At 40.7% G+C, this 109,699-nt stretch overlaps 1 protein-coding gene and 1 long non-coding RNA gene across 3 annotated transcripts; both read left to right on the forward strand.

Moving 5' to 3' along the window:
• Positions 1-19,457: 19,457 nt before the first annotated feature.
• CPM (carboxypeptidase M) lies at positions 19,458-93,623 on the forward strand. 2 transcript variants are annotated; one of them, XM_043887614.1, is made up of 9 exons: positions 19,458-19,499; positions 19,805-19,967; positions 59,360-59,457; positions 67,510-67,682; positions 69,576-69,760; positions 70,480-70,647; positions 75,693-75,845; positions 87,161-87,309; positions 89,287-93,623. In XM_043887614.1, exons 2-9 carry the CDS (start codon positions 19,808-19,810, stop codon positions 89,527-89,529), a joined length of 1,329 nt encoding a protein of 442 aa, XP_043743549.1. In that variant the 5' UTR covers positions 19,458-19,499; positions 19,805-19,807; the 3' UTR covers positions 89,530-93,623. The 2 variants fall into 2 exon arrangements, with proteins under 2 accessions (XP_043743549.1, XP_043743557.1); XM_043887622.1 differs by lacking the exons at positions 19,458-19,499; positions 19,805-19,967 and adding an exon at positions 56,381-56,580.
• LOC122683789 lies at positions 22,705-25,743 on the forward strand. Its single transcript, XR_006337818.1, has 2 exons — positions 22,705-22,760; positions 25,539-25,743. It is a non-coding gene; the product is annotated as an uncharacterized LOC122683789 (long non-coding RNA).
• Positions 93,624-109,699: the final 16,076 nt, after the last annotated feature.

Below are 109,699 nucleotides of genomic sequence, written 5' to 3' on the forward strand. Positions count from 1 at the left end.
CCACAATAATAACTTGTAGAAAAAGCTGTTTTCTAGGAACTTATATGTACCTTCTTGGCCTGACTGTATCTTCTTGAGAAATAGTAGTTTGGGTTAGATCACCTGTAAATTTTGGATGAAGAGATAATCAGCCATCCAACCTCAGGTAACACAGAGAGCAGAGCTCTTTCTTTTGAGCCTCCTGTAAGCACAGCACAGGTGTATAAGGTCAGCCACAAGTGGGTTTCCACCCTCCGTGCTCTCATGGGGAAGCAGACAGACCTCAGGACCCCTGTAGGACTCACTGACAAGATGCAGCCTCCGTGGAATCTTGCCCGGTCAGTCCTTCTCCCAACAACTTGGAGAAGGCGTGAAAAGATTGCAAATAGGACAAACTGGGGAAACATCTCTCTTCCCTCTCTCCAGCCTGTGCTCCAGCTCAGAAATGTCCCAGGTGTGAGTTTGGAAGAGGGGAGAAAAGGGGGCAGAGACAGCTTCAGGACTGTGAGACCTGCACCAGTGAGACCATCTGAGACTGTGTCTCAAAATTCTTAATGATTTTTGAACATGGAACCTAACATCTCCACATTGTCCTGGGCCCCACAAATTGTGTAGCCCCACCTGGAGATGGGAACTGGCAAGAAGTAGCTTTCAATGAAAAGCAAGTTCAGGCCTGACTCTTACCTGGACCTTAAACTTACTTCTTGACCAGTTTCTGGTCAAGTTCTCTCTCCTCCCAAGTCCTCCCAACATCAGAACAAAGGAGCCTTGGAAGACCCACTGACCTGGGTCTGAGGGATCTGAGGGAAGAACAAGAAAAAGCTCTCTTCAAAGATGACATTTCTTTGAAGGCTAATTTTCATCCTAAATCTGTCCCATAATATGTCTGTTGGATACATTTTTTTAAAATCTTTTTTTCCCCTTAATGTTCTTTTCTTTTTACTTTTGGGTGTGCCACATGGCATACAGAATCTTAGTTCTCCAACCAGGGATGGAACCCATGCCCCCTGCATTGGAAACAGAGTTCTGACCACTGGACCACCAAGGAAGTCTGGATACATTTTAAAATAATACAGCATTTGCCCCCAGAAATAATCTTTAAGTGAGTGGTGTTGGAGAAGACTCTTGAAAGTCCCTTGAACTGCAAGGAGATCAAACCAGTCCATCCTAATGGAAATCAGTCCTGAATATTCATTGGAAGGACTGATGCTGAAGCTGAAGCTCCAATACTTTGGCCACCTGATGCAAAGAACTGACTCATTGGAAAAGATCCTGATGCTGGGAAAGACTTAGGGCAGGAGGAGAAGGGGACAACAGAGGATGAGATGGTTGGACGGCATCACTGACTTGATGGACATGAGTTGGAGCAAGCTCTAAGAGTTGGTGATGGACAGGGAAGCCTGGTGTGCTGTAGTCCATGGGGTCGCAAAGAGTAGGACATGACTGAGCGACTGAACTGAACTGAACTAACACGTCAAGAACGTACACTTTCTTGATGATCTGGATGTGAAGTTCTCTGTCCCCCACGGCCAATCACCTCCAATGCAATGACAATAAGCAGGCACACAGGTCTAGGAGAGACAAGACAAAGGCCCAAATCAGCCAGCACCACTCCCAGACTCCAACTTCTTCTCTCTCCTCACGTGGTTCTCCCGTGGCCTTTATGTGATGTAACTCATTGTGTCTTGTTCCTTTTTTCTGCCCTTCTTTCTTTCCCTCTTGTTATATAAAAAAAAGTCACATTTGCAACAACACGGATGAATCTACAGGGTATTATACCAAGTGAAATAAGTCAAACAGAGAAAGACAAATTTTGCATAATTTCACTTATAGGTTGAACATAAAAACCCAAAGAAACAAGCAAACAAAACAAAAGGAACACAGACTTATAGATACAGAGAACAAATGGTGATTGCTTAGAAGGGAGCGGGGTGGGGAAGTGGGCAAAATGGGTGAAAGGGGATAAGAGATACAAACTTCCAGTTATATAGTATTGAAGCCATGCGTTCATGCTAAGTCACTTCAGTTGTGTCCGACTCTGTGCAACACTATGGACTGCAGCCTGCCGGGCTCCTTTGTCTATAGGATCCTTCAGGCAAGAATACTGGAGTGGGTTGCCATGCCCTCCTCCAGGGATAACATATAAGTCACAGGGAGTTAATATACAGCATAAGGAACATGGCCAATAGTATTGTTATAACTTTGTATGGGGACACTTGGTTACTAGACTTATCATGGTGATCATTTCATAATGTATACAAATTTCAGATCATCATTTAGTACATCTGAAACTAATATAATATTGTATATCAACTATCCCAATTTCAAAAAACTCAACATTTGCTAGAACGCAGTCCTAACATTGCTTTTAATTATACAATATTTCACTCCCGGTCTAGGGGCACTCTCACCGCCAGACCAGCTGGCTTCTGAATGGGCCTCCTGGTTCCTGGTGGGGCTCCACTCTCCTGGGCACTGCCTGCCTCCCACTCGCCATCCCTCTTCTCTGCTCTGGACACGAAGTCCACTGGTGGCAAAGGCCAGGAGGGCCAACGTTCGGCATATGCGATATGAACTCTGACGGTGATAACAATTATCAGACTCTGGTTGGATGGCATCACCGACTCAGTAGACATGAGTTTCAGCAAACTCCAGGAGAAAGTGAAGGACCGGGGAGCCTGGTGTGCTGCAGCCCATGGGGTTGCAAAGAGTCAGACACAACCTCCAAGTGAGAAAGATTTCCATGAGCTTAAGCACCTTTGTTAGGGGTAAACACACGCCTGGCCCAGGGATCCTGGAAGCTGAAAGAGGAGATCTGGGAGGATCTGGAGGAGCTGTGGGCCCAGCTTCTCTACATCAACCAGGTGAACCAACAAAGAAGGCTGAGCTGTAACAGCTCTGAGACTCCACCCTGATCTTCTCAGAACAGAAAAAATAGACACTTCACTCCCACCTTCCAAATCTTGGCAAAACATCTCTTGTGGCATAGCAACCCAGAACTATGCAGGGGAAGGAGATCTGAGAAATAGGGTTCCAGCTTAGCTTAATTGCCACAATGTAAATTTACTTCACTCTGACTCCTAGTTGCCTTACTGTTACAAGTAACAAAAGAAGATTTCCATTTCCTGAAAGCCAATATTTATAACATTAATATACTGCACAATATTATGTAGTATGGGCTTCCCAGGTGGCGCCAGTGGTAAAGAACCCGCCTGCCGATGCAGGAGACCTAAGATACACAGGTTCGATCCCTGGGTTGGGAAGATTCCCTGGAGGAGGTCACAGCAAGCCACTCCAATATTCTTGTCTGAAGAATCACATGGACAGAGGAGTCTGGCAGTCCATAGGGTTGCAAACAGCCAGACACAACTGAAGTGACTTAGCACACACATGCAGTATATTAATGCCCTTAGTAATTATTTTCATGCCAGTTGTTTCCCATGATTCTGAAGCAGGAGTGGGCTTGCCTAGGTCAACTATCTAATTTCATGTCTAGTTTTTCTGGGACCACCCAAACTGTACTTGTAGTAGCTTTTCTGGCTGAGTGGCTCTCCCAAAGCAGTTCTACATGTTCTCCAGAATGGAATGTGTTCATGCTTGATTTACTCAAAGAGGAACCTGTTCTCATAGCACTGCAATCTGAAATTTGGAATTGTGAAAATCTAGAGGGTTGGAACAGGCACTTATTTATTCTGTGCACTAGTTATTCACTTTAGTATATGTGCCTCTCTTGCCCTCTGGGGAGTCAGACCATTTTCTACTCTTTTAGTTCATCCGATTTAGGAGCAGCTGTCTCCACCTTCACTCCAGAAGTGAGCAGATGAACAAGGCCACTCATCACCCCTCTTCCTTTTTCCCCAGAGAATGATCATTTAAGATCATGAAACAAGTAGCTTCACACTTCCAGGGAAAACTCCAGAAAATAAATGGTTAGTATTTATCTGATACCCATATTCTAGCTACTACAGATACACAATGAAACCTCAGTTATTTAGGGGCACAAATCAAAGGGACAGTTATAAAACTTAAGTTTCCATTTTTTTGTTAATTGTGGAAAGGTGAAACAGAAATGACTCATCCATAGTCTGAAGATAATCCCCGACAGGAGTTAAATAAAGGCCTAGCCTTGCAAAAGCACAGAACCCTTAAAGATTTGGGTCCTATTTGTTTGTTTGTTAGATTCTATTTTGGGTCTTGAGAGCTTGCTTTCAGATACTGTGATATTGTGATTTATAATAAAAAAATATGTATTTGGTCTTCATCAAGTTTCTGGCATAGAGCTCCTAAAATGCTTAGAATGTCCTAAGTGTTGAGAACATAAAGATGTCTCTTGTTATGTAAAATTGAGATGACTTTTGCACCTAACTAGGACTTCCCTGGTGGCTCAGACGGTAAAGCATCTGCCTACAATGCAGGAAACCTAGGTTCAATCCCTGGGTTGGGAAGATCTCCTGGAGAAGGAAATGGTAACCCACTCCAGTATTCTTGCCTGAAAAATCCCATGGATGGAGGAGCCTGGTAGGCTACAGTCCATGAGGTCGCAAAGAGTCAGACATGACTGAGCGACTTCACTTTTACTTTTGCACCTAAGGATCAGGGCTGGTTCCCAGGAGAACAAACCACTTGATTAGAGAGTTGGGACATCCCATTCTACCCCCTGGTCAGGGAGGGAAAAAGAATCAGTTGCCAGTGGCCAATGATTCAATCAATTGTGCCGAGGTAATGAAGCCTCCATAAAACTGAAAAGGAAGGGGCTCAAAGAGCTTCTGGGTTCGTGGAGATTTGGGATGAGTGCTCATCTGGAGAGCATGAACACTCAGGGTCCTTCCCACGTACTCTGCTCTAGCCAGCTTTTCCATTTGGCTGTTTCGGAGCTATATTCCTTTATAGTAAACTGGTGATCCACTAAGTAGAATGTTTCTCCGAGTTTTGTGAGCCGTTCCAGCAAATTAATTGAATCCAAGGAGGGTGTTGTGGAAACCTCCAACCTATGGCCAGTTGGTGAGAAGCTCAAGTGATAACCTAGATCTGTGATTATCTGATGAAGGGTGTTGTGGGCATAGAAGGATGATGGACCAGTCTTGCAGAACTGAATGCTTAAACTGTGGAATCTGATACTATCTCTGTATAGATAGTGTTAACTTAAGACAATAAAAACAGCCAGTTATTTTACCAACAAAATGGGTCTCTTTGATAAACAGCAAAGAATTGCAATTCAGGACACACAATCTATGGAAAACCACAGGCAAGGCCAGAGAACAAAGAAGAGGACCATTCTTTTATAGAGAAGAGGGAGTTCAGAGGAGCTGTTATAAACAAAGAGTTCATTGGTGGAAACTGGAGTTTGAAGAGTAGTGGCTTTTTTTTTTTTTTTTAGTAGTGGCTTTTTATTGGTTGAGTTGTGAATGTCTCATTGGCAGCGCCATGGCCCAGCAAAGAGAAATTCTTCCTTCCTCCTGCTGGGTACTAAAGTAATAACTTTCTTCCTGTTGAAGATGCAAGGTAAATCTCTTGTTAGTAATGTAATTGAAGTTGAGTGGTAGGACCTGAGAGCTCCTTCTTCTGGCCTTCCCATTCCATTTTAGATGTTTTTCTTTTTATTAAGTTTCAATAATGTCAGATATGAATTTAATTGAAAGAGACCCAGTTTGTATCCAGAAACTGCTTGTCGGTAGGGAGGAACTTCACACAGTTCAGTTCAGTCACTCAGTTGTGTCCGACTCTTTGTGACCTCGTGGACTGCAGCATGTCAGGCCTCCCTGTCCATCGTCAACTCCCGGAGCTTGCTCTAACTCATGTCTAAGTCAGTGATGCCATCCAACCATCTCATCCTCTGTCGTCCCCTTCTCCTCCTGCCTTCAATATTGCCCAGCATCAGGGTCTTTTCAAATGAGTCAGCTCTTCGCATCAGGTGGCCAAAGTATTGGAGCTTCAGCTTCAGCATAATTCCTTCCAATAAATATTCAGGACTGTTTTCCTTTAGGATGGACTGATTTGATCTCGTTGCAGTTCAAGGGACTTTCAAGAGTCTTCTCCAACACCATAGTTCAAAAGCATCAGTTCTTTGGCGCTGAACTTTCTTTATGATCCAACTCTCACATCCATACATGACTACTGGAAAAACCATAGCTTTCACTAGATAGACCTTTTTTGGCAAAGTAATGTCTCTGCTTTTTCATATGCTGTCTAGGTTTGTCTTATCTCACACTTTTATGTTGAAATTAGGTGTTCAGAACCCTTTTAGATGGGCAGCAGCTATCAGAGTTGTTTGGAGAGTAGGGGTGCTGGTAATAGAAAACATGACAATATAAATTATAAAAAATGAAATGATTCATCATCTCAATATTATTTCAAATGGGTGTGAACAAATAGAATAAAAACTACATGAGTATATAAAATAAAACACATTATTCTCTTTGTCTGAACCTTCCATTTCTCCATCCTTTAGGTTTTGGGTTAAAAAGACACATTTTGAAAAAGCCTTCTCTGATCTTCCCTCACACCCACCAGACCTGATTAGAACCTTCCATTAGTCTGTCTCTTAATATCCTGTAATTTTCCTTTTGTGATACACATCAAAACGATCACTGTGTATTTGTGGGTCTCTGTGACTCACACAGTACAACAGGAGCTCTATTAGGATGAAGGATATGTTTCTCTTTTCCACTATGGTATTCACAGGGCTTAGTGTATTACTTAATGTCAATTATTATTTATTGACTGACTGAATCAATTAATTAAGCAATCAGGAGGAGACAAGAGAATTTGTTTTGGGTTTTGTCTAAATATATTTAAAATTTGATTTCATGGAGATCATTGTTGAATGGACATGATTTGGGCTATTTTCAACAGGATCATTGAAAAGTAAATAATTACTCCTGGACTGCAAAGAAATCAAACCAGTCAATCCTAAACAAAATCAACTCTGAATATTCATTGGGAGGACTGTTGCTGAAGCTGAGGCTCCATTTCTTTGGCCACCTGATGCAAAGAGCCGACTCATTGGAATGACTGAAGGCAAAAAAGAGAAGGGGGCAGCAGAGGATGAGATGGTTAGATAACACCACTGACTCAATGGACATGAATCTGAGCAAACTCCAAGAGATCCTGGAGGACAGAGGAGCCTGGCAGGCTGCTGTCCATGGTTCCACTGAGTTGGACACGATCTAGCAACTGAACAACAAGACCTACAACACACACAACATTGTATAACAATGTTATTCTGATAAAAAAAAAAAAATACAATTAATTTAATTAAAAAAAGAAGGAATGAGAATTTAAAAAGTAGATAATTAGATAAACATACAAGTATCAACTATAATCAAATAGTCTCACCTTTGTCATTCTGGCACATACACATCTTTTTCTTTCTTTCTCTACAACCCCTTTTCTTTTCTTAGCAGATATGGAATATTAACAACATTGGAGAACCCTTTCTCAAACACATAGTTTATTTTTTCTTAATGAGCCAAAAGACAGTTGTTGCTCAACATTTAAAACAAAGCAAGAGAAGAAAATGGAACTTAGTGGTTATACTGTTTCCTAAATAGATATGAGTACATTTATCATCTGCTCTTATGGCAGACAGTTTGATAGTGAGCAAATACAATTCAGTGACCCAATTAAATGCTGCTAAATGTTACTGCCTTGGCTTTGGGAATTTGCCTTATTTGGCCCAGGAAGCTTTCTCTTAAATCTATCCTATAAATTAAGTATAGCAGGTAAAGTGAGAATTACTTTTGCACTCAAAGACCATGATTTTGAGAGAAAAAGTCACTTTTAATAGTTGCTCCTAACAGTTAATTATCATGAGTGATTAAGATTTATTCTACTATTGGGAATATGTTGGAAGAAGCTGGGATGTAGAAATAAAGAAGCAGCAGAAGCAATCTCTCATATCTTTTGCCTTGCTTATTTTCACTAGGTGGTAACAACAACGACAACAATAGCTCCAATTTGGGGCTTATAAAGAATTTATAATATGCCATTGCTTGTACTAATAAAAATTGCAAAGCTAAGTGATTACCCTGGAGAAGGAGGAAAGGCTCAGTAACTGGGAAATGGTACAAGAGGGAATTCTGAAGTAACTGAACCATTTTGTATCTTGACCTGGATGGTGGTTGCATGAGCTGTGTACTTTTAAATTTGAATGTTGACTGCATATTAATATAGTGAAGAATTCTTATTTAAAAAAATTTACAATATGCCAGATGCTGTTTGTTATAAGTCCTTTACATATCACAACTCACTTAAAATATGCAACCCTATAAAATCCCTACAAACCTATAAGATTGGTACCGTGAGTATTGCAAACATGTACACATTTCACATATAAAGAAGTGAAAACACAGGCTAAGTAACATGCTCAAGGCCAAACAGTAAGTGACAGAGATAGGGTTTAAACTTGGGTGATCTGGCTCATCTCTTGCGTTGCAGGCAGATTCTTTACCACTCAGCCACCAGGGAAGCCCTGGCTCCACAGACAGTTTTTAGCAATGTACTGTATGGCTTATTATGAGTTATACACTGAGGCTCTATCCTTCCTAGAGTAACACTTGTAAATCAGCAAGCATATACTGAGCACTGCTCTAGATGCTGTGGAGGGCACAACTCGCTGTAATTGGGGTGACTTCCTGAACTAAATTAGATACATACCACGTTTGTTTAGATTTTTCCTGACAGTGGTTGTCAGTCAGTGTGTTAGGATACCCTGGAGTGTCAGATCTAAGCTTTGATTTGATTAAATTTCCATTTTGCTTCACTGTCAGTAGATAGATAAAATGTTGAGCCAAAAAGGTCATGCTATACAGTGTAGAATGTGGTCCAAACCCCTAAAGATAAGACGTAAGAGGCAGAAGGTAATGTCAAGCCAACTTCCAAGAAAGATCACAGGTTTCTTTGAACATATGAGATTCTTCAGTGGAGAATTTTGATAGAATGTAAGCTACATAAGGGCAGGGATTTGACCTGTCTTGTTCACAGTTGTACTCCCTAGGAGATAGCGCAGTGCCTGGCACAGGGTTAGCAATAAATAATTGATAAAAGAATGAATGAATGAAAGAGAGGAAGGAAGGAAGGAGGGGAGAAAGGAGGGAAAGGAGGAAGGAAGAGTGGGGCAGAGCAGCAAACAGGTCTACTGTCACAGTGATACATGCAGCACTGGAGGGGGACCATGGGAGCGTGATAAGGGTGGATGCCTTTGTAGTCTCTGCTATCTATTGTCAAACTCTTCCAGGAGCTATGCCGTGCTCTTGATGGCTTTGCATTTTTCAGCTCTTTCTCTCTGTGTGCTATCAAAAATTCCAGAATTCAGAAGTTTATCATGAACACAGATGTGTACACAAATCCTTTATAAATCTCCCAAAGGAATGCCAACATGTTTACAATTGTACCTCCAAGATAAAAGCACTATTTTGCTTGGATTACAAGAGAAGCTTGCCTAAGCAAGCAGAAAACACAATCACCATCTCTAATGAAATACTTATTAAAAGATGTACTGCTCTCAAAAAATAAAGGAGCAAAACCAAAAACAACAACAACAACAAAAAATGTACAGCACAGACTACAGAGTTCTTGTTTCCAACAGAGTGCTTGAGTTGAGCTGTGTTCTTTAAACTTCTGGGTCCCACTGTTTAGACATCACTCTGAGGTTGCCTAGGAGAAGGACAGAATCTTGGACCTTACTGGAAACCATCTAGCTTTCCACTGACAACTTTCATGTCAATGACTAAAAATAGCCATCTTTCCATCCTACAACACTGTAAAGTCACTTCTTTTTACCAAGAATTAACAGATCCAATTTAAGCAGACATAGAGATTTGATTTGGGGGAGCTAGTTTGCAGGAGGTAGGTGGAAGGCTGAGGCAGGGAAGTCAGGCTAACAGTAAATACCCAGCATCTCTCAGCTATATGGAAAGCAGCAGGCGGTGGAGTCACTGAGTGGCATTAATATGAGTTATTATATTCTACAGGCGAACTGTCAAGAAAACTAGTCTTTTTTAAAGACAGTTTGTGGGGGGTTGTTGCGCTGGTTCTTCTTCGCTGTGAGCAGGCTTTCTCTAATTGCTGGCGAACAGAGGCTACTCTTCGTTGCAGTAATCGGGCTGCTTATTGCAGTGGCTTCCCTTGTTGCAGAGCACAAGCTCTAGAACATGAGGGCTTCAGTAGTTCTGGGGCCTGTGGAAATCTTCCCAGACCAGGGATTGAATGCGTGTCCTCTGCATTGGCAGAAAAGATTCTTAACCACTGGACCACCAGAGAAGTCCAAAGACAATTTTTTAAAGAGCAGTTTTAGGTTTACAACAAAATTGAGAAGAAGGAGGTACAGAGATTTCCCATACAGTCTCTGCCCCTAAATGTGCATAACCTTTCCAGTATCGGCATCGTTCACTAGAACAGTAAATTTTCTATCAAGAATGAACCTACACTGACACATCATAAACACCCAATTATCCATAGTTTTATCTAAGAGTTCATTCACTCTTGGTGTTGTATATTCTATGGGTTTGAACAAATGTGTAATGATGTATATCCATCAGTATAATATCATACAGAAATCCTAGGTGCTCTGTTTATTCATCCCCCACCCCTCCAAACCCTACCCTGGCAACCACTGATCTTTTCACTGTCTCCATAGTTTGGCCTTTTCCAGAATGTCCTATAGTTTGAATCATATACTATGTGGCATTTTCAGATTGGCTTCTTTCTCTTAGTGATATGCATTTAAAGTTCATCCATGTCTTTTATGGCTAGATAGCTCATTTCTTTTTAGCACTGAATAATATTCCACTGTCTAAATGCACAATGGTCTATCCATTCACTTACTGAAGGACATCTTTGTTGCTTCCAAGTTTTGACAGTTATAAATAAAGCTGCTATAAACATCTTTGTGCAGTTTTTTTGTGGGGCCATAAGTTTTTGACTCATTTGGGTAAATACCAAGGAGCAAGATTGCTGAATTGCATGGTAAGAATATATTAAGTTTTGTAAGAAAACACCAAACTGTCTTCTAAAGGGACTGTACCATTTTGTGCTCCCACCAGCTATGTGTGAGCGTTCACACCCTCATCAGAATTTACTGTTATCGGTGATCCTGATTTTGCCCACTCTGACAAGTGTGTAATGATATCTCATTATTGTTTTAATTTATATTTCCATGATGACTTATGATGTGGAGCATCTCTTAATATGCTTATTTGCCATCTACATCCCTTCTCTTGCAAAGCATCTGTTAAGATTGTTGGTGCATTTTAAAATCAGGTTGTTTATTTTCTTATTGTTTTAAAAGTTCCTTGTATATTTTTATATAACAGTCCTTTATCAGATGTGTCTTTTGCAAATAATTTTTCCCAGTCTGTGGCTTGTCTTTTAGCTCTCTTGATATTGTCATTTTACAGAGCAGAAGTCTTTAATTTTAATGAAGTTAAGCTTATCAATTATTCTTTTCATGATTCATGTCTTTGGTGTCGTGTTGGGGAGGAAGAAATTTTCCTCTATCCTTCTATCCTATTATTCTGTGTTTAGCTGCTCAGTCGTGTCTGACTCTTTACAACCCCATAGACTGTAGCCTATCAGGCTCCTCTGTCCGTGGGATTTCCCAGGCAAGAATAATGGAGTGGGTTGCCATCTCCTCCTCCAGGGGATCTTCCTGACCCAATGATGAAATCCACATCTCCTGTGTTTCCCCCATTGCAGGAGAACTCTACTGCTGAGCCATCAGGGGAAGCCCTAGATTATTCTGGCTGGTTTAAAAATTTAAATGACGTGAGACAGATTAACAGGAGAAAATCAAACCAAAGTTTAAAGATGTGTATATGTGGAAGAGACCACAGAAACTGAGCCACTTGCCAAATGGCTGAAGCCTCATCTTGAATACCATCCTCAGTTACAGACAAAAGATGCTGAGGGTGGGAAGAGTCAGTTACAGGAGGTTACGGACAGTGATCTATTTGTTTACTCTTTCACCAGTACCTCACTGTCTTGATTAATGTAGCTTTATAGTAAGTCTCGAAGGTGGACTGTGTTAGTCCAGCTTTGTTATTCTCCTTTAATTAATTGTGTTGGTCCTTCCTTATGCCTCTTCAAATTTACTTTAGCCTCAGGGTGTTGATAGCTACAAAATACTTGCTGGGACTTTAATTGATATTGCATTGAACCTACAGATCAAGTTAGGAAAAACCAACATCCTGACAATATTGAGTCTTTCTGTACATGGACACAGAATCTCTCTCCATTTATTTAGTTCTTTGATTTTGTTCATCAGAGTTTTGCATTTTTCATCATATAGATCCTGTACATATTTTGTTAGATATATACCTAAGTATTTCTTTTGGGAGGATGCCAGTGTAAATAGTGGTGGTGGTTTAGTTGCTAAGTCATGTCCGATTCTTGTGACCCCATGGACTGTAGCCTGCCAGGCTCTATCCATGGAATTCTCCAGGCAAGAATACTGGAGTGGGTTGCCATAATGGTGTTATGTTTTAAATTTTAAATCCTACTTGTTCTTAGTATGTAGGAAAGCATTTGATTTTTATATATTAACCTTGCTACCTGCAACCTTGCAACCTGCACCTTGCAACAATCACTTGTTAGTTTCAGGAGATGTTTTTGTTTATGTTTGTTTTGTCAATTCTTTCAGATTTTCTACACAGGTAATCATGTCACTTGTGTAACAGAGACAGTTTTGTATCTTCCTTCCCAACTGTGTTTATTTTATATCCTTTTTGGAGGGGGGCGCTGATTTCATTAGCAAGGACAGTCAGTAAGATATTTTAAAAAAAGTGGCCAGAGGGGACATCCTTGCTTTGTTCCTGATTTTAGAGGAAAAACTTTACATCTCTCATCATTAACTCTGATGTTAGCTGTAGGTTTTTTGTAGATAGTCTCTATTAATTTAAGAATGTTCTCTTCTATTTCTAGTTTACTGAAAGTTTTTAATCAAGAATGAGGTTTGGGTTTTGTCAAATGCTTTTTCTGCATCTATTGATATGATCATGTGGTATTTTTTTTATTAGTCTATTGACGTAATAGGTTACCTTATTCAATTTTCAAATGTTGAACCAGCCTTGTTTACCTGGCATAAATCCAACTTGGACATGATATATAATTATTCTTATACTTTTTTGGGATTCAACCTGCTAATATTTTGCTGAGGACTTTTGCATCCATGTTCATGAGAGATAACAATCTGTGGTTTTCTCTTCTTGTAATATAATTGTCTAATTTTAATGTTGGCATCATAGAATAAGTTATGAAATATTCCCTTTGCTTTTATACTATAAAAGAAATTATGGCAAATTAGTAAATATTCTTCCTTAAATATTTGGTAGAATTCACCAGTGATCCATTTGGGCCTGGTACTTTCTGTTTTTAGAAGGTTATTAGTTATTGATCAATTTCTTTAATAGCTATAGGCCCAAACTTGTCTTTAATAAAAAAGAAATTTAAATGTTAACTTGTAGAAAATTGGTAAGATGCTAATTTTTTTTAATGTAAGGGGGGCATGGCAACCCACTCCAGTATTCTTGCCTAGAGAATGCCCATGGACAGAGGAACCTGGCAGGCTACAGTCCGTGGGGTTGCAAAGAGTTGGACACGACTGGGTGACTAAGCACAATTTAGTTATTTTTCATTGCACTGGGTCCTTCTTGCTGCGCATGGGCTCTCTCTAGTTGTGGTGAGCAGGCGTTTCTCTCTAGTTTTGGTGAGTGGGCTGCTATTGCAGTGGCTTCTTTTGTTGTGGAACATGGGCTCTTGGGCGAGAGGGCTTCAGTAGTTGTGGTCCACAGGCTTAGTTGTCCCAAGACATGTGGCATCTTCCCAGACCAGGGACTGAACCCATGTCCCCAGGACTAGCAGGTGGATTCTTTACCACTGGACCACCAGGGAAGTCCCAGAGCTAATTTTTTTGTCTAAGAGAGATACAAATAATTTTTGTCCTTTGTAGATGAAAATGATTCCCACTCTGTAGAGAACACAGCACCAAAGGTGATAGTTTATTGCTCTGCAGGACATTAATCAGATTTATATCTAGCAGTAATTTAGAATGGTTTCAATATTCTTTTTTTCTTACACTGATATATAAAAAACATTACTTCCCATATCTTTTTTTGAACCAGCTTTGTTTCCTGCTGACTTCTTCAATAATAAACTAAAAGAAAAGCTTGACCTAGGGCTTCCCTGGTGGCTCAGTGGTGAAGAGTCCACCTGCCAAGGCAGGAGACATAGGTTCGATCCCTGGTCTGGGAGGATCCCACATGCTGTGAAATATACTAGGCCTGGGAGCCACGACTACTGACCCTGAGTGCCTGGAGCATGTGCTCCATAACAGAAGAAGCCGCCAAGGTGAGAAGGCCCTGCACTGCAACTAGAGAACAGCCCACGTAGCAAAGAAGACCCAGCACCACCAAGAATAAATAAGTAAATAAAATTATTTTTTTAAATAAAAACTCGACCTGTGTTTACTCTGTATTTTTACTCTGTGTGAGATTTTTTTGAACATTTCAAAATTATACTTTTAACATTTTATCAGAATACAGTTTGGCCAAAGATTTTAAACTGCATGTCTAAGAACTGACCCTAAAGAAATAAGGATGTGCTCAAAAATTTAGTTCTAAGACCATTTACTGTGTATAAGGGTAAAATATCAGAAACAAGTGTGCAGCATAAGTCACTTCAGTCACACAGTCTGACTCTGTGCGACCCCATAGACGGCACCCCACCAGGCTCCCCCGTCCCTGGGATTCTCCAGACAAGAACACTGGAGTGGGTTGCCATTTCCTTCTCCAATGCAGGAAAGTGGAAAGTGAAAAGTGAAAGTGAAGTCGCTCAGTTGTGTCCGACTCTTTGCGACCCCATGGACTGCAGCCCACCAGGCTCCTCTGTCCATGGGATTTTCCAGGCAAGAGGACTAGAGTGGGGTGCCATTGCCTTCTCCATTAGGGGACTACTTAATGCCTAAATTTATTTTCAGAGTGGTTGTTACTGGGTACGAGGAATTTGTAGATTTTTAATATTTCTTTTACCTTGTTCATATTTTCATGTGACACTTTTGAAAGAAGGAAAAAGCAAGATTGAAGGTCACAAAGTCTAGTTTCACTGGTCTTCCCATTCTTGTTGGCAATCAGTGTGGTATTTAACCCCTGACTATAGTCACTAGTCACCAGGCTTCCCTGGTGGCTTAGTGATAAAGAATACACCTGCCAATGCAAGAGGCAGGGGTTCCATCCCTGGATGGGGAAGATCCCCTGGTGAAGGAAATGATAACCCAGTCCAGTATTCTTCCCCAGGAAATCCCATGGACATAGGAGACTAGTGGGCTACAGTCCACGGGGTTGCAAAAGAGTTGGACACAACCTAGTGACTAACCAACGACAAAAAAAAAAATAGTCACTATAGTCTTCCATTCTGTTCTAATTCCTGCCACTATCTTAGGGAATTTCAGAGTCCCACGACAGAATCATCCACCTGCTCCCCAAGCTTTTAAAATTCCTTAATATCCCATTTCCAATGTCTTTCTTTGCTTCTGCGATTCACTCCAAAGAAATTTTAGATCTTGTCTTCATTGAGAATTGTTTCTCTCTGACACATCTGTGCTTTTTGCTCTTTCAGGTGAAAATGCCTTCATTGTTTTTCTGATGAAAAGAAGTAACACATGTGTAACTGCAAACTGTTTTCAGAAAATACAGAAAGATTTTAAAAGAAAAATCAGAACCTTGCAACTCAAAGCTTACCACTCCGCAGTTTGTAACCCTTTAAACATTTGCTAGGAAAGGTTTTGTTTGTTTGTTTGCTTTCCAAAGTGGGAACTGACTATTCATTTACTTTTACAATCTGCTTTTTGCCACTCAATTACTTATCTTTCCAAACCAATAAGTGCAGACCCACATCATCATTAATATGACTGAAAAATAATTTATTGTAAGGCTTCAAGGAGATCAAACCAGTCCATCCTAAAGGAAATCAGTCCTGACATTGGAAGGACTGATGCTGAAGCTCAAAGTCCAATATTTTGGCCACCTCACGTGAAGAACTGACTCACTGGGAAAGACCCTGATGCTGGGAAAGATTGAAGGCAGGAGGAGAAGGGGATGACAGAGGATGAGATGGTTGGATGGCATCACTGACTCGATGGACATGAATTTGAACAAGCTCCGGGAGTTGGTGATGGACAGGGAAGCCTAGCATGCTGCAGTCCATGGGGTCACAAAAAGCTGGACAGGACTGAGTGACTGAACTGCACTGAAGGCTCTAATATTCTTCATCTAACCCAAGATGTCTCAATCTCAACACCAGAATTTGGGGCTGGTAAACCCTTTGCTGTGGGAAGCTGTGTTGTCACTGAAGAATGTTTAGCAGCATTCCTGCCCTTCACCCACTAGATGCCAATAGAACTGTCCTCCTCCCCCACTCCAAATCAATAAAAAATATCTCACACCTATTCCGAAATGTCACCTGTGACCAGTATTAACCCCCACTTGAGAACCACTGATATAATCAACCTGCTATTGTTTGTTTATCTACTTTGTCACAACTGGAAACAGGTGCTTTCATGAAACTTCGCTCGATCATCAGCCTGGATGGGAGGGGAGTCTGGGGAGAATGGATATATGTATGGGTGAGTCCCTTCCTTGTGAAATTATCACAACATTGTCAATCGGCTATACCCCAATACAAAGTAAAAAGTTAAAAAACAGTGGTGCTTATAAATATCCTAACATATAAACTTAGAACTTCTCCAAACTACTTCTATAGCTTAAGTTTTTATCAAGGAAGAGCATATTTTAAATTTTGAGGTCCATTCCCCAGATTTCCTCCCAGAAATATTGTAGCAATTTATTATACCATTAAAACAGCAGGAATGTCATTTTCCCAGATCCTGTCCATTTCTAGGTACTATCAATTTTTTAATCTTTCTTGGTGATAAGCAAAACAAAGTATTAGTTTGCCCTTCTAATGTGTAATTCTTTGATTGCTAAGCAGGTTAGTAGCTTTTACTATGTTTATTGACCATTTGTGTTACTGCTTTGGTGAACTACCTATTAATGTCCTTGCCCATTCTTGATTTTGTAAGGGCTATGAATTCTTCCAGTTTGCAATTTTTTTTGGTAACCTTTGAGATTTCCTGAATAAAATGTATACACTTTTATGATGTTAAATTATCTGCCTTATTATGGTTTTACCAATAGTGGTGTCGTGCTTAGAAAGATCACCTCTGAAGTCTTAACTGTAGTGTTTGAGTCTTTTATGCCAACCTTATATACCTCCATATCTTTCACACTCTAACACTGAGCCTTTTTGACCTGTAGACCACTGCAAATAAAATTTGAATGTACATAGGGATCATCTGGAAATCTTATTAAAATGTATCTTCTGATTCAGTAGGTTTGGAGTGAAACAAAGGATTCTGCATTTCCAGCAAACTCCCGGGTGATGTCAGTGTTGTCTGGACCACACTCTGAGTGGCTAGGTTGTGGCCCTTCAGCCCTCAAACCCCTATTCTCCCTACCTCCTTTATCTGACTTTGGCTTTCTCCTGAATTTGCTTCTCTTCCTATCTACTATGAACCCCAAGCACAGCAATTTCAACTATACCTCACTCCTTTGTTTATCTGGAATAAGAACCCTGGCCATCTCCATCCCAGTATGGACCAAGCCATATCTTCTCCAGTCTCCAGCCACATCACCACTAAAAGAAATCACATAACTGCCACTTGCTTCTGTAACAAATATATGATTTTTAACATCAGATCAGAAATCCTTCACTTTGTTCCTCGACAGTTCCCTTTCCCATTCTTTACAGTAATTTTGCCTAAATTTAATCTCCTCAATCCTATCCCACCTCCTTTCAGGCCTCTGATGAATGAATGACAAAGAACTTCTTAAAGTCATATAGTAGAAATAACAGAAGAGTAACTGCTGCATACTTTTTTTGAGTCCGCTCAGCAACTCAATAACATCATCATAAGATTTTCCAACTCTTAGAAATTTTGCTTAAAGATTTATGAATCAAACTAGGTTATTTACTTAATAGACATCTCCCAGTTATTTAGGTAAGTACAGTTATCATTTCCATCTTACAGACTAGGAAACTAAGGTACGATGAGTTGACACAACCAGTGAGTGTCAGAACAAGGACGGAAACCCAGATCATGATGCTCTTAAACCTCTCTGCCTCCTGGGAAGGTTCCTAAACGCTTGGTATATCTATCTATCACAAAGAAGAGTGACTAGCAATTTTCAACTCTGGAAGGCACATTCCATTCACATTCCCAGGCCTCGGAAATTCTGTTTAATTTGTCTGGGGTAGTGCCCTGGAACTACTGTTTTTAGCCCGTTAAAGGAGAATGTTATCCTAAATCAGTGCTTTTCAAACGTTTTACACTTACTGGACCCTTGGCAGAAGTCTCCTGTTACCCTGAGAGGTGATGTATAACAGGTGTGTGAGGTGTTTGCCCTCCCTACACACCCTCTCAGGTTTTGTTCAAGTCCTTGCTGTCCCTTCTGCAAACACAGACCATTCCATCCTTTCAGAAAGAAGCACTTTAGGCCCTGAAACTGGCCTGGGCAGCGTTGGAGGAGGGAGCGTCGACATTACAATGATGACTCTGATGCCTTCTTGCATATGATTTCCAATTTGTCAGTGTTCAATTTAACTCTGATTTAGTCAAACTTCCCTGGTGGCTCAGCTGGTAAAGAATCCGCCCGCAGGGAGGGAGACCTAGGTTCGATCTCTGGGTTGGGAAAAGCCCTTGGAGACGGCAACGGCTACACACTCCTTTTCTCTGGCTTGGAGAAGTCCACGGACTATATAGTCCATGGGGTCGCCAAGAGTCGGACACGACTGAGCGACTTTCTCTTTCTTTCATACACTATAAATATTTGTCGGAAATTTTCCTGGACTCCACAGATCCATTTAAAACTTCGGAACACACGTTCTGAAACTGCACGAGACCGCAGGGCTGCGGGTGCCTGGAGCGTCTGAGAGCTCGGCCCTGGCGAGTCGAAGAGCGTAAGTGCCCGCCTGCAGCTGCGGCCGCCCGGGACTCACGGCGCATCGTGGGGCTGCAGGTGCGCCCCGGGCTTGCCGGCCCGCACAGCCCAACGCGAGAAGCCGTCCCAGCCCTTGCTGCAGCTGTTGGGCGGAGCGCGGGGAACCCCTACATCAGACGGAGCCGTGGCCGAGATGAAGATACTTCCAACCTGGGGCGCCGGCAAAAACTAAGACCGCGCAAGGTAACTCAGTTTCGGGAAGCGCTCAGCCACGCCTCGGCACAAGCCGCCGCGCCCTGGAACCCTCGCGCCGCGTGGGCGCCGGCGGGCTCAGGTGAGAAGCAGGCAGAGGTGCCCGGGTCGCCCGGCTAGACCCCGCCCCGGAGTGCCTCGCGCGGTGTCTGAGTGGGCTAAAGAGACGTCAGTCAGATGTCGAGGGCGGGACCTGAGCTCGCCCGCCCCCTGGCCCAGCTATAATGTCTGGTCTCGGCAAGCGGCTGCAGCCAGGCGGCGGTGTGCGCCTGGGCAGGGGTGAGGCTTGGGGTGCGCGGGGTCAGGCGCAGCTGCTGCGACTGTCGGGCGATGGAGGGCGGTGGGGACGTGGGGAGGGGCTGGGTGGGCTACGGGATGGTGGGCACCTGGGGCTGCCGGTGCTCTGGGTGCGCTAACTCCCGAAGGTGTTGCTTCCAACTTTTACCTCTTTCGGAAGCAGCGAGCTTTAGTGTCGGGAGATCTGATACTAAGAGAGCAGAGCGGAAGCTAGTAACATTCACATTTTCCGTCCACCCCACCGCCTTCCTTTTCTGCTCAGCTTTATTATTTTTATTCATCTCTAGAACATGGACTGCGCCCGCCTCTGGCTAGGGCTGCTGATGCCTGCGGCAGCTGCCCTGGACTTCAGCTACCACCACCAGCCAGAGATGGAAGCGTTTCTGAAGAATATTGCCCAAAACTACAGTTCTATCACTCACTTACACAGTATCGGGAAATCTGTGCAAGGTAGGGTGCGTCTCCTGTGCTTCCCAAAACCTCTAGTCCTCACTTTCATTCATCAAATATACTTTAGCTTCCTGTCTCCTTTCTATGAAGCTGCTCAGAGGGGCTCCAAGCGGATCCGTCACTGTCTTGCGTGTAGGTTGCCTCTCCCTTTGTGTGTTGCGTTGCTTTTTGTCAGGGGAGTCCTACGATCTGAATTTTACTAAATGTCTCCGCTGTCCTTCGGGGTCGTTGAATGCTTTGCGTGAATGACGTTCTGATTTTGGATTTTGCAGACAGATTTCCTGGAATGAATATTTTAGCCTTTAGTTTTCTAGATAAACTTTTGCAGAGGAAGTCTGTTTACCCATCTCAAGTTTCCCTTTTTGATGGCTTCTTTAAATATGATTCAGACTGTTAGGATCCTGTCTTCAAGTCTCTTTTAAGTCGAAATAGTGCAGTTCTGTTGGTGAGATTTCTATATCATGTATAATTAGCCCTACGGCTTAAAGTTATGTGAAAAAGTGACTCTGGTACTGATTAAAAGGCTGTCTTAAAAATTATTTATTGGAATAAGACAATTGCTGAATAATAAGTGTACCATAGCAGTGACTGGTATTGCTCCTAGTATTTTCATGCTCATCATTTAAATACTTTTCTAATTTGGAAGCCATATACTGAGTATAAACATATACATGTATATTATATTAATTCTTTTTTAGTAGATAGGAAAACTGAATCATAGTGAAATTAGTATTTTGCCCAAGAACACCCAGATCACAAGTGAGTTTTATAACCAGGATTGGCATTCAGTTCATTCTGCTTCAAGGCTTTGGGGGACAAGGCAAATAATTTTACCACGTATTATTAATCTTATATTGGTACTTCCCCCAAAACATACCGGTTGACTTAATACTTAAGTTTTGTCAAGTGTATATAATTTGGATCTCAACTCTTCTTTTTTTTTCCCACACCAGAATAATACTTTAACAATCTGCAAATCTGTTCTTTTGGGTTTAAGTCCTGCAAAATGAGTGGTAAATCAAAGATCTGTGCCCGAGTCTCTTGGATCTCAACTCTTTATAAGGTGTGTTTCAACCCCAACTGAATTTTAGCTCTGTGTTTTTCAGCCAATTTAGGAGTCTCTTAATCATTAATGATTACTGAAGATCTTAATGATTCTGAAGTAATCATTTCCCAAAAACTTAAGGCCATGGTTTATATTGTAAGCAGTATTCCATAAGTTTGCTTATATGCAATGCAACAGAAAAATCCTAGGCTTGTGTGTAATGGCATCTTTGTATTTAAACAGCATTGCTAAAGAGTTGGTGCCAGAATTATTCTATATTGCTCTATAATCCAAAATTATAGAGATTGAATGTATGAGAAAGCATATTTTGAATCAGTGTACATACATAGCCTTTTGAAATTGTTTTCCCCTAGGGGTAAAGAAGAGCAACTTTAAAAGATCTAAGAATACTAATTATATCAATAAAGGAAATACAGAGCAGAGCTGACTTGAGTTATTGTTCAGTCATCGTTTAAACCACAAGGCAATGTGAATGTTGTTAATTTTTAAGTACTAAATGAGTTCGCTTTTATTTTTTCAAGCACAAAGTGCTTGTGCAAGAAAATCAGGCACTCTGTCTCAATGTCAGCCAGCTATTTTGAATTACCCTGCATGCTATCAGACTATAGCAATAATGAAAGCCAGCAGGCTTAATTGTTTTTACCTGTGTGCACTCTTGCAGTTAAAGGACTGGGGAATTATCATGTAAAAATACAATAATGCTAGTTTAGGTCAAAGGTTTGTACTGAGTATGCTCTGAATAATTACTCTGCTTAAGAAAAATCCCAAATCTGCTATTGGGTTCCGAGCAGGAGGTGAAACTGTACATTGGGACTGGGAGCTGGTTGCCAGGGCATCCTTGGATGGTTGTTGGTACTCTTTTTGCTAGATGGACAGTTTTCCCTGGCCATCTTGCCCTCTGATGTAAGATGCTTGCCTAGCAAACATGATTTACTATATGTGTTACTTATTTTTCTTTTTTTATTATGAATGTGGACAACCTGCCTAGAAGGGAAAGTAATATTCCTACCTTGCCAATTTATTTTTAGCTTATGTAAACGCCTGTCACATGTATTTTCACTGCTGTGATCATGAATAGTCTGTTTTTTTCTCCTAGTTCATATTATTTCATTATGTATTTCTATGAATTGAATGGTTTGCTAGTGTGAATTGGTTGCTATATAATATTTTACCCTTGATTATGTTAATTTCTTCGTCATTCTTTGAGCCATCTATGTAGTTTCTGGTGGCCTGTTATAAACAGTGATGCTAAAAAAAAATGCATGTCGTGATTAATGGCCTCCTATTATAATTGATTATTTTTCCAGTTTTTAATTTTGAAATGTTTGAAACCTACACAAAAGCTGAGCACACAACATCACTCATTATTAGAGAAATGCAAATCAAAACCACAATGAGGTACCATCTCACACCAATCAGAATGGCCGTCATCAAAAAGTCTACAAACAATAAACACTGGAGAGGGTGTGTAGAAAAGGGAACCCTCTTACACTGTTGGTGGGAATGCAAACTGGTACAGCCACTGTGGGGAAGAGTGTGGAGATTCCTTAAACTGAGAATAGAACTACGATATGACCCAGCAATCCTACTGCTGGCATACACCCTGAGGACACCAGAATTGAAAGAGACACATGTACCCCAGTATTTATTGCAGCACTATTTACAATAGCTAGCACATGGAAGCAACCTAGATGTCCATCAGCAGATGAATGGATAAGCAAGCTGTGGTACATATACACAATGGAATATTACTCAACTATAAAAAGTAACACATTTGAGTCAACTTTAATGTGGTGGATGAAACTGGAGTCTATTATACAGAGTGAAGCAGGTCAGAAAGAGAAACACAAATACTCTATATTAACGCATATATTTGGAATTTAGAAAGATGGTAATGACAGTCCTACATACAGGGCAGCAAGAGACACAGATTTACACAGAACAGACTTGGGCTCTGTAGGACAAGGAGAGGATGGGATGATTTGAGAGAATAGCATTGAAATGTGTATACTACCATATGTAACATAGATGACCAGTGCAAATTTGATTCATGTGTCAGGGCACCCAAAGCCAGTGCTCTGGGACAACCCAGAGGGATAGGGGTGGGGAGGGGGTGGAAGTGGGGTTCAGAATGGGGGAACACATGTATACCCGTGACTGATTCATGTTGATACATGGCAAAAATCATCATCACAATACTGTAAAGTAATTATCTTCTCCTATCTTTTTAATTATTCCTAAGTCCCTTTGTCTAGTGTGTTTGGCACATATTCAGTGATTTTTATGTTTGTTTAGTGGCTTGAATATTCGCCAAAGGAAAGTCTTGTGAAGCAAGCAGAAAAGTGTGCCATTTGTGTCCTGCCATCAGATAGTCCCCTTTAAAATACAAATGCATTTGTTGTATCAATAGACTCCCCAGCTTTTCTCTTCACATCCCCTCAAATTAGTTCTACGACCATTTTAAATAAGATTTCCTACATCTATTCTAAGAATCTTCTCTTTCCTCTTGCTAAGTCTAACCTTTATCTGAATAAGGAGGGTTGCAAAGGCCAAGGGTTAGATAACAATATGTTATAAAGTGCTTTCCATGTATTGGGTGTTTTATTTATTTATTTTTTTTTTTGTATTGGGTGTTTTAATACATTATTTAAATCTCAACGTCTCAAAGTAGGCATTAATGTCATTTACAGAATGGGTCCAATGAGGTAGAGATAAGTCAATTAACTTGCTGAAGATCACATAGCTGACAAGTGTTAGGTCTCAAGCACATCTTTCTCATCAAGGAAGCAGTTCCACATAGATGTGGTTGCATGGAGATTGTGGTAATTAGTGGAGAGTTTCAGAGTCATGTTTTGGGCACATTTGATCTGAAAATAAAACTTCTGCCAAGATCCAACACCGTAGTTAGTTGCCGCTTGTCTGCTGAGCAGTTGAAATGTGACCAGGCCAAATTAAGATGTGCGACAAGCGACTCTGAAGATTTAACACCAAAAAGTAAAATAGTCCATTAATATTTTATATTGATTCCTTGTTAAAATGTTTTAAATATATAGGCAAAATAATACATATTTAAAAATTAACCATCTGGTTTTAATGTGGTTAACATGGTTGTGGTTTCTAAAACATTTTAAATTACATATGACTTGCACTGCATTTTGGGCTGTGCTGATCTGGACAGAAATTTGTTATGAGCAATTTTTTTTCTGAGTACAGAGGGAACTCAAGTTCATTTAGAAAATTGGGAAGATATAACAAAGCACCAAGAAAAAAATTAAAATCTCACCATCCAAAGGAAACATGTAGTAAACTTGAAAGACTATATGCTCTTTGTGTTTTTATCCCCTCCCACTGAGCCAAATGTCCTGCTTGCCTGTGCAAACATATTTCTAAAACCTAACTTTTAATGTCTGCTTCGTGTCCTATCAATGGATGTACTATTGTTTATTTAACTTAGACCCCACTGATGAACATTTAGTTTGTTTCTAAACTTTTCCTGTTATTAAAAAAAAAATGGAGGTTCAAAACGGAGGGGACATATGTGTACCAATGGCCGATTCATGTTGATATATGTCAGAAACCAACGCAATATTGTAAAGCAATTATCTTTCAATTAAAAAATAAATTAAAAAAACTTTAATGCCATAGAGAACATCTTTGTAGCTAAGACAACTAAAGTTGCCAGAATGCATACAGGCTTGGTAACCACAAGGCCCAAGTTCAAATTCTAGATCCTCTCTTTTGTAGCAATGTGACCTTGGGTGGTTAGAATAATTCCTGGAACATGATAAAGTATTACCTAAGCGCTGCCGTTCAGGATAAGGCCTGCTATTGGAGATACATTTCCAAAAAGGAAGTTACCAGCACTTAAAGCAGTTTTATATATTTGATACATGTAACCAAACTTATTTCCTAAAAGAGTGTATTGGTTTGATAATCGCACAAGAAATGTATGCCTAACTCTTCTAAATCTTATATCAATGATAAATCAGGCATTTAGTGGCTTTAAAGATTTCTGTAGTATTTGCCAAAGTGTATAGAGTTTTGGTCATCAGGATGAATATGTCCTAGAGATCTACTGTACAGTGGGGTGCCTATAGTTAACAATATTGTTTACTTTAACATTTGCTAAGAAGATAGATATGCTAAGTGTTTTGATGATGATGATGAAAGATAACTGTAGCATAATTTTTTCATGATTGTTTAAAGTATAAAGGAGAATTTATTTCTCATGCATTTCCCCCACGAACTCTCACTGTCCTATATTCATTCAACAGGTATTTTATTGAATTTCTCTGCCAGGAATCTTCATAACATTGCATATGCTCAAAGCTCTCCCTAGAATTGGCTGAGATTCCTGCCCCACAGAGGCGTGCACTGTGTTTACGTACATTGTCTACTACCTTTGACTGGGTAGATTTTGGCTAGCAATCTACCCTCAGAAAGAACATTGTATTTAAGACTTTTGCCACAACATTCAGCTTTCTGTTCCTCTGTTCATTTCTCAGGTGTGATCGGACAGCCAGTTTGCTTGAGATCCTGCATGAAATGCTTTTTGTGATGTAAATATTGACATATTGAGGACTAAATACCAAGAAGACCACTGAAATCTAGGAATTTCAGCTGTAATATACATGTTTGTGATTTCAGGTTACATTGAGTTAGCCTTTCCCCTTCTTTAACTTGAAATATAAAGTCCTTTTCTGAAACATCTTAGGAATATCAGCCTTGTTTTATAATCACTCAGTTTCTTAAGGACACTGCTCTTTTTTTCTTACAAGGAAATGATTTAGATTTCCACCATATTTGTAGGATGATATTTGAAGAGGATGAGATAGAATATCCAAAAATAACACAGAATTTTACTCTGCTTCTTGTGTCTAGGAACCGTTTTTGTTCCAAATCTCAAATATATCCAAACACCAATACTCTAGGGCCATTTGAAACTTAAAGGATAGTGACAGCCAACATTAATTGAATTTACTCTTTACCTAGCACTTTATATATACACCTCACCTAATCACTCTAGCAAGAGTGTGAAACACCATTATTACCCTTCAGTTCACATGGGAAGAATTGAGATTGAATGAATCATCCATAGACAGTAAATGACAGAGGAGTGATTGGAACCAAAGTCTGTCTTGCCCAATAGTGAACCCTTAAAAGCCCTTTGCTGAAAAAACATTTCTCCAGTTACCTTTTGTCTCTTTTTGTCCCTTTCCCCTCCCCCGCACATCCTTGCCTCTCCCCTTGCCCTGATCCCTCTGATTCTGAAAAAGTTGACAAGCATACTCTGTCATCCAAGAAAAGGCCTATTTTAAATGTTTTTTTGTGCTGAGTGATATTCTCTAGAATTCCTTGACCCCTTTTCAGTGTTTGCAGTTTCATCCAAAGCAGTGTGAATTCCATATTTTGGTGTAGACTTAATTTTTTTCTTTATACCAAAACTGTTTGATTATAAGGCAAAAGGAGACGGCTGAAGTTCTGGTTTGCACACTTTGGGGACATCCACCCACCTAAAGGCCATCTCTGGAGTTGATAATAGTGTTTCTCATTAAGAGCAGTACCGCCCCCTAGGGGGAATTTTGAAAATTGAGGGATGGTTTAGGCCATACCTTTGAAGTCTTTGGATGGGGGACGTTGCTAATAATGCATCATCCTGGTGTTGTTAACAATACACAGAATTGTCATGCATAGTGAAAAATCATCCCCCATACTTTCTAATGTCTTCCATAAGTGAAAGACAAGCTTACCATCATCTGAGCCTAAAACCAATTATTTTATGTACAAACGCAAAATACTTTTCCCTCACAATTTTAATATGTAGCAAACTTTCCAGGAATGTAACTATAGGTAAATTGAGGAAAATTTGATTATGTTCTTCAAAATCAAGGAAACTTGATTTTGAGGTATTTCACATAAAATCCTGACACCAGTGGGCACACAGCTGTATCAGTCTGCATTTGTAATAAATGCCTTCACTGCGAGTCTCAAGAATTGATATAAGCATCTTTTTCATTGTGTCTTTTAGTGGATGATGCCCAAGTTTTTACATATTGATAAGATGTTTTATTAGAAATTGCTTTCTTTTTATTTTTCCTTGACATATAAATCTTTTTGAAATTACATAGGCAAATATTTTCTGTGAATTTTATGCCAGCATAGTAAATAAAGGAAGAGTTGCAAAATATTGAATGTGAAAAGAGGCATCAACTGATAGGGTTTGAAACTGTTGGTCTAAAACCACAGATGCAGACAGCTGATAAGGACCCTCTTCAGATTTGTGTAGTCAGCGTCCAAAAGGTATTTGGTTTCTGTTCTTAACCAAAAAACTGTGTGTCTGGAGATAACACCATGGTGATGAATAGAATCTAGAGTTGAGAACTAACTGCTGTTCACCCTGTTTCCTTCCTTTATTTTGTGCATTTGTCTGTTTCTCAAAGAATACAAAGTCAGAAAGTAAGATAAAAATATTAAAGTAAAAAAAAATTGAAATATGGTTGATTTACAGTGTTGTATTTCAGAGGTACAGCAAAGTGATTTAGTTTATACATAAAATATGTGTGTGTGTGTGTGTGTGTATATATATTTCAGATTCTTTTCCCTTATAGGTTATTACAAAAAAAGTTAAATTTTAAAGATTATATCAAAAACCAACATGCATTTGGGTTAATGGAAAGAGATTAAATCGGAACTTCCTATCTAGTGATTTAAAGTAATTGGTACTCTTTCTAGCTCTAGAGTCTTTCAATGCAATATAAGATAATAGTTTGCTGAGAGGGTAGGAAATCCTTATTTGAGTTTGGGTGCAAATAAACAGACATTAAATACAGCGGACATAAGTTCCACATTAAAATTTTTTTCTCATGCCTGTTTTGTAAGGACTGCTGCATGTAAGATGGTTAAAAAATGCATATTTTCTAGTCTGTGACCTTTCCCATACGTAACTATCAAAAGCTCAACTGGAGGTTTAGTCTCCACGGCATCACAAAAATGCCACCAACTTCAAACAAGTTGGCTTCAAACTGGCTCCTCAGACTTATCCTGAACCTCCCCAGAGCTTCCTGAAGATAACAGCCTTCATGGTGGGGTATAAAGGCATTAACAACAGGGTAAACCCTTCAAATATGCAAGTACTGTCACAGAGTCTGGGAGAAGAAAGCAAACCTTCAATCTGTATAAACAAAGAGCTCTCAGTTAGTTGTTGACTCGGTTTTTTAAAATTGCTCTGATGGAAATCTCTCCGGGGAAAGCAGAACCACACGGACGCACAACCCGCGTCACCTGAATCGACAGTTCCCCCGATCCTTAACTGACCCCCCTTTCCAGCGAGTGCACAGGGAGACCACGAACACAGTCAGGGGAAAAGTGGCACAGTGTCACATTTTCAGAGCAGGAATGGATGGTGGAGACGGCTTGATCGTTTACTCAGTTGATTGAGCTTAATTCAAAATGCCATCTCCTCCTGGAAGCGTTTCTCTAGACGCTTGGGCAGAGTTGGTCTCTTCCTGAGCATCGTCCAGCCCCTCTGTCTGTATTGCACCCGGAGGGCAGGGCCCAGGCCTTGCTCATCTGTGTATCATAGTCCCAAATACGTGGTGATTATATGTGACAGGCGCTCTGAGGGTCACAGCTGAAGAGTTTTTCCATGCATTGTAAAGGAAACTTTAATGTAAATACACTTTTATACAGTATAGTATATAACATGCTATGTGTATGTATATAAGATGTTTACTTTTATGTATACTTTTATATACATTTATGTAGTTGCACGTACTATATGCAACTTTATGTAGTTACATATGTAGTATGTATCCATAAGTGTCAAGCAAATGAAATTGTTTTCTGGCCACATAAAGTATTTTGCTCAAACTACAGTAAAATACTATGATAACGTGGGGTAGTGGTGATGGAGGACTCACAGTCACTGGCGTGTAGGAGGAGGCAATAGGGACATTAGTGTCCTTCAGGCAGTAAAGGGGAACTGAATTGCTCTCTGTCAACCTAAGGGGTTTTATCCCCTCTCCCCTCAGCCCCCCAGATACTAACCAAACAGGTGTTAAAAGAGTAAATAAATATAAAAGATACACACAGACCCCTTTCCATTAAGAAGAGTTTAAGTAAATATCCCTGGTTTTATTTGAACAGTGCAAAAATAATTCAAGTGTATTTAGAGGATGTAAAAAAAGAGAAAAGGACCATGTGATGAAGCCCTCTCCACCCCCACCCCACCTCCACACACACACAAATGTTAAACAGGTACTTGGAATCCCTTAATTTTAAGTCTTTTTTTCCCTTCCAAACTCAGCAATGCTTTACAGATTTAAGATGTACAGGTTTTGGAAATACAGAGGTAGACAGATTGAAGGTTGAAAGCATCTTTGATTTTTAATCCCTATTAAGTATTCATTTCCTTGTTCATTGTTGGTAACTTAGTCAAGCCCATCCATTAAAATTCTTTTAAGGGGACTGTTTACTCTTGTGAAAGTGTAGACACCTGGGGATGTGTGGAGAGTATAGCTCATTTTAACATAGAGCACTTCCACAGAAGTTTTCCCATCATTTTCATAATTAAATATATTTGCACCTTGGTAATAATACCAAAAGGCAACCCACTCCAGTATTCTTGCCTGGAGAATCCCATGGACAGAGGAACCTCGAGGACTATAGTCCATGAGGTCACAAGAGTTGGACACAACTTATCAACTAAACCACCAAACCACCACCAACAATACCAAATGCATGTGGAGTTAAAGCTGAAATGTAAGTTGCTCAGTTGAGGAACACACTTACTCTTAGAGACGAAATAATCTCGCTGTCCTAGAGATAAGCCTGGCAGGGTTATCATTTGTTACCAGTAAATTCCTTTCTGTTTATGAAAAAAAAACAGACAAATTTGGAAATGCCACATTCTAGCCTGAGCAAACATTTAGTTGGGCTTGGTCATCTTCTGGTTTTTAGGAACATATACTTCTAAATGTACAGAGCGTGTCTTCAGATTCAGCAGCACACTGGAGCTCACAGTGTAGGGGTGGGCAGAGAGTGAGGAGGTTTTGAGGGTAGAGGATTCTACTGTATTCCAAGAACAGAAACGAGGCCAGAGGTGCTGGAGCAGTGAGCAGGGGGAGAATGGTAGTGGGTGTGGCTGGAGAGGGGTGCAGGGGACAGTGCATCGAGTGCCTGGTACACCAGTTCAAAGAAGGAGAGCTTGAATTCTCTTCTGAGAATAATAGGAAACTACTGAATGGTGTTAATCAAAATGGTGTCATCTGATGTGGGTTTAGAGAAATTGTGACTTCGGCTGCTGTTGATGTTGTTCAGTCGCTAAGTTGTGTCTGACTCTCTGCGACCCCATGAACTAGAGCACGCCAGCCTTCCCTGTCTTTCAGTATCTCCTGGAGTTTGCTCACACTCATATCCGTTGAGTCAGTGGTGCTATCGAACCATCTCATCCTCTGCTGCTCTCTACCCCTTGCTGATGAGTAGAGAGTTAATTAGAAAGGGGAAAGTATAGACAGAGGGAAAATAATTCTGTGATAATAATCCCAGGCACCTGTTAATGGTGGTGTTGTGGATGAAGACGCTGTATTAGAAATGGAGAGAACTGGAGGGATTCGAGATTTGCTTTGGAAATAAAACCAACAATGCTTGCTAATGGATTGGAAGACAGTAGGCAGGGTTCAGGGAAAAATAAAAGATCCAGGATGGCTTTCAGGTTTCTAGCTTGTGCGGCTGAGTGTCTGAGGTATGATTTACCAAAATAGAAAACACTAGAGAAGGACAGGTTTGGGTTGAAACCAAGAGCTCTGATTTAGACAGTTTTTAGAAATTTGAAACCCTTAAAAGATATTTAGTGGGAATGTCCGGTAGACAGGTGTATAGGTAGAGTTTGGAGGAAAGTTTTGACTATAGAAATAAACTTGAGAGTCATCAACATGTAGATGGCCTTGAAACCTATGTGATTAAAAAAAAAATAACGAGAGTAGAGAGAAAAGAGGGACAGCATAGAGCTGTAGGATACTGTAATATTTTGAATTTGATAGAGATAGAAGCCAGCAAAGGAGATAGGAAAAAAATCAGCAACGAACTAGGAAAAAGATGAAAAGCAGTATCATAGACATCTTGAAAGGGCAGCAGTTCAAGAAGTAGGCTATCGGATGGGGAATACATGTAAATCCATGGCTGATTCATGTCAATGTATGACAAAAACCACTACAATATTGTAAAGTAATTAGCCTCCAACTAATAAAAATAAATGGAAAAAAAAAAAAAGAAGTAGGCTGTCTTGGGGTCCCATGACCACCCACTAGTAAATTGCCAAAGGACCCATGACTCTACAAAGTCATACTCACAGCCAAGATTAATGAAGCAAAAGGCACAGTGCAGGCACAGCAGAATAATGATACATTAGCAAAGACTAGAGAAGTCAGATGGGCTTACCTGTTCTCAGTGAAGGTTGCACAGATGCATGCTTCTCTCCAACCTAAAGTCTGTCTCCACTCACAGAAGCCCACTTGAGTCTTGGAGGCCCAGCGTTCTTCACAAGAGCTGGTCGCATGACTATCGTGACCAGCCAGGACACATACCCACACTAGATACCAGGTACCCCTTATGAATATTACTGTTTACTTTAAACAATGCTTTCAGTTCAGTCGCTCAGTTGTGTCCGACTCTTTGCGACCCCATGAATCGCAGCACGCCAGGCCTTCCTGTCCATCACCAACTCCCGGAGTCTACCCAAACCCATGCCCATTGAGTCGATGATGCCATCCAACCATCTCATCCTCTGTCTTCCCCTTCTCCTCCTGCCCCCAATCCCTCCGAGCATCAGGGTCTTTTCCAATGAGTCAACTCTTCGCATGAGGTGGCCAAAGTACTGGAGTTTCAGCTTCAGCATCAGTCCTTCCAATGAACACCCAGGACTGATCTCCTTTAGGATGGACTGGTTGGATCTCCTTGCAGTCCAAGGGACTCTCAAGAGTCTTCTCCAACACCACAGTTCAAAAGCATCAATTTTTCAGTGCTTAGGCCTGTATATACTGACCCTCTGTCTTGTGGGTACAGAATAGCATCATTAACTAGTGAACATTGAAGGAGTTTAGTGCTCAGAGTTTGGTTAAGGGCATTATGATGAGCTTATGAGTTTAAGTGTTCTAGAGATAAGCAAGGAAGGAGTAAAACAGACCAGCTATGTTAATTCTTTCCTTGCAGAGGTCCTGGCCAACCATGTTGGATGTGGTCATAAGTGAAGTCTGAGAGCCGTAAAGTTAAGTGATAGATCCCAGTTGTGTTAGTTAATCTCTGTCTCTAGACAGATTCATTCAATTTATTCAGCAAACATGTACCAAATGCTTACTATAGTTTGTGACACGTGCTGGCATAAAAATACAGAGGTAAAGAAGTCAAATGTGGCCCCTGCCCTGATGGAGCTGATGATCTGAGGCGTGAATGGGAAGGAAGAGACTTCCTAATGAATGCAGATGGGATTCACCTTAGGGGATAGATGGCAGGGGACCTGAAGGATAGAAGTGAGTGAGGTGAAAGGTGAAAGTTAAGGCCATAAATAGTGTGTTCAAAGGTCTGGTGGTGAGGAGGCATATGGACCTTGTGGAGCAAAAGTTGATTGTGGCTGGAGAGGAGAGCATGAAGGGGTGAGAGGAGGCAAGATGGGCAGATTGTGGAAGACCTAGCCTACGTTGTGAAAGACTTCATGCTTCACCCAAAGGGAGTCGCCATCATCCTAGGGACTCCTGCCTGATAGGTTTGTTTTCTTAAGCAGAAAATTTCTGATTATTTTACAGTTCACTTTGCATTACGATAAACATTCTCTTTAAGAAGTAAAGTGGAACAGCCATGTCTGGAATAAGAAAAATAATGAGAAAATATAAACACGCCAGGGTCAGTAAACCAGAGCACCAACAAAACATAATATTGAATCTACAAAAATAAGAATAATTTTTTTTCAGAACTAATCAGCATAAAAAGTTCTGATTTAAATACCACATTTGGGTCTGATTATTCACTTAAATCTTAAAGATCATTTTTAGTCACACAACTTAGAAGCATGTTAATGATGCATTGCACATAGTGTCTTTTTTGCCCTCACAGAGCACAGATCACACAAAGAGATTTTTTTTTTTAATCAGTCATTTTGGAAACAAATTATAGTTATGCCAGACTTATGTACCGAAAGTATTTAATAATAATTAAATCTATAATTCAGAGAGAAATGTTAGAGTACCTAGGAATAGATACTTAAAATTTTTTTCCCGACTGTATTGAGATTATAATTGGTGTATAATTTTATGTAAGTTTGAATTATGTGATGTGATGATTTGATACACATGTCCTATAAAACGATAACCAGAAAAAGATTAGTTAACATCTCCTCCTCATGTTTATACTTTTTGTTTTGGTGGTGGTGAGAATATTTTAAGTCTGATCATTCATTCAGCAACTCTATATAATACAGTATTGTTCCCTATAGTCACTGTGTGTGTTAGTCACTGAGTCGTGTCTGACTCTTTTTGCAACCCCATGTGACTGTAACCCACCAGGTTCCTCTGCCCGTGGAATTTTCCAGGCAAGAATACTGGAGTGGGTTGCCATTCCCTCCTCCAGGGGATCTTCCTGATCCAGGGATTGAACCCAGATCTCCTGTATTGCAGACGGATTCTTTATTGCTGAGCCATCGGAAAAGCCTGTAGTCATTGTACTGTATGTTAAATCCCCAGAATTTATAACTGGATGTTTGTTTCCCTTGATCAACACCTCCCCATTTCCCCTGCTTCCCAGTCCCTGGCAACCACCAATCCATTGTTTCTGTGAGTTCAGCTTTTTCAGATTCCACATGTAAGTCAGATCATAGCTGAGTCTTAGTTCACTTAGCATGATGCCCTCATTTCCTCCATGCTGTCTTGGGTGGCAATATTTCCTTCTCTTTTCTGGCTGAATAAAATTCCATGCTATGTACATGCCATGTTTTCTTTATCATTCATCCATCTGTGGACGTTTAAGTTGTTTCCATGTTTTGGCTATTGTGAATACTACTGTTTTGAACTTGGGGGTGAAGATACCTCTTGGAGATACTGATTCTGTTTCCTTAAAGTAAATACCCAGAAGTGGAATTACTGGGTGATATGGTAGTTATCGGGGCTTCCCTGTGGCTCAGACAGTAAAGAATCTACCTGCAATGCAGGAGACCTGGGTTCAGTCCCTGGCTCAGGAAGATCCCCTGAAGAAGGGAATGGCAACCCACTCCAGTATTCTTGCCTGGAGAATCCCCATGACAGAGGAGCCTGGCAGGCTACAGCCCATGGAGTTGCAGAAGAGTCGGACATGACTGAGTGAATAACACTTTCACTTTACTTTTTCTTCATGGTAGGTATAATTTTAATTTTTTATAGTGGCTGTACCAAGTTATGTGCCTACCAACCATGCACAAGATAGAAACACTTTCTATTTTAAAACGATACTGGAGTTACCATGAAATACAGTTGACCCTTGAATATGATGAGCTTGAACTGCATGGGTCCACTGTGGATTTTTTTTTTAATAGTAAATACTACCGAACTACATGATCTGCAGTTGGTTGAATCCTCTGAGGAGCCACAGATACAAAGGACTGACTAAATTACACGCATGACTTTTGACTGCTCAGAGGCTTGGCATCCCTGACCTGTGTGTTGTTTAAGAGTCAGCTCTACAACCACTCAAACTTTGCAAGTGTTGGGTAGCAGCACAGACAGGGAACTTAATCTTGGTCTCATTTTCCAGCAAGTTATTGAATAGGAGCAGCGAGGATGAGAACATGAAAGACATGCAGCTGCTGTTTACTGAGAACCTGTCATGCGCCAGGCGCTGTGCTAGACTCTTTACAGATTTTCCTCACTTAAGCTACACAAAAGCTCTAAGTTATTTACATTCCTGTCTTAGAGCTGAGAACAAACAGATTTCATAGATGAAGGAACTGATCCAAAATTGTGTCTTAGTAACTGATAGATTTAGGTTAATAATCCAAATGTGTCTTCCAGTAATTCATTTATATACTTGGTCAGCAATTGATTTATTGCCCTCCTGTTGTCTATCAGAACCTTGGCAGGAGGCTGCAAAGAACCTGGACCTTTCTCTTTAGGAACTAGGGCCGGGGCCTTACACCTAGTCACCTTAGTGGGAAAAGCACCCTAATAGGGCTGTAAACGTTGAAAGCTGCTTGGGAAAGTCGAGAAAGATTTATCAGGGAAGCTGATAATTGGACAAAGCTGTGACTATTCCCAGGCAGACAGGTGACAGGGTGGGAATTCTTGGTGAAATGAATGGAGAAAACAGACTGGAGTGGGGGGCAGGGCGAGATTGTACTGCAGGCGGCACCTGGGGCCCTGAATGCTGCCCTCGTACACAGTGAAGGATAAAGAATTGATGGTGGTTTCTTGTTTTGTTTCCTTACTTTTTAAATTAATTTTTATTGCAGTTTAGTTGCTTTACAATGTTGGGCTAGTTTCTGCTCTACAGCAGAGTGACTCAGCTTTATGTATACATATATTCCCTCTTTTTTGGATTTGCTTCCCACTTAGGTCACCAGAGAGCATTGAATAGAGTTCCCTGTACTAATAGGTTGGTACAAAAGTAATTGCAGTTCAGACCATAAATTTTAAATCATTATAACTAGGCTCAAACACGTCTTTATCAATCAAGATAGGAACCATTACAATCAATACATTTTTGCCAATGAGAAATAAGTTTGTTTATTCCTATAGCATAAAAATCCATGCTTTGGGATTCCATAAACCCTTAGAAAGCATTTTCTGCCTCCTGCTAGTTGTGATATTGTTTCCCTGCAAAAAGTTGTTGAGATGCTTGAAGAAGTGGTAGTTAGTTGGCAAGAGGTCGGATGAATACGGCAGATGAGGCAAAACTTCGTAACCCAATTCATTCTGTTTTTGAAGCACGGGTTGTGAGACATGCCGTTGGGCATTGTTGTGGAGAAGAATCGGGCCCTTTCTGTTGGCCAGTGCCAGCTACAGGCATTGCAGTGTTCGGTGCATCTCATCAATTCACTGAGCATGCTTCTCAGATGTAATGGTTTCACCAAGATTCAAAAAGCTGTAGGGGATCAGACCAGCGCAGACCACTAAACAGTGACCGTGACCTTGTTTGGTGCAAGTTTGGCTTTGGGAAGTGCTTTGGAGCTTCTTCTTGGTCCAGCCATGGAGCTGGTCATCACTAGTTGTCATATACAATCCACCGCTCTTTACATATCACAATCCATTTGAGGAATGGTTCATTGTTGTGAGGAATAAGAGAAGATGACACTTCAAAATAATGATTTTTTTTATTTGTGGTCAGCTCATGAGGCACCCACTTATCGAGCTTTTTCACCTTTCCAATTTACTTCAAATGCCACACGACCGTAGAATGGTCGACGTTGAGTTCTTCAGCATCTTCTCATTTAGTTGGGAGAGGATCGGCTTCGATGATCCTCCCAATTGGTTGTTGTCAACTTCCGACGGCCAGCCACTATGCACCTCGTCTTCAAGGCTCTCGTCTCCTTTGCAGACTTCTTGAACCACCACTGCACTGTACATTCGTTAGCAGTTCCTAGATCAAATGTGTTGTTGATGTTGTGAGTTGTCTCCACTGCTCTCTGACCCATTTTGAACTCAAGTTTAAAAAAAAAAAATCGCTCAAATTTGCTTTTTGTCTAACATCATTTCAATAGTCTAAAATAAATAAAAAATAGAAAGTAATAAGTCCTTAGCAAAAAGTAGAATACGAGAAATGTGCATGAAAGTGCTACATAACATAACCACATTATGCTTAAGAATGTATTCCAATATCTAACAGCAAATTTCAACAATGCAAAACTGCAATTACTTTTGCACCAACCTCATATATAGTAGGTTCTCATTGGTTATCTATTTTATGCATAGTAGTTTATGGAGAATTGATGATGATTTCTAATATGTCTTAGCACCTAGGGTATCTTAGTTTGTGCTCACTGGAAAATACAAAGTTTTAGGAAGATTGTGTCTTTGTGAGTTCGGTTATGGTTTTTTGGAAACAGATTGTTCAAAGGACAGTGATAAATAGGGAAAATATTTTGACTCACGTAACTCTTCACTAAAATTGCATAGTTTGTAGCCCCCAGGGAACTGTGATTCCACAGAACGTTTTGTTCTTTGTCCTTGGGAAAACATGTTTAAAAAGGATTAGGGACTCCCCTGGCGGTTAAGACGTCACCTTCCAGTGCATGGGGCTTGCCTTCAGTCTCTGGTTGGGGAGCTAAGATCCCACAAGCCTTGTGGCCAAAAAACCTAAACATAAAACAGGAGCAATATTGTAACAAATTCAACAATGACTTAAAAAATGGTCCACATTAAAAAAAATCTAAAAGTAAAGGAATAAAAAGGGGTTTTTGAGCATTAAAATTGTATACTTTATTGAATGCTTGCTACATACTAGCTACTTTCACATATTATTTTAAATCCTGATGTCAATCTGGGAACTAAGTAGTGTTATCCCTCTTTTAGGGGCTTCCCAGGTGGTGCTAATGGTAAAGAACCTGTCTGCTGATGCAGGAGACATAAGAGACATGGGTTTGATCCCTAAGGTTGGGATGATCCTCCGGAGGAGGGCATGGCAACTCACTCCCATATTCTTGCCTGGAGAATCCCATGGACAGAGGAGCCTGGCGGGCTACAGTCCATGGGGTTGCACCGAGTCCAACATGGCTGACACAACTCAGCATGCACGCGTCCCTGTTTTACAGATGGGAAACGGGCTTGGGGAGAAGTTGCATAAGGCAGTTTAGCTGGTAGGCAGCAGAGCTAGGAAGTCAAACCTAGGATCAAAGTTCTAGTTCCTGCAGTTTTCAAATGGTCTCGGAACCAGGAAAGTTCTGTCAAGATGACTCGGCAAACTTCGGTGGGTAGAAAGACAGACGCCAGGTTGGCTCCTTAAACCAGAGCAGCTCAACTTAACTTCTTACACTAGATTTTTACATAAGAATCTATTGGAATAAAGCTTCTGTAACCCAGGGACAGGTAACATGAAAGCTACTGAATTGACTATGGAACCTTTGCAAGGATAGACTGAGAAAGTGCCATAAGCAAGGCAACCATGCCAGACCCTGGCGGGTGCCAAGGATTATTAATTCCTGCCATTTGGAGCATTCTCTTCTAGTTGGACATATATATGTGGTGGTTTACAAAGGGGCTTTTCAGGACCTTCTGAAACTGATAAAAACAAGATTGTTAGAAAATACGGTATTTTGTATTACATATATTAAATATATTCTATCAATATCTTGGCTGATCACCTATATGTTGAAGTAGGCAAAAGATTTCACTCTTGAGCCTCCCCATGCCCACATCATAACTGTATTCTGGGCAGGTGTAGCCTCTCTTGTTATTGTTGTTTATTCTCTAAGTCGTGTCCAACTCTGAGACCCCATGAAAAAACTGTTCAATTTTGAGGTGGAAACTCTAGGGAAATAAAGTAAGCTAATGAAACAGAATACTTTCCCAATATGAGAAATTAATGACCAAGCATTTGATTTTCAAAACATCCTATACTCATAGGAATCAGTGTGATCTTAGAGGCCATGAGTGACCAATGAGAAGTTTAATAATGTCCTCTCTTTATGAACTCTTTTTATAGCTGCCTTTAAAAATGTTCTCATTTGGCAGTCATTTAAAAAGTAGATGTTTTAATGCTCACTTCCGCAGCACATATACTTTAAAAAAAAAAAAGATTTTAAAATTAGGTGGTAGAGTGAAATTTGAGTGTTCTATCAAAGTAATCTTAGTAAGATCTTGGTAAGAAAGGGTTGTTGCTATCAGATATTGAAACTGGAGAGCTATCAGAATAGGGTGAGGCACTGTATTTATATGCATACCAATAAATATAGATATTTGTAAATAACAATAACAGTTTAGGTAGTGGTTACGAATATAGACCCTGTAGAGTAGAGATTGCCTGAATTCAAATCCTGGTTATGCTATTCACTATTTGTGATCTAGAATGAGTTTCTTACCTTCTGTGCCTATTTCATTTTTTTATAAAATGTAAGTAATAATATCTGCCTCATAGGTGTTGAGAGGATTAAATAAGTTAATAGATATTAAGTGCTCAGAATGTGATTCTGTTGTTGTTCAGTTGCTAAGTTGTATCCAACTCTTTGCAACTCCATGGACTGCAGCACACCAGGCTCCTCTGCCCTCCACTGTCTCCTGGAGTTTGCTCAAATTTATGTCCATTGAGTCGGTGATGCTATCTAATCATCTCATCCTTTATCTCCCCGTTCTCCTTTTTCCTTTAGTCTTTGCCAGCATTGGGGTCTTTTCCAGTGAGTCAGCTCTTCGCATCAGGTGGTCAAAGTATTAGAGCTTCAGCATCAGTCCTTTCATTGAATATTCAGGATTGATTTCCTTTAGGATTGACTGAATGTGATTGCCACATTGTAAATGCTACAGAAGCATATTCTGTTATATAAATTGGGGTATTTAGCATGGTACTGACCCATGTTTTGGAGTTTAAAACACTCAAAACTACCCTTTATTGAGGGCATCTTTGATGTCAGGCACAAGGGAGGCAGTATTTGTTCTTTATCTCATTAAATCATCACAATACCCTGTAAGGTAAATACCAATTGACAGATTTCAAGACTGACATGCCAGCAATTTAGTAACTTGCTCAGGGCCCCAAAACAAGTCACTGGCACATTCAGACCTGAGCTTTCGGTCTCTAGAGGTTGGCTCTGGCGCACCTAGCGGTTTAGGCTGACCTTATTCCTGCCAGCACAACCTTGTAACCTGGGCCATACAAGTGCTAGTGTCCAGGCTAGACCCTCCATTTTACAGAAGAGAGACACAAAACCATAGGATTAAGTCAGTTTCCAGAGGTCACCCTCTAATCAGACTGCGAAGTTCAGATTAGGAAACCAGATAAGGCTGTGTCTCTCTATTCAGGGTCCAGTGCTTGTGGTATGTTTGACCAAAAATTTCAGGATAAGCTGTCAGACAGCAGGTAACTGATTCCATTGGCATCTAGCACACGCATGCTCAGATACTGGGGGGCAGATCATCCTTTGCTTTAACTGCTTTGTATTTATATACTCGACAACTTGAATGAACTTAGGAAGATGTGGAGTTTTTTGTTTCTTCACTTCTGCATTTGCTTTGGAAAATCCCTTCTCTCTCTCAGTTCGGTTCAGCTGCTCAGACATGTCCAACTCTTTGCGACCCCATGGGCTGCAGCACGCCAGGCTTCCCTGTCTATCACCAACCCCGGAGCTTGCTCAAACTCATGTCCATCAAGTCGTTGATGCCATCCAACCATCTCATCCTCTGTCTTCCCCTCCTCCTGCCTTCAATCTTTGCCAGCATCAGAGTCTTTTCTAATGAGTCAGCTCTTCGCATGAGGTGGCCAAAGTATTGGAGTTTCAGCTTCAGCATCAGTCCTTCCAATGAATATTCAGGACTGATTTCCTTTAGGATTGACTGGTTTAATCTCCTTGCAGTTCAAGGGACTCTCAAGAGTCTTCTCCAACACCACAGTTCAAAAGCATCAGTTCTTCAACACTCAGTTTTCTTTATGGCCCAACTCTCACATCCATACATGACTACTGGAAAAACCATAGCTTTGACTAGACAGACCTTTGTCGGCAAAGATCCTTATTTTTAAAGAAATAGAGAGTCCTTACCTTTTCTGAGGTTTAAAATCATATTTAACAATGATGTAGTAATCTTCGGAAAAGACTCGCACATATTTCTCTTTATCACTGGTACTCAGCAGATGAGAGCTTTCTATCCTGTTGTTTGGTCACTCAGTCATATCCAACTCTTTGCGACCCCATGGACTGCAGCACACCAGGCTTCCCTGTCCTTCACCATCTCCCGGAGCTTGCTCAAACTCATGTCCATTGAGTCAGTGATGCCATCCAACCGTCTTGTCCTCTGTCATCCCTTTCTCCTCCTGCCTTCAATCTTTCCCAGCATCAGAGTATTTTCTGATGAGTCAGCTCTTCACATCAGGTGGCCAAAGTATTGGAGCTTCAGCTTTAGCATCAGTCATTCCAGTGAATATTCAGGATTGATTTCCTTTAGGATTGACTGGTTTGATCTCTTTGTAGTCTAAGGGACTCTCAAGGGTCTTCTCTAGCACCGCAAGTTGAAAAGCATCACTTCTTTGGCACTCAGCCTTCTTTATGATCCAACTCTCACATCCATACATGGCTATTGGAAAAACCATAGTTTTGACTATATGGACCTTTGTTGGAGAAGTGATGTGTCTGCTTTTTAATATACTGCCTATCCTCCTGTAGAGGAACATGTGTGCATAAAGAATATATGAGGATGTATATTTACAGCATTAATAATAAAAAAGATACAGTCATTTAATTAATGCTATTGAACTGTATACTTTAAATGGTTAAAATGACAAATTTTATGTTTTATGCAGTTTTTGAAAATTAATAATGTAATATTCCAAAACCATTGAATTATATACTTTAAGTGGGTGAATTGTGTAGTAAGTGTATAATACTTGATAAAGCTGTTCAAGAACAACTATACATTCAACAGAGAATTGATTAGGTGATGCTATACCCAATCAATGGAACTTTCCACAACGTTTGTAAAAGAATGAGTTAGATTTTTTCTTTTGACATGGAAAGATTCCAGAATACATATGAAGGAAAAGATGTCATATCCAAACTTTTTTCTATTCATTTATGTAGAGAACATCATATGCACATGTCTTCAGTTTTGTTTTATGGTTATTGCTTTGTTAATATTGTTATGCAGCTTGCCTTTTTCACCTATGTGTTTGGGGGGGCGGGAATGGATTGGTACCTGTAGTCATACCTCATTGTTTTAAACTACTCCATACTATTCATGGTTTGATTTTACCATAGCTTATTCAGTTACTTCCATGTTGATGAGTATTTAGGTGACTTAACAACTTTCAGTTATCTCAAGCAGTTTTGTGATTGATGCCCTTTGAACGAGCACATGAGCTCAATAACTTCCTGAGGGTCAGCATTGCAAGGTCAAACGGTATGTGCAATCTTGTACTTGGTAGATGCACATGCCCTTCAGTAGGATGTCTGTTGGGCTTCCTTGGTGGCTCAGTGGTAAAGAATCTGCCTGCCAATGCAGGAGTTGCGGGTAAGATCCCCTGGAGAAGAAAATGGCAACCTAGTCCAGTAGTCTTGCCTGGAAAATCCCATGGACAGAGGAACCTGGTGGACTGCAGTCATGGGGTTGCAAAAAGAGTTGGACGTGACTTAATGACTAAACAACAAGAATGCATATTTACACTTCCAGCACCACACACGTGTGTACATTTCCCCACCTCCTAACCAACACTGAAATTTTTTTCCAATCCAGTGGGTAAAATATGTCTCCATTTAAAATTGTGTTTTCATGATTGAAACTTAAAAGGAGCGTGTTTTCACATTTTACTTCACATTAAATAAACATCAGGGTACTGCTCTAGATGCTGGAGACAGCAGTGAACAAATTCCTGCTCGTATGGAATTTACATTCAAAGTTTATTGGCCATTTTTATTTTCTCATGCCTATTGCCTATTTTTCTGTAGGCCTTCTTAGGTATTTAGGATAGTCTTTGTTATATGTGTGGCAAATATTTTCACCCATTCTGTGGCTTGTCTTTAAATGTTATTTTCAACATCATTTGCCTTATAGAAGTTTTACATTTTTATGAAGTCATATTCATCAATCTTTTTCTTTATGCTTTTATGTTTTATGTCTCATTTTAAAAGGCCATCTTTACCCCCAAGGTCATAAATGTATTCTATACTTTTCCTAGTACTTTGTAATTTTAGTTTTTACATTTAGCACCTGAGTCCATCTGGAATCTATTTTGGTGAATGGAGTGGTGTATGGATGGATTTCACATCCTACAGTATATATTTTTAAATGTTAAATTTTTTTTTAAAAGTATGCATGATTTTTGTAAGCAGAAAGAGTAATGATGATTTTGAAAACATACTTACAAGTGGATTCCAGAGGAGGAAAGGTAAAGTGATGGGAAAAGAGGGCTGTGGCCTGTGGAGTGGATTTGGGTCATAATGAATCTAGATATGGACAGAAAGAAGAGCTCTGGCTGACCTTGTGTCCTGGGAGCTACAACAACTCAGGAAATACATGAGTCATCTCAAATAAACACTATGTCAACTTCAGAATCCAAGAAGGAGAAAACAAGCCAGAGTGAATCAGAGATTGGATTCTTTGGTGTTTCTGGTAGTAATATAATAGAATTTGTTAATTCATCATCTGGGACAAAAATGAGTTTGGGTTAATATCCTATTTAAAAATAATCCAACACTACATGAATGATTCACTTCATTCCCATTAGTTCTGACTTCCAGAGGTTAGTAAAAGTGGTATATTGATTAACACTCTCTTAGATATAAGAAAGCAAAAGTGGCAGAAATAGGGTAACCAATGAACAAAATTCAGGTAGGTAATTCTTTAAACGGGGGGAGGGGTGGAGTGTGATCTGGTCTGGGCTAAGCCACGCAAAGCCACTTTGGTACCCTTCTTCCTTTGGCATTAGATCCATATGATCCTTTAGTGTCTGTGTTACACTGATGAGTTTAAAAATACCAATCCATTTATCAAACATGTATGTTGATTGCTATGTGCCAGGCTCTGTTTAAGTGCTTTTCAAATATTAGCTCACTTACCCCTCATAACAACCCCATGAGATACAGAAATAGGCCTTATCTTACATATGAGAAAATAGAGCTAAGGAGGGGCCCAGCTTCACATAGGAAGTCACAGAATTGCAGTCTGGACCCATGTGGTCTGGCTCCAAGAACACACACCTGCTCTGTGGGGCATCCATGCTGGGCTGGTGTGCTGCATTCTGAAGGAAATGTTCTCAATGTGGTTTGCATCATAGGATGGGATACTACACAGCCCTGAGAAGGAGTTACATGTACATACAACAATATGAGTAAATCCACAGTTGGAAATGGATAGTGCCTGGAAGTAAGCACGAGTGTGCTTCTACATGCTGGCTGAACATCTGTGTGCTCAGTTTATAAAATCCCCAGTGAGCTGTAAAATGTATAGTTTCCTCTATGTATACTGTATTTTACTGAAGAGGTGGTGGTGGTTGTTTTTTTTTTAATGGTGTATATTATAGTCAGCTGAGGAATTAGGAAAAATGCAAACTCCTGAACTCATATCTAGAGGTTCCCATTCTGGATGGGGCCCACAAGTTTGCAGTTTTAACAAATACCCTAGATAACACTGCTGCAGGAAGCCCAGAGACCTGCTCATAAGAAACACAGTGATGCTACCGACCTACTCTGCTCTTGACCTATTTAACCCTGGCCAGCAACAAGACTGTGCAAGATGAGCAAAAGAATTATTCATGGGACCTCCCTGGTGATCCAGTAACTAACACTCTGTACTTCCACTGCAGGGGCACAGGTTTGGTCCCTGGTTGGGGAACTAAAAATCTTGCATGCTGCAAGGCATTGGCAAAAAAAAAATTTTTTTTGAGAAAGGTTGAACTTACACTGTAGGATATAGGGTAGATAGAGATGTATCTTAATGACTTTAGAGTCACAAAAATGCAGAAACACTGTATAAAATGCCCACAACAAGGTTTCTCTGAATCCTTTTCATGCTGGCATGAGAGGTATCTAAAAACCCTCCCTCATGTTAATGGAAAGAGGGTAAACTCCAAGCCTGGCTCTTTCTACTCAAGTTTATCTCCATTAGATAGAAGTGCACAACTTTCACCATTCACATCCTCCACTACCTCTTCTTCCCCTTCTATCCAAATGCACGTGCCATGGTTCTGCCCAGCTTCCCCTGTGGGCCTCTGTCATACCATTTCATGCCCACTTACATGTGGGTTATGTGGGGAGGGCCGTTTGAAGAGCATGAAATCACTGGCCTTCAGGAGTGCACCTGATTCTGAGGGATGGTTGGGCACGTCTCAAGGTGTTGCCCTATTAGTAATTCTGTAGCCCAGCGTGCTGGCTTATTGAGCAGTGAGAAACCCTGGCACATCTTTTGGCCCATCCTTTCTTAAGAATCTGCCTCATCTGTACAGCCCAGTTATTTGACTGAGAGTACTGAAGTGAGTTAGGTGACAGCTTGAATAAGGGCCCTGTCTCCAAATGTGTCAGACTCCACTGAAGTAAACAGAGGCACATTGTCAGAGGGGATGAAGACCAGCCACCGTGTCCCTGCCCTAGGAGATGTGGACGCACCAGGGCCACACTGACCCGTTGTAGGAATGTGTCTAATAGCGTCAAAAAAGGGATTTCTGGAATGGCTCCTTACAGCTATTGGGACTTTTCACTAAGATTCTTGTGTCACAGCCCCTGAAAAAGAGGGTGCCTTTCAAGAGACCGGACGTGCATCATACACTTATGTGATTGATCACAGCTTTTGGACATGGCATCTGGCCCACTCTCTCTTGAGAATAGTTTACCAGTGAGCCACGTGCTATGTGAGCAAGACGCCTCATATCATTGTGAAATTGGAAGGGCACAATTGTTCATTAAATACGTATAAACTAACAAAGATCAAGATAAGATGTCCTTTAGTGGGTGAGTAAACTTTGGTGGCTGATTAAAAGCTGCATTTCCTCATGCTTCTTTGGAAATGGGCATTGCTCAACCCACATTTTAAGGTAGAAGCTGACCTGAGATGCAAGCTGATTATACAGTCTGAAGCAGAGAAGTTGGCTCTGGGAGATTTTCTAACCTTGAAGTGTTCAGTGGCAGTGATCCATGTAATCTTGGGTCTGCTCCGGCAGACAGCTCAGGGCCTAAACATACGGTGTTGTTCCCTTGGACATATTGAGCCAAAGCTGCAGCTATAGGTACAAGATGGCATTGTTAAAGCTATGATCTTCAGCTTAAGATTTATGATCAGTCAGTTGTACATGCACAGCCAGAGAAACAGTTGGGAAGCTTAGCAACTTCCAAAATAAATCCTCATTTCTTTGTCCATGTGGACATAGGTCTACTTTGCAGATAATGTTGACTTTGAATGGTAAGAAGGGTCTCAAAACCTCTTCCAGACACGAAAGCACGTTACATTCCCAAAGCTTCTTAATTAATGAGTCTAATGCCATTATTGGAGAAGTGACTTATTGAGAATTGCTCTTGTTGGGAGGGGAGAGCGATGTGGGAGATGAAGCTGTAGGTTTATTTTGGGAGTCAGATGCCTCATGGATTCAGGAGTTAGATGCCTCAAGGTCTTTGTCCCAAGAAAGAGAAACAACTATTGCATCTAAAATGGTAACAGAGGAAGTTCTACTTTATGTTGGAGGAGCAGTGTGGAACAAATATTAGCCTTAGAGTAAAACAAAAGTCAGTTTGACTCCAAGCCGTCAGAGCATATTCTCTCAACTGTAAAATGAGCATACTACTTGCCTTACCTATCTCATGGGGTTTTTGTTGAGGATTAAGTGATAAGATGACATGTGAAAGTATGTAAAACACTTTAGAAATTATTAAAATATCAGGATTTTAAGCAGATATGGTTTCCTGAAATCTTTGAATTCTTCCTCGGATTCCTTGATTATGACATCATTTAAATATGCTACCCCCTCTGTAACTCTAATAATCAAATTCTCAGTGCAAGACTAGAAAAGCCCCAAATCAATAGAAATTCCTACTAAAGCAGCTCACCTTATAATGCCCCTCAGTGAGTGACAATTGTTGATGGGTCTGCTGAAAGCATCATTGCTGACTCTTGTAAGCTTGAGAAATCCATTGATAATTTCTGAAGGTTGGGTGTTGCAAAGATGTTAATGCCAAAGCAGTGATTCTTGTGGTTTTGTTTGGAAGTAAATATTTATATTTGTATTGAGTTTGCAATGAATTTAACACGCTGCTTTGTTACAGAAGTTAATCAGCACCAGTTTATGGCTTAAATGATGTAGAACTATAATGTTAAATGTGCTCATATTCTTCTTGGCTATATCAAAAAGAAACAGAAACAGGGACTTGCCTGGTTGTCTAATGGTTAAGACTCCATGCTGCCAATGCAGGGGGCATAGGTTCAATCCTTGGTTGGAGAACTAAGATCCCACATACCATGCAGCATAGCCAAAAGATAGGGGAAAAAAAAATGTAAATAAATCTCATACTCACCACTCTTTTGAAAGAGGTTGAATGATTATCATGTAGCTTCTTAAGTTTGTTGACAACAAATTTATGCTGTGATTTTGTCGAAGGATAAATGAAAGGACCCTTAAAAGCCAGAAACTTTCCAAGTTGACATTCACAGGCTTTCTCATCCTTGCCTTCTCAGCAGCCAGGGCCTGTCTCTGCCTCCCCTCTGCGTCCTCAGTTGTAGCGGTCTTACTGCTCTGTTCTACCCAAAGCCCGAACAGGACTGTGACCGAATTCAGGCGAGAGAAAAGTTCCAGCTGTCTACATCTTTTTCTCCCTGATCCAAAGCCCAATCCTGAGGAAGACATGAAACTCACGATTAATGCTGCCCACCATCCAAGCTTCTTATTCTATGTTAATCACTTGACCTTTGCTAAGTTAATGACTTGGTGACCAGAAAACTCAATGAATACATAAATCATGTGATTTAAAAATACTTCTTTAATTTTTTTCTGGTTGTAATAGAAATTTAAAAACGTCCTTTTGTTAACATTCATGTTTGCATCGAGATGATTTTTCTTTCTCAATATATATGGAGATCTAATAAGCTATTGTGGGCTCTTCCCTCGTAGTCCAGTGGCTAAGACTCTGAGCTCACAATGCAGGGGGTCCAAGTTTGATCCCCGGTCTGGGAACTAGATTCCACAAGTCACAACTAAGAGTTTGCATGCTGCAACAAAGACCCAGTACAGCCAAATAAATTTTTTTAAAAATAAGCTATTGCGTCTTGGTTTTGGATAGTTTGCATAGTAACTTCTTAACTCCCTTTCTAGTATAGTTTTGTGTTTTCATCAGGAAGAGGGAACCTGTAAATTTCTCACCTTGGGGCCTCCATCCCCTACCTACCCCCAACCATGACTTCACCTTTCAGGTGAATAACTGACCTCTTCTGACCCTGCATCTCACTTTGCAAACTATGGAAACCAGTGAATCAGGCTATGATTATTTTTTTTACCATTATCTTTTACAAATCCTGTCCCCTGCAGCTTTTATTTTGAAATGTTTCAAACCTATAGAAAGATTGCAAAATATTCAGTTTTCATTTTTATATCCACCAGCTATTAATATTTTGCTACATTTGCTCTCTCTCTCTCATGAGCTCTATCTATGGGTTTCAGTGAACTATTAGAAATGGTAAATAGTATGCTTACTTACAAACATCTAAGCATACATCATCTAAATATGACTTCTTCCTAACCACAGCACACCATTATTGAATGACGAAAATAATTACTCAATAAACAATATAGTCCATTTTCAAAGTTCTCCAACGGCTCCAAAAATGCCTCATATCATTTTTTTCCCTTAGAATCCAATCAGAAATTGGAAACACACTGCCTATAGTGCTCTATCTCTTTAGTCTTGTAATCCGGGGCAGTCCCCCCGCCTTTTGTTGACATTGACTATCTCCCATTGGACCAGTTTTTTGTCATTGACTGATTCCTAATGAACCAGTTCTTTATCGACGAGCACTGGGGTTGCCCGCCTACAGGGATGAGTTGGCATCTCTCCCTGGCAGGACCAGACTGGGAATCTTAACATGATTTCCAGCCTCCGTCTCCTGGAGACTATTAAAATCTGAGTGATGGCTTCAATCACTTTGGCAACAGACCACATAAGAACGCATTGTGAAGGATGCATTTATGGTTCAGCACCGCTGGCCAAGGCAACCTGCTTCCTCCCCCTCCCTGTGGCCGTGCTGCTTCCAGGCTCGGCACCAGCCTCCGGCATTTTGCTCTGGGAGTTCTGAATGAGGTTCAGTTCTTGGGCTTAAGTAAATCCACCTGATGTCTGGTGGTATGAACGTTCGAGACAGTTTTCATGCTGTCACCATCGATTTTGAGGGACATGTTTTCTCAAGACAGCCTGTTCATTCTGTGAATCCACACTTCAATTTTTTTTTAAAAAACTGTAGCTGATTTTGGTCTACTTGAACTGATCTGCACATTTTCTGAAAGACACATTTTTGGGGGATGATTGGTTCTGTCCATATGTTAGGGATACTGTCTACAGTTGAAATTTTTCTTTAATTGCTCTGATGCTGCATCATCTCCTAGGGCCTATAGTGGTGGTGGTGGTGTAGTCACTAAGCCGTGTGTGAGTCTTTGCAACCCCGTGGACTGTAGCCCACCAGGCTCCTCTGCCCATGGGATCCTCCAGGCAAGAATCCTGGAGTAGGTTGCCATTTCCTTCTCCGGGAGATGTTCCCGACTCAGGGATGGAACCCAGGACTCCTGCATTGCAGGTGGATTCTTTACTGACTGAGCACCAGGGAAGTTCAAAGGGCCTATAGTATCACCCATCAATTCAACTCAAGGCCCTCAAACAAACATGTGCTCATCATGTTTCTGGCACTGTTTATAAAGTTTGTGAGGATTAGATGAGATAGAAGTCCCATGAGGTATAGGTACCATCAATCCTATACCATAAAAACTAAATCCACTCAGCAAGATTAAGCAATTAACCCAATACCCTATGGGTAGTAAGTGGCAAAGCTGGGGGTTTTAACCCTGGCAATTTGATTCTAAAACCTGCACAAGGCATCGTTACAAAAGGTGTCACTAGAGGGACATTGCATATCTTTCAAGAACTCTCAGATGCTATTTGGAGGCATATGTTCTGTTGAAATTCTGGTTTAGATGTACTTACTAAATTATTGACCCAACTGTGAACTTAAATCTCAGAATGGTAAAAGCAGTGAGAAATCTACTTCTGTTAATCCCACAAAAGCACCAATGGTCCTACTTCTAGGTCAAGTTTAGACCTTAAAGGAACTTCATTTTGGCAACTTCGGAGCCTCTCCCACTGTCAGAAGTTCAGCATATTTCTGTCTGAACCCTGGCTTCCTTTACTTTCAAATGAAAGCCTTTTAAATACAAACTCACCAAGTAGGATGACTGAGAGAAAAGGTCTTTGTTCTTCTAAGCAGCTTATGAGAAAACTAGTAAAGAAATTGCCATTATTCCCTGCCACTGAAGGATGAGTTCTTATGGTAGCAAAAAACAGGCAATTAGGACAAGCAGGCCTCCAACAAACTGGGGTTTGAGGGAGGGGGCATGGAAGAAGGGCTCAAATGGATCTGAACGGACCTCATTGTAACATACAGCTGTGTGACACCTACAGGAATGTATAAGAAGTAAAACCACCAACTGGGAAGAAAGAACCAAAACACTAACACTGAACCAGAATTCCCCTGGAAAACCTTAAAAGAGAACCCACCAATGGACAATAAACATAGTGCTAGCTATAATGATTGACCTTTTAAAATAGCATTTTTTAAAAATCTCAAGTACTTGTTTGTACTTTAAGATGATATTTAATTTGACTGTTAAAACCAAGCCTTTCTTCAAAACGAAGATCTGATTTTGTCTGACCTCTCCCCTAAGGGACCAAAAGCGGAAGGTCGCAGCTTTTTATAGTATGAGGCCTCTAGAGATTTTCACTTTGGGGATTTAAAACAAGTTTCCTGTGTCTCTATGAAAAAAAGACTAGAAGGGAACATAAAAAAATTAGGACGGCTGGGACATGAGAATTATGGCTAGCTTTTAAAAGTTAATTTAAAAAAATTCTCTTAATTTTATAGCTTAAAAATTAAAAATTTTTAGAGGAAGTGGAACAGATTTATCAGCTTCTGACCTGGGAATAGAGTGGGAGGAATAGAGAAGGTAGAGTTGGAAGAGGAGGAAGGCAGAGGAATTTCCTCCCATCTTCTTGTTTGGGTTGATGGTTGGTGATTAATGAGATAAGCACTCTGCTTCTCTGGGAATCGTGACTAGTCTTGAAATTTTAAAAAAAAAGAGGAAGAAAGGAAAATGCTTTCCAATTCATTACATCTTCAGGTTTATTCCTTTTCTTGTTTCAATTGAAAAAGATAATGTCCCCAAGCAATCAGAAGAATTTCTGATTTAGAAATTGAAACCCCCAAACTTCCCTACTGACCTGTTCAGGAAGCAATAACGTGAAACTAACATCTCCATTTCTCAGGTGTCATTTCACGGCATTAGTGCCACGGGGACAAATAAGTAAGCAAATGAAATCCCATCTCCCCATGATGACGGATGAGTCTAACCGGAAGCCAGATATTTTGTTTGGATCTCAGCAGTCTCTTGTATGGAAATATCCCCAAGAAGGTCTGAAAACCCTGGGATTGATCTAGAAATTTGGAACATTTTCAGAGCCCACACCAGATAGTTCTCTGTAGACTAGCTGTAAGCCTTTTCTTCAGTCCTGGACCCTGGCTCCAACTGAACTTCTTTATTTGATCATTTTTCCAGCCATCCATTCATTTAGCAAGCATTTATGGGCCACCTACTATATCTGTGCCAGGCATGACACTAGCTACTGCCAGCACAGAGATGCACAGTCCGTTGCCTGCGGGAAAACCTGTGGTTTTAGTGTTAGGAGAGGGGTTGCAGAAGCATGTGGGAGATGTTCAAAAGGGAGAGCAACTCAGGCTGGTAAAATATAGGATCAAGGAAGAAGGGTAAGAAAGGTGATGGATGGGAGGAGTCTTTTGGTTGAGCCTTGGAAAGCCAAGAGGAAGCCGGCCACTTTGATCAGATAGATAGAGGACTATCCATGCGGGAGCAAGAGCGTACATTTACAGGCATCAAGGCTGATGATAGCTCCCATTAGAATCACACATGATTAAATTAAGAGTGCCTGGTATGAGGAATTGTGGTAGGAGGCTAGAGGCAGCAAGGCCACAATCCATGAGAGGCCGCTTGCCATGCTGAGGGGCTTGGATTGTACTTTGATGTCATGGGAGGAAAAGGGACCAAAACTCGGGGTCTCGGCTAGAATTTAGAGCTACCAGAGGCAAGAGGCAGCCCCGTCAGTCCCATGGCTGCTTCCATGCAGAGTAGGGCACTTGCTCTTGTCACAGTAACAGAAGGACCTCTAGGTCGCCCGATTTCTTTCTGCACCACTGAACCCATTCTTGACAAGTTCCTCCTTTCAGAAGCAATGTCAGGAATTCCGACGTTACACAGTAAATGGCATTAAAGCTCCATGAGGTCATATGGCTGACTGGGGATTGGAATCATTGCATCTTACCAAGGATGGGTTCACAGCTTTGCATGTACAGAATCAGACAGACTGGGCATTCACATGGGCTGCCCAGACTTCTCAACTCAATGCAGAAGCCCCAGTGACTGCTGGGCCATTTGCCATGTTGGGAGAGTGTGTGTGTGAATTTTTTTTTTGTCCCAGAAAAGGTCTGAGTAGAACAGATGAGTTTCGTCCATGTCCTTCCTCCTATTGCTACCCCACCTACCCGACTTTTTCAGCCTAGTCAGCTTAGCAGACAAATCTCCGAAGTAGAGCTGTCCCCAGATTCCACAGCTTTGGGGCAGAGCCACTGAGGCTTGCCAGTAATCCTTGAATAGAGAGCAGTCTGGGAACAAGCTGGTGGTACACTAGTTTGCAGACCAGTCTGAGATTTGCATCCCAAAGGAAGGAGATGATAGCTCTAACTTCTCAGACCATCCTCATAGGGTCCTCAAAACCTCCTTGTCCCATTTCCAGTTCTCCAGAGGGGAGAAAGAAAAATCTCAACATCAGAAATGGCACATGGCAACTTATGGGCACAGGTTTACGTTTCTTTGATCTTTTCTGTACCTTAGGCAACTGGAACAGTGCAGCATAATGGTTAAGACCAGAGCAGGCTCTGAATAGGCTATCCAGCTCCATCCTTTGTTACTGTGGTTCTCAAACTTTATGTGTATTTTTCATTGAAGGATAATTGCTTTACAATGTTGTTGTAGGGCAGAAACCAACACAACGCCAATCAGCCATAATTATATGTATATCTCCTCCCTCCCGTCTCCCACCCCACCCCTCTAGGTTGTTATGGACTGCCAGGCTGGGCTCCCTATGTCATATAGCAGCTTCCCACTCGCTGTTTTACACATGATAATGTAAACACGTCAATGCTACTTTCTCAGTTACGTCCTACCCTCTGTCCCCCACCATGTCCACAAGTCTCATCTCTGTGTCTCTGGTTCTCAGACTTTCACCGTGTCCGCAAGTCCGTTCTCTGCATCTGTGGTTCTCAGACTTTAGCGTGCATGAGGATGCCCTGGGGAGCTCGTTAAGACACGGACTGCAGGCCCTCACCCCCAGGGTCTCTGACACAGTACTTAGGGGTGGAGTCTGAGAACGTGCATTTCTAACAAGCTCCCAGAGGACTTGATGATACTGGTCTTGGGACCACACGTGAGAACCATGGCCCTATGAGCTTCCCTAGGATGGCACCTCCACCTGTGTGAAAGGATAATCTTTGTACCCACTGCTTATGGTTGTCAGGGCTAAGTGAGCACATATAAAGTGCTCTGAACTGTGAGTCATACTACCGTGCAAACATAGCCATTCTGGAGACTTTCTCCCTGTTTTGTTTGCAGTTGTTTGTGTTGTTGTCATAAGCCACTTAGCAGGAACTTCCTCTTCCACTTCCAGGCCTGAGGTCACGGAGATTGCGTGTTTAACCCGACTGAAGTTATGTGCTATTTTTCAGCTCCTCTGGGACGTTATTTGATGCCAGGCTTTGTCTGTGTGGTCATGGGAATGAGGATAAGTGAGACTGAAGGTTTGGTGTTGGAGCGTTGGCTTCTTTTTTAGGGAAGACGGGAGGAACTCGCCAGCTTTACATCAGTCTTGCCAATAGAGCTGTTGGTCCCACTTATGTATGAAGACGCAAACTCATGCATCAAGCAAGGTCCCCCAAGCTTTGACTTAGGTCAAAGGGTAATTGTAAGGACACAAAGAGAAATATGCTAGTCTGGGAAACAACTGATCCATCACCCTGGAGGCTGGTGCCTCATGGGTTGGACCTTGCATATCACCAGCCTTGTCATCACTGCAGGTCTGTCTGCTCCTGGGACCAGGCCACCCACACAGGGATTCTACTTCTCACTGGGTGTGTGTCCAGAGAGTAGAGACACACTCGGAGTAGAGAGAGTCTAATGGGGTCGTTATATCAACACCTAGTATGGACCATCCCTCTAGGGTAGCCCTCAGTTCAGGTGTCTTGCTATGGCTCAATGGTCATAGACAGGTAGCAGCCTGGAACTTGTTCCAGGGACAAATTATGGCAGTGTGATGCTGAAAGAACTGCTGGGGAACTATCACCCCAGAGTGGGATTGGCCCTGACCTACCTATTACTTGCTGAAGAGCCTAGGGTCTGGAATCAGACAGACCTGGGTTTGAATCCTGGTTCTGCCACTTTTATCAATGAATTGTGGGTATCACCCACCACACAGAGGTGTTGTAAAGATCAAGTATTATAAAGTGTAAAGATCAGGTATTATAAAGCTCAGCACACAGTATCTGAACTTAATAAACAATAAGATTTAGTGTTTCATTTTTAAAAACTAGAAAGATGGAAAAGTGAAAACAAAGTCTTGGTTTTATAGCCCTATCACTTAGCCCATTTTTACTGACAGTGTGCTATTTTCAATTCTTATAGGGACTCATCAATTATTTCATTTAAGGTTTTATATGCTTTGGAGCTGTTTCATTCCATGGTATTTTGTTAGTGAGTAGTCTGTTTTACATAGTTGTAATTATATAATTTTGTACTTTGATTTCTTTACCATGGTAAAATATTTTACATTAAAAATTCTGTACACAGCCACTGTGGAGAACAGTGTGGAGATTCCTTAAAAAACTGGAAATAGAACTGCCATCTGACCCAGCAATCCCACTGCTGGGCATACACACCGAGGAAACCAGAACTGAAAGAGACACATGCACCCCAATGTTCATCGCAGCACTGTTTATAATAGCCAGGACATGGAAGCAACCTAGATGCCCATCAGCAGACAAATGGATAAGGAAGCTGTGGTACATATACACCATGGAATATTACTCAGCCGTTAAAAAGAATTCATTTGAATCAGTTCTAATGAGATGGATGAAACTGGAGCCCATTATACAGAGTGAAGTAAGCCAGAAAGATAAAGAACATTACAGTATACTAACACATATATATGGAATTTAGAAAGATGGTAACGATAATCCTGTATGTGAGACAGCAAGAGAGACACAGATGTATTGAACAGTCTTTTGGACTCTGTGGTAGAGGGCGAGGGCAGGATGATATGGGAGAATAGCATTGAAACTTGTAAATTATCATATGTGAAACGAATCGCCAGGCCAGGTTGGATGCATGAGACAAGTGCTCGGGGCTGGTGCACTGGGATGACCCAGAGGGATGGGATGGGGAGGGAGGTGGGAGGGGGTTTCAGGATGGGGACACATGTACACCCTTGGCGGATTCAGGTCAAAGTATGGCAAAACCAATATAATGTTGTAAAGTAAAATAAATTAATTAATTAATTTAAAAAAAATAAAAATTCTGTACATAATTTAAGTGGACATGCTGTAATTTACATAGATTACTTATAGTTGGACACTTAACCATGGAGCATTGTTGAATGAATGATACTGCATTTGTGTAAGAAAATATCAAACAGTCATTTAAAAAGGTGTAGTCAAAGTATATTTGTTAATAAAGAAACATGTTCATGATTGTATGTAAAATGAGATGATTTTACCTCCCAAATCTATCTGGACATTCACTGCCTCAATCTGAGCAGCTTTCAAACTTTTAATGGGCCTCAGAATCACCAAAAGAGCCTGTTAAGTGCAGGTTGGGGACCCTCCCCTTTGAGTATGATTTACGAGACAGGGCTCAGGGATTGGCACTTTTCCAAGGGTCCAGTGATTCTGATGAGGGAATGACACTCCTTCAATTTCTCCCTGTTGATACCGTACTTTGTTTTTCAAGCTTCTCCTCCTCCTTTCTCCTGAATGCCTAGAGTGTTCTGTTTCCTTGCCTTGTGGATCTTTGTGAAGCCTTTTGAATGGTAACGCTTTTCTGGTCCTACAAGCAAACTCAGTTGGGTGCCCAGTTGGACACCATGTCCCATCCCTGGGCTTGGAGTCAAGCCCCCAGAGGATTCCTGGACATAGATACTGACAATTTTGGAATCCAGGTTTTCTTTACTTTGTAGCGAAGAGAAAGTGGCTGAGCATTTCAGAACTCTTGAGCACACCTGGTGCTCAAGAGTTCAAAGTTCAAAGTAGGTGCTCAAAGTTCAAAGCAGGAACTTGGAGGGATAAAGACAGCCTGTCCAACCTTGATAGGAAAAAAAAAAATCTTGTTTAAATTAGCCTCACCTTGGCAATCAAGCTGTGAAAAGTCAATAGTTTGTCCTTTGTGCATTTAGTCTAAGCCAGAGATAACCAGTATTCATTGGAGAGGCTGGTTAAAAACTTTCAAGAGGCTTAGCTTTCCAAAAGCATTGGGTGAATATCTTCAGGTTTTTGGGCTGGTTTTCATCCCCAGGCTTGGCGCCATGGAGGGTTATTCAAGGTAAGTTTCTCATTTTGCTGTTCACTTAGGAGCCATTCATGCTAAAATTGAGATTGAGTTACTACCAATATTTCTTCATTTAGATTTTACTGGTTTGATTTCCCTACTTCCTTGGACCAAATTATACACACACACACACAGAGACACACATGTTTTTTTGGCTGTGCTGGGCCTTTGTCACTGCATGTGGCTTTCTCTTGTTGCAGAGCACCAGCTCTAGGGTGAGTGGCCTTCAGTAATTTGGGCACATAGGTTCTAGGGTGCAGGCTTAGTAGTTGTGGCGCTACGTGCTTAGTAAGCTCAGCAGCATGTGGAATCTTCCCAAACCAGGGATCAAGCCGGTGTTCTCTGCATTGCAAGGCAGATTCTTAACCTCTGGACCACCAGGGAAGCCCTCAAATAATATTGAATACCTATGTCAAGTCAGGTTTTTCTTGTCTTACACTCTACTTCATATTACAGGTCAGCTTTGCAAATGCAGAGTTAGAAAACAATTGAGAAACATTATGTCAGGGTGATGGGCTTCCCTGGTGGTTCAATGGTAGAGAACCCGCCTGCCAATGCAGGAAACATGGGTTTGATCCTTGGGTCAGAAAGATGCCTTAGAGAAGGAAATGGAAACCCACTCCAGTATTCTTGCCTAGGAAATCCCACGGACAGAGAAGCCTGGTGGGTTATAGTCCACGGGGTAGCAAGAGTTGGACACAACTTAGCAACTAAACAACAACAATGTCAAGATGATACTGAATTTTTTTCCCTGCTTGTGAGGGGACCAGACCATATTCTGTGCAAATCTGTGGTTATTCTAGCCTTGAAAGCATTAATAGCTACAGAAAAGAATCCCCCCGAAGGAAACCTAAAGAGCCAAGTTTAATAGAAAAAAGCTCAGAAAAAAGCTCTTATTTACTTCACATGAAAAATGGTAACATGCTGAATTTGAAGCCCTAGGTGATCTGAGAATTGGTAATATGGGGGAATCAAAGATTCTGGTTAATAAAGTGGTTCTAGTGGGAAACCACCAAATGGACTGTACTGATGCTTGTCCACACGGCTAACTTGGAGTCAGTCTTCAGAACCCTGGTCAGAAGTCAGCTCTAAAACCCTACGTCTGTGAAGTTTTATGTGATCCCACTCCTTGGAAAAGTTTCTTCCTTTATTCTACAGTCACACCGGTACCTTATACACACGCTGTGATCATATATGTCACAGTCCAGTGTAGTGATGCTTGCATCAGAGACTCACTGGGTATACAGAGCATGACCATCGGTAGGGTTAAATGCCTGGGTATAACAGTACTAAATAAATGGATGTGAATAAATGACCGGAGTTGTCTGCACTGAACAGGTGGCATCAGTCAGATAAGCTGCCCTTTGGGGATGTTTTTTTGACAATTTCTGCAATTACTAAATTTAAAGCATTATCCTGTCAAGATGAATTGTCCTCCAATTGTTATAATAATAAATTAAGAATTAATGATGGAAAAGACAAGTCCAGTATCTGCTTCTCCCTGAGTTCTTTATGGTAAGCGAGTATGCCCCCATCTATGGGATCCCCAGATTAAAGGAACTACACTAGAAATTCTGCAGAAACGGGCTCCACATTAGCCCACAGACTGCTGTTAAATTCCTTTCCTGGGTTCTTGAATTCCACGGAAGGTTCAGCTATTACAGATATGTGAACTTTGTATCTGGGAGCTAGATATCAAATATACATCTCCTCAAATCTCTAGTTTTAAAGTGTATTAAAAAAAAGAATGTGATTTTAGAATCGAAAGAAACCTCTGCATTTTGCTGATTAGGACACCAAGCTTCTTGAGCGACAGGCTGTTTTCATTAGTGTTAAGAGCTCTAGAATTAAGTCATATAGGCCAGAATTCAGGTCTTGGTTCTGGGGCTCAAATCACAGCCTCTTACTGGCTGTATGATCATAAGCAGTTTATTTAATATTTTTTGAAGGTCGGTGTTTTCATTTTGTAAAGTCTGGTTAAAAATCTATCTCACTGGGTCAGGACAAGGGATTACCTGAGTTAATATGAACCAAAGATGCAATGGTAACATCTGCCCAGTGTGAATCTTCCATGAAGTTTAGTCTCTGCCCAAATCTCACCATCCCTGGCAGAGTTAGGACTTACAAGTTTTCCCTGAGGCATTGTCAGCATAGTTTGTGGTTCCCAGCTTACATGACAGGACTCAGTACTCATCAAGGACACTCACTGCTGAGAGGCTTTGTTACATGATCATTTGTATACAACAAGACTCAGGATTTACTGTAAAAACAATCTCCCTTCTGAGTTACATGTTTTCTTGCTGTTGGTTTTTTTCACATTCCTTGCACTGAGAGTTCTGGCTCCCTCTCAGTCAACTATCAATTATTATTTCTGTGTTATTGTGTGAATTAGAAAGATCTCTTCTATAAGGCACCAGGAACTCAGAGCACACTTTTTGGAAAAACAATTTTGGACAAATCAAATCTATGTAACCTACTATGTCTACTAAACATTTTGGAAGAATAAGATCTATATAACCCACTAAGTCTTCAATTTTTAAAAGTCACATTCTAGAATAAGAAGTTAAATATTTCTGATGATTGAAAGGATTTTGGCTGGCAGTAAACTAAAAGCATTCCGGGCACAGAAATGTTAGTTGCGTGAACTGAGATGGTCATGAAACATTCATCAGGTGGGAGAAGTAGCATCATTGTTCACTATTCTCCTTCTACCGGAGTTCATTCGTCATTTCAAAAGGCTACTCATTTTTCTGTACTTATCTCCCCCGTAAAGGCAGAAACCTGTGGGTTCTCGTCGTGGGACGCTCTCCAAAGGAACACAGAATCGGGATTCCGGAATTCAAGTACGTGGCAAACATGCATGGAGATGAGGTATGTACGTGGTTTGAACGTGTATCTGACGTGTCACCCAAGGACCCTCCCTTGGGTCTCTTGCCCTCTGTAAGTGCAGAGGGGGCAGCAGACACTGTAGCAAAGAATCTGGAAGGGTCTGCCTGTAAGGCCTGAGAGGACTGAAGGAGCCATGAGCCAAAAGGCATCACAGCCGTTTGGTTGTTTACCCAGCGCCCCGGGCAGCTAACCGGAGCTTGCTTTTTGTTTGGGGGCTGGAAGAAGGACAGCTGTCCAAGTCCCTGAACGCCTCCTGGGTTGGTTTTCCCCACCTCCTGCTCAGCATCAGGGTGAGCCAGCAGAAGAGTGATATATTTGAACTAAGAAGGTCCCAACTGGCTACCCAGCCTCCTACTAGCTGGCTTTTTTAATGCTTTTGTCACTTTCTCTTAATCCAAAACTTGGCATTTTTGATGCTTAAGTTTAGACCATCAAGCTTAGGGCTCTGTCATCCCCACCATTCCACAAACCCTTAAATTCCATCATAACATCTTGCTGTTTTCCAGCTTATCAGAGATCAACTCTATTTTGTTTCATTTATGTTATTTATCTTATAATTTGCAAAATACCCTTTTACCACTCCTGGCTGCCCAGCCATTCGAGCCAGGCATTTGAAAATGTTCCCCAAAATTTCTCACCTTACTTCCTCAGAGTATATTTTTGTATGTATACTTTCATATATATTTTAGTATATACTTTTGTATATGTATTATATGTACAATAAAATATATTTTAATATATATTTATACATACTTTTCAATATATAGATATTTTAGTATATACTTCCTCAGCTCTCCTATTTTTGAGAATATGACAGCTGCAGGATTTTCTCTTTCCCAGGACCCCACACAACTGGGCAGTCTAGTGGAAGGGAAAGATCGTCTCCAGTCTTGACAGTAAAGAAAATTGACATATGATCTGTGTCACACCTTATCAAACACACTTAACTTTAGGGAATGTCAGAGAAAATGCATAATCCTTTAAGTAGGACCTGCTGACTTGTTACAACACTTCCAGATCTACAATAGTGTGGCAGCCTGCGCTGCTTGAATGCTGTGCTTCCTGTCCCAACTCAACCCTCCCCAAACCCAGGCTTTATAGGAGCAGGCTCCACCCTGCGTGACACACAGCTCTGCCTGTCCTGTCCAGACATGCCGCTCAACCCGTCCTGACCAGCGAGGGGACTTCTCGTCACTGGAGCTCAGGTGCAAACGTTTGCCTCTGAGAAAGTGGCTTGGCTTGTCTTTGAATCTGATTTATGCGTGGGTGGAAGTTACTTTTCTGAGTATAATAGGCTGTGCTCAAAAAGGCTTGATGTTGCTGGGAGTCTGAGCAAACTTGTTTTTAATAAAACAACTTTTTATGATAGACAGCACCCCAGACTTCCTTTCCCTTTTGCTATCTGGTCAATTGATTGGGTCCCATGGAATCCATTTTTAATAAGAGTCATGTGGCCCTCAATTGACTCCAGTAGCTTATTTATTGAATTCCTAGTATTTCGAAAGGTTGCATTCTGCTGCTCAGAATTTATTCCTCTCAGTGGAAACTTCCAAAGAAAAGCAAGAGTCCTTCCTCTCGTTCACCCCTGAATTTGCTTGTACTTTCCCAAATTTCTGACATCTTACCCTCCAGGTAGGTAATGTATCCAGTTCACTCATTCACCTTGATTCTTTGACTACTGCCAAGGACTGAGATTATGCAGGGGGGAATGTCAGTGTGTTCTGGGTGTGGAGACCTGAAGTCCTGTCAACCTGTGTGTCCCAGCTGTTAACAGTGTCTGACAGCTTTGGGGGCCACTGAGAAACTTATTATCCTGAATTTAGATCTTGTGTGTTCCACCCTCCTGGTGCCGCCAGGAGCTGGGGAAAGGGATGGCTTAACCCAGGAGCAGAAGGGTGACTTGGAGTAGCTGGGTCTAACCAGCTTCCTCATCCTTCTTCTTCTCTTAGAACTTTTGGGACTAAAGAGCATTTTCAAGGCCCACTATTAAAAAGCAGCATATATAACATTTGTGGGCAGTGATTCTTAACCTTCTTTGGGTGGATTCCTTGCTATTCTGGCACTAGCTTTGAATGCTGTCCTCAAGGTGCATGGACCTTCTAGGAGTCTGTGGACCTCAACACTCAGTCTTACACAATACACTACCCAGTTGTGGATTGTTGCTTCAAAATTTTTTTGCAATTTTTCTTATAAGTGCTGGAACACTCATTTCCATCTATCTAGCAAGTTCCAAGTTGACTGAATTGAAGTAAAACTGATAGAGATTTATTTTCTGCTTTCCTGAGTTCTTACCATCTTTTTTTTTTAACTTTTAATTTTATGTTGGAGTATGATGGACATGAGTTTGAGTAAACTCCGGGAGTTTGTGATGGACAGGGAGGCCTGGCGTGCTGCAATTCATGGGGTCGCAAAGAGTCGGGCATGACTGAGCTACTGAACTGAACTGATAGTTGATTAATACTGTATTACTTTCAGGTGTATAGCAAAGAGATTCAGTTATACATGCATCTATTTTTTCAAAGCCTTTTCCCATTTAGGTTGTTACATAGTACTGAGCAGAGTTTCCTGTGCTATACAATGGGTCCTTGTTGGTTATCCATTTCGCATATAGCACTGTGCGTATGTTAACCCCAAACTCCCTAACTATCCTTCGCCACTCTACACCACATTCCTCCCTCGTAGCCATAAATTCATTCTCTGTGAGTCTGTTTCTGTTTTGTAAATAATTTTGTTTGTATCATATTTTTTAAGATTCCTTTTATAAGCAATATTATAATTGTATATAGTGTACACAATTGTAGCTATTGTATAATTCCTCTTTCTCAGTCTGACTGACTTCACTCACTCTGACAATCTGTAGGTCCCTCCTCGGGTATTGCCATCTTAATGACCAGATGAATTATCAGAGAAACACTCTAGAAGCCGGTGTGCTCACCCAGCCTTTCAGGCTCTTCATTAGGGATTCTCCACACTCTCACAAAAGGAAGCGAAAGCTAAATGAAAGGCTGGATAAGTCAATGGAAACACTTTTGACCACATTAAAAAAAAAAACTTTAGTCTCTCTAAGGTCTCATGTTCAAAGACTTAATTTTAAATGAAGGGAGACCTATACATAAAACATGAATGAGTATTTGAGACATTTATATTAAGGTTGAGAAGAATTAATTTGAATAATATGTGGCATAAATTTGCTTTTATAGAGACGAGAAAATATTGTCCAAGGACCTTATTTAACTCTCTCTGAAATTTTATCAGTTTATCTCACCAGTTTTAAGATTATCTGACTCTTAATCAGTTCTTTTTTGTTTGTTTGTTTGTTTTGGTTTTTTGGGTTTTTTTTTAATCAGTTCTTTATCACACTTCCAAGATTTTTATTTCACCCTATACAGTTAAGAATTTGTGGCTTGTTTTGTTGGAGTATGGAGGCAAACAAAATACATTAGTCACACATTTGTGTCCTTGAAAGAATCATGATTTTGTTTTTTGTAAAAAGAACATAGGTTTTCTTTCATTTAAAAGAACTAGAAAAATAAGAGTAAATAAGAACTATTCAGGATACTGTCACTTAGAAATAGCCGTCATTATTATTTGCCAGATGCTATTCTACATATCTCTTTATTTCTGTAGTAACAGAATGAGAGGAATCAAAAGGAAATAAGATGTGTCATAATGTGTTATCTTTAAGAAGTATGAGATTTAACAACTTGAACTTAACAGAACTGAAGTGAAATGAAAATGATTGGTGAACTTGTTATTTTCTCAAAATAAGAAATTAATTATCAGAAGATTCTTCTGAAGTCAAAAAATTAGGAAAAACTGAAGTTATAATGATTTTTATATATTATTAGACTTTGGGTAATATCCTATGACCCATTGCTATGAAAAGTGAATAAATTAGCACTTTGAAAACTCATCTCTCCCCTCCTCTCCCCTAGCTCCCACCCTTGCTGTTAACTATAAACCTTAACTCTTACCTTCTATCCTATACTCACACCACCACAGTTGCCTAATTTAGTTGTATAGCTTAATCACAGCTTCTTACTCTTTGTTTTCATTTGCTTGTGGGTGGATGAATTTCATTGCCAACTCCTGTCTTGAGTTCAAGCATGCTTGAGAATGTATGATTCAGAGAGTTAAGAGGAAATTTACTTTTAGAATCCTGTGGGGATTCCAATATGGCTCACTTCATATTGATCAGGAACTCAGATTGGCCTCAGGTTTTTCCTGGTGCATCCCTCTAAGGGCAGCATCCTGCAGTCTCGAACCAGCATTTAGAAATCTCACTTCCTCCTCCCTTTCCTTGACCCTTTTCTCTTCCCCTCCCCTTGCCAGGAAAGCCCCCCTTCAACCAACCACACAGTCCACTTGTAGAGCCTTTCACAACTTAAAATTACCAGCCCCTCCTCCTCTGGTTTTAGGGAAGGCAGTAAGGAGCTTGCAAATGTATTTGAGCTTCCAAAACACTGAATTGGAAACCAGTGTGTGACTCACTTGACTTTTTTAGTTATTAGTTTGTAAGGACCTTTTTCAACCTACAATTTGGACTATAAAAACAAAAATCACAGTAGTGGAAGAAGACAGACATGAGTGGGGAAAGAAAAAATTGAAGTCAGAATGGAATTTATTTCCACTCTCAATTTTATGGCTATGTATAAATATATAATTCACATATTTAAATTTTTCTTAGTTCCATTTTCAATTATTCTGCCTCCATTAGGATAACAAATTCATAAGACGTGATCTCTTTGCTTGCCAGCAAGGGATATAGAGTGCAGTATTGTTCCTTCTTTGTCACAGCCATGAATTGCTACAGTAGAGTCATAATTGAAGATTCTTTTGTTGCCCGTGGCCTTCATTAATGCACTGGCAGCACCATCCTTATTTAACCACCTGCTGCACTGATTTCCCATATCCTAACCCCTCAACAACATCTGATCACATGTAAGAGGTAAATACTCCTTACTTAGAAGCAGAACCTTTGAGCTCAGGGTTACAGGGGAAAATTAATGTAGGCTAATCAGATCTTTACAGAATAAGGCTGAAAATGTGAATTCCTTTTTTTTTTTTCCCTAAAAAAAGAAAAGAAAAATGGGAAATCTCTCCCTTATACAGCAAGATTTTTCACAGGCCTTCAGCTTCCCTGTCATTGTTGGTACATAAGGTAATTTTAGGTGGATGTGACTATGTTTATTTTCATAGTTGTGCTTTTATTTTACTGTATAATTAAAAACATGAAATCTAGCAAAATGATAATTATACAAAGTTTATCATTTTTAATGTAAGTAAAAAGCAAGCCAGTTTACAGAAAATGCAAACTAAATAATAGTATAGATAATATGCAGATATGGCAAAAAGTTGTGAGGATGATGTGCCAACAAAACATGAGACCGTGGAAATCAGAAGTACAGAGGTATGGCAAAAGTTGCACAAGTGTGCAAGAGGGGAATTTGAAAATAGAACTTGGAAAGAGGGCAATCTGGAAATCAGAAACCTATTTAAATTATGAGCATTGCAAATTTGGATTTTTCTCTGTTAACATCTACATGTCTGCTGCAGTGGTCCTCCATGTATCATCCACTGAGACAGGCCCCACAGCTCTCCCATGTATCACGTGTGCTCATGAAGATGCTCCACTCCCCTGCATGATTTCTAGCTTCCCCTCTCTCTCTCACTCCAGGAAGTATTTGGAAGACAAGTGAATTGAAAAAAGGACAATAAGAAATAGCCTTTACTCCACTCTAATTCATTTTTAAAAAGTAAATTATTAGAAAATTAACACACAGAAATCCCTTGCATTCCTATACACTAACAATGAGAAAACAGAGAAATGAAGGAAACAATACCATTCACCATTGCAACAAAAAAAATAAAATACTTAGGAGTATATCTACCTAAAGAAACAAAAGACCTATACATAGAAGACTATAAAACACTGATGAAAGAAATCAAAGAGGACACAAACAGATGGAGAAATATACCGTGTTCATGGATTGGAAGAATCAATATTGTCAAAATGGCTATTCTACCCAAAGCAATCTATAGATTCAATGCAATCCCTATCAAGCTACCAACAGTATTTTTCACAGAACTAGAACAAATAATTTCACAATTTGTATGGAAATACAAAAAACCTCGAATAGCCAAAGTAATCTTGAGAAAGAAGAATGGAACTGGAGGAATCAACCTGCCTGACTTCAGACTCTACTACAAAGCCACAGTCATCAAGACAGTATGGTACTGGCACAAAGACAGAAATAGAGATCAATGGAACAGAATAGAAAGCCCAGAGATAAATCCATGAACCTATGGACACCTTATCTTCGACAAAGGAGGCAAGGATATACAATGGAAAAAAGACAACCTCTTTAACAAGTGGTGCTGGGAAAACTGGTCAACCACCTGTAAAAGAATGAAACTAGAACACTTTCTAACACCATACACAAAAATAAACTCAAAATGGATTAAAGATCTAAATGTCAGACCAGAAACTATAAAACTCCTAGAGGAAAACATAGGCAAAACACTCTCCGACATAAATCACAGCAGGATCCTCTATGACCCACATCCCAGAATATTAGAAATAAAAGCAAAACTAAACAAATGGGACCTAATGAAACTTAAAAGCTTTTGCACAACAAAGGAAACTATAAGCAAGGTGAAAAGACAGCCCTCAGATTGGGAGAAAATAATAGTAAACGAAGCAACAGACAAGGGATTAATCTCAAAAATATACAAGCAACTCCTGCAGCTCAACTCCAGAAAAATAAATGACCCAATCAAAAAATGGGCCAAAGAACTAAACAGACATTTCTCCAAAGAAGACATAGAGATGGCTAACAAACACATGAAAAGATGCTCAACATCACTCATTATCAGGGAAATGCAAATCAAAACCACAATGAGGTACCATTACACGCCAGTCAGGATGGCTGCTATCCAAAAGTCTGCAAGCAATAAATGCTGGAGAGGGTGTGGAGAAAAGGGAACCCTCTTACACTGTTGGTGGGAATGCAAACTAGTACAGCCGCTATGGAAAACAGTGTGGAGATTTCTTAAAAAACTGGAAATAGAACTGCCATATGACCCAGCAATCCCACTGCTGGGCATACACACCGAGGAAACCAGATCTGAAAGAGACACGTGCACCCCAGTGTTCATCACAGCACTGTTTATAATAGCCAGGACATGGAAGCAACCTAGATGCCCATCAGCAGACAAATGGATAAGGAAACTGTGGTACATATACACCATGGAATATTACTCAGCCATTAAAAAGCCATGGAATATTACTCAGCCATTAAAAAAATAAAACTGATTCATTTGAATCAGTTCTAATGAGATGGATGAAACTGGAGCCCATTATACAGAGTGAAGTAAGCCAGAAAGATAAAGACCATTACAGTATACTAACACATATATATGGAATTTAGAAAGATGGTAACGACAACCCTATATGCAAAACAGGAAAAGAGACACAGATGTACAGAACAGAGTTTTGGACTCTGTGGGAGAAGGCGAGGGTGGGATGTTTCAAGAGAACAGCATCGAAACATGTATATTATCTAGGGTGAAACAGATCACCAGCCCAGGTTGGATGCATGAGACAAGTGCTCGGGCCTGGTGCACTGGGAAGACCCAGAGGGATTGGGTAGAGAGGGAGGTGGGAGGGGGGATCGGGATGGGGAATACATGTAAATCCATGGCTAATTCATGTCAATGTATGACAAAAACCACTACAATATTGTAAAGTAATTAGCCTCCAACTAATAAAAATAAATGAAAAAAAAAAAAAAAACCCTGAAATGGAAAAAAAAAAAGTAAATTGTTAGATACTTTTTAAAAATTAACTTAAACTCTTAAAAAGATTTTGCAGCATACCATTGATGGATTGCCATGTGCCTGAAGAAACAGTGGTCTGACAACTGGTTTTGGTTTTAAATATCATCTGTAGTGTTTCTTGTTGGGGAATTTGTACCTTGGGGACTGTTTTCCTTGTTTTCCTCAAGTAGCCTCTTCTCTCTTTAACACCTACAGGCTGTAGGGCGGGAACTGCTGCTCCATTTAATTGAATATCTTGTAACCAGAGATGGAAGAGACCCTGAAATCACAAATCTAATCAACAGTACCCGGATACACATCATGCCCTCAATGAACCCAGATGGATTCGAAGCTGTTGTAAAGCCTGACTGTTTTTACAATGAGGGCAGGTAAGAATGGGCCTATCTTTGTAAAACATAAGAACACCACAAAAGGCTCCCATCGGATCGGACACCTTGGCCCTGTCCAGAGGAATTAACGAAACGTCTCATAGCCTGTGTATGTCACTGCCATGCTGGAAACCCTTCGGGGCCACGCATGGCTTTGACTGTGAGACGTGAAACCCTGAATAAGGCTGCTTTACTCCGGTGCCTGCCCACCCTCCACTGCTCCGGCTTTATTGCTTTTTCCACTGTCACCCTGATGCAGCCGCTTAGATCCCTCTTCACCCCTGAAACTACAACTACAGGCTTCCTCTCACCTCTGGTATTCCCACCGCCTTGGGCCCACCCTGGCCTGTTGCAACAGCATCTCCTCAAAGCCTCCCTCCCTAACCTATTGGATATTAGGTCCCCAGTTATACTCATATCACCTGGCCCCTGACCCTCACAGCACAATTTTAATGTCTCATTTCTCCTTTAATGTCTAGCTGAGGGCAGGAGCCCTACCCATAGTGTTCATCACTAAGAAATCCCAGGGCCTGGTATAGAACCTGGCCCCTCGATAAGCAGGTTGATTTATTAAGCCAGCCCAAGAACTAACATAAAGAAGAGTGAGTCTTGTAGTATTTCTGATTTAAAGTTTATTGTATTTTAAATGGCCTCAGGGAGTTTGGAATTTCTCAAATGTCTGATAAACACTGATATTTGTGCAATTAAAATTTTGTTTTTACCAGGGATAAATCACCACTGGATTCCCTTCCACTTTTAAGGTGTTTTTTTTTTTTTTTTTAGCATATTTAAACATGGCCAAGTCTTCCCACGTGGCTCAGTGGTAAAGAATCCATCTGCCAAGCCAGAGACACAAGTTTGATCCCTGTGTCAGGAAGATTCCCTGGAGAAGGAATGGCAACCCAGTCCAATATTCTTGCCTGGGAAATCCCATGGATAGAGAAGCCTGGCAGGCTACAGTCCATGGGGTCACAGAGTCCAACAGGACTTAGTGATTAAACAACTATGACAAATATAGCCAATCCACTTTTCAGAAATATATTTGCATAAAATAGCATGTTCCTATTATTTCTGATAACAATTGCTGTGGAACCAACTGCCCCCGAATTGAGGAAACAGCCACCTTTTTATTTACTCTCCACTCTGTAAGTTGGGAATTTGGGCAGAGCAGGGTCCGTCTCTATGCCACAATGACTGGGACCTCAGCGGGGGTCTGTCTGGGACCCTGTGTCTTGAGTTTCAGTTCTGGCTCTCACCTGGGTCCCTCATTCCTTCATGTGGCCCCTTGATGTATCTAGCATTGGGATCTCAGGGTTCCAAATGGGAGTGTCCCGAGAGCAAAAGCCCCGAAACACACACACTTATCCAACCTCTGCTTACATCCGAATCGCTCCTGTCCCACTGGCAAGAACAATCATACAGGAGGGAACAACATAGTGCATGAATACCAAGTGCAATTCGTCAGAGGCTGACAAGGCAACCATCTGCTGCTGCTGCTGCTGCTAAGTTGCTTCAGTCATGTCCGACTCTATGCGACCCCATAGACGGCAGCCCACCAGGTTCCCCCATCCCTGGGATTCTCCAGGCAAGCACACTGGAGTGGGTTGCCATTTCCTTCTCCAATGCAGGAAAGTGAAAAGTTAAATTGAAGTCGCTCAGTTGTGTCTGACTCTTAGTGACCCCATGGACTGCAGCCCAGCAGGCTCCTCCATCCATAGGATTTTTCAGGCAAGAGTGCTGGAGTGGGGAGCCACTGCCTTCTCTGGCAACCATCTACCACCTCTGTATTCATATCTGGAAAAAAGCTGGAGCCCAGAGCAAAGGTCTATACTCTACAGGAATTTGCTCCCTCATATAACAACAGTAAACCCTTAAAACTTCTTTCTTTTAAAGGGATAATAGTAACTTCTATGACCTGAATAGAAATTTCCCTGATGCTTTTGAGTTTAATGAGGTACCAAGGCAGCCTGAGACCGTGGCAGTCATGAAGTGGCTGAATACAGAGACCTTTGTCCTCTCTGCAAACCTCCATGGTGGTGCCCTGGTGGCCAGTTACCCATTTGATAATGGTGTTCCAGGTAAGCACACATGGGCCCTGCTCTTGCATTCTAAATCCAGAGTGAGACTACAAACCTTCCACCTGTAAATGGGGATACACTCTTTCCCTCCCTACTTAATTTTTCTGGCAGGGGTGGAAAAAGCCTCATTCTCTCGACTCTGAGCTATCCTTCCTACAATTTATAAACAGTAGACGGGTAAGGTGTCTGAACTGACAACGAAAAATGGGATTACTTGACATTCATCAGTGAGATAGTAAAATTGTAATTTAGATTAGCACACAAGAGACAACATGGCTGAAAAAAAAAAAACCTAATCACATGAATAATAATTCCTGACTCCTCTTAAAACTGTGGGATGAGGTATGTACCAAGTATTTAACATATTCTAGTGACTTCATTTAATCCCTACAGTACCTAAGGTAAGTTTACTGATCTCCTGGAATCAACAAGAATGACTAAAGGTATTTAACTTTTAAGCTGATTGAGGAGGAGTTTGGACATGTATGTGGTTATTTTCTGTGATATCCCTTCTGTTATGTCCATCAAAAACTGGGAAGAAGAGTAGAGAGAAGCATTCATGGAAGTGGGTAGAGGAAAGTGGAAGTGGGTAGAGGAAATTCATGGAAGTGGCTCTAGGAAATTAGAGCCTTTGTGTGGGATTTGATGGTGCAGGGGCTAATATACTGTATACGTCCACTACATCAACTAAAAGGTCCTGGTCTGTCTTCCATGTGCAGCCACTGGAACATTATACTCTCGGAGCTTAACCCCTGATGATGATGTTTTTCAATATCTTGCAAACACCTATGCTTCGCGGAATCCTGACATGAAAAGGAATTCATGTAGAATTAAAACAGGGTTTTCTAATGGAATCATAAATGGATACTCCTGGTATCCACTGAAAGGTGAGTTTCTCTTCGTTCTACTCTTCTTCTAGTTGTATTTACCCAGAGGTGCCAGCTGGCCTTTGTTGACCCCAGCAGCTGCCAGAAGTTCGTCAGGCACAGTGGAGCCCCTTCAGCCGTGTCTCTGTCAGCTAATAGCACAGAGCCAGAAGGGGGACGACCGTTTGAGAGATGCTCAGACATATTCCCTACTGCCAAAGTTTCCTGAGTTCAGACGCTTGTTTAGCATTCACTTTGGAGCTGGGAACTGTGCCAAGAAAGATGAGCAGGACACAGATCTTAAGCCCAAGTTTAACAGAGAAGAGCAACATCTAAGTTAATTGTGATGGCAGTGTCATATGAATAAGATCAGAGATTTAGAAAGGGGACAGTGTACCACAGGGGTGTAAAGCTGAAACACAGCGGGAAGGAGTGAAGGCCTTGGAGAAATGTAATTCTGATGTCTCATCCCGTGGGGACAGTTGCTACTTGTGTATTAGTCACCCAGTCGTGTCCAACTCCTTGCGACCCCAAGGACTGTAGCCCACCAGGCTCCTCTGTCCATGGAATTATCCTGGCAAGAATACTGGAGTGAGTTGCCATTTCCTTCTCCAGGGGATCTTCCCGACCCAGGGATCAAACCCGCTTCCCTTATGTCTCCTGCAATGGCAGACAGGTTCTTTACCATCTTAGCTCCCGGGAAGTAAAGGGTGCTCCTTACAGCCAGGCAGTTATTGCCACGCAGCGGTAGGGGGCAGTATTGCCAGAGCTTCCAGTTTGTGAAGCAAGACGGATGTTTCCCTGAAGTCTCCTGATTGTTCAAGCCACTTTGCAGACTGAACAGACGAGCCCTCTAGTCTTGCTCCCTTGGAACAGGATAGCCAGGCGAGGGAGGGAGTGAGGAGTTTGCCATGGAGGGAACATGGCAGAGGGAATGTTCTTGTTAGAAGGAAGACTATCAGCAGAAGCCCAAGGGTGTCATAGTCCTAGTCTGGAGACTCAAAGAGAATAGGAGGGACCGGGGATGGAAGGGTGAGAGGGGAGACCGTGGGCGGGGACCAGGTTTCCACCACCTCGGTGAAAAGTGCCCCCTTTCAGGCTGGCCAGCAGATCCGGCCAGCAGCAGGCCGCAGCCTGCATTCCCACACACGGGCCACTTCCTCGCTTGTCACCTCGCTTGTAAAAGCCGGGGCTTTTACATCTGGGCGGGTTTCTGCCAGCTTTCCAGGGGACATCAATAAGCCTAGACGATGACTGGAAGGCAGCAGGGTCAGCCAGATGCCACAGTAGCCCAGACTTCCCTCCCGTGTCCGAGAGACAGGCTCCCAAGACGGAGCCAGATGTGCGGGAGATGGACTAGGAACCTCGTTTTGCTGTGGTGAGCTGTTCCCGAGTTGCCTTTGTTGGCCGGGCCTGACTGGCCTTATCCAGAGCGGCACTCACTCTCCACAGGAGGCATTCTCTATTCCACACCCGTTTTGCCATTTAAGTTCTTTCTACCTGAGACAGTCATCCAGTCAAGGGCTTTTGTTCTGTTTCATTTCTCTCTTCCTTTTTTTCTCTTCTATTTCTTGTTGAAAATGAGCTTAGAAATGCAAAACTTGTAAGTAACGGAAAAGGAAGAAAAGAGTAATTCTTCCTGGCTAAAACTGGGACCTATATGCGTGTGTGCATGCTAAGACGCTTCGGTCCTGTCCGACTCTTTGCAACCCTATGGACTGCAGGCTCCTCTGTCCATGGGATTCTCCAGGCGAGAATACTGGAGTGAGTTGCCATTTCCTTCTCCAGGGACCTACCTAGGTATTACTTAATAGTTATGTAATATTTTGACCATTTTCTGAGCATAAATATTTACTTCATTACTTCCCAAATACTCTCATGGACTTGAGAAAACTTATTTCACTAGGCAAATATCAAGTATAACTAATTAAAATCTGGCAGAGACTAGTTCATTCAAAGATACCATATTTCGTCAAATCTAAGATGCCAGTGATTGTAAAATATGTCCCACCAAGAAAGAAAAAAGTTTCCAGCTGAACTAATAACACAATGATGCTTTTCAACCATCAAATTTAAGATGCTTCCCAATTCAGAGATTTTAAAATAGAAGTTTTGCATCTTAGAAAATATAAAATATAACCCTTTGAAAATAGGGTGTTGAGAGGTGAGAACTAGAAAGTGAGCATGGGCAGTGGTAATCCCAGAAGCAGCAGGGGTCTGGGTCTTCCCCTGCTCCCCAAGAGTCCACATGCCCCATGTCTGTCATCCACAGACGTAGTGCAGTGTGATGGTGGAAGGTGGCATGTGCTCTGGTTTCAGCCATTCACTAGCAAGAATCCCTGGGTACATGACCTACCATGTGTAATTAAGTTTCTCATCTGTAAAATACAGGTGATAATTACTGTGAGGGTTAGAGCTGATACTGAAGTCCTTCAAACAGTACCTAGCAACAGCAAACACTCAGTAAACATTGGCTATTTTTCCTCCAAATTCATGTACTTCAGTCGCTCAGTCGTGTCAGACCCCATGGACTGCAGCACACCAGGCTTCCCTGTCCATCACCAACTCCTGGAGCTTGCTCAAACTCATGTCCGCCAAGTCAGTGATGCCATCAACCACCTCATCTTCTGCGTCCCCTTCTCCTTCTACCATCAATCTTTCCCAGCATCAAGGTCTTTTCAAATCAGTCTAGTTCTTCACATCAGGTGGCCAAAGTACTGGAGTTTCAGCTTCAGCATCAGTCCTTCCAATGAATATTCAGGACTGATTTCCTTTAGGATTAACTGGCTTAATCTTGCAGTTCAAGGGACTCTCAAGAGTCTTCTCCAATACCACAGTTCAAAAGCATCAATTCTTTGGTGCTCAGCTTTCTTTATGGTCCAACTCTCACATCCATACATGACTACTGGAAAAACCATAGCTTTGACTAGACAGACCTTTGTTAGCACAGTACTGTCTCTGCTTTTTAACATGCTGTCTAGGTTGGTCATAACTTTTCTTCCAAGGAGCAAGCATCTTTTAATTTCATGGCTGCAGTAACCATCTGTAGTGTTTGGGAGCCCCCCAAAATAAAGCTTCTCACTGTTTCCACTGTTTCCCCCATCTATTTGCCATCAAGTGATGGGACCAGATGTCATTATCTTAGTTTTCTGAATGTTGAGTTTTAAGCCAACTTGTTCACTCTCCTCTTTCACTTGCATCAAGAGGCTCTTTAGTTCTTCGCTTTCTGCCCTAAGGGTGGTGTCATCTGCATATCCAAGGTTATTGATATTTCTTCCGGCAATCTTGATTCCAGCTTGTGCTTCATCCAGCCTGGCATTTCGCATGATGTACTCTGCATATAAGTTAAATAAGCAGGGTGACAATATACAGCCTTGATGTACTCCTTTCCCAATTTGGAACCAGTTTGTTGTTCCATGGGTGTTCCATGTCCAATTTAACTGTTGCTTCTTGACCTGCATACAGATTTCTCAGGAGGCAGGTCAGGTGGTCTGGTATTCCTATCTCTTTAAGAATTTTCTACAATTTGTTGTGATCCACACAGTCGAAGGCTGGGCATAGTCAGTAAAGCAAAAGTAGATGTTTTTCTGGAACTCTCTTGCTTTTTCAATGATCCACCAAATGTTGGTTCCTCTGCCTTTTCTAAATCCAGCTTGAACATCTGAAAGTTCGCAGTTCACGTACTATTGAAGCCTGGCTTGGAGAATTTTGAGCATTACTTTGCTAGCATGTGAGATGAGTGCAATTGTGCAGTCATGAATTCCTTATTGCCAGATTCAGAGTTAAATTGAAGAAAGTAGGGAAAACCACTAGACCATTCAGGTATGACCTAAATCAAATCCCTTATGATTATACAGTGAGAGTGACAAATAGATTCAAGGGATTAGATCTGATAGACAGAGTGCCTGAAGAACTATGGACAGAGGTTCATGACATTGTACAGGAGGCAGGGATCAAGACCATCCCCAAGAAAAAGAAACGCAAAAAGGCAAAATGGTTGTCTGACAAGGCCTTACAAATAGCTGAGAAAACAGAAGTGAAAGGCAAAGAAGAAAAGGAAAGATATACCCATTTGAATGCAGAGTTCCAAAGAATAGCAAGGAGAGATAAGAAAGCCTTCCTCAGAGATCAGTGCAAAGAAAGAGAGGAAAACAATAGAATGGGAAAGTCTAGAGATCTCTTCAAGAAAATTAGAGATACCAAGGGAACATTTCATGCAAAGATGAGCACAATAAAGGACAGAAATGGTTTGGACCTAACAGAAGAGGTGGCAAGAATACACAGAAGAACTGTACAAAAAAGATCTTCATGACCCAGATAATCACAATGGTGTGATCACTCACCTAGAGCCAGACATCCTGGAATGTGAAGTCAAGTTGGGCCTTAGGAAGCACCACTATGAACAAAGCTAGTGGAGGTGATGGAATTCCAGCTGAGCTATTTCAAATCCTAAAAGATGATGCTGTGAAAGTGCTGCACTCAATATGCCAGCAAATTTGGAAAACTCAGCAGTGGCCACAGGACTGGAAAAGGTCAGTTTTCTTCCAATACCAAAGAAAGGCAATGCCGAAGAATGTTCAAACTACCACACAATTGCACTCATCTCACACGCTAGCGTATACTTGTTTTTACAGAATAAATTTATTTATGAAAGGCTTGTAGAAATATTTTAAAAGAAATTTCACTCTAGTTTCTCCCTGTTTAAAATGTAATTTAGAAAAAAATAAAATGTAATTTAGGAAAGAAATGTAATATGAAGAATCCTTTTCATAGTTGTGATTTTTAAAAAGGACCCTTCCCTTATTCCTCGGTTAATCTGGATGCATAGATGAACATCAGTCAGCTCTGATTCAGTTACCCATATGGGAATATTTAGGATTGTTTGGTCATGTCTGGATACTAAAATGTCAAGCTGTAATTGTACATGCCAATATGTCAAATTCATCTTTTCCTGTTTACATGTACTGTCATTGCAACTGTCTAATTCACCTGTCTCCAAGGTATGTGATACTTGACTTCATTCCAACTTCATACTTTTTAAAAAACTTAAATATGTTTGTGTTTAGGTGGAATGCAAGATTACAACTACATCTGGGCCCAGTGTTTTGAAATTACATTGGAGCTGTCATGCTGTAAATATCCTCGCAAGGAGAAGCTTCCAGGTTTCTGGAAGGATAACAGAGACTCTCTGATTGAATATATAAAACAGGTGCACATAGGTTTGTAAGATTTTCTTATTAAGTCCTATTAACATAAAATATAGCATCTGGCAAAACCTTTGCATTGAGAAAATGCAAGCCCCTATTTCTGCTTTCTGGGTTCAGCCTCATTTTTAGTACCAAAACTAACGGTTCAGAATTCTCTCTGCATGAGCATCTGTAGCATGTGAAAAATGCAGCACCCATCAGCTCATATAAGAGAAAGCATGGTGTGTGTTACTTTAATATGGGGGTGTAAAATCCAGAGTACTTCTAATTTTACATGTTGAATGACCTGGAAATCTGGCAAAAGATCGATAAAACAGGCTGTCACTCTGTTACATCATCACCCATTTAGAAAGAAGCCAAGTTTGCTTGTCATTTGCCAGACCCAGAGATCGTTGGACATGCCATTTTACATTTTCTTCTAGAACTGGGGTGGTGACCTAGCACCACCTCTCAACTGTGCCAATGAGCAGGTCCTGGGAGTCTTTGCAGCCTGTTTTTTTTTGTTTTGTTTTTTTTTTTGTTTTTGATGCCTGTCTGACCTTTATGAGAGATGAGCAGACAGTGTGAGAAAAGCAGTCATTCTCAGACATGTGCAACAGACTCACCAGGAGAGTTTGTTAAAACATGACTTGCCAGGCCCATCCTCAGAGTTTCTGATTTAGTGGGTCTGGAATGATTGACATCTTCCCTCGTGATGCAGACACTGCAGGTCCAGGGACTACTCTTTGAAAACCATTGCACGGGAATAGCACATCGCTTGTGGTGATGGTGGAACCTTGGGCAGGGTGTGGAAGGCCCTTCTGCATGGCCCATGTTATTGTTCTCCATTCAGAACAGTTGGGGGAAGCAAGGCGTCAAGAATTGGAGTAACGGTTATGCTACCATATGAAGCCAAAGTGGAGAATGTGTGTGTTGAAGAAGTTTTCATCATGGACCTATTGCATAATTGCAGAATCCCTGGATTTTCTGCATGCTTCACACCAAAGCTTCCTACCTGCTGCAAAGAGATGGGGTAGTTGAGGGGTACAGGGCTGAGTGCAGGGACAATTAGAAGCTTCCCTTGGCCATACATCCCGAACATGGATATTCCTTCCCCCTTTCATACTTGACCCCCAACTTCTTGCCACCCCAAAACAAAGTACAGCAAGATTATGTATTTTTTAAATATGTATTCTTATTTATTTGGCTGTGCCGGGTCTTAGTTGTGGCATGCAGGATCTTTAGTTTTGGCATGCGAACTCTTATGTGCAGCATGTGGGATCTGGTTTCTGACCAGGGATTGAACCCAGACCCCCTGCATTGGGAGCACAGAATCTTAGCCACTGGACCACCCAGGAAGTTCCCAGAAATATTATTTTTGAATTGGCAGGACTGCATCTAACTGGCTGAGACATCAATGGAGTAGGTTGATGGGGGAATATTACAAAATGTAGTATTACCAGCATCTTAGTGTAACTTTTACCAGCATATTAATAATTTTTATTGAGCTTATTATTGGGTCTTTTTCCTTTTTCATTATGTCACCAGACTCTGTTCTGGTGTTTCTGCTTTTGACTTTCTTCATGAGGCACATTTCTACTTTTGCTGTAGCTTCTACCTATGCCAATCTTTTAGTGTAAACTCTAAAAATTCCGCCTTCAGAAGAATAAAACTGGGAGGGCAACAGAACACAAAATACACTCGATGAACTTCAGACTAGCTGCAAAGGTTAGGGTACTCCTGGGCACTGAGTTAAGGTGGGCTCTGAAATATCATGCTGAAATGATATTGTCAGTGAAGGAGCTTTGTAAACTGTTAAATCACATACAAATTATGGCCTAAGCATTGTTGTTATTAATTTAAAGCATTTACAAGTCCATTTAACTAGATTTTATAAAGAATATTCATGTATCTGTGTGTCCCTATAATCAGATGTGCACAGTTCACTTAAATCACATGTATTAAGGTATATTAACACATCAACACTGCCCCCTTGTGGTTTAAGACAGGGTTGTTTTTTGGGGTTTTTTTCCCTCCCTAATTTAATAATGAAACCCTATTTCAAAATACTGATTACAGCATGGTTACTGTTATCTGATAGAGAGGTTCTCTCCATATTGGTGCCCGATGGGAAGCCAAAGAGTATGTTTGTGGATAATGGAAGCAAACATTTCTTTACCATTATTGCTCTGGTTTAAGAAAATTATTGAGGTTTGTCAAGGTGCATCACATTCATTGGTTCAGGTTCACCACTTGCTATGATGCTAATATCTGAGATTTCCAGGTGGGTCAAAGACTCTGGTGAGTGGTCCTTGTCTGGGAAGGAAAGGCCTCTTGCTCTAATGGAAGGACCTAGTCTAGAGCAGGGGTCCCCAGCCTCTCTAGTGCCTGATGATCTGAGGTGGAGCTGATGCAGTAATGATGGAAATAAAGTGCACAGTAAATGTAATGTGCTTGACTCACACCAAAACCATCTCTCCACCCCTGGTCTGTAGAAAAATTGTCTTCTGTGAAACCAGTCTATGGTGACAGAAGTGTTGAGGACCGTCGGTCTAGAGGGCAGGAGCCTGGGTAAAGCCTAAGCTGTTCTGTTATCTGCCTGTGTGAAACCTTGCAAGTCACTTGCCTTGACTGTTTTTAGTCAACTGATAACTGGGACCAGCAGCATATGCCTTGCCTCACCCCAGCTTATTCAAAGGTTCTGATTGATCATTCTTTCAATTAAATCTCACCTCCAACCTCAATCTAAACTCAGGCTCTGTTGCTGTGTCGTCAAGCTTAAGAGGGTTGACCAGGCTCGGGCTGAGATGAGGGTAAGGCAGACGTTAAGGCGAGTCTGAATTCTAGGGACCTGGAATGTCCCAAATGGTCCCTCTTTGGGGAGAAGTAAAGATGATCAAGACATGACATTATCTGCTGCTGTCCTCTTCCCCTGAACTCCTTAGAGCAGAGCTGAACCCAGAGGTTAGGGGATGGCCCACAGCACCCAGAAACCTAAGCAGCCTGGGCCCGAGAGAATCTGGTATGTGCTGAGTGCCAGAAGCCTGAGAGACACAGATAACGCATCTGTCATGGGATCCAAAGTCAGTGACATCTGTGCTCATCAGGTGGGGACATGGGAATGAACAGTCCCCCGAAAACCACCAGCTCAGACTGCGCTCTGGCCAGTTCTCGCCCAGAATGTGCTTTTCATCCACGGAGCCTGATACATCCCCAAGAGATATACATTTATTTATCCCCCTCGTTTCCAGGTGTGGCCACAAAATTTAAGTCTCAGATTTCATTCTCCTTTGCCTATTACATGAACATTTTTCAAAATTTTGCATTTTGTTCTCTTGATGTCATGGTGCTGTTATCTGCAAATTTTTGGATCTACTGGTCTTTTTTTTTTTTCTGTTTTCAATTTTAACATATAGAAATAAATCATCTCTTTTGGTAAAACACTTATAAGTGAAAAGTTTGGTGGTGCCTGGACAGAATATTGAAAAGACATATAAGATCCAAAGATAGCTTACATTTGGCTGGTGGTATGGGGCTATCCTCTAATAGAAATTCTGCAGTTAAGCATGGTCTGTGTTTGTTCAGTAACAGAGTGATATTCAGATATTCCCAACTTGAACTCTGTCTCTAGGTTTGGGTAAGGGGTATACAGAAATGAATCTTTTTAATCTTTAGAGGACATTGAATGAAAGTCAAACTCGAATATGAAGACTTTAGCAACTGACCTGAATCCAAATTACTGTTCGTTTCCCCGTACTTGAGGATAGGCAGACCATAGGTCCCTGGAAATCTTTCTTCAGTTTCACAGATTATATAGGGGGGCTGTGTGGGTATCTAAGGTCATCCAAATACACTGTTCATAGGCTGTCAAAAAATTCAGATCTGTTCTGTTAAAGCATAACAACCATTTCCAGCCAAGAAGGAAATGCTAACCGTTTTTTTATTTGAAGTATAATTGATTTACAATGTCTTAATTTCTGCTGTATAGCAAAGTGACTCAGTTTTATATATGTATATATAACATATAGTTTTATATATTTTTTATATTCCTTTCTGATTTATCGCCGGATATTGAATATAGTTCCCTGTAGGACCTTGTTGTTTATCCACTCTATACAGCCTGCATCTGCTAATCCCAAACCCCCAGTACATCCCTCTCCCACTCCCCTCCCCCTTGGCAACCACAAGACTGTTCTGTATGTCTGTGGTCTGTATGTATGTACAACATCTTCTTCATCCATTCATCTGCCAAAGGACATTCATGTCTTGACCTTTGTGAACAGTGCTGTTAACATATGGGTACATGTATCTTTTTCAATTATAGTTTTGTCTGGACATATGCCCAGGAGTGGGACTGCTGGATCATGTAGCAATACTGTTTTCAGTTTTTTGAAGCATCTGCATACTGTTTTCCATAGAGACTGCACCAACTTACATTCCTACCAACACCGTAGGCAGGCTTCCTTTTCTCCATAACCTCTCCAGCATTTGTTATTTGTAGACTTTTTAATAATGGCCATTTTAACCAGGGTGAGATGGTATCTAATTGTAGTTTTGATTTGCATTTCTCTAGTAATTAGCAATGTTGAGTATCTTTTTTTTTTTTTTTTTAGAAATGATTTTATTTATTATTTTTTTTTATTATTATTTTTTTTTCCAGTGGGTTTTGTCATACATTGATATGAATCAGCCATGGATTTACATGTATTCCCAATCCCGATCCCCCGTCCCACCTCCCTCTCCACCCGATTCCTCTGGGTCTTCCCAGTGCACCAGGCCCGAGCACTTGTCTCATGCATCCCACCTGGGCTGGTGATCTGTTTCACCATAGATAGTATACATGCTGTTCTTTTGAAATATCCCACCCTCACATTCTCCCACAAAGTTCAAAAGTCTATTCTGTATTTCTGTGTCTCTTTTTCTGTTTTGCATATAGGGTTATCGTTATCACCTTTCTAAATTCCATATATATGTGTTAGTATGCTGTAATGTTCTTTATCTTTCTGGCTTACTTCACTCTGTATAATGGGCTCCAGCTTCATCCATCTCATTAGGACTGGTTCAAATGAATTCTTTTTAATGGCTGAGTAATATTCCATGGTGTATAAGTACCACAGCTTCCTTATCCATTCATCTGCTGATGGGCATCTAGGTTGAGTATCTTTTTTATGCCTGTTGGCCATCTGTATGTCTTCTTTGGAGAATTGTCTAGTTCTGCCCATTTTTTAAATCTTTTTGAGTTGTATGAGCTATTTATATAGGAGGCTTAGTCACTAAGTCATGTCTGACTCTCGCAACCCCATGGACTGTAGCCTGCCAGGCTCCTCTGTCTATGGGATTCTCCAGGCAAGAATACTGGAGTGGGTTGCCATTTCCTTCTCCAGGGTACCTTCCCGACCCAGGAATTGAACCCAGGTCTCCTGCATTGCAGGCAGATTTTTTACCAACTGAGCTACAAGGGAAGCCCCACTGTTTATATATTCTGAAGATTAATCCCTTGTCAGTTGCATCATTTGTAAATGTTTTCTCCCAGTCCATAGGTTGTCTTTTCATTTTGTTTATGATTTCCCTTGCTGTGCAAAAGCTGGTGAGTTTGATTAGGTCCCATTTGTTTTTGTTTTTATTTCTATTGCTTTGGGAAACCTAAGAAAACTGCTATGATTTACATCAGAGAATGTTTTGCCTATGTTCTCTTCTAGGAGTTTTATAGTGTCATGTTTTATATTTAAGTCTTTAAGCCATTTTGAGTTTATTTCTGTGTATGGTGTGTGTTTTAACTTCATTAATTTACATGCAGCTGTCCAGCTTTCCCGACACCACTTACTAAAGAGACTGTGTTTTCTCCATTGTATATTTCTTTTGTCTCCTTTGTCAAAGATTGACCATAGGTTGGTGGGTTTATTTCTGGGCTCTCAATTCTGTTCCATTGATCTATATATCTGTTTTTGTGCCAGTACCATGCTGTTTTGATTACTGTTTGCTGATTTTTTTAAAGTACCATGGAATGTTTTTCTTGGTATCTTCTGCCTTGCATCCTAAATCTTTTTAAACTTTTTCATATTGGAGTATAGCCAACAATGTTGTGATAGTTTCAAACATCCTGAGTCTTATTCTAGCATTATCTTAGATGTTAAATGATGGTGTAAAGTCAATTTCAAAGATAGCTTACTTTTCTATGAGTTTTGGTGTGGTTTTTTTTTTTTTTGGTTTTGAAGAAGATGAAAAATACAAAAGATGCCAACACACATACTGCCGGTACCACAAGCTATCTTGCATAAATGCAAGATTTTCTAAGTGGTAGGAAGACTATAAGCTAGTTCAGAGACCTAAGGAAGGAAGATCTAAGCATAGCTTCTTTCCTCATATATTCTTGCTCTTGAGGAACAAAGTTGAATTGAGATCCCAGCATATATATCTATTCAACTTCAAACTTACATAGCTGTGGTCTTTCTATTCCTTTGTATCATCTTTCTTATCCAAATAAGAGAAGGATTAAGAAACAGATTAATATTTGTTGAGCCTCCTCTTGTATTTGATCTTCATGACAATCCTGGAAGGTATATACATATTATGTCCATTTTATAGGTGATGGAATTGAGGCTTGAGAATGTTTAGTGACTAGGGACATAATGGAAATCTCTCTTCAAAAAAAGAATGCCACTGAAATTCAATGAATAAATACAGAGTCAGGTACTAAATTATGACTGATGTTTAACAGTTGAGTACTACTTGAAGACCAAAAGGATACATATGACCCTTGAACAACACATGTATGAACTGCATGAATACACTTATATGCGTGGGGTGGGGTGGGTGACTGGTTTTGTTTTTTCACTAAATATGTACTCTAGTAATACCCAATTCATGGTTGGTGGACTCTGCCAGTGCTGAGAGAGCCAACCATAAAGCTATATGTGGATTTTCAACTGTGTGGAGGGTCAATGTCCCTAACACTTGCATTGTTCAAAGGTCAGCTCTAATAGGAATACGTATAAATGGAACCTATATTTTTTAAACGCAAAAGAGGAAAAAAATCAAAGTGGAGGTTTACATTTGATTACATTGAAAAAAATGAGAAGGAAATATGGAATTTAGTAACTTTTATCATTGTGGCCTCTTCTCATTTATGTCATTAAGATAACATGACTTGTCAACGAAGTAGACAAACTGAGGTGGGAAAATAGGATTTAAAATGAGAGGAGTCTTAAAATATATATGGCCTTTGATTAACTAGATTCTTGAAATTTCAAGGTGTCAAGAATATACCTTGGTCTAATGTATCATTTAAGGCCTAACTGTATTCTTGAAATTTCAAGGTGTCAAGAATATACCTTGGTCTAATGTATCATTTAAGGCCTAACTGTATTCTTGAAATTTCAAGGTGTCAAGAATACACCTTGGTCTAATGTATCATTTAAGGCCTATGTTTCCTTATTGATTCTCTAACTGATCTGTTCAGTGATGAAAGTGGGGTATTAAAGTCCCCTACTATTACTGTCAATTTCTCCTTTTACGGCTGTTGGTATTTTCCTTATATATTGAGGTGGTCCTATGCTGGGTGCCTATATATTTACAATTGTCATATCGTCTCAGATTGATTCCTTGATCATTGCGTAGTGTCCTTCTTTGTCTCTTAAAACAGTCTATGTCCACCATTCTGCCTTCTGGCTTACTCATCCATTCTTCTGTTACTCCACTGATTCCTTCTAGGATACTTCTTCATTTCAGTGATTTTTATCTCTTTGTTCTCTAGCTCTAGGTTTTTGTTGAACATTTCTTGTATCTTCTCAATCTATGCCTCCATTCTTTTTCTGAGATCTTGGATTATCTTTTCTATCATTACTCCGAATTCTTTTTCAGGTAGATTGCCTATCTCCCCTTCAATTAGTTTTTGTCCTGGCATTTTATCTTGCTCATTCATCTGGGACATAGTTCTCTGCCATTTTGTCTGACTTTCTGTGATTGCAGCTTCCATTCAACAGGCTGCAGGGTTGTAGTTCTTCCTACTTCTGCTGTTGGCCTCCTGGTAGATGAGGCTGTTTAAGAGGCTTGTACAGGTTTCCGGGTGTGAGGGACTGATTTTTGCCCATTGGTGGGTGGAGATGGGTTTTGTCCCTCTGGTGGGCAGGGCTGTGTCAGGGGGTGTGGTTAGTGGGCAGCTGTGTGCTCAAGAAGACATTAAACGGTCTGTCTCCTGATGGGTGAGGCTTTTGATTATTTGGCCTGAGGCTTCCCAGCATTGGCGCCTACAGGCTTTTGGGTGGGGACAAGTCTTGGTGAGAAAATGGCAGCCTTCCAGAGGGCTCGTGCCAATGAAAACTCCCCAGAACTACCACTGCCAGTGTCCCTGTCCCTGCAGTGAGCCACAGTCATCACCCCCACCTCCACGGTAGACCCTCCAATACTAGCAGGTAAGTCTGGCCCAGTCGATTATGAGGTCTTGGCTTTTTTCCTGGGTCCTGGTGCATATGAGACCCTGTGCGTGCCCACCAATAATGGAATTTTTGTTTCCCCCAGTTTTGTGGAATTCCTGCTATCAAACCCCACTGGCCTTGAAAGCCTAGATTCTCTAGTGATGACTCCTCCCCATTGCCCAACTCCCAGGCTGGGGTGCCTGATATGGAGCTCAGAACTTTCAATCCTATAGAACTTCTGTGGTATAATTATTTTCCAGCCTATGGGTCACCCACCCAACATGTATGGGATTTGGTTTTATCGCGATTATACCTCCCACCTACTGTCTCGTCGTGGCTTCTTCTTTTTCTTTGAAGGTAGGGTATCTCTTTTGGTAGATTCCAGTTGTTGTTTTTTTTTTGTCAGTGGTGTTTCCATAAGAGGTGAGCTCTTGTCCTTCTATTCCATCATCTGGTCTCCTCTCTAATCACAGTGAATTTAAATGTGCAGTTCTAAAGGTCAGAAGTTCAATACCAGTCTCACTGGGCTAAAGTCCAGGTGTCAGCAGGACTGGTTCCTTCCAGAGACTCTTGAAACATAGCGTTGAACATGAGAGGGCATGCGTCCATGAGACCCACAAAGCTACAGCAGACTGAGAAACGGTTCTTAAAGGAGTCACACGGACTTACCCGGCCACCCCCAGGACCTGGTGCTAAGGCAGCTGATGGAAGAGTGCCCAGTCTTTCTGTGAAAGCAGCCTATTTGCCTGTCTGAAAGCTTCAGCCTGAGGGGCACTCAACACATATCTAGGGGTCAGCTGAAATACTCTCCAAAGACGGAGGCTGCCTTCTTTGCCCTGTCCCTTCACCTCCCTCCAGGATCCCAGTGTCTCCTGCAAAGGAGTTTGTACGCTTGTTTGGTGCACTGTTTTCTAGAGTGGCCACCCAGTGGCCACCCCTTCATTTCCTGGTTCTGTTTGACCAGCAGGACTTGTGTGCATGGATCCCACAGGACTGTAACAAACAGAAAAGGAGTTCTTAACCAGCTATACCCAGGACACAGCAGAGAGGCAGCAGTTAAAGAAAAAAAGTCTTTTGGTGAAAGAGGACTGTTAGTGTATCTTCATAGTCGTGGCCTAAGGAGCAGGCTTCTAATTAAATATACACCTAGTGGCTGATTACAATCATCTCTAGATGTCACTGGGCACCATCTTCACTCCCAACTTGTGCCCTACCCCTGGTCACCAATGTCTTCAAGAAAGGAGCTTGTATACCCATCTAGCCCCTTGGCTTTTGCGGCTACTACCCAGAGAACACTTTCTTTGATAGCCTGATTCTCACAAGTTCAAAGAGATGATATCAAACAAAGAAATGGTTCTTAACTGGCTGTCACCCCAGGGCTCAGTGCAAAGGCAACAGACAGAAACACTCATCTCCCAGTCTTCCCCTGAAAGAGATATATTTGTATACCTTCAAAGCTACTGTCTGAGGGTTTGACTTCCAGGACACCTGAACCTTTGTGCAAAATATTCCCCTTTGAGGCACTAACAGGTCTTGGCACACTCTCAACTACTGGAGTCATTAAGACTAAAGTAAGCAGCTTGGGTAATCACAAAGATTTGAGACAAAACCCAGAGCTGGGGCAGGGTTGAATAGTAAGTTCATCTCTTACATGAAGCCACTCCGTCAAGACTGGGAGCGATGGTTGTTTTACCTAATGCATATAAACCAACACAGGGTCAGCACAGAACTACGTTCCAAATCAAAGAGCAAGATAAAACCCCAGAAAAGAGCTTAATGAAATAGAGGTGAGTGATGTACATGATAAAGAGTTCAAAATAGTGGTCATAAAGATGCTGAGTTCAGCAGAACTGTGCATGAACAAAATAATTTCAACAGAAAGAAAATATAAGAAAGTACCAAATAGAAGTCATGGAGCTGAAAAATACAGTAGAGGGGTTCAATAACACACCAGATGAGATAGGAGAAAGGTATGTAAATCCAAAGACTGGATGAATTCCATTGTCCTATCAGAGCAGCAAAAAGAAAATGAAAAAGAGTGAAGACGGCTTAAAGAACTTATGGGACAACATCAAGCAGACCAACATTTACATTATAGGGGTCCCATTATAGGGGTCTCCAATATATGGAGAAAGAGAAAACTTACTTGAAGGGAAAAAAGGCTGAAAAGTTCCCTAACCTGGAACTTCCTAGAAGGAAGGAGACATCCAGATCAAGGAAGCCTGGAGAATTCCAAATAAGATAAACCAAAAGAGACCCACATCAAGACATATTGTAATTAATATGTCAAAAGTTAAAGACAAATAAGAGATATCACCTTACCCCTGTTAGAACGGCTGTTGTCAAAAGACAAGAAGTAACAAGTGTTGGCAAGGATGTGGAGGGGAGAGAACCCTTCTGCACTATTGATTGGAATGTAAGTTGGTGCAGCACTAGGGAAACAGTATGGATCTTCTAAGAAAAACTAGAAATAGAACTACTATATGATCCAGTAATTCTACTTAAGGGTATTTATCCAAAAGAAATGGAAGCAACTTAATCAGATGGATAAGTAGATACAGAAAATGTGATATGTTTAAGTAAGTCCTGGGGGGGCAGTGTACAGCGTGGTAAATATAGTTAATACTGTATTGTATATACTTGAAATTTGATAAGAAAAGTTATCATTACAAGAAAAAAGTGTAACTATGTTAACTGAGCATATTTTGGTGGATATTTCACAGTACATACATATATTTAACCATGTGGTATACCTGAAGCTAATATATTTTTATTATATCTCAATTTTTTTAAGTTTACCATCACTTCTCAAATACTCTATTAACTCAAGATAGCTAATAAATATTGGACTTATTTTTCTTAAACAATTATAAGAATTTTTTTCTTATGCCATAAAATGTGGTATTAACACTTAATTCTTTTTTTGTCTTGCAGGTGTAAAGGGCCGAGTTTTTGATCAGAATGAGACTCCATTATCCAATGTAACTGTAGAAGTCCAAGACAGAAAACATATCTGCCCCTACAGAACCAACAAATTTGGAGAGTATTACCTCCTCCTCCTGCCTGGATCCTATGTAATAGAGGTAAGTATACAATGCTAGTTACTGTTATTAAAATACTATAGAACTCAATACTTACTCACCTAGAAAGAATCTAAAATAAGTCTGGAATGTGTAAAAGGAGATACATCAGGACAGAATAAAAAGTCAATGTCAGATCTGCATCTGTCAGAGGGAGTGGGTAACGTGGCAATAGTAAAAACAAACTCAAAATCATGTTTTTTCCCCAACTGGAAATTTTTAAAATAGAAGCCAAATCACATTTCTCGTGATAAAAAACAGAACAAACCCTATAACAACCACCAACATAGTCAAAGTTCTTCCAAGGTTCATGAAATACCAATTTAACACCTATTCCATGAACCATAATTTCTTCTATTAAAAAACTGGTTGGGACACAAATTCCTTAGAATTCATTACAGTTAAAATTTGATCCACAAAGTTTACCAGTATATTAAGTGACACATATTTTTGCAGCCTTCTCATAAGCAGATGATGGTGAGTTTTCAATCAATGCAAGTAAAATTCCAGATTTTAATTCTATTTAGATGAATGTTTCTAAGGCTTTTCTTCTGTAAGGAGCCATGGCTTAGTTTGAGGCCAAGTGGGTTTATGCAAATGAACTAAATGAATAAGTAGCTGATTTAGTAGGCCAGATTGTGCCTCTTCCTTTTTAATGTGGCTTTATCTAGAATGTCAAGTTATATCTAGTTTATTTAGTAGGTCTAATGACAGCCATAGCAGACATGCCATACAGAGCCATTCCTGAGAAGGTAGTCACTTATTCTGTAGTAAAAACCGGCTTTGTAGGTACTTTGTCTTTAGGACATAAAAAAAGGCATGATTTTCAGTTCGTAAAACTGTAGGATTAAAAACTCCTGCTCCATAGGTGATCCCCAAAGTGCCCAGCACACTTGGAGTGAGGTGCTCATCCTTTTCTTGAGTGTCTCTCCTCCTACTGAGGAGATAACAGAGCTGGAAAGACCCAACTCACTATGAATCTTTGCCTAAAAATGGCCCCCTTTCCCCTGTTATTTACTGTGACATTTTCGTTATATGAGAAAAAGGGTTTTTCTTGCGGTGAATCTAAATTGTTTTTGTGTGGTCCCATAAATAAGCCACATCTTGGATATGTATGTGTACGTATAACAGATTCACTTTGCTGTACATCTGAAACTAAAAACTTGTAAATCAACTATAATAAAATTTAAAGTTAGGAATCGTTGATTTCCAATTAGACTAATGCAGCACAAATCAGCTTTAGTTACTAACTCTAGGACAAAAGGGGAAGGTAAGACTGTGGAAGCTGAAATGAATAACTAAATACATGCTAGTTAGTGGTCATATAAATGTTATTCCCCATTCTTTTCTCCCTCTACCATATATAATGAAAGCATTTCGCAGTAAATAACAGCCCATAGTTTAGCACTTGTTGCTATTTTCCTGATCATTTTCTCCACCAAAAAGATAAATCTAGCTGAAGATTCAGATTCATGGACAAAACCGGGTAAAATCAAAGCTTTTTAAGGAAGCAGTAACATTTTATATATATATATATACACACACACACACACAAATATATAAAATCAGTTGCAGGAAAATGGAATAAATTGAGAAAAGTTTTCTGACTTATAAATAATCTTGATTCCGAATCAGATTGGGACAAAGAGAAACAGTCAACTCTTTTACCTTTGCAATCCATGATAAATGATGGGGACAGAAATCAGTCTGTTGCTTTCGAATTCTGACATCTCCAGATAAAGGAACTGTCTTTATTTCACTTTGTAATTCTGGGCAACGGCATTAACAACAGGACTCCGTATCATTAGGATAGCTCATTCAGCGAGCAGGACTGAGGCTGTCTCTAGCCCGGGTAGACCTGGCAGGTTGTTACCTGTGTTTCATAAAGGCTGCATTTTAGTGGTGGGTATCAGAGTTTTCCATGCTGGCTTCACCAAACATCTGAAATCACTCAGATAACTGTTTCTTGTTTCCTCTTAGGTTACAGTCCCTGGACATGACCCACATCTCACAGAGGTGACTATTCCCCCCAAATCCCACAACTTCAGTGCTCTCAAAAAGGATATTTTACTTCCATTCAGAGGGCAATCGGATCATATCTCAGAATCAAATCCTTTATGTCCCAGGATTCCTCTTTACAGGGAACTGGAAGGCCACTCAGCTGCAACAAAACCCAGTCTGTTCTTATTTTTAGTGACTCTTTTTCACATATTGTTTAAATAAAGCAAAATGTGAAACTCAACCCCCATCACCACCTGGAATCAGGGATTAATCATCCAGGTTACTGCAACTCTTAACTCCCTCTGTGGGACCTTGACTGGATAAACTCCATGATGCTTCCCTAAGAAGAGAAATGTTTGTTTGCAAATCCTGCAAGAGCAATGTATGATGATAATGAAAGGAATGATTGTCTTAACGTGGACGATACCTGCCCATCAAGTACTGCTCACTTACACTTAATCTTGAAGTGGTCTTAGAAATTTATAAGAAGTTAAACTTGAGAAGCTAAAGTTCCTGCAAGGGAAAAAAATAAAGAACTAATTTTGTGTACAGACAGCCATTTGAATATAAGCAATGAAGATGAATATTTATTGATTACCTATTACATACATGGGTCGGGAAGATCCCCTGGAGGAGGAAATGGCAATCCACTCCAGTATTCTTGCCTGAAAAATCCCATGGACAGAGGAGCTTGGCGGGGCTACAGTCCAAAGGGTCGCAGAGTCGGACACAGCTGAGTGAGCATGTAGCATATTATTAATACATGCAAGACCTTGCCATGTGTGCCCTGTGTGAAAAGATAGTGCCATATATAATTTTCAGTACAGGGAGAAATGATATAGGACTGGGAATATTAAGTTCTGCCAATGTTCTAAGAAATGTAAGAGAAAATAGGCAACCCTGTCCCAGAAGCCCAAGAAAATACAGATCTGATGGGATGACAAATTTGTCTACAGAGCCCCCAAAATAATAGGTTAAGTAAGGGTCGCTGCCTTTCTGAAACCAGATGCCACAGACCTCGGTTATGCTGATGACCCCCAAAGGCCGGACTTCAGACTCAGGTCTGACTGCCCACTGGACACATCTACCTGGATGTGACCCGTAGATACCTCAAACTCATCATGTTGAAAAATTGTACATACTTTTCTCCCCAGAGCTGCTTTTCCTCCTGCATTCTCTCAGTTACTGACAGCACCAAACTAAAAACTTGGAAGTCACCCTTAATACCTCCTCTTGCTCCTTCATCCCCTCTATTCAGTCAGTCACTGACTTTCATTTACAATAACAAACAACAAATAAAGATTGTTATCAAATAACAATATGAAAGGAATCTGAGAGGGTTCAAATTATTACTATTCAAATTCAAATATGAAATCATTCCTTTCATATGTTATCAAATAACAAAGATTTCAGATAACAATAAAGATTGTTATTTGTGTTGATTGATGCTACATTCTCTTCATGGCTACTAACATCACCAGGTTGAGGCCATCATAACCCACCTGCACCACGGCAACAGCTTTCCTGGTCTCTTGCTCCCAGCCTTCTCTTCAAATGCCACCTCCATGTAGCTCTAGGGAAAGGGGTCTCTTTCAAACAATCAGCAATCACCTATGAGTAGTTCCTACACACATAAATGCCGTGTGTGTTCCCTGTGTCTGCCAGTGCCATTCTGACCCACTGCATTTTCTTTCCCACTCCACCTTTAAAACTCAGTTAAGGCTGTCTATTGGGTGCAGAGTTTCTGTTTAAGGTAAGGAAGTTCTGAAAATAGTGATGATGGTTGTACAACGTTGTAAAGTATTTAATACCATTGAATTGTATACTCAAACTGGTTAAAATGGTAGGTTTTATGTATAAGGACAACAACTATTATATATTAAAATAATGCTTCATAAGGTGCTTTGTGATAAAGTACAAAGTGAAGGTTTCAAGGCAGACATGCTATGTAAATTACATCTTTCTTACTTGATGTGAAACTACAACAGAAATAAAGACTAGTCTCTTAAGAGTAAACAAGTAAAACTTAAAAGATCGATGATTCCCTTTAAAAAAAAGGAAACTTCAGTTCAGGTTTCAATTCCCTTGGGAAACCTTTGCTGACCATTGTCCCATTTCACGCAATTTCACTGCACCCCACAGACCCATCGGTTGATCTGAGGGCCCTGCCTCTTTGCTCCCCAAATTACACACATTACTTCTGTTACGGGACTTACCACACTGTATTATGATCTCCTACTTCCATGGCGGATTTTATCCGGTAGAGTGTGAGGTCTTTGAGACCAAGGTCTACTTGTTTGGAAAATTTATTTATTCTCAAATCCTAGCACACGGCAAGAACTGAATAAATGAACTAAGTGATCCAGCAAACTGCTATTCTTAAAACATTCTATGTACGAATTAGGTTAAGGGGGTCGGGTGGTTATCAAACAGAAAAATATAGCAACTGTGGCAAGCAGATTTCTGAGTGCTGTGTATTCCTCATGGAAAGTGAGTTGCTTTAGTTCTTATTTTAAATGGAAAGTTCTATACGATCTGGAAACAAAAACTATACCGGACTTGGCACACGCTTGAGACCTACAAATGAAAGGGAGATACATGGGCATTTAGGAGCTGTTTCTGTGCCAGGCTGATTCCACATGTACAAAATCATACATGTTAAAGTAAAATTTGTAGACTTCTTTTAAATCTGGTAATAACCTGAATATTTTTATTTTTATTTAAATAAGCAATAATTTGTTATATGCTTGAAAGTATATATTAATATTGCAGAAAATTATTTTGGTTTATTACATACATTGAATCTATCAAGTTGTAAACAATTATCAAGCAGGCATTTAAGCATTTTAACTTTTCTAAGAGGGCAATTTTTGAAGGGACATGAACCAAGATCTGATTTGGTTCTTAAGCCTTAATGTAACTTTCTCTAAAGGAAATAATGTTTGCAAAATAAGAAATTTTATCAAAACCATTTAGAAAATTTCCAAATATAAACCAAACCTGAATTTAGTTCAAAGCAGGTTTGAGGTACTTATTTTGTAGCAACAGCTCTGTCTGTGCTTGAAAGTGAAATTTGCTGCAAGGATTTAGTATAGCAGAATCCCAGCTACATGTTCCACTCATCAAGTGACCTGTTCAAAAGGAGAAACAACCATGGAATTCTGACTACAAACCAGATCCCCACCTTCCCCTGCATAACACCTTTTCTACTGTTCCCCACCCTCTTAGGCTGGTGGTTATGCTCCTCAGAATCTCTAAGTTCAGGTATAACTCCTTTTAACGAGAAACCAATATGGCAAAGATTTTCAAGATAGGAGAAAAGATAGCACATGCAAAAAAAATAAAAATGGTAATTAGAAGGCAGGAGCCCCAAGATCCAGCCCACCCAATGTTCAGCTTCCTTACCTGTAAAATGTTCCGTTTCTTTGCTTGACTGTGATTCTATGATGATCAGCCACAGTGGTGTCAGATGCCACACTCTGGTGCCACTACTGGGTATTGCCCAGGTGGAAGAAGGATAGTTAACACTCGAGAGGCATAAATATTTTAAAGGCTGTATAACTTATCAAAGACCAATAAACAGAATTGGCCTGAAAGCTGAAACACTGGCTAGCTAGAATGACCATTTATAATATTTAAGAAAACGTTCATGAAGTTAGACAGCTTTTTCTCATGTACCTCCTTATTATAATATTAACATGAATGGATTTAAATGGTGGGGAGTGTTTTAGAAAAAAGTCTCTACAGATTAAGTGTCAGTGTTGATTTTAGTGCTTAATTTATCAAGACTTGAGCTATTGGTCGCGCAGTCCTAGGGAATATAGAAAAATGAACATAGCTTATTGTCTCACTGTAACAGGGAAAGTTGCTTATTGAGAAATTTGGTTCTTATTCTACACAGTTATAATACAGTTGATGCCTATTTTATGACTGATTTAGACTGGGTGGAAGGGGAGAAAATTATGGTTCAAGAGAAAAAAGTTCACAGCACCTAAAGTAGAAATTTGGGGAGACAGTCTAACTTCATTACAGACTTTTACATTATATCATTGATAAGCAGATATTGTACTGTATTGATCATAAATTGTTTTATCATACTTTTGCATATGAACTACTCCATAGCCTTTTATAGATGTTGCATAAGATGATTTTACAAGTTTTCTCAGCGACTTTCTTTTGTACTATAATTAAGAAATTAAAACATACAAATTGTCTAAGACTATAAAGTCTTGTTGGGTAGGGGCCATGACTACCTCTGAATTCAGTAAAAATCAGAATATTTCTGATTCTCAATAAAGAATTAATATTCCTATAAACAATGACTGCCATTTCTTTCCATTACGTTACTTTGAAAACACATACTTACACCAGTGTACAAAGTCCACATACCAGAAAGAACTGATTGTCATCAAATAAAGCCTGGGAAAGACCAAATCTAATGACCTTTTATGAGGCAATAATATTGCAATAACTCTTCAAAGCCTAGATAGCCCTTCCAGAAAAGCTTATATGACATATACTCATCCAAATTAGTTTGTGCATGGGGCGGATAATAGATGAAAGGTATGCCTACTGACACAAAAAATCAGACAAAAAAACATACCACATACACAAAAAATCTTTGGAAAATTCCCAGTGCACACTAATGTAGTAAAGGGTCTGAGAAATCATGCAGGAAAAAAGTGGATTCCTCCAACAGACTCAGCCATGGAAACTTTTCTTGAATAATTTAGGCTAGTACCATCTCTTAGAACTGACTTATCAGATTTCCAAAACATTTTGGGAAATGCTAATATAGGGAAGGGCCTTTTGTCCTAAATAATGTCTTATTGAGTTCAAAGTGCTTTTGAAACACAGAAAAAGAATTTGCCTCTTCTAGGAACTGGAAAACTAATAGCCCTAACCCTCATTCCTTCATTGATGCAACCTCTTAACATTGAATTTCTAGTCATACGGCAGAGAAGTTGGACGTAAGTGTCTATATGCCCCCTGGAACATGCTAAACAAATAATAGTTTAAATGAGACAAGACTGAGGAGGAACTAATTCATAGGTACCAATTTTTAAAAAGTGACAAGTGTCTCAATTTAAAAATAAATTGGGGACAGTTTTTCTATTTTCAAAAGGAAAGGAAAAGCAAAGACCTTCCCTGGTGGCTCAGCTGGTAAAGCGGCTGCCTGCAACACTGGAGACCTGGGTTTGATCCCTGGGTTGGGAAGATCCTCTGGAGAAGTAAATGGCAACCCACTCCAGTTCTCTTGCTTGGAAAATTCCATGGATGGACGGGCCTGGTAGGCTAAAGTCCATGAGGTCGCAAAGAGTCGGACATGACTGAGTGACTTCATTATATAGAAATGCCCTTAGCAGGAGTTTCCTGGTATATCTTACCTAGACTTTGATACTTTAAAAAAATTCTGGCTGCATCACAACCAGGGTGAGATCATAGTTACCCAACCAGGGATTGAACCCACACCCCCTGCAGTGAAAGTGTAGAGTCTTAAACACCAGACCCCCAGAAGTCCCTAGATTTTGATACTTAAAATTTGCAGCTCCTAATAGCATTCATTACTCTTATTACACCTTCCAAAGCAAAATAAAATTTTTAAATAAACTAAGTTTTAAAATAATAGACATAGAGGAAAAAAGTGTAAAAGAAGGTAAACTCTAAAAAGGATTAGCCCAGGGGGCTTCTCTGGAGGCTGAGTGGTGGAGTCTGCCTGCCAATGCAGGGCTCGATGCCTGATTCGGGAAGATCCCACATGCTGTGGAGCAACCAAGGCTGTGTGCCACAACTATTAAGCCTGGGCTCTAGAGCCCAGGAGCCGAAACTACTGAAGCCCACACACCCTAGAGCCTGTGCTCCACAAGAGAAGCCACCGCCGTGAGGAGCAGCGTCAGCACTGCAGCTAGAGAGTGATGCCCACGCACCGCAGCTACAGAAAGTCTGAGGACAGCAGCGAAGATCCAGCACAGCCAAAGATAAATAGATTAAATGTACTAGTCCACATTTTGGGATGGTAGTATGTTTTCATTTTTCCTACTTATTTTTGAAATTTTCCACTTACTACTTTTGTAATGAAAGAAGTGTTAAGTCACTCAGTTGTGTTTGACTCTTTTGCAATCCCATGGACTGTTGCCCACCAGGCTCCTCTGTCCATGGAATTCTCCAGGCAAGAATACTGGAGAGGATAGCCATTCCCTTCTCCAGGGGATCTTCCCCATCCAGGGATCGAACCCAGGTCTCCCACACTGCAGGCAGATTCTTTACTGTCTGAGCCACCAGGGGAAAGAAATACGACTGATTTAAAGAATGGAACCTCAAATTTCAGAACACCAGCTTATACAATTGCTACGCATTCTTACATATTCAAGGAGATTTCCAGAGCTTATACGAAAATAATAGTTGATTTAACTTAGGCTAAATTTTTTCCTAACTGATCAAGGCAAGGACATGTTCTTCAACATGAAAGCGTAGTATTATTACACACAGTGTTTATCTCATGAAACCCTTAAGGGTGACTAGTGAAGGATTTCAGGACCAAAATGTGTAATAGAATTTGTATTATTTCTTTGCTTTCTAGTCCAGCAATCTGGGAGTATTCTGTACATACTGTTAGGATCTACCTACCATTAGTGATGCCTTCTGAGAATGCCCAAGGTGGTGCTTGCACCTGGTGGTTAAAGGAATTAACTACAGAGGTTTGGTCTTCTCACATGTCTCTTAGAAAAGAAAAATAAACGATTGTGAGAAAAGGTGAAAAAAGTTATTAATACAGGGACTTCCCTGGTGGTCCAGTGGTTAAGAATTTGCCTTCCATTGCAAGGGGCGTGAGTTCAATCCCTGGGCAGGGAGCTAAGATTCCACATACCTTGCAGCCAAAAAAACAAAAGCAATATTGTAGTAAATTCAATAAAGACTTTTAAAAATGGTCTAGATTTTTTTTTTAAAAGTTATTAATACAGAGGGATGTTCTGTTTTTAACTGGGAAAGTTATTCTATTACACGTCTGACACCATATCAACTTAAGATCACTGTTTCATTAGAATGTTTCTGTCATTTAAATAATAATGTATTGCATGGACAATAACAGCTGTCTTTTCCTCTTGTAAATTTGAGAAAACTGCACAGCTGATTTCCCTGCCAAGCGATATCCTTCACTGAAGGCCTGCTGTGTACAGGATGCAGTACATGAGGCCCCTGAGGTTAGAAGACAACCCAAAATGATGTTATGATCTGCTGTGGAGAGGGTACAAAGCAGCAATGCAGTGAATGTAAATGGGAGTAGAGTCCTCAGGCAACACAGGCGAAAAAATGGGGGTGAGATGAATTCAAATCTAGCTCAGTGGACTTGTGGTCATAATGGATGCAAGGAGGATATGATTCAAAGAAGTCCTTCCCACTGGCCAGACTCCATTCCAGGATTTGTGTATTTATTGTCTCTAATTCTAAGGCCACTAAGCAAGTAAGTAGCCGATCTGCTATCTGAATTTAGCCTGTCCCGCCCCACTAGGATGAAAATGAAGTCATGAGAAACTCAGGAGGCAAATGACCTTTGTTGCAGCAAGAAACCTGAGAGAATAGAGTGGTGAAAACAAAGCTTTCATAGAGAGCGCTACAATTCTAAAATGATTGGGCAAACATCTGAGATAATGTGTAACAAGCAGTAAAATTATTGAAGGTTTTTTTTCAATATTTAAATCAGGGAAGCGACATGAAGATATCTGTAAATTATCTATAAATGAATTTTTTTAAAAATGTGGTGAAAAAAAAAATGTGGTGAGGTCAATCTAGGCAGATGTTACTGTGATCTTAGAGGAAGGCCTAGTACAGGATGTGGGCTGGGAAGGTGTGAACCAAAAATAAGCATATAAAAATACTGAAACTTAACTGAGAAATAAATGAAATCCACCTAACATGATAGTAAAAAAAAAAACTTCTGAAAAGGTTGAAATTTTGAAATTTAGAATATGAAAGATATTTTGATAAGATGACCTTAAGTGGTTGGATGAACATCTAAATAGTTGTATTCTGAAGGCAGATCTGTAGGACTGAAACAGGGAGAGAGGGCAACATTGGGAATTCCCTGGTGGTCCAGCAGTTAAGACTCCCTGCTTTCACTGCCAGGGACCCAGGTTCCATCCCCGGTGGAGGAACTAAGACCTTGTAAGCCATGCTGAGAGAGACAGAAGGTAACATTGATCAATTTTTTAAAACAGGAATTTATAAAGGAGAGTTTTAGAAGAGAATGGTAAGAATTCAAGGATGTTTTAGGATCACCACGCTCCTAAAAACAATCAATTATGGTGCTCTTATCCAAAATAATAATATTGTAATAATATTTTAATATATAATTTCACATGCATTTCATAGTAGTAAACTACTAACCACATGGGGACTCTCACAATTGCTTGTCACTTCACACTGCCCTTGTTCTATTTTCTGTTTCTCTTTGCTAGTTCCTGTTAATAGTTCATTATACAATTTGCCATTATATTAAACACTTCTGAGCAACTTCTAAACGTGCTGGTGCTTTCAGATATTTATCTTTTTAAAGCAGTATTTGTAAATGTCAAAAATTCCCTATATTATTGAAAACTGTCTGTGTGATAGACAATATGGCCACAAACTTTTAAACAAGTTTTTAAAGAAATTACTAAAATATAATTTTTGAAAATAAGTATTACTAAAAAATAATTTTTAGTAAATAAAAAAATTTAGTAAACAAAAAAAACACAATTCAGAATCCAAATAACCAGAAAATGCAACTATCACCTTTTCACAATACAATGAATATTTGCAGTTACTGTCATGAACCTACAGATCTAATCAGTAGCTTTAAAACATTTATTAAAAGTACTCACCTAGTGCCAGACATCCTGGAGTGTGAAGTCAAGTGGGCCTTAAGAAGCATTCCTATGAACAAAGCTAGTGGAGGTGATGGAATTTCAGCTGAGCTACTTAAAATCCTAAAAAATGATGATGTTAAAGAGCTGTACTCAATATATCAGCAAATTTGGAAAACACAGCAGTGGCCATGGGACCAGTAAGTTTTCATTCCATTCCCACAGAAGGGCAACGCCAAAGAATGTTCAAACTACAATACAATTAATTGATTTCACATGCTAGCAAAGTAATGCTCAAAATCCTTGAAGCTAGGTTTCTACACTACATGAACCAAGAACTTCCAGATGTACAAGCTGGATTTAGAAAAGGCAGGGCAACCAGAGATCAAATTGCCAACATCTGCTGGGTCATAGAAAAAGCAAGGGAATTCCCAAAGAAATCTACTTCTGCTTCATTGACTACACAAAAGCCTTTAACTGTGGATCATAATAAACTGGAAAATTCTTAGAGATGGGAATACCAGACCACCTTACCTGTCTCCTGAGAAATCTGTATGCAGGTCAAGAAGCAACAGTTAGAACTGGACATGGGATGGACTGGTTCAGAATTGGGAAAGGAATACAAAGCTGTATATTGTCACCCTGCTTATTTAACTTATATGCAGAGTACATCATGAGAAATGCTGGGCTGGATGAAGCACAAACTGGAATCAAGATTGCCAGGAGAAATATCAATAACCTCAGATATGCAGATGACACCACCTTAATGGCAGAAACCAAAGAGAAATTAAAGAGCCTCCTGATGATGAAAGAGGAGAGTGAAAAAGCTGGCTTAAAACAACAGTCAAAAAACAAAGATCATGGCATTCGGTCCCATCACTTCATGACAAATAAAAGGGTTGAAAAAGTGGAAACAGTGACAGAGTTTATTTTCTTGGCTTCTAAAATCACTATGGATGGTGACTGCAGCCATGAAATTAAAAGACATTTGCTCCTTGGAAGAAAAGTTATGACAAACCTAGATAGCTTATTAAAAAGCAGAGACATCAATTTCCCAACAGAGGTCTATACGTAAACCAAATCCATGGTTTTTCCTTTTCATACTGTTTGTGGGGTTCTTAAAGCAAGAATACTGAAGTGGTTTGCCATTCCCTTCTCCAGTGGACCACATTTTGTCAGGCCCTAACTAGCAGGGACATGCCCTTCAGATTGCCAGCATAAGCTGGAACATAGAAAACGCAAGGAAATTCACCAAATCCATCTACTTCTGATTCATTGACTATGCCAAAGCCTTTTACAAAGGTCCATATAGTCAAAGTTATGGTTTTTCCAGTAGTCACGTATGGATGTGAGAGTTGGACCATAAAGGCAGCTGAGCACTGAACAACTGACACCCTCAAACTGTGATGCTGAAGAAGACTCTTAAGAGTCTTTTGGACAGCAAGGAGATCAAACCAGTCAATCCTAAAGGAAATCAACCCTGAATATTCATCGGAAGGACTGATGCTGACCTGCCTCTTAAGAATCGGTATGCAAATCAGGAAGCAACAGAACTGGACATGGAACAGAATGGTTCCATATAGGAAAAGGAATACGTCAAGGCTGTATATTGTCACCCTGCTTCTTTAACTTATATGCAGAGTACATCATGAGAAATGCTGGGCTGGATGGAACACAAGCTGGAATTAAGATTGCCAGGAGAAATATCAATAACCGCAGATATGCAGATGACTCCACCCTTACGGCAGAAAGTGAAGAACTAGAGAGCCTCTTGATGAAAGTGAAAGAGGAGAGTGAAAAAGTTGGCTTAAAGTTCAACATTCAGAAGACTAAGATCATGGCATCCAATCCCATCACTTCATGGGAAATAGACGGGAAAACAGTGGAAACAGTGGCAGACTTAAGTTTTTTGGGGCTCCAAAATCACTGCAGATGATGACTGCAGCCATGAAATTAAAAGACGCTTACTCCTTGGAAGGAAATTTATGACCAACCTAGACAGCATGTTAAAAAGCAGAGACATTATACTTTGCCAGCAAAGGTCTGTCTAGTCAAGGCTATGGTTTTTTCCAGTAGTCATGTATGGATGTGAGAGTTGGACTATAAAGAAAGCTTAGTGCCAAAGAATTGATGCTTTTGAACTGTGGTGTTGGAGAAGACTCTTGAGTCCCTCGGACTGCAAGGAGATCCAACCAACTATCCTAAAGGAGACCAGTCCTGAGTGTTCATTGGAAAGACTGATCCTGAAGCTGAAACTCTAATACTCTGGCCACCTGATGCGAAGACTTGACTCATTGGAAAAGACCCTGATGCTGGGAAAAATTGAAGGCAGGAGGAGAAGGGGATGACAGAGGATGAGATGGTTGGATAGCATCACTGACTCAATGGACATGAGTTTGGGTAAACTCCGGGAGTTGATGATGGACAGGGAGACCTGGTGTGCTGCAGTCCATGGGGTTGCAAAGAGTTGGACACAACTGAGCTACTGAACTGAACTGATGCTGAAGCTTCAATACTTTGGCCACCTGATGCAAAGAGCTGACTAACTGAAAAGACCCTGATCCTGGGAAAAATTTAGGGCAAGAGAAGGGAGTGACAGAGGATGAACTCGTTAGATGGCATCACTGACTCAATGGACATGAGTTTGAGGAAACTCAGGGAGACAGTGATGGACAGAAAAGCCTAGCGTGCTGCATTTCATGGGGTCACAAAGAGTTGGACACAGTGACTGAAGAACATGTTTTTTCCAGTAGTCATGTATGGATGTGAGAGTTGGACCATAAAGAAGGCTGAGTGCCAAAGAACAAATGCTTTCAAATTGTAGTGCTGAAAAAGACTCTTGAGAGTCTCATGGACAGCAAGGAGATCAAACCAGTCAATCCTAAAGGAAATCAACCCTGCATTAGCAACTTAGCAACTGAACAACACATTTAAAAATAAAAAATCAGACTCAACAGCTGAACAACAAAGTTAAAAACCTAAACTAAGTTATGCCAACAGCTAACCTTGGTTTGCCTTTGGGACCCACAATCTCCTGCTTTAAAGCCAGCTTCAAGACTCACGTCCCAGTGCTTAGACTCATTCAATATCAATAAACTCTTATTAAGCACTTGTATGTATATCACAGTCAAGGAGACATTCTTGGCCTCATGGAATTTAGGTTCACAGACAACACACAGAAGTCAGATGCAATTACAACAGCACCTTTCATGCTGACAAGGGACAGGGTAGCTAATCCTAGTCCCATCCATGCCCTTGCTACATCCCTTTCAGACTGTTCAGAAGTACCACTTGTTGAGAAACTACTTAAGCCAGCCTGCCATATGGTAACACAAATGAACAAGATAGGGAGACCACGGCATTTCGTGGCCCTACTAAATTGTGTCATTATTCTCAAGTTGGCCTTATTCCATGCCTTACAAGCTCCCAACTGGGTCACGCTGCCCAGATATGTGTACTTCCATAGTGGGCAGGCATGGCCATTCTAAAAGCAGCAGCGTATTTCCACTAGTGCCTCTGATTACCCAAATAGGCGATACTCAAATATAATTTTTAACAACACTCATTATAATGGAGTGGCCAAAATAGCAGGGTAGGAAGACCCTGAGCTCACCTCCTCCCACAGGCACACCAAAATTACAACAGGGAAACTACTGATGAGAAAAAACTGGAAGACTAGCAGCAAATATCTTCAACAAAAGAATATAGAGAAGGAAATGCAAGAAGATATGTAAGAGGGCAGGTGATGCAATATAGCTAAAACTCATACCCCCAGGTGAATGACCCACAAATGGGAGGATAATTAAAGCTACAGAGGTTCTCCCATGGAGTGAGTGGTCCAAGTTCCACAGTGGGCTCCCCAGCCCAGAGAATCCTGCACCAGGATGGGCCCTCAGAATATCTGACCAGCAGGGCTTACTTCTGGGAGAGCCAGAGGACTGTGGGAAGTAGAGACCCCACTCTTAAAGATGCACACAAACTCTCACATACTCCAGGACTCAGGCCAGAAGCAGTAATTTGAAAGGCGCCTGAGTCAGATCCACCATCTGATCTTGGAGTCTCCTGGTGAGGCAGGAGGCAACTGCAGCTTCTCCTGGGGACACAGACACTGGCACAACTATCTTTGGGAGCTTGTTCTATCACATGAACACGGGTGCTGGCAAGTGCCATTTTGGAGTCCTCTCTCTAGTATTCGCCTCAGGATCCAGCCCCTCCCACCAGCCTGTTGGCATCAGTATTGGGATGCCCAGGCCAAGCAGCTAACCAGGTGGAGCAAGAGTCCCACCAACAGGCCTGCTGCCTTATGACCCCCTGAGCCCACAGTCAACCCAGGAGCTGGCTATCTCTACCAGAGGGCTCAGACCATGGTTGGGTCCACCAATGGGCCCTACTCACGGGACCAAGCTCACCCATCAGGGGGTAGACCCAGGATCCTATGGGCACCACTCCACCCACCAGCAGGACAAAACATCAACTCTGGGACCCCCAGGACCCTGGGCTAAAGACCTCAGGTCCTGGATCTGCCTCCCAGTGCATCAGCATTAGCCCCAAGACACCCTGGGCCTTGGCCCTGCCCACCACCAAGCAAATAGCAGACCTGGGACTACTTCAACCCTGCACCCTACCATATCAAGACCCAGCCCACCTACCAGGAGGCCTGCACCTGCCGCAGGACCCCTTGGGCCCAAGCCTGCCCAGCAGCAGGCTAAAACCAGCTCTGGGATGCCGTGGGACCCGCAGCTAGCTGGTCCAGGATAGAGCCCCACCTACCAGCAGAACACTACCAGCTCTAGGACTTTCGGGGCCTTGCAGCCAGAGTCCTGGGAACCCAGTTCTGCCCACCAGTGAGTTGGCATTAGCTCCAGCACGGTCTCCCTGCAAGACACCACCAGCCCCAGGAAGCCCCAGTCCCACCCACCAGCAGGCAGACACCAACTCCAAGACACCTTGTAACCCTTAGCCAGCTGCCCCAGGATCCAGGCCCATTCATTCACCAGTGAGCCAACACCACACCTCAGACCTGGCAGCCAGCTATGTCGGCAACCGGCCCTGCCCACAAGCCAACATTAGATCTGGGACACACTCACCCCTCTCATTCCCCACGACCCCCCACGCCACTCTGCTCACCCCACTGGTGGACTAGCTGGAGCCCAGGATCCCCCAAAGCCCCGCCCACCAGCAAATGGCAGCCTCTGCACAAGGCAAGGCCTGGAAACCAGCTGGGCTTGGGCCAGCCGCATCCATCAGATGGCGCACAGTAATCAGCTCACCACAACAGAACAGTTCAGGCACAAAGGGGGGCACGCCTGCGGCATACAGCCCTAGTCACCAGGTAGTGGTCACAATGATGTTCCGTACCCGAGACAAAGTGCTGTGGGTGAACAGAGCAAAACGTTAGACAGTCTTAACAAAGAATTATAAAATATAAAGAAGAGCCAGAGATGAAGAATATAGTAACTGAAATAAAAAATACACTAGAAGGAATCAATAGTACACTAGACAATACAGAGGAGTGGATCCACAAGCTAGAAGACAGCAGTGGGAATCACTGGAGTGGAACATAAAGAGCAAGCAAACAAAAAGAAATGAGGACACCAGTGTTCACAGCAACATTATCACAATAGCCAAGGTATGGAAGCAACCCAAGCGTCCATCAACAAATGGACAGGTAAGATATGGTGTGTACACACACACACATACGCACAATGGAATACTACTTAGCCATAAGAGAATGAAACTCTGCTGTTTGCAACAACATGAATGGACGTGAACCGTGTTATGTTTAGTAAAGTAAGTCAGAGAAAGCCAAAATAATGTATGCTATCACTTATATGGGGAGTTTAAAAAATAAAACTTGTGAATATAACAAAAAGAAACATATAGAAAACAAGCTAGTGTTTACCAGAGGGGCGAGGGGAAAAGGGAGAGGGGAGGGCAAGATAGGGGTAGAAGATTAAGAGGTACAAACCACAATGTATAAAATGTTACAAGGATATATACAGAGAATATAGCCAATATTTTGTAACTATAAATAGGACATAATCTTTGAAAATTGTGAATCACTGTTCTATCCCTGAAACTTACATTGTGCATCAACTATATTTCAATTTTAAAAAAAGAAAGAAAATGAGTTTAAGAGACCTGAGGGAGAGCATCTAGTGGAGCGACATTCACATCACAGGAGTCTCAGAAGAAGGGAGGAAAGGACAGAGAATCCATCTGAGGACATAATAGCTAAAAGGTTCCCTAAGCTAGGAAACAGACATCCAGGTCCAGGAAGCCAAGAGCGTCTCAGACTCAAAGAAGACCACACCAACGCAAAAGTTAAAGAATATTAAAGCTACAAAGCAAAAGCAACTAGTTAAGAACAAGGGAACTCCCATAAGGCTATCAGCTGACTTTTCAGCAGAAACTCTGCAGGTGAGAAGGGAATGGCACAATATACTTAAAGTATACATTGTCTAATATACAATATTATGGTATTGGGAGGAAAGGGAAAAACACACACACACATACACACAAAAAACCTGGCAAGGCTTTCACTCAAATTTGATGGAGAGATCAAGCATGTTACAGACAAGCAAAAGCTAAGAGTTCAGTACTACCAAACCAGCTTACAAGAAACGTTAAACAGACTTCCTAAGAGGGGCAGGCTAGGGGGCGGGGCACAACTAGAAAAATAAAAATTACAAAAGGAAAAAAAAATCTCACTGGTAAAGGCAAATTTATAAAGTAACAAGATTAAAAGACAAAATTATCAATAGTAAAATTGCCTATATCCACAATAAGTAGTTAGGGGGGTACAGAAAAAAAGATGTATAATATGACATCAAAAACAGTAAACAGGGGGGGAAACGGTCAGTAAAAATGCCAGGATTGTTAAAATGTCTTTGAACTGAAGAGATCAGCAACTTAAAATAATAGGCAGGTAGGGAGATAGATAACTTTATGGTTATCAGAAAACCAAAAACCTGTAATAGATACACAGAAAAAAGGAATTAAAACATAATATTAAAGAGTCTTCAAATCACAAGGGAAGAGAACTAGGGCCAAAAACTATAAAACCCTCAAACAATTAACAAAATGGCATTAAGTACATACCTATTAAAAATCACATTAAAGGTAAAAGAACTAAATGCTCCAGTCAAAAGACACAGAATGGCTGAACAGATACGGAAACACCACCAATATACACGCTGCCTGAGGCCTGTTTCAAATCTGAGGAAACAGGAAGTAAGTACATGGGAAAACAAGCATTCCGTGAAAACGGGGGTGGGGGCAATGAGGAAGCAATACTTATATCAGACAGAATAAGCTTGAAAAGACTCTCACAAGAGACTAAGGACAATACATAATGATAAAGGGACAAACCTAAGAAGGCATTAACAGTAGTAAATGCGCGGAACTCTGGGGCACCTAAGCACATAAAGCAATGATTAACAGACACAAAGGGAGAAACAGAGTAATACATACTAAGGGACGTGGGAGACACCACAAAACAAGTTTCCATAAATTTAACAAAACTGAAATCATATCATCTCTTCTGACTACAATGTGAGGAGACTAGAAAATAAATACAAGGGAAAAAAAAAACTGCAAAAAAAAAAAAAAACCACACAAACATTTCAAAACAATTAACAAAACGGCCCCAAGTCCCTATCAGTAATCACATTAACTGTAAATGTGACACTAAACGATATGCTACTAAACAATCAATGGATCACTGAAGATACCAACAAAAAAAGGAACTCAAAAATACCTGGACATGAAAACAAAAACAAAACAATCCAAAATCTATGGGATGCAGCAAAAGCAGTTCTAAGAGAAAAGTTTATAGTGCTACAGGCCTATCTCAGGAAAGAAAAAAAAAAAAGTGAGCAGAAGGAAAGGAAATAAAAGATTAGAGCAGAAATAAAAGAGACAGAGATTTAAAAAACAAGAGATTAATGAAACTAAGAGCTGGTTCTCTGAAAAGATAAGATTAACCAGACTCAACAACAAAAGAGAGCCCAAATCAATAAAATCAGAAATGAAAAGGGGAAAGTTACAATTGACACCACAGAATTACAAAGGATCATGAGATTACAACAAATAATTATATACTGATAAATGGACAACCTCAAAGAAATAATAAATTCCTAGAAATGTACAATCTCCTCAGACTGAACTAAGAACAAATAAAAATGTGAACAAACCAATTAGCAGGAATAACCATGAACCAGGAATAGAACAACTTTCAGAAAACGGAGTTCAGGACCAGACTGCTTCCCAGGTGAATTCTATCATCCAGAGAAGAGTTAACACCTATCCTTCTCAAGCTATTTCAAAAAACTGGAGAGGAAGCAACATTTCCAAACTCATTCTACAAGACCAGTATCACCCTGTTACCAAAACCTAAGATAACACTGAAAAAGAAATTTACAGGTCAATATCACTGATGAACACACATGCAAAACTTAACAATATATTAGCAAGACAGAATAAACAATTCATTAAAAGGATCATACACCAAGATCAAATGTCATTTATCCCAGGGATGGACTAATATTGGCAAATTAATCAAAGGGATACACATTAACAAACTGAGGAACAAAAATCATATGATCATCTCAACAGATGTAGAAAAATATGACAAGATTCAACATCCATTTATGATAGAAACTCAACAAAGTGGTATAGAGGGAACATACCTCAAAACAATAAAGGCCATAATTGACAAGCCCACAGCTAACATCATACTCAGTGGTGAAAAGGCGAAAGCATCTTCTCTAACAGGAACAAGACAGTGATGCCCACTCCTGCCACTTTCATTCAAGATATTCTTGGAAGTCCTAGTCATAGCAATCAGGTAGGAAAAAGAAATAGAAAGAATCCAAATTGCAAAAAAAGTAAACTGTCACTGTTTACAGATGACATGATACTATACACAGAAGATTCTGGGAATTCCCTAGCAGTCTAGTGGTGAGGATTTGGGGGCCCTGGGTTTGGATTCCTGGTCAGGGAACAAAGATCTTGCAAGCTGCAGAGCACACCAGAGAAAATTCTCAAGACGCCCACAGAAACTACTATAGCTCAATGAATTTGGTAAAGCTGCCAGAGACAAAAATCAATATACAGACACCTGTTGCATTTCTATACACTAACAACAAACCATTAGAAAGAGAAATTAAGAAACAACCCCATTTAGAACTGCACCAAAAGGAATAAAATATTTAAGACTAATGTGACTGTGGGTTAAAGACTTTGTACTGGGAAACTATAGGACATCAATAAAAGAAACTGAAGATGATACAGATAAATGGAAAAGATACACCGTGTTCACGGACTGGAAGGATTTGTTTAAAAAGACTATACACTACTAAAGGAACTCTACAGGTCAATTCAACCCTTATTAAAATATTAATGGCATTTTCCACAGAACTACAACTAATTATAAAACTTGTATGAGAAAATACACACACACCACACACACACAAAATGGTATTTTTCATTGAGCACACACACACACAGACAGACACCCTGAACAGCCAAAATGGTATTTTTCACTGAGAACAGGCACGCCCTGAACAGCCAGAACAGTCTTGAGGAAAAAGAAGAAAGCTGGGGGCCTCACACTCCCTGGTTCAAACCATACAATAATGCTATAGTTATCGTAACAGGACAGTACTGGCACAAAAACAGACACATAGGTCAATGGAACAGAATACAGAGCCCAGAAATAAACCCACACTTACGGTCAATTAATCTATGACAAAGTGGCAAGGATATACAATGAGAAAAACACAACCACTTCAATAAGGGGTGTTGGGGGCTTCCCTGGTAGTCTAGTGCTTAGGAATCTGCCTTGCAACGCACGGGACGCCAGTTCAGTCCCTGGTCCAGGAAGATGCCACATGCTGCGAGGCAACTAAGCTCATAAGCCACCTACCGAGCCTTCGAGCCCTGGAGCCAGTGCTCAGCAAGAGAAGCCACCGCACTGGTAACTACAGAGCACTCTCCTCTCACCAGAACTAGAGAAAGCCCGCGTGCGGCAGCCAAGAACCTGCACAGACAAAAATAAGACATTCTGAAAAAGCGCTGTTAAGAAATCTGGACGACTACACGCAAAAGAAACTGGCCTACTCTCTCACACCATTCACAAAAATAAATTCAAAATAGATTAAAGAGTTCAATAAAAACAATCGTATTGAAAAATGGGCAGAGGATCTGAACAGACATTTCTCTACAGACAACATACAGATGGCCAACAAGCCCATGAAAAGATGCTCAACATCACTAATCAGGGAAATGAAAATCAAAATCACAATGAGATCTCACCTCACACCTATCAGAATGGCTATTATCAAGACAGCACGTAAGTGTTGGTGAGGTTGTGGAAAAAAGGGAATCCTTCCTTGGACTCTCGGTGGGCCGATAAAGTGGCGCAGCCACTACAGAAAACAGCATGGAGCTTCCTCAAAAAACTAAAAATAGAGCTACCAGATCATCCATCAACTCCACTCCAGGTATATACCTTGAAACACCAAACGCACTAAGTCAAAAATTCACATGCACTTCAATGTTTCCAGCGCTATTTACAACAGCAAAGATATGAAAGCTACCCAAGTATCCATCAATGCACGAGTAAAGATGTAGAGATGGAGTACACACACACTGTACAAGATTAGCCATAAAAAAGAACAAAATCTTGCCATTTGTAACAATGTGGAGAGACCTAGAGGGCATTACGCGAAGTGAAATAAGTCAGAGAAGACAAACACTGCACGCTTCCATTATATGTGGAATCTAAAAAATGAACACAACAAATCAGAAAGGGTTGGTTGCCACAGAGAGATCAGAGGAGGAAAGAAATGTGAGGGAGATTAACAGGTACAAATATTTAGTTGCAAAGTAAATGACTCATGGTGTGAAATCTACAGTGTATGAACAACAGGCATAACTATGTAACATCTTTGTATAGTAATATATCATGAGACATTGTGTTCATTTGAAAATGTATAGAATACCACAGCACTTTGTTGTATAACAGGAACTAACACAGTATTATAGGTCTTTATATTTCAAAAAAAACCAAATAAACAGAAAAAGATTTGTGGTTATCAGGTGGGGAGTTGGGGGAGGGGAAATGGATGAAGGCAGTAAAAAGGTACAAACTTCCAGTTGTAAGTACTAAAGATATAATGTACATGATAAATGTAATTAACACTGCTGTATGTTCTACATTAAAGAGAATAAACCCTGAGTTCTCATCCCAAGAACAAAACTTCTGTCATCGTAATTTATCTATTTAAAATAATGGCTGTTCACTGTACTGTAATAATCATTTAATGTTATTAATAAGTCAAATCATTATGCTGTAATATCTTACAGCAGAGTAACGTATGTCCATTCAGTTCAGTTGCTCAGTCGTGTCAGACTTTTTGCAACCCCAGAATCGCAGCACGCCAGGCCTCCCTGTCCATCACCAACTCCTGGAGCTTACACAAACCCATATCCATCGAGTAGGTGATGTCATCCAGCCATCTCATCCTCTGGCGTCCCCTTCTCCT

The sequence above is a fragment of the Cervus elaphus genome, chromosome 3, assembly GCF_910594005.1.
Source record: "Cervus elaphus chromosome 3, mCerEla1.1, whole genome shotgun sequence".
Taxonomy (NCBI): domain Eukaryota; kingdom Metazoa; phylum Chordata; class Mammalia; order Artiodactyla; family Cervidae; genus Cervus; species Cervus elaphus.

What these genes read in the sequence shown, in the direction of transcription:
- CPM (XM_043887614.1), top strand. Translation starts at nt 19,808, where the DNA reads ATGGACTGCGCCCGCCTCTGGCTAGGGCTGCTGATGCCTGCGGCAGCT. An exon ending in CAAACATGCATGGAGATGAG is followed by an intron (nt 59,458 to 67,509) that starts GTATGTACGTGG and finishes TAACACCTACAG; the next exon opens with GCTGTAGGGCGGGAACTGCT. An exon ending in TATAAAACAGGTGCACATAG is followed by an intron (nt 75,846 to 87,160) that starts GTTTGTAAGATT and finishes TTTGTCTTGCAG; the next exon opens with GTGTAAAGGGCCGAGTTTTT.